A 144,179-nucleotide genomic window follows, 5' to 3' on the forward strand; every position below is an offset into this window, starting at 1 on the left:
AGGATGACATTGCGAGGTGGTCCATCAGATCTTTGTTCCCAAGTCAATGTACCACATTGATCACGTCTCTTAGCTTGTCTTTGATGCACAGAGCCACCTTTCCCAGGATATTGATGACTGCTTCCCTAATGTGCTCTCCCTCTACCTCTCTTACACCTTGGATTTTCAGATTCCACCTGTTAGAGTACCGTTGAAGTTCAGCTACATTCTCATACAGCTCATTATTTTGGGATTGCAGTTTCTTCAGCTTGTTCTCTAGGAACGTTATATTTTCCTGGTTCTCGCTCACTGTCACGCCCTGGCTCTGGGGACACTTGTATGTTGAGCCAGGGTGTGAGTTTCATTTGTGTCTAGTAGTTGTATTTCTAGGTTGGCCAGAGTGGTTCCCAATCAGAGGCAACGAGTGTCAGCTGTTGCTGGTTGTCTCTGATTGGGAACCATATTTAGACAGGCTGTTTCCCACAGTGGTTGTGGGATCTTGTTCCAGTGTGGTTTGTGTTTAGACCGTGGACGTCACGTTATCGTTTTGTTTGGTTGTTCACTAATAAAGAGTATGTTTACCTTCAATGCTGCGCCTTGGTCCTCCTCTCTTCCCGACGACCGTGACAGAAGATCCCACCAGAACTGGACCAAGCAGCGGGTCCAGGAGCCATCGCCAGGGAAATCTCTGGCGGATATCCAGCGCCTCCTCGACTGGGTCAAGCCGGGTGAGCAAGAGAGGGGCTTGACGTGGAAGCAGAAGGGCGAAAGGCTGGCGAGAAGTATGGAGACCTGGTCCACGGGTAGGAGAGAAGCCCAGAAATGTTTTAGGGGGGGGCTAACGCCGTGGACGACGGGGCAGCAGGAGACCGCGATAGAGCGGCCCAGCGGGTTGGCAGAGGAGGCCGCCAGGATACGGGGGCCACTGGTCAAAGAGGGGAAGGAAGGTGTAGAGGCACGGCGAGAGGTAATGGGGTGTGTTACCAGTCCAGTCCGGCCCATTCCAGATCCCAGCGTAGGGCCAGTGGTGTGTGTCCCCAGTCTGGTCTGTTCCTGCTCCCCACTCCAAGCCAATGGTGTGCGTCGCCAGCCCGGCCCGTCCTGTTCCTGCTCCCCGCACCAAGCCAATGGTGCGCGTCGCCAGCCCGGCCCGTCCTGTTCCTGCTCCCCGCACCAAGCCAATGGTGCGCGTCGCCAGCCCGGCCCGTCCTGTTCCTGCTCCCCGCACCAAGCCTATGGTGCGCGTCGCCAGCCCGGCCCGGCCCGTTCCTGCTCCCCGCACCAGGCCAATGGTGCGCGTTGCCAGCCCGGTCCGGCCCGCTCCTGCTCCCCGCACCAAGCCTATGGTGCACGTCGCCAGCCCGGTCCGGCCCGCTCCTGCTCCCCGCACCGAGCCAATGGTGCGCGTCGCCAGCCCGGTCCGGCCCGCTCCTGCTCCCCGCACCAAGCCTATGGTGCGCGTCGCCAGCCCGGTCCGGTCTGTTCCTGCTCCCCGCACCAAGCCAATGGTGCGCGTCGCCAGCCCGGTCCGGCCCGCTCCTGCTCCCCGCACCAAGCCAATGGTGCGCGTCGCCAGCCCGGTCCGGCCTGCTCCTGCTCCCCACACCAAGCCAGCGGTGTTCCACCGGTGCCTGGTCCGGCACCGGTCAGCTGCTTCACGCCGGAGCTAGAGCAATCCGCTCCACCAGTGTGCAGTCCAGCTCCGGCCAGCGAGGCCAGACCGGACCAGGGGTACTTTGGGGGGTTGGAGAGGGAGTGGGGATCAGGCCCGGAGCCGGATCCGCCGCCAAGGCGGAGTGCCCACCCGGTCCCTCCCCTGTGGTATTTAGTTGGCGCGGTCGGAGTCCGCGCCTTTAGGGGGGGTTACTGTCACGCCCTGGCTCTGGGGACACTTGTATGTTGAGCCAGGGTGTGAGTTTCATTTGTGTCTAGTAGTTGTATTTCTAGGTTGGCCAGAGTGGTTCCCAATCAGAGGCAACGAGTGTCAGCTGTTGCTGGTTGTCTCTGATTGGGAACCATATTTAGACAGGCTGTTTCCCACAGTGGTTGTGGGATCTTGTTCCAGTGTGGTTTGTGTTTAGACCGTGGACGTCACGTTATCGTTTTGTTCGGTTGTTCACTAATAAAGAGTATGTTTACCTTCAACGCTGCACCTTGGTCCTCCTCTCTTCCCGACGAACCGTGACACTCACAACTGTGTGAAGCTGATGGACAGCTTATCAAATTATCAATTTTCTGAATTGCAGAGAGAAGTTCAGACATGGCAATGTCCTCTTTCACTTTTTTCTCCTGTTCATATCCCCTCATCAGTACCTGTATAAGTGTTCCCTCTGCCCCCTTGTCTTTGTGTGTGATTGTTTATTGTGGAGGTTAGTTTAGCTCGGTGGAGCTCTTGTATTTTTGTATCGCCGGGATATTCACCCGTGTGCCTTGTTGTTTCCAGTGCACCGTATATTTCCGCACTGGAGTGTTTGACTCATTGCTGTGTACCGCTGTGTCAACGGAATAAACCTGTTATTCTGTGATTTACCCTCCTCTGCATGACGCCTTCAATCACATCGCTACACTTACCTTGACTTGGAAGAGTTCCAGTGTTGTGTTGGATAGTCATAGACAGCTAGCTAACATAGCATCCCTCTGTTTGAGCCAGCAGCATTTGCTAGCTAAGTAACTGAAAGAGAAAAAAAATGACAATCTCTCTCTCTCTCTTTCGCTCTCTCTCTCTCTCTTGCTTCTCCTTCATTTTGAAGAAATTAATTTGTTGAAAACTGTTCAACTATTGTCTTTCTCTCTCTTTGAGTCAATTATTCACCACATTTTATACACTGCAGTGCTAGCTAGCTGTAGCTTATGCTTTCAGTACTAGATTAATTATCTGATCCTTTGATTGGGCGGACAACATGTCAGTTCATGCTGCAAGAGCTCTGATAGGTTGGAGGACGTCCTCCAGAAGTTGTCCTAATTACTGTGTAAGTCTATGGAAGGGGGTGAGAACCAAGAGCCTCCTAGGTTTTGTATTGAAGTCAATGTACCAAGAGGTGAACGGAAGCCAGCTGTCCTCCGGCTACACCATGGTGATACCCTACAGAGTGCTGTTGAGGCTACTGTAGACCTTCATTGCAAAACAATGTGTTTTAATCAATTATTTGGTGAAATGTTAATACATTTAGTATAGTTTTATCTAAAAAGGATAACTTTTTTAATGTTTTAGAATTTTTATTTTTATGACATTCATTGAGGAGGATGGTACTCCCCTTCCTCCTCTGAGGAGCCTCCACTTATATATAATATATAATATATAATAATATATGTAACTGTCAATTTAGAATTAGCCAACCTTTATTTCATCCTTTATAAATGCTGTCACATCCTTGTGGTTGTGGCTGAGGGTCAAGTAATAGTGGATATCATTTAATGAAGGCCAAATACAAATTGTAGTAAACATAAATAGGGACATGTAGGCTTATTAAATAATTATGGAGCTCATTATTGAGCTCAAACCGTTACTTTGCACTTGACGCACAATGCAAGACTTGGTACTTGCCATCACAGAGTTCCATGATCAGTGTGGTCAATTAGGGTATATTTATTATATTATACTAATGTATAATACTATATTATAATTATAGGCCTATTGCAGGGTACACTAGGCCTACTTCAAACGTTACCATTGATTAATTGAATGTGGCAACTTTCAGAATGAATCAAACCACCTTTTTCTTGTTTGTGCATAAAGTTTCTATTTTTCCATGAAGTAAGATTCATGATGATTCCCTAAACATAAATAACGTGTAAGATCAGTGTTTTTAAATGGAGACAAATATTCATATGTTTTCATGGCTATCTTTCTATATTCTGAAGCTATTCTCAATAGTCTACATTCAAGTCTTGCGGCGATCAAATTCTAATTAAAGGAACATCGTATTGAAAGGGATTGCTTTAGATAAATGAACAGAAAAACGAATTGAACAAAAACTCCCTGATCAAATTGATAAGGCTACCGAGTGTTTTCTGGTGTTGAATTAAATGTATTCAGTCCCCGCAATGGAACCATACCAGTAAACCTCGTTACGCACCTCCTTTAGGTAAGTCTGAATACCAACTACTGAGAAGTGCGTAGGAAAGGCGTGCAGAGTCTGAATCGGCCTCCACACAACAGTGCCTTGGTCATAAGTAGTGCAATTCCCCTTGATTTTTTCCACATTTTGTTACATTACAGTCTTATTCTAAAATTGATTAAATTGTTCTTTTCCCTCATCAATCTACACACAATACCCCATAATGACAAAGCAAAAAGTCAAGGGGTCTGAATACTTTCCGAAGGCACTGTATAGAGAATAGGATGCCATTTGGGACACAGCCTAAGCACTAGAAGGGCCAACTCAATGGAGACTGGTAGGGGGACTTCACTGAGCTCTGCTAACATGATACAACTTTACCCCTACACTGCACTGCAGCTCTGAGGAGCTGGGTGTTTTCTTTAGGGGGTCAGAAGTTGGTGGTTTTACTCATTTCTGGGTACGGACCAGTGTGAGAGTTAAAAGTTAGGATTGTGTGTGTGTGTGTGTGTGTGTGTGACAGCCCCACCATTAAACAGACTTTAACAATCTCAGACTCCTCCTTGGACATCTCTTATCTGCAGGAAGGCATCTTTGAGTTGATAATCCTGCTCGTCACCTCAGCACCACACACACAGACACACACACACACACACACACACACACACACACACACACACACACACACACACACACACACACACACACACACACACATTCCCTCATTGTCACTTCAGCACCTCACACACAAACACACATACACTCCCATTCAGCACCCCCCCTATCCCTTCTCACCCCCACCCCCACTCCCATGCCCAGACCCCCAGGGAGAGAGCTGCTACCTGTCATTGCTTATGCCTCCCGGCGGCTGAACCAGAGAGGTGGAGGGGGAGAGGTTGTCACAGTGCCCGCCTGAGAAGTCACATTTCTAAAATTCTTGTCTGTGTGATTAACCAAACTAATTTTTTTTTATTAAGGTCGACATGCTTGCTTCAAGCGGTCAACTACAGAGAATCACCAACGTGTGACTGTCAAAACCCCTGTACAGCAGCATCATGTTCTGACAGACAGATATAATCACATCAAATTATTCCTCTCCTCTGCTCTCCTCCGCTCACTCGGCTGCCCATTAACAGTCATTACTCATTCTGTGAAATTCCCTCCTGCAACAAAACATTTGAATGACAATGGCAGAATCCTATAACATCCCTACCAACATTTCCCTGACTAGTCACTAGCTCCGTCCCCTTCCCTTTCCGTTCCAATCTCAAATCGATCAGAAGGAAAACAAACGACCTGGTTTCATATCACCACTGTCTGACACACACACACACACTCGCGCGCACACACACGTACGGCAATGTCTGAAATAGCTCCTCACTACAGAGGGAAATGAGTGTTTCCACGGTACAAAAGGTTCCATTAGTTGTGGCTGACCTGGTGCTATTGTGACGCCTGGCCCCTGAACAGGGCACCCTGGGACGGGCTGGGACAGGGGGGGGGGATTGGGTATATGTCCCAAATAGCACCCTATACCCTATTTAATGGCCATAGGGCTCTGGTCAAAAGTAATGCACTATATGGGGAGGGAATAGGGTGTCATTCGGGACAAGCGAGAGGGGAGGATGGGCTCTGTACTTTAATCCTCTGTGTACCTGGGTGGTTAATACCTGCTCTACTGGAAGGAGGCTAGAAACACTGTCTCTCTCGCTCTCACTAGGAATCTCTCTCTCTCTTTCTCGCTCTCAATCTTTCTCCCTCTCTCTCATTCCCTCTCTCTCTGCTTCTCTGTTTCTCTCCTCTCTCTCTCCAGGTCTTTATCTCCCGTGCATGCTTTTGCTCTGTGTGTGTGTCTTGTACACTATTTCAAATATTGTACAAGAGTAAATGGGATCCTGTAATTCAACTGATCCTCCCATTGTTCCCAATGTTGTAGGAGAGAGGCCTTGTTCCCTGGCTCTGTCTGTCGTGCTTGTGTGTGTGTGTGTGTGTGTGTGTGTGTGTACGTGCTTGCGTGCGTGTGTGCGTCCGTCCGTGTGTCCGTACTTTTGTTGTGTGGGATGTGTAGCTGAGATAGTGTTGATGTAATTAGTGATGTGCCAGGTTGGTGTATCCTGTCTGTGTGATTTACTGCTGCTACCTACTACTGTTGTTCCTCTCGACATCACTGGTAGTCCACACAAAAACAAGGCACTCTAAATACTGACTGCACTGCCTACTGCCCACTCTGGAGTCCACACTGGACGACCACTCTGGAAACAAGTGTTTTGTTGTATATGTTTTTTACCCAAATAAATTCAATTCACACTGGGAGTCCACACACATACAAGACATCCGGAACACTGTATGTTACTGTTTCTGCGCAAACACAGTAAGCAATTAACAGCTAGCACATGGCCCAATAATACAGGATGATGTCATAAGGGCCTATGATAGAGGGTTACTGAAACTTCAAGACAAGTGTTGAAATTGTATTCCTATCATCATTCCCTGAGGATAAAGGGGGAGGGGCTAAATGATGTGGCGATGATATAATAAATGGTTCTCATTCTCCCCGAGCATGTTCCTTCATTAGCCCTAACCACGCAGCGCTACGCAGCGCAGTGTGTCGTGTGGAGCAGAGAGGGACTAGAGCAGAGCAGGAGTGGCTGTACTAAGTGGTACAGAGCACATCAGTAGCTGGGTGAAATTCAACTGCCACTTTCAATATTGATCACATATTGCAACTCGCAGCAACCCGCAACCCGCTAGGCCGTAGTCTCGCACCGCGTCTGGAAAAGAGATGAAATGAAAGTAGAAGAGAAATTTGTTTGTAATCCTACAAAGCGACACGACAGAGAGAGATAGAATAAATAAATGCATAGTTGTATTGCAAATTGAGACTATGAGAAATGAGAAATAGGCCTATGCCTGTGTTGCAACACAGAAATAACTCCAACTGTCATTTGGATTATAACTTTGAAGTCAAATCAGGATTGATAGAATAATGTTTCTATCACTCTGTCTGTCATTACTACATTTTGAATCTAACTTTAATGTTCCAATAGAAGTTCTCCATAGATATTTGAAGCCAAATCAGGATTGATAGAATAATTATTCATGACTCTGTCACTGAAGCGTCTGTCACTTCATCACATTATCATGGAGAGTGAAGCTGTGAAGACGTATTAGGATGATGTGAGCAAATGCTCAAATTATGATCAGTGAAGTTCATCTTCTGTTTCCTTCTTGTGCAACAATAGGCCTCTCTGCTGAGCGGTATCAGTCACATGGTGTAATCGCGAAGGAGACCTGACACTGCCATCTCACTTTTCTTGTCTTTAGTTTTTTTTTTATGCTGCCAAAACTTTAGGTGCTAAAAAGTTCAAAGCTTGTATTTGTTTGTTGTTTTTCTCACAGTATTGGAGGGTATGCACTATGCAGTTGTACCATCATCTACCCTTTTAACAAACATCATGTTTCTTTCTTTCACCAGGTGGCAGTAAAGAGCCACCTTGTCAGTATGGAGAGACTCCCTGGCCTTTCACACTCCATTGTCAAGCAAGCAACAGATCCAGCAAAATACACTTTTGGCCTACAGCTTCATAAATAAAATAATTTCTATCACACAGTCAGTCACTCCCCTCCATCTACGAGTTTCTCTCCATGCACCCCTGCTCCTCTCATGCTAGCTCTCTCTGGCCCCCACTGTCTCTGTGTCCCAAATGGCACTATATTCCCTTTACAGTGCACTGCTTTTGACCAAAGCCCTATGGGCCCTGGTCAAAAGTAGTGCACTATGTCTGGAAATGAATGCCATTTGGGATGCACCCTCTGGCCAAAATGCACAGGATGTAGATAAACTCAGAGGTTCCCTGGCTGGGGTTGACACATACTGCATCATGCCGTGCCGTGAGGCTGAGTGCTTGTGTGTGTGTGTGTGTGTGTGTGTGTGTGCTAACAGGCTATAAATGGAGAGAGATCTGGGGCCACCATGCCCTATACCCATTGAACATGAACATTTCAAAATTGTTTACAGAGAATGGAGTTTTGAATCATCCTCTCAGGGTGATGTGGAGTTCCTTCCTGTGTGTACCACAGCTTTTAAAGCAACAGCACCAACTGTAAGCCTGCATACTGCAAATGTTGTGTTGCCTTCTCTACACATTAGTTAATCTTGAACAAAGATAAATAATCAGTCAACTCTGTCCTAAAATGTAAAATGTCTTGATATTTGATTGTTTTTTTTTAAGATTGAGGTGCCAGAATCAGAAATGTGCATTTCTAGATGTTTTGTTTATTTTAGTTTTTTGGTTAGATTTTGGGGTTTCATCCCATAATGTGAATTATTGTCTTACAAGTTATTTGCATTTCAGAAGGTGACAAATTTAGTTAGACAAAAACACTTTGTTGTCCCTCTTTTTCACAAGATAACTATACATGTTCAATAACATCAGAAAGAGAGAGAAATAGAGAAATAGAAAGAAAGAAAGAAAGAAAGAAAGAAAGAAAGAAAGAAAGAAAGAAAGAAAGAAAGAAAGAAAGAAAGAAAGAAAGAAAGAAAGAAAGAAAGAAAGAAAGAAAGAAAGAAAGAAAGAAAGAAGAAGACAAAGGGGAAAGAAGATTCTCTCACCTCACATTTTCTACTCAAACTAATGATCTTATAGTAGCCTAAAGTATAAATGTTTATATACATGATAACATTAGGCCTACTTGCTTGCTTTATTATTGCATGTGTATATATAAGTGTGTCATTTGAATAATAGCTGTAGTTTACAGAAATGTAGAGCAGCCTAGTGTCAAGCAGGACTAAGGTCTGAGATCATTAGAATATTGTGGTCTGCTGACTGCAAACATCTAGAATACTAATGTGCATAGCCTAACAATCATCTCGGCCATAACATCCCATGATGACTAGACTAGTGTAAACCATGATCCTCTTACAGTATTTGGGGGTGCAATTCAAACAAAATAAATGTGTAAATTACATAATAAAACATAGGTTTATGCAAACTTTTACCAACGTTCTGGAAACATATGTACATATATATATATATATATATATATATATATATATATATATATATATATATATATATATATATATATATAAACATACACATCAGTTCAGTAGGCTATGCCAGGCTGGTATTTTGGATTTGAATACAGGTGAGGGAGAAGTAGAACGTTCGGCTACCTGTCGAGTCGAGAGGTCTGTCTGAGAGGCGCGAGGAAATTGGACTGGGCGCGGGCCTTTACGCACAGAGAGAGAGAGTGAGCAAGAGAGAGAGAGAAAGCAAACGAACGACACATTTTCTCAGCAACCTCTCGAGCTTTGAGTGGAACAGAATATGCTCTCGTGATCTTCACTCTTATAGCCTACACGTTCTCTTCTTGCGAAGGTGACTTTGCCTCTGCGCGCAAACTTCCCGACTTCCGTTCTCCAACAGCGTCCATCCTTCTAAACTATGGATATGCATCACACTAACGAAACGGACCAGATAAGCTTAACCTGCAACTAGTTGTCCGTATCGAAAACACTGTAAAATAGACTGAGAAATTACCTACATCGAAACTTTTTGGGACATTTTTGTGTGCGCTCCCTGCCTGCTGTTGCTGCTGTGTGTATGTTAATCCAAGGAGACTCGTAGTGTCAGGGTGGTCCGCAACGGAAGGTGTGCTGCGATGAAGGTACTCGGTTGGACCATTGTGATCCTCTCCCAGTGGATTCTACGAAAGGTAAGAGAGTCGTATAACGGCTGGTTAGGCTACGGAATCTTGACATATTGAATTAACAGAAAGTTGTTCCACATTTCTTCACTCATTTTCTTGTAAAACGTCAAACATGTTGCCTCTAAATTGTGGTAATCAAAAGTATTTCAAAAGGAAATGGGACCCAAAATCACGAGAACATTTTCAAATACATTCATAGACAAGTAACGTTTAGCCTATAGAGATGTTAGGTCGGGTTCATCTATAAAATCTACCAAATAGGATAACCTACTATTTAACATTCCACCTGTGTGACCTGCCAGCCCAGCCCAGCTACTGTGTGAGAAGTGAGAACATGTCCAGATACAAAAGTGCGCGTTTCAACCCCACTTTTTTCAAGTTATTGGGGTTTTGATAGTTGCTTGTATCTCATGACGAAGCAGCATATGTTTCCGAGGATAGTGTTTTTAACAGTTCAGTAGAAAGGTGAGCTTTTCTGGAATGGAAGAGCGAGCGCATTACTTTCCCGCACACAAACTGCCACGCGTGGATGCTCGCTTGTCTGATTTTCAATCGTGAAGCAGCATACAGCATACAGCTCCAGCTCCTTACTAGCTCACAGCTTCGCTGACTCAATTATTCCGTCCGAGCGTTTCCCTTCCTCCTACTTAAGCATCACACCATTATCTATTTATCTATTTGCGCTTGCAGCAACTTCCTTAAAATTTATTCAGAAGTTAAAAATGCCGTTGGCTTGTTTTATCTTCACATCGTTTTACTAAGCAAAGAGTTTGTGTGTTTATTATATTTGGAATGTACAGTGTGTCTAATGTGTGTGGTGCGTGTGTGTGTGTGTGTGTGTGTGTGTGTGTGTGTGTGTGTGTGTGTGTGGAGTGTGTGTGTGTGCGTGTGTGAATGTGTGAGAGGCAGTATAGAATGTACTGCGAGAACACTCTTGGCAATTGGGAGGAATAGCTGTTTTTATTATGGACTGAACAAACATGTTGTTTGCCACTTTGATCCAAATGTTCAGTCATAGGTCATAGGAATGGTCTACATGTGATCAACCATCAAACCCACTCATTCATAATGAGGGGCAATGTTTTGAAGAAGGTACAATGGAAGGTTTGGTTAGAAGTGCCCATGGATGAGTAGTAGTGGTCAAATCTCAAATCTCTAAAGTTCATCATGTGGTCTGCATCATAGGAAGGGTCATGACTCATGACCTATGCACCAACCTTACTATAAAACCTTTTAGGAAAACAAACCCCTCTCAACCAGATAAGACATACAGTGCATCACACAAACAGGCCTGCATTTTTTTAGTGTGCAGGTATGAAAAGATGCATTCCGGTGACCTTGTGAATATTGAGATGCCACACCTCAAATTCTCTATATTCTTCTTCTTACATTCTTTTTATTATTGATGTCAGTATTTTTTACATTGTATTTCCCTAATTCTCATGATTGTGTTTGTTTATCATCATATGAAAACATGAATCAGAGAAAAAAGAACAGACTCACTCAAACCTTAGTAGCTATGGTGACAGCTCAGTAGCTTTTTAGCTATTTTTAAAACGACTTAAAAGCCACCATGGTGTGTAAAACAAGTATTTCTTTTTAGTCTGGAATCCACCAATAGAATAAATTGTTTCAAAGTGACAAACCTTTTTGTTACTAGGGCTGTGAGAAGAGGCTGAGGCAATCATTTTCAGCAGTTTGTGTGTGTGTATGTGTGTGTGTATGTGTGGGTATGTGTGTGCTTACACACAGACATGTTCTACAGTTGACTTTTCAGACATGTTGGAGATGTTAAAAACACCCTGTCATCTGGCAGATTGAGGTTACGCCAACTATTGTGACAGATGACACTTAGTTCTTTTGAGGATCTGAATACAAACTGAAACATTTTACTGGTCATAAATTATACCTGTATTCTGCTCTCACATAAGAGTGCAACTCACCTGCAACTGTATTGGTTTCACTTAATGTTGGAGTTACAACCATAATGTAATAATGTGTCTTGAAACACTATTCCATTACGTGTCTTCAGTACATCTATAGTATAGAGAGAACAAGAAGTCATTGCTAGGGTGAAATCAAGGAATTATTATAACCCTATGGCCCTGTAGATTACTACATGAGAGGGTTAACGAGAAAGGAGAGGAGCGGAAAGAAGAAGAATGGGGGAATGAAAGAGAGAGAGAGAGAGAGAGAGAGAGAGAGAGAGAGAGAGAGAGAGAGAGAGAGAGAGAGAGAGAGAGAGAGAGAGAGGATGAGAGAGGAGAGGGTAAACGAGGGAGGAGAGGGTAAACGAGGGAGGAGCGGAAAGAAGCAGAATGGGTGTGAAAGGGAGAGAAAGATAGAGAAAAGAGAGTGTTTAGACTCCAGGCACTACGCAGCGTTGAGCGTTGAAGAGAAGATGATCACACATTTTCATGGTGGATGTAAAACGGCCCATCGCCGTTAGCTGATATGGAATTATGTTTTAGTCATATTTTTATGAGTAGTATTAAAATATGATGATCATAATTATTTGTATTATTATTACATTTTGATGACCATTTTATGTTACATAGCCTATCTAATTTTGTTTACACTGAGCAAAAATATAAACACAACATGTAAAGTCTTGGTCCCATGAGCTGAAATAAAGATCCCAGAAATGTTCCATACACACAAAAAGCTTATTTCTCAAGAATGTTGTGCACAAATTTGTTTACATCCCTTTTAGTGAGCATTTCTCCTTTGCCAAGATAATCCATCCACCTGACAGGTGTAGCATATCAAGAAGCTGATTAAACAGCATGATCATTACACAGGTGCACCTTGTGCTGGGGACAATAAAAGGCCACTCTAAAATGTGCAGGTTTGTCACACAACACAATGCCACAGCTGTCTCTAGTTTTGAGGGAGCGTGCAATTGGCATGCTGACTGCAGGAATGTCCACCAGAGCTGTTGTCAGAGAACTGAATGTTCATTTCTCTACCATAAGCCACCTCCAACGTTTTTTTTGGAGAATTTGGCAGTATGTCCAACCGGCCTCATAACCGCAGACCACGTGTAACCACGCCAGCCCAGAACCTCCACATCTGGCTTCTTCACCTGTGGGATCGTCTGAGACCAGCCACCCGGACAGCTGATGAAACTGAGGAGTATTTATGTCTGTAATAAAGCCCTTTTGTGGGGAAAAACTCATTTTGATTGGCTGGGCCTGGCTCCACAGTGGGTGGGCCTGGCTCCCAAGTGAGTGGGCCACAGTCCCACTCATGGCAGCGCCCCTGCCCAGTCATGTGAAATCCATAGATTATGGCCTACTGAATTTATTTCAATTGACTGATTTCCTCAGTAAAATATATGAAATTGTTGCATGTTGCGTGTATATTTTCGTTCGGTGTATATATATATATATATATATAAATGCATATACCTACTAATTCCAGGGTTTTTCTTTATTTTTACTATTTTCTACATTGTAGAATAAGACGTCAAAACGATGAAATAACACATATGGAATCATGTAGTAACCAAAAAAGTGTTAAACAAATCAAAATATATTTAGCTACCCTTTACCTTGATGACAGTTTGCACACTCTTGGCATTATCTCAACCACCTTCATGAGGTAGTCACCTGGAATGCATTTCAATTAACAGGTGTGCCTTGTTAAAAGTTAATTTGTGAAATTTCTTTCCTTCGTAATGCGTTTGAGCCAATCAGTTGTGTTGTGACAAGGTAGGGGTGGTATACAGAAGATAGCCCTATTTGGTAAAAGATCAAATCCATATTATGGCAAGAACAGCTCAAATAAGCAAAATTACTTTAAGACATGAAGGTCAGTCTTTCCGGAAAATGTCAAGAACTTTGAAAGTTTCTTCAAGTGCAGTCGCAAAAACCATCAAGCACTACGATGAAACTGGCTCTCATGAGAACCGCCACAGGAAAGGAAGACCCAGAGTTACCTCTGCTGCAGAGGATAAGTTCATTTGAGTTAACTGCTCCTCAGATTGCAGCCCAAATAAATGCTAAACAGAGTTCAAGTAACAGACATATCTCAACATCAACTGTTCAGAGGAGACTACGTGAATCAGGCTTTCATGGTCGAATTGCTGCAAAGAAACCACTACTAAAGGGCACCAATAATAAGAAGAGACTTGCTTGGGCCAAGAAACACGAGCAATGGACATTATACCGGTGGAAATCTGTCTTTTGTTCTGATGAGTCCAAATTTGTGATTTTTGGTTCCAACCGCCGTGTCTTTGTGAGATGCAGAGTAGGTGAACGGATGATCTCCACATGTGTGGTTCCCACCATGAAGCATGGAGGAGGAGGTGTGATGGTGTGGGGGTGCTTTTCTGCTGACACTGTCTGTGATTTATTTTGAATTCAAGGCATATGTGGGATCTCCTTCAAGACTGTTGGAAAAGCATTCCTCATGAAGCTGGTTGAGAGAATGCCAAGAGTGTGCAAAGCTGTCATCAAGGCAAAGGGTGGCTACTTTGAAGAATCTCAAATATAAAATATATTTTGATTTGTTTAACACTTTTTAGGTTACTACATGAGTCCGTATGTGTTATTTCATAGTATTGATGTCTTCACTATTATTCTACAATGTAGAAAATAGTACAAATAAAGAAAAGTCCTTGAATGAGTAGGTGTGTCCAAACTTTTGACTGGTACTGTATATATATAGGCCCGTATTTATTTTGTCTGGTTTACCGTTCCAAATAAAATTGAATATTTTTCGCTCATATAATTTAAAAAAACAAGTCGCTTGGTGTAGGCAAGGCCATAAGCAAATAGGTAACCTGGGATATGACTAAAGAGTTAATCAGGGTGATTTTCTCACAAATATACAGGTACTTTCCTTTCCATCGTAGCAAGATTTTATCTATTTTTGCTAACTTTCTATTAAAATGTATTGTAGAGAGATAATTTATTATGTCCACTTCACCGTCAGACTTTTTTATTGGTAAACTACACGGTAATGTAAAAGTAGATTTTTTTTGTGATCAATACATAATATAGTACACTCATCATAATTTGGTTGTAATCCAGAGAGGTTAGAAAAATTATCTAGATCCTCTATGAGGCTGTGGAGGGAGCCACATTTTGGATTTAAAAGAAAACATGAATCCTCAGCGTACAATGACACCTGTGTTTTTAAGCCCTGGATTTCTAGCCCCTTGATATTATTGTTGGATCTGATTTTAATAGCTAACATTTCGATGGCCATAACAAATAGATATGCCGATAGTGGACAACCTTGTTTTACTCCTCTTGACAGTTTAATACTTTCTGAGAAGTAGACATTATTTACTATTTCACACCTAAGGTTACTATACATAACTTTAACCCATTGTATAATAGATTCTCCAGAATTGAAATATTCCAGGCATTTATATATAAATTCTAGTCGTACTTTATCAAAATCCCTTTTATAGTCAGCTATGAACACCAGGCCTGGTTTCCCAGATTTTTCATAGTGTTCTATTGTTTCCAGTACTTGTCTTATATTATCTCAAATGAATCGTCCATGTAAAAAACCTGTCTGATTAGGATGAATAATATCCGACAATACCTTTTTAATTCTATGCACTATGCATTTTGCTAGAATTTCTGCATCACAACACTGAACTGTAAGGGGCCTCAAATTTTTAAGTGGACTGGATATTTATATTTACCACTTGGGTCCTGTTTCAGTAATGATGAAATCAGACCTTCTTGTTGAGTATCCGATCATCTAAAATGTTTATAAGAGTGGTTAAAACATGCTAATAACCGTCCTCTGAGTACATCAAAAAAGGTTTGGTATACCTCAACTGGTATGCCATCCGGCCCTGGAGTTTTCCCATACTTAAAGGCTTTAATTGCATCAATAAGTTCCTCCTCTGTAATTTGGTCTTCACGTTAGTCTTTCTGTACAGCTGTTAATTTTACATTATAAAAAATAAAAATAATGATAACTTCGGTTAGTGGAGATGGAGGAGACTGAAACGAAAACCTATGCTTAAAGGACTGTGCTTCCTCTTTCAAAATATCATTTGGTGAATCATGGGTGACTCCGTCATTTGTAACAAGTTTCCGTAAATTATTTTTAATAGCGTTTCTATGTTGAAGATGAAAAAATAATTTAGTGCATTTTTCCCCAACATTCCATTCAGTTCGCTTTAATTTTAATAATATATTACACTTGATCTTTCTTGAATAAGTTCCTCCATTTCTTTTAGTTTTTCCTCTAATGTATTCTTGCCTCTATGGTACAGTTTTTATTGCTATCTATCTGTAATGTTAGTCCCTCTATTTCCTTTGTTAATATGAACTATTTTTTACCTAAATTGCTTCTGTTTTAAAGATGAGTATTGAATCGCCAATCAGACACATTTAAAAGTGTCCCATACAATATGGGGATCTGCTGTACCTACAGTGCATTTAGAAAGTATTCTGACCCCTTTACTTTTTCCACATTTTGTTACAGTACAGGCTTATTCTAAAATGGATGTAAAATCCTAATCAATCTACACACAATACCCCATAATGACAAAGCAAAAACAGGTTTTTTGAAATCTTTGCAAATTTATAATAAAAAACAACAACTGAAATATAACAATGACGTATGGATCCAGACGCTTTACTAAGTACTTTGTTAAAGCACCTTTGGCAGCGATTACAGCCTTGTGTCTTCTTGGGTATGACACTACAAGCTTGGCACACCTGTATTTGGGGTGTTTCTCCCATTCTTCTCTGCAGATCCTCTCAAGCTCTATCAGGTTGGATGGGGTACGTCGCTGCACAGCTATTTTCAGGTCTCTCCAGAGATGTTCGATCGGGTTCAAGTCCGGGCTCTGGCTGGGCCACTCAAGGACATTTAGAGACTTGTCCCGAAGCCACTCCTGCTTTGTGTTGGCTGTGTGCTTAGGGTTGTTGTCCTGTTGGTAGGTGAACCTTCACCCCAGTCTGAGGTCCTGTGCGCTCTGGAGCAGGTTTTCATCAAGGATCTCTCTGTACATTGCTCTGTTAATCTTTCCCTTGATCCTGACTAGTCTCCCAGTCCCTGCCACTGAAAAACATCCCCACAGCATGATGTTGCCACCACAATGCTTCACCGTAGGGATGGTATTGGCCAGGTGATAATCGGTGCCTGGTTTCCTCCAGACATGACGCTTGGCATTCAAGCCAAAGAGTTCAATCTTGGTTTCATCAGAACAGAGACTCTTGTTTCTCATGGTCTTTTGGCAAACTCCAAGTGGGCTGTCCTGTGCCTTTTACCAAGGACTGGCTTCCATCTGGCCACTGCATTATAAAGCCCTGATTGTTGGAGTGCTGCAGAGATGGTAGTCCTTCTGGAAGGTTCTCTCATCTCCACAGAGGAACTCTGGAGCTCTGTCAGAGTGACAATAGGTCACCTCCTTGACCAAGGCCCTTCTCCCCCGATTGCTCAGTTCGGCCGGGCAACCAGCTCTTGGAAGAGTCTTGGTGGTTCCAAACTTCTTCTATTTAAGAGTGATGGAGGCCACTGTGTTCTTGGGGACCTTCAATGCTGCAGAAATGTTTTGGTACCCTTCCCCAGATCTGTGCCTCAACACAATCCTGTCTCGGAGCTCTACGGACAATTCCTTCGACCTCATGGCATAGTTTTTGCTCTGACATGCACTGTCAACTGTGGGAGCTTATATATACAGGGGTGTGCCGTTCCAAATCATATCCAATCAATTGAATTTAACACAGTTATACTCCAATCAAGTTGTAGAAACATCTCAAGGATGATCAATGGAAACAGGATGCACCTGAGCTGAATTACGAGTCTCATTGCAAAGGGTCTGAATACTTATGTAAATAAGATATATATGTATATATTTTTTAATAAATTAGCTAACATTTCTAAAAACCTGTTTTCACTTTGTCATTGTGGGGATGGTGTGTAGGTTGGGGAAAAAAAACATTTAATCCATTTTAGAATAAGGCTGTAACGGAAAAAGTGAATGGGTCTGAATACTTTCTGAATGCACTGTATGTTTTGTCAGAAAAAGTCAGTTATATATTCTTCTGTCCTGGTTAAAATCAAGTTGTCATCCAATAGACTTTGATTACATTTCCAATATCCTCACACATGTGGAAATTCTGTAAGAGTTATGTATATGCCAATTATTTGATGGTCCGACCACATTCTGTCCCCTATCAACACTTTTAAAACTTTTAGTGCCAGCAAGAATGACATAAGAATGTAGTCAAGACGCTATCTTGATTGAGCTTTCGCCATATATATCTCACTAGGTCAGGATATTTAAGCCTCCATATATCCACTAATTCCAATATATCCATGATATTTGTGATTTCCTTAAATGCATGAGGGTGATAGTTTGTAGTGTGATTTCCTTTACGGTCCATTGAGGTATTTAAAACCATAGTATAGTCTCCCACCATAGTAATAGAGTCTTGTATATAATTCCTTCTCTAATCTATCTACGTGCTCTCCTCCTCTCAGCTGTCTGTGACCAGGCTAAAAAACCTTTCCAAACCAAACCTTCATATCATGACCGCTAACCACTACACACAGCCTACATCATTGTCACGTCATAGTCAACATAGCTACTAGAACTAACGCGTTAGTAAACCCGCTACAATCATGCAGTACAGTGTACAGTCAGCAGCAAGCAGTTTAGCAGTTACACTGGCGGGCAATACATTAATAAAAGCAAAAGCTTACCTTGACTTGGAAGAGTTCCAGTGTTGGATAGCCAGCTAGCTAACATAACATCCCTCTCTGTTTGAGCTGGGTGTTTGAGTAGGCTAGACTAGTTAGCTGCATTTGATTCTAGCTAAGTAAGTGAAAGTGAAAAATATATATACTATGAAATATAGCTATCTCTCTCTTTTTCTCTCTCGCTCTCTCTCTCTATCTTGCTTCTCCTTAATTTTGGAAGAAATTAATTTGTTTAAAACTGCTCAACTATTGTCTTTCTCTCTCTTTGAGTCAACTGTTCACCATATTTTCAGCACTGTAGTGCTAGCTAGCTGTAGCTTATGCTTTCAGTACTAGATTCATTCTCTGATACTTTGATTGGGTGGATATGTTAGTTCAATGCATGTACAGTTGAAGTCGGAAGTTTACATACACTTAGGTTGGAGTCATTAAAACTCGTTTTTCAACCTCTCCACAAATGTCTTGTTAACAAACTATAGTTTTGGCAAGTCGGTTAGGACATCTACTTTGTGCATGACACAAGTAATTTTTCCAACAATTGTTTACAGACAGATTATTTCACTTATAATTCACTGTATCACAATTCCAGTGGGTCAGAAGTTTACATACACTAAGTTGACTGTGCCTTTAAACAGCTTGGAGAATTCCAGAAAATTTGAGTCAATTGGAGGTGTACCTGTGGATGTATTTCAAGGCCTACCTTCAAACTCAGTGTCCCTTTGCTTGACATCATGGGAATATCAAAATAAATCAGCCAAGACCTCAGAGAAAAAATGGTAGACCTCCACAAGTCTGGTTCATCCTTGGGAGCAATTTCCAAACGCCTGAAGGTACCACGTTCATCTGTACAAACAATAGTACGCAAGTATAAACACCACGCAGCCGTCATACCGCTCAGGAAGGAGACGCGTTCTGTCTCCTAGAGATGAACGTACTTTGGTGCGAAAAGTGCAAATCAATCCCAGAACAACAGCAAAGGACCTTGTGAAGATGCTGGAGGAAACAGGTACAAAAGTATCTATATCCACAGTGAAACAAGTCCTATATCGACATAACCTGAAAGGCCGCTCAGCAAGGAAGAAGACACTGCTCCAAAACCGCCTTAAAAAAGCCAGACTACGGTTTGGAACTGTACATGGGGACAAAGATCGTACATTATAACCATTGTTATGTTTGGAGGAGAAAGGGGGATGCTTGCAAGCCGAAGAACACCATCCCAACCGTGAAGCACGGGGGTGGCAGCATCATTACATTTTACATTTTACATTTTAGCAGACGCTCTTATCCAGAGCGACTTACAGTTAGTGATTACATTTTTTTTTTTTTTTTATACTGGCCCCCCGTGGGAATCGAACCCACAACCCTGGCGTTGCAAACACCATGCTCTATCAACTGAGCTACATCCCTGCCGGCCATTCCCTCCCCTACCCTAGACGACGCTGGGCCAATTGTGCGCCGCCCATGAGTCTCCCGGTCGCGGCCGGCTGCGACAGAGCCTGGATTCGCACCAGGATCTCTAGTGGCACAGTTAGCACTGCGGTGCAGTGCCTTAGACCACTGCGCCACTCAGGAGTTGCATCATGCTCTGGGGTTGCTTTGCTGCAGGAGGGACTGGTGCACTTCACAAAATAGATGGCATCATGAGGAAGGAAAATTATGTGGATATATTGAAGCAACATCTCAAGACATCAGTCAGGAAGTTGAAGCTTGGTCGCAAATAGGTCTTCCAAATGGACAATGACCCCAAGCATACTTTCAAAGTTGTGGCAAAATGGCTTAAGGACAACAAAGTCAAGGTATTGGAGTGGCCATCACAAAGCCCTGACCTCAATCCTATAGAACATTTGTGGGCAGAAATGAAAAAGCGTGTGCGAGCAAGGAGGCCTACAAACCTGAGTCCGTTACACCAGCTCTGTCAGGAGGAATGGGCCAAAATTCACCCAACTTATTGTGGGAAGCTTGTGGAAGGCTACCCGAAACGTTTGACCCAAGTTAAACAATCCAAATACTTATTGAGTCTATGTAAACTTCTGACCCACTGGGAATGTGATGAAGAAATAAAAGCTGAAATAAATCATTCTCTCTACTAATATTCTGACATTTCACATTCTTAAAATAAAGTGGTGATCCTAACTGACCTAAGACAGAACATTTTTACTAGGATTAAATGTCAGGAATTGTGGAAAACTGAGTGTAAATGTATTTGGCTAAGGTGTATGTAAACTTCCGACTTCAACTGTATACAGCTATATCTTGCCCACTGTAGCTTGCTATATCCACACTGATTGGTAAAGTAATTTAATGTTGATCTAAATGTAAAAAAAAAAAAAAAAAAAAAACTTTCTTTTGCTGGTCAGAACAGTGGAACAGAACGAAAAAATAATAATGCTTATGTTCAGAACGAAACGATTGGAAAATGTTTTTGCTTCTGAAGAATGTGCTCATTCTATTGTCAGTCAGCAACTAGAGTAGAACTGTTCCTCTCCCTGCCAGGTCATATGGCTCCATTCTGTGTGTGTGTGTGTTTGTGTGTGTGTGTGTGTTTGTGTTTGTGTGTGTGTGTGTGTGTGTGTGGTGGTAGGTAGGTAGGTAGGTAGGTAGGTAGGTAGGTAGGTAGGGTGTATGAGTGTATGACTGGCAGTCATCCAGCCCATTTTCAAGACCCAGAATCATCCACAATAGGTTCCCTAATCTGTCAAAAAAATGTTCACTAACCCATAATCTGTTGTTTAATCTGTTGCATGATGAAAAAAGCAATCACATTACTGGTATACCAGATGAGTAAGTATCTATCTATGCCTTGTGTATATCTATCATAGCTATTGCATTCCCTCTGAAACAGCATTAATTCCCATTGACCAGATCAAACTATAGCCACCAGGAAATGGTGCAGATATTGAGACAGATTTCTCTTATTATTATTATTTATTTATTTTACAGTGGGCCTACCTACATACAGTAGTTAAAACAATTATTAATTTCCATCCCAATTATGTTTTTGACATTTCTATCCACATTTAGGCTATGACATCCTACTGAATTTATATTACCTTTCTTACAATGAGGACAACATACCTTGGCCATGGTGCTAAATATTTTCTGTGGTTTTCTTTTTTCGATTTCTGGAGATACAACCAGGAGGTTATCAATAATTTCAGACATGCCAGTATGTTCTATTCATTGATCTCAAGGCCTGCTTCAGACATCTGACTGGTTGGACACAGCCTTAGCATTGTGGATTAATTGCAGTGTAGCAAGCAAATACGTTCGTTGTTGTTTGTACATACCATAAAAATAAAAAACGGAAACCAATTTCCATTATGATCAAGAACACTTTACAAACATATTTCTCATTCAGATGCCTGGAATTATCTATGGTATTATAGTAAATGAGATGGACAGCATACCAAAAAATAATCAGCAATAATCAATTTACTGCTCTGCATGAAATTTCCTATGGAATTGTATCACATCCAACTTTTACCAGTGCTCTAGTTCGACCTCTTCTCTTCTCTTCTCTTCTCTTCTCTTCTCTTCTCTTCTCTTCTCTTCTCTTCTCTTCTCTTCTCTTCTCTTCTCTTCTCTTCTCTTCTCTTCTCTTCTCTTCTCTTCTCTTCTCTTCTCTTCTCTTCTCTTCTCTTCTCTTCTCTTCTCTTCTCTTCTCCTCAAACTCAAACTCACCTCTCCAATCCTGCCACTTATCTCTCTCCTGTCTTATCCTCCTCTTCTCACCTCTCCTCTCTCTTCTCACCTCTCCTCTTTTCTCCCCCTGCCTCCCCTCCTCCCTTCCTCCCTAACCCTTATATTTCTTCCCTCCCTCCCCCTACTACCCTGCCCTCTCACCCCCTCCCCTCCCCTCCTGCCTCCCCCACCTCCCCGAACCCTCCCTCTCTGCCAGTGCTCTGGTTCCTCCTGGGGAGGCCTGGTCTACTTCTTCTTCTTCTAAAAAATGAGGCCCATCTGTTCAGGCTCTCTGCTGGTGGGCCGTGGTTGTTAAATTAGATGGCTTCTGATCCATCCATCTATCTGGCCTGTTCAGGACACTCCTCACAACTCTCTCCCCTACGTCCACAGGGGGGCACACCTCAGGTCATTGACTATCAGACACTATGGTTGGACTACAGATCAGATGGTGTGGGGAGGAGGGGCCGCCATCTTTACTGGAGGTGTTAATGGTTGCTGTCTGTGATCTTATTCGGTATCTCTTCTCCCCACCATACTGCCTTCCTGCCTACTAGTAGGAGAGGCAGAAAGAGAGCACTGGGCTCCAGATCAGACCTCAGCCTGTCTGGGTTGGCCAGGTCTGGGTATATGGTGCCCTACAGTACATTGTGCCAGCCTGCTCTGGAGCTGACCATAGCCAGCTGCTGCCCTACTCCTCCAGGACCCCCCTCTCTCTCTGCCCAGCCTGCCCAGCTGGAGGCTGGGTCCAGCGGGCAGGGGCCTCCTCTGTACTGGGGCCAGCCTGGTAGTGGTGGAGGTGTGGTGGTGGAGGGGGGCTTCCAGTACTAGTCTCCCCCAGAGTGAAACACAAATGCTGATGCCAAGGCCACATCAGGATTGCTGAATCCTGCCGTGTCTAGCTAGTCTACTCTGGCCCCATGTGTGGTGTAGCTAGCACATGCCTGACATTTCAATTCACTCACATAGCCCACACACACACACAGAGGCCTGAACACAGTCCTGATCACCGACGACGACGATGAGACAGCCTATAGGGAGGAGGTCAGAGACCTGACAGTGTGGGCAAGACAAACAAGCTTATTGTGGATTACAGGAAACGGAGGGCCAAACATGCCCCCATTGAAATCGACGGGGCTGTAGTGGAGCGGGTTGAGAGCTTCAAGTTCCTAGGTGGCCTAAGGACCTATCATGGTCCAAACACACCAATACAGTTGTGAAGAGGGCACAACAAAGATCTACAGCTGCACCATTGAGAGCATCTTGACTGGCTGCATCACCCCTTGGTATGGCAACTGCACGGCATCCAACCGCAAGGCGCTACAGAGGGTAGTGCGTATGGCCCAGGCGGTGTCAGAGGAAGGTCCTAGAAATTGTAAAAGACACCAGCCACCCGGCAAGTGGTACCAGAGTGCCAAGTCTGGGACCAAAAGGCTCCTAAACAGCTTCTACCCCCAAGCCATAAGACTGCTGAACAGTTAATCAAATGGCTACCCGGACAATTCACATTGACACCCTTTCTTATTTATTTATTTATTTGCACTGACTCTCTTGCACACTCACTAGACTCTAGCCACACACTCACACACACTGCACTGACACTTCAACACACACACACATACGTACAAGCACACACAGCATACGCTCACACACACAAAACACAGACACAGACATGCATATTGAGGCCACACACACACTCACTCTTTCACACTCTTCACACACACTGCTGGTACTTTTTTAATTATATATCCTAATTGCCTAGTCACATTTACCCCTACCTACATGTACATACTGTATTACCTCAATTAACTTGTACCCCTGCACATTGACTTGGTACCCGTACTCCTTGTATAAAGCCTTGTTATTGTTATTTAATTGTTTTACTATTTCCTTATTTTTTATATATATTTTTCTTACTTTTTAAATCTGCATTGTTGGGTAAGTAAGCATTTCACGGTAAAGTCTACACCTGTTGTATCTGGTGCATGTGACCAATGAAATTTGATTTGATTTGACACACAGACACACACACACACACACACACACACACACACACACACACACACACACACACACACACACACATACATTCCTTGCTCAATGGATGGGTGCCAGAGCATCACAATGGTATTGTGTTTGTGTAATTACTCAGCATACAACTGCTCCCCGAAAAGAAAAAAAAGACAGGAAAAAATGTCAGAGTAGATGATAATGTCTAAAACGGAATCAATTTCAGAGTATTCCGGGCAATACACTCATCCCACGCAATAAGCCATGTGAAAGATACAGCTATACATCACCACGCAACCAGCAGAGCACACTGGAAATGAATAGACCAAAAGAGAAATATATTACAGACGCTAAAGCATGGAAAGCCATGGAAAATGAGGAAATGCTCGCATATACGGTGCCTCTGTTGTCAGGGTGCGACGGGGTAGACAAAGAGTGTATTTATTACACTGCAATTACCATTGAGGTATCACAGGCGTAATGGCAGTGGAGAAAATGAACACTTTGCGGGAACCGATAAAGGGGACATTATAGCAGGGTTTGTCATGCCCTGTGAGCCTCTCCTCCTGGTGGCCCACTATCCATCACCACCACCACACCACATCTGCCTTTAGAATGCACCTGCAGAGAGAGAGGGGGAGAGGGGGAGGGAGGCAGATAGAGGGAGAGGGGAGAGAGAAATAGATAGAAAGAGAAAGAAAGAGGGAGAGTGTCACCACAATACAGAAGAGAAGAGTGAGGACTATAAGAGGCATCATCATCATCACTTATGTTAACTCTTTGTGTGTTGAGTCTGCCTTCATCTTAGTGGTGTCTCTTTTAAGTGCCTCTTTGCATGTATCTAATAATGCAGAGGGAGGGGAGTGTAGTGTCTTTAGCAGATTAAGTGGTCAGCCCTACTTTAGATTGGGAGTGTAATGTGTAGGGTGTCTAGCAGATGAAGTTGTCAGCCCTACTTTAGATTGGGAGTGTAGTGTGTAGGGTGTCTAGCAGATGACGTTATCAGCCCTACTTTAGATTGGGAGTGTAGTGTGTAGGGTGTCTAGCAGATGAAGTGGTCAGCCCTACTTTAGATTGGGAGTGTAGTGTGTAGGGTGTCTAGCAGATGAAGTGGTCAGGCCATCTTTAGATTGGGAGTGTAGTGTGTAGGGTGTCTAGCAGATGAAGTTGTCAGCCCTACTTTAGATTGGGAGTGTAGTGTGTAGGGTGCCTAGCAGATGATGTTGTCAGCCCTACTTTAGATTGGGAGTGTAGTGTGTAGGGTGTCTAGCAGATGAAGTGGTCAGCCCTACTTTAGATTGGGAGTGTAGTGTGTAGGGTGTCTAGCAGATGAAGTGGTCAAGCCATCTTTAGATTGGGAGTGTAGTGTGTAGTGTGTCTAGCAGATGAAGTGGTCAGGCCATCTTTAGATTGGGAGTGTAGTGTGTAGGGTGTCTAGCAGATGAAGTGGTCAGCCCTACTTTAGATTGGGAGTGTAGTGTGTAGGTTGTCTAGCAGATGAAGTGGTCAGGCCATCTTTAGATTGGGAGTGTAGTGTGTAGGGTGTCTAGCAGATGAAGTGGTCAGCCCTACTTTAGATTGGGAATGTAGTGTGTAGGGTGTCTAGCAGATGAAGTGGTCAGGCCATCTTTAGATTGGGAGTGTAGTGTGTAGGGTGTCTAGCAGATGAAGTTGTCAGCCCTACTTTAGATTGGGAGTGTAGTGTGTAGGGTGTCTAGCAGATGAAGTGGTCAGCCCTACTTTAGATTGGGAGTGTAGTGTGTAGGTTGTCTAGCAGATGAAGTGGTCAGGCCATCTTTAGATTGGGAGTGTAGTGTGTAGGGTGTCTAGCAGATGAAGTGGTCAGCCCTACTTTAGATTGGGAATGTAGTGTGTAGGGTGTCTAGCAGATGAAGTGGTCAGGCCATCTTTAGATTGGGAGTGTAGTGTGTAGGGTGTCTAGCAGATGAAGTTGTCAGCCCTACTTTAGATTGGGAGTGTAGTGTGTAGGGTGTCTAGCAGATGAAGTGGTCAGCCCTACTTTAGATTGGGAGTGTAGTGTGTAGGTTGTCTAGCAGATGAAGTGGTCAGGCCATCTTTAGATTGGGAGTGGAGTGTGTAGGGTGTCTAGCAGATGAAGTTGTCAGCCCTACTTTAGATTGGGAGTGTAGTGTGTAGGGTGTCTAGCAGATGAAGTGGTCAAGCCATCTTTAGATTGGGAGTGTAGTGTGTAGTGTGTCTAGCAGATGAAGTGGTCAGGCCATCTTTAGATTGGGAGTGTAGTGTGTAGGGTGTCTAGCAGATGAAGTGGTCAGCCCTACTTTAGATTGGGAGTGTAGTGTGTAGGTTGTCTAGCAGATGAAGTGGTCAGGCCATCTTTAGATTGGGAGTGGAGTGTGTAGGGTGTCTAGCAGATGAAGTTGTCAGCCCTACTTTAGATTGGGAGTGTAGTGTGTAGGGTGTCTAGCAGATGAAGTGGTCAAGCCATCTTTAGATTGGGAGTGTAGTGTGTAGTGTGTCTAGCAGATGAAGTGGTCAGGCCATCTTTAGATTGGGAGTGTAGTGTGTAGGGTGTCTAGCAGATGAAGTGGTCAGCCCTACTTTAGATTGGGAGTGTAGTGTGTAGGGTGTCTAGCAGATGAAGTGGTCAAGCCATCTTTAGATTGGGAGTGTAGTGTGTAGGGTGTCTAGCAGATGAAGTGGTCAGCCCTACTTTAGATTGGGAGTGTAGTGTGTAGGGTGTCTAGCAGATGAAGTGGTCAGCCCTACTTTAGATTGGGAGTGTAGTGTGTAGGGTGTCTAGCAGATGAAGTGGTCAGCCCTACTTTAGATTGGGAGTGTAGTGTGTAGTGTGTTTAGCAGATGAAGTGGTCAGCCCTACTTTAGATTGCTCTGATGCTCCAGTTAGAGAGGTCCCCAGTCGTGGCTGAGATGTGCAATGTGAGTGGTGAATAAATGTGTTCCCCTCTGTAGCTCTGAGGAAGGCTATGAAATAGATCACATCATAAGGGACAGAAGGACTGTTTGGCACTGATCGTCTTATCACCACTCTAGTTGGATTTTATCTTAGTTACATGTACAGTGCCTTCAGAAAATATTCAACCTCCTTGACTTTTTCGACATTTTCTTGTGTTACAAAGTGGGATTCAAATTTATTTAATTGTCATTTTTTTGTCAACGTGGAAGGAAAATTATATATTTTTATGGAAAATAAAACACAAAATATATAAATTAATAGATAAGTATTCATATTCCACCCGCTCAGTCAATACATGTTAGAATCACCTTTGGCCGCGATTAGAGCTGTGAGCCTTTTGGGGTAAGTCTCTAAGAGCTTTGCAATACCTGGATTGTACAATATTTGCCCATTATTCTTCTAACTCTGTCAAGTTGGTTGTTGATCATTGCTAGACAGCCATTTTCAAGTTTTGTCAAACTGTAACTAGGCCACTCAGGAACATTTAATGTTATCTTGGTAACTAAGTCTAGTAGGGCTGGGCGATATGGCCAAAATATTATATCACGGTATGTAAAAAGTTTTGATGGTATGACGGTGTTTTATGGTATTTTATGTTTTTGAATAATACAAGTTCTAAATTTGCTTTATGAGTAGTGTGTGATCCTAGGGTGGCAACACATACAGTGGGGAAAAAAAGTATTTAGTCAGCCACCAATTGTGCAAGTTCTCCCACTTAAAAAGATGAGAGAGGCCTGTAATTTTCATCATAGATACACGTCAACTAAGACAGACAAAATGAGAATTTTTTATCCAGAAAATCACATTGTAGGATTTTTTATGAATTTATTTGCAAATTATGGTGGAAAATAAGTATTTGGTCAATAACAAAAGTTTCTTAATACTTTGTTATATACCATTTGTTGGCAATGACACAGGTCAAACGTTTTCTGTAAGTCTTCACAAGGTTTTCACACACTGTTAATGGTATTTTGGCCCATTCCTCCATGCAGATCTCCTCTAGAGCAGTGATGTTTTGGGGCTGTCGGTGGGCAACACAGACTTTCAACTCCCTCCAAAGATTTTCTATGGGGTTGAGATCTGGAGACTGGCTAGGCCACTCCAGGACCTTGAAATGCTTCTTACGAAGCCACTCCTTCGTTGCCCGGGCGGTGTGTTTGGGATCATTGTCATGCTGAAAGACCCAGCCACGTTTCATCTTCAATGCCCTTGCTGATGGAAGGAGGTTTTCACTCAAAATCTCACGATACATGGCCCCATTCATTCTTTCCTTTACACGGATCAGTCGTCCTGGTCCCTTTGCAGAAAAACAGCCCCAAAGCATGATGTTTCCACCCCCGTGCTTCACAGTAGGTATGGTGTTCTTTGGATGCAACTCAGCATTCTTTGTCCTCCAAACACGACGAGTTGAGTTTTTACCAAAAAGTTCTATTTTGGTTTCATCTGACCATATGACATTCTCCCAATCCTCTTCTGGATCATCCAAATGCACTCTAGCAAACTTCAGACGGGCCTGGACATGTACTGGCTTAAGCAGGGGGACACGTCTGCACTGCAGGATTTGAGTCCCTGGCGGCGTAGTGTGTTACTGATGGTAGGCTTTGTTACTTTGGTCCCAGCTCTCTGCAGGTCATTCACTAGGTCCCCCCATTTGGTTCTGGGATTTTTGCTCACCGTTCTTGTGATCATTTTGACCCCACGGGGTGAGATCTTGCGTGGAGCCCCAGATCGAGGGAGATTATCAGTGGTCTTGTATGTCTTCCATTTCCTAATAATTGCTCCCACAGTTGATTTCTTCAAACCAAGCTGCTTACCTATTGCAGATTCAGTCTTCCCAGCCTGTTGCAGGTCTACAATTTTGTTTCTGGTGTCCTTTGACAGCTCTTTGGTCTTGGCCATAGTGGAGTTTGGAGTGTGACTGTTTGAGGTTGTGGATAGGTGTCTTTTATGCTGATAACAAGTTCAAACAGGTGCCATTAATACAGGTAACGAGTGGAGGACAGAGGAGCCTCTTAAAGAAGAAGTTACAGGTCTGTGAGAGCCAGAAATCTTGCTTGTTTGTAGGTGACCAAATACTTATTTTCCACCATAATTTGCAAATAAATTCATTAAAAATCCTACAATGTGATTTTCTGCATTTTTTCCCCTCAATTTCTCTGTCATAGTTGACGTGTACCTATGATGAAAATTACAGGCCTCTCTCATCTTTTTAATTGGGAGAACTTGCACAATTGGTGGCTGACTAAATACTTTTTTTCCCCACTGTACATTCTAAGTGATTTCATTCTGATGTGTTTTATACTATTCAATTCAACTTCAACCCAAAATTGTTTTTAGCATTTTCATCAACTTCTGCATTTCCTGCAATTATTTGAGATCATTCTACACTGCCATGTAGGGCTGCACAATATGGGCAAACAATCTAGGTCTTATTTTTAACCAAATGTTGCAATTGCGATTTGACTTGGGATTTAGAGCAAAACATTTGTGTGAACTGTTGGAATCATGGAAATAGAATGAATATTCTAATTCTATACTTAGAATATAATAGTGGGCACTTTGAATACAGTGTTGTTTGACATGAAAACGAATTAAAATGCCAGGGAGGAGTTACTTTGACATGGTAGGAACCAAAGTGTTGATAAGTGTTTCCTAGGGGACCCTATAATCTTTGGCTACATTGAATGTTTTCTCTTAGCTACTTTATGTAGCTAACATATTCATGCTTTGCGTATTCCTCTTTGATTTAGAAGATACTGTTGCACAAACAACATGATGATTTAGGTCTACACCATCACTGGTATTATCAAGCCGTATAGCTAATTACGTTTGCTCTGACTTAGTACATTTATTAGCTAGATAGCTAGCCAGCTAACTAGCGATTAGCATTAGCGGCAAACAAGATTTAGGCTCAACATGCTAAGAAAATACAAACTAGCTGTTTGCAGATGTCAGAAACACAAACTAATAGTGTAATTATAGAACACTAGTGGATTTATATAAAGAAGCAAAGTGAAAACAGCATCATTGTCATCAACATTGTTACATGTGGGCTCCCGAGTGGCGCAGCGGTCTAAGGCACTGCATCTCAGTGCTTGAGGCATCACTAGAGACCCCCTGGTTCGATTCCAGGCTGTATCACAACCGGCTGTGATTGGGAGTCCCATAGGGCGGCGCACGGGCCCAGCGTCGTCCGGGTTTGGCCGGTGTAGGCCGTCATTGTAAATAAGAATTTGTTCTTAACTAACTTGCCTAGTTAAATAAAGGTAAAATAAAAATAAATACAATGTGCTGCATTGACCATTCAGACTGAAAGCAAGTGTCTTGGGGTCGAGGAACAACAAATGCGCTCCTTAAGGGGCGGGGCTAGGTCTGTGTTGAAAGCTGCATGGAGAGAGAGCAGAGAGGGATGACTCAAGTAGCGAAGTAAACTATAAAAATGGACGTTACACATGGCGTATCACATTTAACAAGACAAACATTCAAATACCGTTATTGAAGGTAAAGTAAAAACCCAAACCGGTCCATTCATCAATACCGGTATATTGTAAAATAAGGTATACTACCCAGCCCTAAACTCTAGTGTATATTTGGCCTTATGTTTTAGGTTATTGTCCTGCTGAAAGGTGAATTTGTCTCCCAGTGTCTGTTGGAAAGCAGACTGAACCAGGTTGTCCTCTAGGATTTTGCCCGTGCTTAGCTCTATTCCGTTTATTTTTATCCTAAAAAACTCCCCAGTCCTTATTGATGAAAAGCATACCTATAACATGATGCAGCCACCACCATGCCTGAAAAGAGTAGTACTCAGATGTGTTGGATTTGCCCCAAGCATAACGCTTTGTATCCAGGACAAAAAGTTGGTTTCTTTTCCACATTTTTTTCAGTATTACTTTAGTGCCTTAGTTTCACTTTAATGCAAACAGGATGCATGTTTTGGAATATGTTTTATTCTTTACCGGCTTCCTTCATTACTCTGTCATTTAGGTTAGTATTGTGGAGTAACTACAATGTTGTTGATCCATCTTCAGGTTTCTCCTATCACAGCCATTAAACTCTGTAACTGTTAATTAAATCACCATTGGTGAAATCCCAGAATAGTTTCCTTCCTCTCCAGCAACTGAGTTAGGAGGGAGGCCTGCATCTTTATAGTGACAGGGTCTATTGATATACCATCCAATGAGTAATTAACTTCACCATGCTCAAAGTGATATTCAGTGTCAGTTGTTGTTGTTGTTGTTGTTGTTGTTGCCATTTACCAATTGGTGCCCTTCTTTGCGACGCATTGGAAAACCTCCCTGGTCTTTGTGGTTGAATCTGTGCTTGAAATTCACTTCTCAACTGAGGGACCTTACAAATAATTGTATGTGTGGGGTACAGAGATGGGTAATCATTCAGAAATGCTGTCAACCACTGTTATTGCTCACAGAGTGAGACCATGCAACTTATGTGACTTGTTAAGCAAATAATTACCCCTGAGCTTATTTTGACTTGCCATAACAAAAGGGTTGAATGCTTATTGACTCAATACATTTCAGCTTTTCATTTTTTTATTAATTTGTAAAAATGTCTAAAAACAAAATTCCACTTAAATTATGGGATATTGTGTGTAGATCAGTGGCACACAATCTCAATGTAATAAACGTTCAAAGCAGGCTGTAACATAACACAATTTTGAAAAGTCAAAGGGGTTGAATACTTTCTGAAGGCACTGTATAACGAGGAACTATCAACTTGGTAAATTGACCAGTGTTGCTGTGATGTTGGCTGCAGACAATATTGACTAATAGCTCCTGTAGGAACATGCACTGAGTGTAAAAAACACCTTCCCCTTTTGCCCTCAGAACAGCCTCAATTCGTCAGGGCATGGACTCTACAAGGTGTCGAAAGCGTTCCACAGGGATGCTGGTCCATGTTGATGCCAATGCTTCCCACAGTTGTGTCATGTTGGCTGTATGTTCTTTGGGTGGTGGACCATTCTTGATACACACGGGAAACTGTTGAGTGTGGAAAATCCCAGCAGCGTTGCAGTTCTTGACACACTCAAACCAGTGCGCCTGGCTCCTACTATCATACCCCGTTCAAAGGCACTTAAATCATTTGTCTTGCCCATTCACCCTCTGAATGGCACACACACAATCCATGTCTCAATTGTCTCAAGGCTTAAAAATACTTCTTTAACCTGTCTCTTCCGCTTCATTTTACACTGATTGAAGTGGATTTAACAAGTAACATAAATAAGGGAACATAGCTTTCACCTGGATTCACCTGGTCAGTCTATGTCATGGAAGGAGCAGGTGTTCATTATGTTTTGTACACTGATTGTATAACTGTGTGTGTGTGCATGTGTGTGTAACTATTTCTCTGTCTCTAACACACACCTATGTATTACTGAAGAGTCACAATGTGTGTGTGTTGCTGAAGAGTGTGTGTACCATGTGTGTGTACCAAGGTGGTCTGAGTTATTAGACAGCCTTGGGTTTTCACAATGTTGTTGGTGATTAATAGTGACACACCTGGGAGAGATATATAGAGGACGATTTTGTGCATGTAATGAAATATTAAAGTGTAATCCTAGAGACACCAAATATCATAACTCATACTGCACACGGGAGTGCTCAGGGTCAGGCCGAACCCTCTGTGTGTGTGTGTGTGTGTAGGTGTGTGTGTGTTTCTCGTGTGTTTGTGTCTGTATTTGTGTGTGTGTGTGTGTGTGTGTGTGTGTGTGTGTGTGTGTGTGTGTGTGTGTGTGTGTGTGTGTGTGTGTGTGTGTGTGTGTGTGTGTGTGTGTGTGTGTGTGTGTGTGCGTGTGTGTGTGTGCGTGTGTACGGCTGGCTACAGATGTGACTGGGCTAGTCGGATTAGTTTCTATCATTTTTTAATATCTCTAACATCGTGCCTTGTAATGCATTAATTCAGACACGCATTGAATTTATTGGAGAGAAAAAAGTCAGTGGTCCACAGCTGAAATGATGACCCTGCTAAGCCAGCCGGAAAGCACTGTACCTTTAGAAATACACACAATAAATACAGAAGAGATTGGAAATCATTTCTAAAATCCGTATTAGACAGACATATACAAGTCTCTGGGTTTTTATTAAGATAGATGCAGTATGTAATAATAATAGATCTGGTGTATTGCCTTAAATCAGAGGAGAAATAGTAGGGCTGGGAATTGCTAGGGACCTCTTGATACGATATTATCACGATACTAAGCTGCCAATACGACATGTATTGTGATTCAATACTATGATTTTATTGCGATTTGATGTTCCAAACATATTGCTCACCATATGTCTGCTGCAGCGGGACATGAGAGAGCATGAGAAAATTAGTTTTGATCTGTCATGGAAATAAAAGTGTTGAAAACTAATTGGCTCCCTATTTAAAAAGAAGATGAAGAACAAGCTATGAAGGTAAAATACTGTCATTTTGGTACATGTACAGACGACTAGCACAAAAATTATATTGCAATATTGTCCAAAATAATATCCCGATATGTAACTGTATCGATTTTTTCCCCCATCACTAATAAATGTATTTTAATCCTGGCCAATCTGTCACATCCTGCTATCCTTCCTTTTTCCCTTTCCTCTCTCTTTCTCTTCCTCCACCTATTCCTCGTCTTCCACCTATTCCTCGTCCTCCACCTATTCCTCGTCCTTCATCTATTCCTCGTCCTCCACCTATTCCTCATCCTGTTCCCCCTTTTTTCTCTTTCTCTTCTACTATAACTCCTAGTACTACAGGTCTCTGATTGTAGCCTGGCTAACCTACCCTACTTTGATGCCATGTGTTTCCTCAGCCTTTTTACCGTTGAAGCTGATGAAAATGTAGGCCTTGTATATATGAAATGAGTTAGGCAAATTCTGTATCTATCGTGCTGTAGTGTGTAGCCTACTGATGCTGCTATTACTGTGTGGACTGGTGTGTAGTCTGTAGTGTAGTGTTTAGTGGTGTGTGTAGTATTTATTCTGGTACTCTGTGCTGGTGCTGGAGTTATGGGTACAGTATGTGCTGGTTCTCTGGCGCCTGTAGTGTTGTGAGCCTCTCAGGGTGTTAGTGGAACAGACAGCGATGGCAGGCACACACACACACACACACACAGGCATGAATCACACAGTATATTCACAGTTGAATAATATAAAATCTCAGCTTGGGTTTTAGTTAATTAGTCGTAAGGAGGGGGGAGGAAGGGGGGGGATTGGATTCTCTCTCCTTTAACTCGGTCCAAGTTTGCTCAAAGGAGGTTATTGGGGATGGGGTCAGAGCTGTGCAAGGAGAGGAAGAGGAACAAACAGAAATTGTGATTTAGCAAGAGGAGAGGAGAGGAAAAGAGAGAAGAGATGAGAGGGTAAGGAAAGGGAATGAAAGGAGAGAAGAGGAGAGAGAAGGAGAGGAGAAGACTTGTCTAACATTTTTCACCACCAGGACAGATTTTAAGTGTTCTTCTGCTCATGCTACACTTTAACTGTCTGAATGAATCAGAATAACTGTGGCGGATCTTTTCACCGTAATACTTTTTTGGGATTGTTAAATGTTCACACTTCAGACATTCCCTTCTGCATGGGCCTTGCGTAATTTTGCAGGAGTTTAACTTGACATGTTCTGAAAACAATGTTGAGAACATGGAGAGCTAGAATATTTGGACTACTACCTTAGCTAAAATGTTGTCACGTCATAACAGAGCTTGTCTGAAATAGCACCCTATTCCCTACCTAGTTTTGACCAGGGGCCCATAGGGTTCTGGTCAAAAGTAGTGCACTATATAGGGAATAGGGTGCCATTTCAGACATTCCAGGATTGTGTCCAAAGACGGCTGCCATCTTGTAGTCCAGGGAACTGTGCAGATGGAACATACAGTAGCTCCCCTGCATTCCCAGATCACTTAGCCTGCCAGATGTCATCCTTCTGTTGGTTAGCTCCAGGATCACATAGATAGATCCAATAGAGACACAGTCAGTCCTCTGTAGTAACAACAACATGGCCACTCAGAGGAGAGGAGAGGAAGGGAGGAGGGCAAGGGAGGAGGGGATGGGAGGGCAAGAGAGGAGAGGATTCCAAGAGAAAAGGCAATACAGTGCAGTTCACTTTAGAAAAGAGTGAACAATGCAACACTGCATGAACCAAATGATGAAGCGTAAGCAGAGCATCTACCCCCCCATGGCACCAGCAGGGGAGTGCTGATGTGCTGTTCTTACTCTCAATGACTGGGGAGAAAAGCTCCAGTTATCCACAATATTATAGTAACAGTTAGAGGAGGTAGATGTGGTGATGTTGTGTCGTAGTCCAGCTGTGTATTTAGTGAGGTGAAATTCAACATTCAGACAGCAGACTCGCTTCACTATTCTATATCTGTTCTACACTGAACATTGTTTTGAATGTGGTTTCACCCTCAGCAGGCCCCAGTTGACAATGACTGAAACCTCTTTAGAGAATGCAGCAACAGAGAAAAAGGACTATAATCTTGTATTTTGCGCGTGAATTTAAACAAGTAACCCTGATAGACGTGTAGAAGAGGCTATAGGCCAGGGGTGGGCAAACCACATATGCTTGCAGAACAATTCTACCCTTGTACCATCTCTACCCTTGTTTAATGTGAACAAATCTTTCGCAACATTTTCACAGAATTGATATAATTTATAGCATCACAGACAGTCAAACACACACACAGATCCTGCATATCTACCCTTGTAAAGTACAATCAAACTTACAGTCACAATATTCTAACGTAATTCTTTTTTATATAATATATATATCTATATATATATATATATATATATATATATATATATATATATATATATATATATATATATTATATGACTGGAGACATGCAAAATGTAACAGCAGATGTGTAAAAAAACTATTCTACAATTTGAGTGATACATATGGTAAGAGCATCTGTTTCATTTGGAATGGTCTGTTTTTGAAAGCATATTAAGGAACATTTCTCATCTCCATTGTGAGCCATATTTACAGTTATCCAATCACCTCAGCCCAAATCTGACTGATTAGTTATTACCTGTATCCAAGTGCATCGCTGGATAATTCTCACTGCATAACCATCACCATAAAAAAGCATAATCCTTGCCTACCCCAGTCATGGTTATTCGAGTCTTGATGTGAACAATGGGTCTGGTCACCTCTCTTGGCAAGGGCATCAAAGTCTGGTGTCATCTTTGATGTAGAGATTCTCAAGGCAGCTGACAAGTGGTAATTTGTTAAATTTGACCTGTGACGGGATTTGTTGTAATTCATGACTGAGAACGTTTATTCACTCACATATGTGGACCCGAATAAAACAAGCATCCTTTGGGTGTGCTTTTTAATGTTTGGAAACTTTGTTTCATTCAGTGAGTTCAGCGTGGCCAGTGTCTGAAAATGAATGAGAGACCGGCTGCTCATTTGTCTGGAGAACAACATAAGTTTGGCCTTGAATGCTTCCACGTTGGAATACAGTTCATGCACAAAAACACAATTTCCCTGCAGTTTCACATTTAGATCATTCAGATGCCTCAATATATTCACACCAAAAGCAAAGTCGCCAAGCCAGTCTGTGTCTTTCAACTCAGAGAAGTCGTCAGCTTCACCAACCATATCAAGGAACATACCTATCTCCCCTCTCAGTTCCCACACACGGCAAAATACTTTTCCCAGGCTTAGCCAGCGCACGTTTGAATGGTACAACAAGTCCTGGTGCTCTGCCTCGGTGTCATTTAGAAGCTGAATGAACTGACGATGGTTAAGCCCCCTTGCCCGTATAAATCTGACAAGTTTTACAACCACTTTGACAACATTTTCCAGCTTTAACACACTTTTACACAGAGCTTCCTGGTGAATAATACAGTGAAGAAATATACATTCCTCCGTGTTAAGGCTTTCTTCTTTTACTTTGTCTTGTAATCTTTTTAGTAGGCCAATGTTTTTACCGGTTGGATTTGGTGATCCATTTGTTGTGACGTTTGTCAGTTTGCTCCACTGTAGATTCAGTTTTTCCTAGCAGGCAGACACCCTGTCGTATAAGTCAGAGCCCTTGGTTGTTCCCATCATTGATTCCATCGCGAGAAGTTCCTCTGTTATTTAAAAGTTCTCATTTATTCCTCTGACAAAAATTAAAAGTTGAGTGGTGTCTCTGACGTCAGTACTCTCATCCAGTGCTATAGAAAAAAGATTGAAGCCATCTGCTTTTTTCTTCAACTCGGAGATTAGCTCCTCAGCTATCACTTCCACGCGGCTGGTGATGGTTCTGCATGATAAGCTAATTTTCTCGAATTGGCTTTTGCTCTCAGGACAAAGTATACCAGCAGTCTCCACCATACACTCTTTCACAAACTCCCCTTCAGCAAAAGGCTTGCCTTAGTTACGGAGTCTTAAGTAGAGCACCGTTTAGTAAAGATATTTTGTTGGGCTTTTAAGTTTGTGGCAAGTTTTGAGGCCTTCCTCGCCTTTTCCTGAGAGGACAGATTGCTAGCGTTGTTAGCATGCTTGCTTAAAAAACGACGATTGAGATTATATTCCTTAAAAATTGCAAAACTTTCTTGGCAAATCAGACATACCGCCTTATGTCCAATATTAGTAAAAAAAAGTATTTTGCTGTCCATTCTTCTTTAAACACACAACATTCAGAGTCCACTTTAATCATTTTCGCAGCACTCATTTTTCACGTAAAAAATCGTCAAGCAATGAAGTGGCTATGATGACTGAGCGCATTCTGAATCTGACTGTAGGCCCAAATACAGAGCGCACTGCCAGGCTACTGTGCCATCTATTGGTGTTTGTTTGTATATCATGGAATGAGTAATTTTAGGCCAAAAATCGTAACTCAAATGTAATAATATTTTATACTTTTAAAAAATGTCTTGCTGGACGGATATGGCCCGCGGGCCGTACTTTGCTCCCCTTTGCTATAGGCCGTTCTAAACCAATTCCAGTGGAGCCGAGACTAGTCTGGGGGTCAACCAGATCTAGAAGGCCTGGTGATTCTAGAAGGCCTGTCTGACCACATCAATCACCAGAGAGATGGACAGAAGGATGAGAGGGGCAGAGAGATCGAGAGAGATTAAAAAAGAGATTAACGGCCCTGTAAACCAGAATTGCTACCAAAGAAATCCTTGTAGTTGTTGTACCGTCACCCCCCAGGACCTTGAAGCAGTAAGCAACTAGTGTAACACGCACGCACACATGCACACGCACACGCGCACACCTACTGTACCATAAGAAATGCTGTTGCACTGCCTGGTTGGAATTTATTGCATTTCTATCCTTGGTTTTAATTTGAGGAAATCATCTACCAAAATGCAGCCTACAGAAAGTGTTCCAATTTATTTTATGTCACATGTAGTCAGTAAATTATAATGTTTTGTCTGTGATTGTTAGTGTCCTGAAAGCATTATTGTAAAATGTAGATGTAGGTGATGCAGATTGAACAAAGCTAAGAGGTACGTGTATGGTACAGTACATTAGGCCTGTATCAGTACTGTAATACTGTAGTTTTATGTACATTAATGGTTTCAACTGTAATTCTCTGGGATTACCTACAAACCCTGGGTCAAACTGGGTGATCACACAAACCCTCCTCCCCCTGATATACATGGGCTATTGCAACACAATCTACAAGTAATATATAACTTATGAAAATACAAACATCACATACATACAGTGAGCTCCAAAAGAATTGGGACAGTGACACATTTTTTGAAATGATAGAATGACTATGAGGTTAAAGTGCAGAAATTACAGCACTTTTTAAACATAGTCCCCCCATTTTATGGGATCAAAAGTATTGGGACAAAAATCACTTATGTGTATTAAAGCAGTCAAAAGTTTAGTATTTCCCATATTCCTAGCATGCAATGATTATATCAAGAGTCACAAGCTTAATGTAGTCATGGCGTGCTATCAAATGGCACCCTATTTCCTACATAGTGCAATACTTTTGACCAGAGCCCATAGAGATGCTATTTGGGATCCGGTCATAGTCTGAATCAGGGAAACACACAGCCTGGAGGGCAGACAGGCAGTGAAGCACATTGATACACTCACTGAGGCAGGCACGCAGTCAGTCTGGGGTATAGAATAACAGACAGATTGCTCAAGAGTGACTTCGAGATTGGATGTCTATCCATGTCCTGAGGACGTCGGGAAATGCCTTCAAAACCGGACCGCTAGGGGCAACAGTGAGCGCTATTACCATCAAGTAGGCTTTTTTCTAGGGCGTTGTGGACAGGGGTGGTGGATGGGTTCTGGGACTCTAGATCAGAAGGTTGCATGTTCGATCCCAGTGGTGGACATTTCTTTTTCGTTCTTTTTTTTTTCTGTCCCAAACCTTAACCCTGAACAAATCAAATCACATTTTCTTTGTCCCATGTTTCGTGGTGTAGACTAACAGTGCTTACTTACAGGTCCTATTCCAACAATGCAAAGTTAAAGGTAAAGATACAAACATTTATAAAAAATAGAAATAGTGACATGAGGAATAAATACACAGTGAATATGTCATGCCCTGACACAGAGATCTCTAGTTGGTTTGGTCAAGGTGTGAATATCTATGTGAAGATCTAGAATGTATATATCTATGTTGGCCGGGTGTGGATCCCAATCAGAGGCAGCTGTCGATCGTTGTCTCTGATTGGGGATCATACTTAGGCAGCCATGTTGCCTACCTTAGTTGTGGGATCTTGTTTCTGTTTCTGGTTTGGCTTGTGTATGTAGCCATTAGAACTTCACGTTACGTTGCTTTTGTTTTGTGTTTACTTCTTTATTAAACATGTACGCATACCACGCTGCACCTTGGTCTGATCCTTTACACAACGAACGTGACAGAATAACGAATATAACATGGCTACAGTATATACAGGGAGTACCAGTACCGAGTCAATGGGCAGTGGTACGAGGTAATTGAGGTAGCTATGTAAATATAGGTAGGGGTAAAGTGACTAGGCAACAGGATAGACAGTAGCAGCAGCGTATGTGGTGTGTATGCGTGTGTGCGCGTGTTATGTGTGTATGGGCGTATGTAGTTTGTGTGTTGGGGTGTCAGTGTACTGTACGTATGAGTGTGGGTAGAGTCCATTGTGTGTGCATAGAGAGTTCAAGAGAGTTAGAGCAAAAAAGGGTAAATGCAGGTAGTCCGTGTAACCATTTTATTAGATATTTAGCAGTCTTGTATAGCAGTCTTATGGCTTGCGGGGTAGAAGCTGTTCAGGGTCCTGTTGGTTCCAGACTTGGTACACAGGTACCGCTTGCTTTGTGGCAGCAGAGGGAACAGTCTATGGCTTGGGTGGCTGGAGTCAATTTGTTGGGCCTTCCTCTGACACCGCCTGGTATAGAGGTCCTGGATGGCATTACTATACTGGGCCATACTCACCACCCTCTGTATCGCCTTGCGGTCGGGTACCAAGTGGTGATGCAGCCAGTCAAGATGCTCTCAATCAGGGCCTTAAACTAACTTGTTTGTCTACCACCCACTGTGACAGCCACTCAGATATTTTGTTTAAAAATCAACTAGCCACTCAGATTTTTTACCGGCACAAATATTTTTTGCGCATTTCTAAAACAAGGAATGTATTACTAGCAGTGGTGACCCGTCATTCAGGAGAGGCAGAGCCTGTTATTTTGACATTAATTCATGTATCGTATCAGTTTGCAAACAACGTCATTTCTTAAATAATTGAGTTACTAAAGCCGCATACAAACTGGTCTCTTTCTTGAGTAAGGCAGCTCCAAAATGCAGGTGTTTCAGCCTAGCTCAGTGCTTTCTGTGGTGGTGGGGCAGCCAGTGAAAGCAAAGAGCGTAGGCTTTGGTAACCTTCTCTGGTTGCGCCGTGATTGGCTCTGTGTTCTGTCACTCATGGGGACACTACATCACCGTGGAATCTACAGGGAGAGCTAGGCAGTTCAAGCCCCCTTTGGTTCTGCCATAGATTTACATTAGAAGTGCCCGTCCAAGAAGGCTCAAGGTCATTGGCCACAGATAAAATTACATCAAATCATGTTATATCTACCGTAGCTTTGATTGGACTGATCATGTCAACATCATACAGTACTTTCAAAATCTTAGCTAGCAAGCTAGACAAGCAGTCATCATCATGAATCATGTTGACAATCTACTGGCAAATACTTTTCAATCCTTGTCATATGAAGAGAAATTATAGATAAAACGTATTGGTGCTCATCGGCCATTGAACATTGCACAACAAGTCGAAAATCGCTAATTCAACAATGAGTGATTTGGAAGGAATAATTGGCTAACTGCGAGCGTTGCAAAGCAATCACTATTTTGCTTCCCCTGCCTGCTACTTGGTGGAGAGGGTGTGTGATCCAAGTCTGGATTTAAGGATTTAAAACGTCTGTCTGAAAGGGTCTCTTTTCCAAGCTTAAACGGATAAACATTGGTTGAGTACATTGGCCATGCTGTCAAGCCGCGTTCAAAACAACTGGGAAATCTCATACTTCTGACCTCAGTGCATTCAAGACAACTGGGAACTCGAAAAAAAATGAGCTCCGACTGGGAAACTAATTTTGAACGGTCATCCAACTCGGAATTCCAAGTCGGGATCTCGGGCCTCTTTCTAGAGCCCTGACTGAAGATCACTGCCGCGCCACTTCCTGTTCAAGTGAGCATAGCACAACAACGGTGAGTCCCAAAATATATATTATATTCTGCTGCATAAATTATGTAATATGCCAGGATATGTATACTGTAGCTAAGAAAGTAATACTAAGTGTATGTTGTGTAGTAAGCTGTTAGTAGCCCATGTATCTCACCCTAAGAATTTGGTCCCTCTCCCCCTCAGAACTTAGCCTATAGTTCTGACTTGGTGGTGCACATGTAGCCTATAACCTGTTTTAGAGAAATGTCATCATCGAATATTGTAAGAGCTTTCATTGTAGGCTTATATGCCCCCATTATTTATCCTACGGTTCTGACTTGATGCACAGGGAGAACACTGTAAGAACGACCCATGTTCTGAATTCTGTCGCTGTCCATTTCAAAAGTGCTGAACAAATAGGAATATCACTACATCCGTCTTTGCTCGCGCTCATTAATGTCTTCATCATAATTACAGCTTGCCTCTTATCCGCTCATCATTCCCTTCTGCCATAGTTTGTACATCTCAATTGTTAATTGCTTATATATTGCTCAGTATCTTATTCATCATTTTAGCCAATGTTGGAATGATGCATTTCATTGTTTTGCTTACTTTGTGTCACGACCGTCGTAATAAGTGGACCAAGGCGCAGCGTGATATGCGTACATACTTTGAATTAGTACTTTACCAACGATACAACAAAACAACAAAACGAAACGTGAAGTCCTCGGTTAACAAACACAAACCTACACGGAACAAGATCCCACAAATGACAAGTGCACAACAGGCTGCCTAAGTATGGTTCCCAATCAGAGACAACAAGACACAGCTGCCTCCGATTGGGAACCACCCCGGCCAACACAGAAACACACGATCTAGAAAAGAACACATAGAAAACAAAACATAGACACTACATATATAAACTAACACCCTGGCTCAACATATAAGAGTCCCCAGAGCCAGGGCGTGACAGTAACCCCCCCAAAGGCGCGGACTGCAAAAGCGCCAACTAAACCCAACAGGGGAGGGGCCGGGTGGGCATTCCGCCTCGGAGGCGGATCCGGCTCCGGGCGTGACCACCACCCTCTAACTACCCCCCCGTAGCGCCCCTGGTCTGGTCTGGCCCCACTGGCTGGAGCTGGACTGGACATCGGTGGAGCGGATTGCTTAGGCTCCGGTGTGGAGCAGCTGACCGGTACCTGACCAGGCACCGGTGAAACAGGCACGGGCTGTGCCGGACTGACGACGCGCACCACAGGCTTGGTGCGGGGAGCAGGGACGGGCCGGACCGGGCTGGCGACGCGCACACTGGCTTGGTGCGGGGAGCAGGCACGGGCTGTGCCGGACTGACAACGTGCACAACAGGCTTGGTGCGGGGAGCAGGGACGGGCCGGACCGGGCTGGCGACGCGCACCACTGGCTTGGTGCGGGGAGCAGGAACGGGCCGGACCGGGCTGACGACGCGCACCACTGGCTTGGTGCGGGGAGCAGGCACGGGCCGGACCGGGCTGACGACGCGCACCACTGGCTTGGTGCGGGGAGCAGGAACGGGCCGGACCGGGCTGACGACGCGCACCACTGGCTTGGTGCGGGGAGCAGGCACGGGCCGGACCGGGCTGACGACGCGCACCACAGGCTTGGTGCGGGGAGCAGGAACAGGCCGGGCCGGGCTGGCGACGCGCACCACAGGCTTGGTGCGGGGAGCAGGAACAGGCCGGGCCGGGCTGGCGACGCGCACCACAGGCTTGGTGCGAGGGGCAGGAACAGGCCGAGCCGGGCTGGCGACGCGCACCACAGGCTTGGTGCGGGAAGCAGGAACAGGCCGGGCTGGGCTGGCGACGCGCACCACAGGCTTGGTGCGGGGAACAGGAACAGGCCGGACCGGGCTGTGGAGACGGACTGGAGGTCTGGAGCGAAGAGCTGACACAACCCGTCCTGGCTGAATGCCTATTTTTACACACTCTGTGTGAGGCATCAGCACAGGACGTACAGGGCTGTGTACTCGTACTGGCACTACAGCCCGTGGCACTGGCGCAGGATATCCGGGACCGAGGAGGGGTACTGGAGGCCACGAGCGTTGAGCCGGCACACTCCGTCCTGGCTGCATGCCCACCTTAGCACGACACGTGCGTGGTGCTAGCACAGGACGTACAGGACTGTGCCGGACCACTCGCGGCACAGTACGCAGCTCCGCATACCTCGGAACCTGCCCAGTCTCACGCTGCCTAGCCTGAGTACGGGGAGTTGGCTCTGCTCTACCTCTAGGCTCCGCCAACCTCCCTTCCAGCCCCCCAAACCCGGTGGCCTCCTCTCCTAATCCACAAACTCGCCCTGTAGCTGCCTCCAGCAGCCCCGTCGTCCATGCCGTGTGCCCCCCAAATTTTTTTTATTGGGGTTGCCTCTTGCGTGTCCGACGTCGGCACGGTTGGCGCCGCTGCTCCTCTCTATGGCGTGCCTCCACCGTCTCCTCCCACGGACGGCGATCCATTCCGGCCTGGATTTCCTCCCAAGTCCAGGATCCCTGCCCGTCCAAGATCTCCTCCCAAGTCCATGCTGTCTGCTCCTGGACACGCTGCTTGGTCCTGTTATGGTGGGATCTTCTTTCACGATCGTCATAATAAGTGGACCAAGGCGCAGCGTGATATGCGTACAAACTTTTAATTAGTACTTTACCAACGATACAACAAAACAACAAAACGAAACGTGAAGTCCTCGGTTAACAAACACAAACCTACACGGAACAAGATCCCACAAATGACAAGTGCACAACAGGCTGCCTAAGTATGGTTCCCAATCAGAGACAACAAGACAAAGCTGCCTCCGATTGGGAACCACCCCGGCCAACACAGAAACACACGATCTAGAAAAGAACACATAGAAAACAAAACATAGACACTACACATATAAACTAACACCCTGGCTCAACATATAAGAGTCCCCAGAGCCAGGGCGTGACACTTTGTGTATTATAATTAGCTTATGTGCTTTTCTCCATGATGAGGGGATACTATATATTGTTGTTGGGTCTGTAACTATGTTTGCCAGTGACAGTCTCTTCCCATTCAAATATTTCTTTTCAACAACAAGTTCAGTAATAGACCCATGTAATTCCAGTTGACATTGCGAGGGTTGTTTTGTTTGCACAATGCGCTGTCTGTGCATCAGTATATTGTCTATGAAAGTGGATCCTCCTGATTGTATTTTCCTTCCTTTTCAGACCACATAGGCCTAATAAAACACTTCAAATGGTATGCTAAACGCGTCTCTAACATCTCTCTCTCTCCCTCTTTCTGTGTGTGGTGACTTAAAGAAGAGTAAAGTTCAGGCCTCAACATCTTGCTGAATATATCTGAATTAAAATCTATCTGAATTGTTGTCAGTGTCCATTTTGAAAGTGCAGAACGAAGGCCTACCTCGTCACAGCTCATTTGTTTGCACTTGCTTATACTTAGAGCTAAGTGTTAATGATATAAGAACAAACATGAACATAAATGTAATAATGTTTGTGTATGGTTCAAAAGTCAAAACTCATGTCAGCGTTCGTTATTATTGAAGGAGAATGCGGTTCTTATCGAGTTACACAAATCCACATGGAGTCATTAGAAACCATTTTATTTAAGCAAGTCAGCAATATAAGCTATGGTTTTTAAAAAGGCAGTAAATGAGGCTGAATGAACTGTTTCGCTGCCAGGCGAGGTTCCACTGATAGCCAGGTGTAGCGGTGGTAAGGATTCACTCCATGGTGCTGAAAGGAAAGCTCCGCTGTCGGGACATCTTTATGTAGGCCCCAACAGTTTGTAGGCACCGTTTGTCGCCACAAGAGCATTAGTGAGGTCAGGCACTGATGTTGGGCGATTAGGCCTGGCTCGCAGTCAGTGTTCCAATTCATCCCAAAGGTTTTCGATGGGGTTGAGGTCAGGGCTCTGTGTAGGCCAGTCAAGTTCTTCCACACCGATCTCGACAAACCATTTCTGTGTGGACCTCGCTTTGTGCACTGGGGCATTGTCATGCTGAAACAGGAAAGGGCCTTCCCCAAACTGTTGCCACAAAGTTGGAAGTACAGAATCGTCTAGAATGTCGTTGTACGCTCTAGCGTTAAGATTTCCCTTCAATGGAACTAAGGTGCCTAGCCAGAACCATGAAAAACAGCCCCAGACCATTATTCCTCCTCCACCAAACTTTACAGTTGGCACTATGCATTGGGGCAGGTAGCGTTCTCCTGGCATCTGCCAAACCCAGATTTTTCCGTCGAACTGCCAGATGGTGAAGCGTGATTCATCACGCCAGAGAACGCGTTTCCACTGCAATTAATGTATTGTTTATTGTTGTGTTGTGTAGTGGCTTTGCTGGCATGCATCTAAAAAAATTGGTTGAGTTTGCCCCACCAAGATTGACATGCTAAAATCGCCACTGATTACTAGTAAGAAGTAATGTTGTATATTGCTGCATTTAATTTTATATTTTGTGACTTGAGTCTTTTAGCCAAAATATCACAGATGAGACAAAACATTTCAGCTGCCCCTTTAAGGTTAACGTGGTAACGGGCCACTCGAATCTTCATGTGTGCCTGAGAGAATCTGACTAGTAGAGGCTGATCTCTTTGCTAGCAGTGGAAACAAACTCAAACATTGAAAAACAACCTAATTTGTGAACAAAACAATGTAAACATCCAAGAAACACAAGGATAAAGTCTCACTTTAGTAGGTAGACCAACTTTTATGCCTGTGTGCATTGCTTCTAAAAACAAATATTTTAGCACTTCACTCACAGTGCACACAGCCCCTCAGCCAGGCAGTGTTGCTGCGCGAGGTGGGATAGCTATAACGTTAGGATTCCTATTTTTATGTGCATTACCAGATATGAAACAAAACGGCAGAAATACTTAGAAAACAGCTACTGCAGCATTTATTTTGCTATAAATCACTACTCGCACATGTGTCCAGACTTGACTTTTGACTATTTTTATGAAATGCTCACACTTTAGAGCCCTGAGTGTGACCACCTGCCAATGTGGCTGGTGAATTAGACATTCTTACCCGCCAATGCCAAAATCTGGTGGGTGACAGGTGTTAATTTTAGGCCATGCTCTCAATGGTGCAGATGTAAATCTTTTTGAGGATCTGAGAGCCCATGCCAAATCTTTTCAGCCTCCTGAGGGGCTAACGTTCTAAATTTGATGTTTGGAGCAACTTCGAACTTTGATGTAATCCCATGACTCCGGATCCCAGTGGTGGACAGTTTTTTTGTTTTTTTCAACCCTATCCAAAACCTTAACTGTTAACCTTCTAAATGTGATGTTTTGAGCAACTTCGGAATTTGAGGTTTGGAGAAACTGAACAATACTGAGCAGGATTTTGTATATACTGTATTCTAGTCAAGGACTATCCTATTTAACTATTGCTGTACATATACTATTCTTCAGATATACTACATATTCTATCCATATACTGTCCATATTGTCTATACATCCCATCACATATATACAGCGCATTTGGAAAGTATTCAGACTCATTGACTTTTTCCACATTTTGTTACGTTACAGCCTTATTCTAAAATTGATTAAATTAATTGTTTTCCTCATCAATCTACACACAATACCCCATAATGACAAAGCAAAAACAGGTTTTTAGAAATGTTAGCAAATGTATTAAAGATAAAAAACTGAACTACTTTATTAACGTAAGTACTCAGACCCTTTGCTATGAGACTCGAAATTGAACTCAGATGCATCCTGTTTCCATTGATCATCCTTGAAATGTTTCTGCAAATTGATTGGAGTCCACCTGTGGTAAATTCAATTGATTGGACATGATTTGGAAAGGCGCACACCTGTCTATATAAGGTCCCACAGTTGACAGTGCATGTCAGAGCAAAAACTAAGCCATGAGGTTGAAGGAATTGTCCGTAGAGCTCCGAGACAGGATAGTGTCCAGGCGCAGATCTGGGGAAGGGTACCAAAAAACTTCTGCAGCATTGAAGGTCCCGAAGAACACAGTGGCCTCCAACATTCTTAAATGGAAGAAGTTTGGAACCACCAAGACTCTTCCTAGTGCTGGCCGCCCGGCCAAACTGAGCAAGCAGGGGAGAAGGGCCTTGTTCAGGGAGGTGACCAAGAACCCGATGGTCACTCTGACAGAGCTCCAGAGATCCTCTGTGGAGATGGGAGAACCTTCCAGAAGGACAACCATCTCTGCAGCACTCCACCAATCAGGCCATTATGGTAGAGTGGCCAGACGGAAGCCACTCCTCAGTAAAAGGCACATGACAGCCCGCTTGGAGTTTGCCAAAAGGCACCTAAAGGACTCTCAGACCATGAGAAACAAGATTCTATGGTCTGATGAAACCAAGATTGAACTCTTTGGCCTGAATGCCAAGCGTCACGTCTGGAGGAAATCTGGCACCATCTCTACGTGAAGCATGGTGGTGGCAGCATCATGCTGTGGGGATGTTTTTCCGCGGCAGGGACTGGGAGACTAGTCAGGATCGTGGCAAAGATGAATAGAGCAAAGTACAGAGAGATCCTTGATGAAAACCTGCTCCAGAGCGCTCAGGACCTCAGACTGGGGCGAAGGTTCACCTTCCAACAGAAAAACGACCCTAAGCACACAGCCAAGACAACACAGGAGAGGCTTCGGAACAAGTCGCTGAAGGTCCTTGAGTGGCCCAGCCAGAGCCCGGGCTTGAACCCGATCGAACATCTCTGGAGAGACCTGAAAAAGGCTGTGCAGCGACGCTCCCCATCCATCCTGACAGAGCTTGAAAGGATCTGCAGAGAAGAATGGGAGAAAGTCCCCAAATACAGGTGTGCCAAGCTTGTAGCGTCATACCCAAGAAGTCTCAAAGCTGTAATCACTGCCAAAGGTACTTCAACAAAGTTCTGAGTAAAGGGTCTGAATACTTATGTAAATGTGATATTTCCGTAGTTAGTTTTTTATATATATATACATTTGCTGTTTTTGCTTTGTCATTAATGGGTTTTGTGTGTAGATTGATGAGAAAACAACAACAATTTAATCAATTTTAGAATAAGGCTGTAATGTAACAAAATGTGGAAAAAGTCATGGGGTCTGAATACTTTCCGAATGCACTCATATTAATGGCCGGAATGGAGCAAATGGAATGGCATCACCTGGAAACCATGTGTTTGATGTATTTGATACCATTCCACTGATTCCGCTCCAGTCATTACCACGAGCCCGTTTTCCCCAGTTAAGGTACCACCAACCTCCTGTGATATTTATACTCCGGACTCCGACATTGCTCGTCCTAATATTTCAATATTTCTTAATTCCATTCTTTTGCTTTTTAGATTTGTGTGTAGTGTTGTGTATCATTAAATAGTAATGCACTGTTGGAGCTAGGAACACAAGCATTTCACTACATCCACAATAACATCTGTTAAATATGTGTATGCGACCAATAACAAAAAAACAACTAACTAACACCCTTGTCTTTTGTGAACTAATACTTCTTTCACATAGGATTCACGGTATGTTGCCTGTAAAAAATTAATTTTTACCACATTCTTGCCGAAATAAGCTTTTTTATACCTCCCGTGCACAAGTTTAGGAGTGGGAGTAGGCATGGGCCATTGTGGGTGAGCGTTTATTGAAATAAATATATTGAATATACACTATCAAAAATACATCCATTATTCATTTGTTTAGGCAGGTCCTAACAAACATTATAAGACTAATCAAATGTATTTTCTAAAGAACAGAATAGCATATTTTGAGTTTAATTATGTTACTGGTCTCTGCAGCCTATAGGCTACATGGCTGCACCATGCAAATTAAATCAATAGTTTGTTATTTTCTTCATTAAACAGACAAGACACACTTACATCCCCCTGCACTGATCACAGTCAACACACATCCACTACATGACCAAAAGTATGTGGACACCTGCTCGTCGAACATCTCATTCCAAAATCATGGACATTATTATTGAGTTGGTCCACCCTTTGCTGCTATAACAGCCTCCACTCTTCTGGGAAGGCTTTCCACTAGATGTTGGGACATTGCCACATTCAGCCACAAGAGCATTAGTGAGGTCGGGCACTGATGTTGAGCAATTAGGCCTGGCTCGCAGTCGGCGTTCCAATTCATCACAAAGGTGTTCGATGGAGTTGAGGTCAGGGCTCTGTGCAGGCCAGTCAAGTTCTTACACATCAATTTCGACAAACCATTTCTGTATGGACCTCGCTTTGTGCACGGGGGCATTGTCATGCTGAAACAGGAAAGGCTCTTCCTCAAACTGTTGACACAAAGTTGGAAGCACAGAATCTTCTAGAATGTCATTGTATGCTGTAGCATTAAGATTTCCCTTCACTGGAACAAAGGGGGCTAGCCCGAACCATAAAAAATGTTACAGTTGGCACAATGCATTCGGGCAAGTAGCGTTCTCCTGGCATCCGTCAAACCCAGTTTCGTCCGTCGGACGTGATTCATCACTCCAGAGAACACGTTTCCACTGCAGCTGCTCGGCCATGGAAACCCATTTCATAAAGCTCCCGACGAACAGTTCTTGTGCTGACGTTGCTTCCAGAAGCAGTTTGGAACTCGGACAGGCGATTTTTACGCAATACACGCTTCAGCACTCGCCGATCCCATTCAGTGAGCTTGTGTGGCCTACCACTTCGCGGCTGATCTGTTGTTGCTCCTAGACGTTTCCGCTTCACAATAACAGCACTTACAGTTGACCGGGTCAGCTCTAGCAGAGCAGAAATTTTACGAACTGACTTGTTAGAAAGGTGGCATGCTGAGGTGCCTAGGAACCATCAAGAGCAAAGAGCGTTGTGTGTGCCAATGCCGCCTCAGCATAATGGCTACGTTCATACTAAGCCGTAGGCAGAACTTTACTGCAATCATGACTAGGTCGGTTGGCGGAAATAAAAGGACAGGCTTTGATGCCGGCAATACCTTTCAGATATAAAGAAAAGTTGGCAAAAAGTGGGCGGCAAGCTAAAGCAGAAAAACTTTTGAATGGAGTAGAACACTCACACTTTACTTTTTACTACTGGCACTGACTTTGCTGATAGCTACTTTCTTGAGGACAAATGTACTTACTATGACTGAGATGCTGTAAGTGGTTGTCTCACCTAGCTATCTTAAGATAAACGCACAAACTGTAAGTCACTCTGGATAAGAGCGTCTGATAAAGGACTCGCATGTAAATGTTTTACCATATAGACTTGGCAGCGAGCAGGCAGTCAGTCAGCGGGAAATTATAAACCTATAGCTTTGGCACCAGGGGAACAGTTATGGTGATCTGCTAATTAGCTAAGGTACAGAGAGCTGTAAACAGTAAATAGAGACTGGAGACCACAAACAAATTTGTAAACAATGAGGCTAGGCCACGGGGGACTGTTATGGGTTTCTCCAATACAGCACCAGTGTGTCGCCAGTGATTATGTTAATGTAAGCTCTACTGTTATTTTTTAGGGGACTGTCTTTCCGAATATAGCTATAGTTGGCACTGAGGACTTGTGAAATGCAAATTGAACAACCTCTGCATCATCAAGACAGCTCTTTGTGAGAAGGTGAAGGGTGTTAACCTTTTACTGTAGTGGGCTAAATCAGGGTCACACAAAGTGTTTCTTGGTAGTCTTAAACAGATCTACTTTGAAACAAAAGTATACACATCACACATGATTATGGGCTTAAAAAAAGAAGACACCTGTACCATGTCAGATATAGAGTTGAAATGTATACAATATTGAGTTTGCATTCCAATATTACACTTCAGACACATCACAGAAGACTGAAATATAACAAAACCTTTTGTCATAGAAACACCGGATTTTCGGCTGTTTAATAAAAAAGTTGATTAATTATGAAATTATGAAAAATATTAATAACATTCCACCCATGAGGCCAATAGAGGGCGATTTGGTCCTTTGACTGCAGGAAAGGATTTTTAACCCATTTTCACAGTTAGCCATTGTTATGTAAATGCATGCTGAAAAGTACCAGTGGACTGGGCTTGGCCCCAAGTCAGAGCAGGTCCGCCGGAGCCATGGCCCAGTGAGGCACGGGTGCTGGCCCGCGTAGATGGAAACAGAAAAGTCTGAGCCTTTTGGGTAAAACACCAGGGTTAATCCTCAGAGGAAATGCGGCATTAATGTGTGTTTTACCTATAGCTCAGGTGTGTGATGTGTGTGTATGTGTGTGTGTGTTGATGTTCTAACCCCCCTGAGAGAGACAGGGGGAGATAATGAGTGCTCATGATCTTAAAAAGCACCATCAAGTGAAGAAGGGAGGCGGGATGGAGGGATTAAAATAAGGAAATAAAAAATAGAAACAGTCTTTGTCGTAAGCAAATTAAAAACATCCCAAAATGAAATAAAGATGAGTGCCTGTATTGAGCCACCTGTCTGAATCTAAAAGTCAAGTAGATTAAATATATATACAGTGAGGAGCTCCACAGAATGCTAAGCCTGGTAGCTTCTCCCTGCAACACAGACTCTGCTCTTCTCTTCTCTTGTGCATTATCATAGAAGGTAGTATGGGATCAAAGCCATGCTGCTCTCCTGTGCTCCCTCCCTCTCTCTCTGTCCAAGGAGAAGGGAAATGCCTTCTCTTCTCCTCTGCTCCCTCACTCCAAACCTTCTCTCTCTCTCTCTCTTTCTCTCTCTCTTACTTTTATCTCAATTTCTCAATGTATCTAGCTCCACTTCTTCTTTCTCTTTCTCTTTCTCCTTTATCTCTTTCTCTCTCACTCGCCTAGGCAACAGAAGACAGGAAGAAGGGAAAGGAGGAGAAAGGGGTGCAGATCTCCCATATTTAATCAAATGTGGTGTTATTTCCTACTCAACCCCATAATGCTTTTATTATTGCAGATTTGCTTAGTGCCAAGTATTGATCAAGAGCCAGATCCCCGACTGGGTTCAAAGTACAGGAAGAGAGAGGAATAGAGACAGTGGGTGTTTCTGAATATGCATACTACTGCTCTGATTTTGCATCAGTCGGAGAATGAGTCCACATCAAAGTATGCGAAATGGAGCACGGACGGCACTTCTCGGATGCATACTCCTTTTGTACACATTTTGAAACATGCATTGATGCAAGCTTCAACGGAATTTATGCACAGAAATATGACGCAACATTTCTTGAAATCAATGGCAGCCATTATTTGGGCTGAAGCGAGTGACATCGGAATGACATGTTGCCCATTCACATCTCATATGTTACCTGACTACAATATTTTATCATGATACGTTAATAAATACAATTTGTGTTTATTTTGGAATTTTTACCTACCTACAATACCCACTGTAGTGTGCGTAGATTGTATCCCCATAGTAAGACGATAGTAAGTCTACCTAGCTAGCTAGCCACAAATAATTGGTAGCTAGCTAGACACGAATAATTGACAAATAGTAATCTACCTTGCATAAGATTCGTTTTAGGTCGTTTTTGTCTGTTAAACTAGCTGGCTAGCTAGATTATTATTATTCACATATAGATTGCTGATAATTATGAAGTTAAGAGTTTGTTTATGTAGTTATCTTGTGTCGTCTGTATTGCCATTAGCCTGGCTGGCTGGCAGCAGATTGAGTGAATAGGCAGTAACTTTACAGGGCATAGCTAGTAGCTAAAATTGCTGCTGAGGTGACTGTGAGGCATACACATCTCTCGTCTCCCAGTCTCTTACTTCACAAAATAATATCTGACGGAGAGGATGGCGTCCAGTGTTATATTGGCATGTTTTCCCAGGGTTGACAGGGTACTTACAGGCTGTGTAGTAGCCCATGTAGCCATTGATCATGGTGAGTGATAGCTTAGCTAGCCAGCTAACTTGGGCAGCTTGCTAAATAACCATGGAACATGACGAGGGATAACCTATAGCTACTGCACTAGCAAGTTCCCTTTTGCTAGTAGACAAGTAGGGTCATTATCTATGCTAATGTTAACGTTATGTTAAAGTAGTTGCAAGCTAATGCATATTATGTAAACAGCTTTACTGACAATAATGCAATATTAAACAACACCCAGTTTGTGTTGTCTGAAGGCAAGGAGAAGAGAGAGAGAGAGAGAGAGAGAGAGAGAGAGAGAGAGAGAGAGAGAGAGAGAGAGAGAGAGAGAGAGAGAGAGAGAGAGAGAGAGAGAGAGAGAGAGAGAGAGAGAGAGAGAGAGAGAGAGAGAGAGAGAGAGAGAGAGAGAGAGAGAGAGAGAGAGAGAGAGAGAGAGAGATAGCTGGAGAGAGAGCTGGAGGGTGTATCTTGACATGCTGTAGAGAGGGAGATGGGTATCTGAAAAGCCAGAGAAAGAAGTTGTATTCCAATGCGTTATGGACCACAGGAGGAGTCTCCAGATTCACATCAGTAATGGAAAGATCCATGGAGACAAACCCTCACTGCCATATTTTCCACCGCTACTTCCTGTAGTTATGTGTTTAGATATCCATCAGGGTATCCATCCATGTATTTTAAGACATGTATAGCCAGGTTTGTTCTAGCTCTTTATCAAATCGTGTTTTCACACTGTTTTTCATTTAACCTTTCTTGCAAATACTCTTTCTCAATGGAAAAATAAAGAAATAACATTGAATATTGAAAATCAGAAAAACAACAGCGTTTCAACGCCTTTTCAGGTGTTTACCATCACCCTCAAGATGGTGGCAGCTTGGTTGCATATTTTGAAACTTTATTTTAACAGTGTATAAGAGAAACAGATTAAACAAACTCGATCTCTCCTTTACTGAAGACTCATCTCTTCAGTAGGTCCTATGATTGAGTGTAGTCTGGCCCAGGGGTGCGAAGGTGAACGGAAAGGCACTGGAGCGACAAACCGCCCTTGCTGTCTCTGCCTGGCCGGTTCCCGTCTCTCCATTGGGATTCTCTGCCCCTGACCCTATTACGGGGGCTGAGTCACTGGCTTACTGGTGCTTTCCATGCCGTCCCTAGGAGAGGTGCGTCACTTGAGTGGGTTGAGTCACTGACGTGATCTTCCTGTCCGGTTTGTCGCCCCCTCATGCTCGTGCAGTGGATGAGATCTTTGTGGGCTATACTCAGCCTTGTCTCAGGGTAGTAGGTTGGTGGTCTGTTGATATCTCTCTGGTGGTGTGGGGGCTGTGCTTTGGCAAAGTGGGTGGGGTTATATCCTGCCTGGTTGGCCCTGTCCGGGGGTATCGTAGGACGGGGCCACAGTGTCTCCCGATCCCCCTGTCTCAGCCTCCAGTATCTACGCTGCAATAGTCTATGTGCCGGGGAGCTAGGGTCAGTCTGTTATATCTGTTATTTTCCTGTCTTATCCGGTGTCCTGTGTGAATTCAAGTATGCTCCCTCTAATTCTCTCGCGCTCCCTCCCCTCCCGGAGGACCTGAGCCTCAGGACTACCTGGCCTGATGACACCTTGCTGTCCCCAGTCCACCTGGTCGGGCTGCTGCTCCAGTTTCAACTCTTTTGCCTATGGCTATGGAACCCTGACCTGTTCACCGGACATGCTACCTTGTCCCAAACCTGCTGTTTCAACCTCTAAATGCCCGGCTATGAAAAGCCAAGTGACATTTACTCCTGATTACATTTACATTTTAGTCATTTAGCAGACGCTCTTATCCAGAGCGACTTACAGTTAGTGAATACATTTTATTTTTATTTTATACTGGCCCCCCGTGGGAATCGAACCCGCAACCCTGGCGTTGCAAACGCCATGCTCTATCAACTGAGCTACATCCCTGCCGGCCATTCCCTCCCCTACCCTGGACGACGCTGGGCCAATTGTGCGCCGCCCATGAGTCTCCTGGTCGCGGCCGGCTGCGACAGAGCCTGGATTCGAACCAGGATCTCTAGTGACACAGTTAGCACTGCGATGCAGTGCCTTAGACCACTGCGCCACTCAGGAGTTAAGTCCTGATGTACTGACCTGTTGCAACCTCTACAACCACTGTGATTATTATTTGACCCTGCACGTCATCTATGAATGTTTGAACATCTAGGAGAAAAATCTGGCCTTAATGGCCATGTACTGTTATAATCTCTACCCGGCACAGCCAGAAGGGGACTGGCCACCCCTCAGAGCCTGCTTCCTCTCTAGGTTTCTTCCTAGGTTTCTGCCTTTCTAGGGAGTTTTTCCTAGCCACCGTGCTTCTACATCTGCATTGCTTGCTGTTTGGGGTTTTAGGCTGGGTTTCTGTATAGCAGTTTGTGACATCTGCTGATGTAAAAAGGGCTTTATAAATAAATGTGATTGATTGATTGATGATGTATGTCTGTATGTCTGTCTGTGTGTCAGTGAATGTGACAGGGCCTCAGAAGAACCCAGTTCCTATTCTTGTCCCCTGTTCTGTGGCTGAAAACAGCACACACACACACACACACACACACACACACACACAGGAGGCAGAAGAGTAACTATGCTAGCTAACGCCTGGTCCTGAAGGTCACCAATCCCTGGGAAAGGTGTCTCCGCCACATGGGAGGTATGCCAGAGTGGATGGGTTGTCTTCTTTGACTGTCGTCCCCAAATTCATCACCGCTCCCTCTTTGTATTTGGTTTGTATCTCACTCTTCCTCTGTCTTTCTCTCTTTCTGTCTCTCTCTCTCGTTCTCATTTTCCTTATTTCTCTCTCTCTCTCTCTTACCTGTAACTGAGAGAACGGGGGTCTCCAACAAAAAAACAAAAAAGTATACAAGATACCCCTCCATCATTTTGTACCACTAAGAACCGCAAGTATGCAGGTTGAGAATAAGACGGAGAGAGTCAGAGATTCAGAGACAGAGAGAGACAGAGAATCAGACAGAGAACGTGAAAGATACAGAAAGAGAGAGACACACACAAAAAAAGTGCAAGAGAGAGAGAGAGAGAGAGAGAGAGAGAGAGACCACATATTCACCCTGTACACCCTAATTGACAAACAAACAAACCAAAACAAAGGCAAAGTCTTCTCATGCTTTGTTGATTTCAAAAAAGCTTATGACTAAATTTGGCATGAGGATCCGCTATACAAATTGATGGAAAGTGGGGTTGGGAGAAAAAATACAACATTATAATATCCATGTACACAAACAACAAGTCTGCGGTTAAAATAGGTAAAAAATACACATATTTCTTTCCACAGGTCCGTGGGGTGAGACAGGGATGCAGTTTAAGCCCCACCCTCTTCAACATATATATCAACGAATTGGCGAGGGCACTAGAACAGTCTGCAGCACCCGGCCTCACCCTACTAGAATCTGAAGTCAAATGTCTACTGTTTGCTGATGATCTGGTACTTCTCCCAAGCAAGGAGGGCCTACAGCAGCACGTAGATCTTCTGCACAAATTCTGTCAGACCTGGGCCCTGACAGTAAATCTCAGTAAGACAAAAATAATGGTGTTTCAAAAAAGGTCCAGTTGCCAGGACCACAAATACAAATTCCATCTAGACATTGTTGCCCTAGAGCACACAAAAAACGATACATACCTCGGCCTAAACATCAGCGCCACAGGTAACTTCCACAAAGCTGTGAACGATCTGAGAGACAAGGCAAGAAGGGCCTTCTATGCCATCAAAAGGAACATAAAATTTGACTTACCAATTAGGATCTGGCTAAAAATACTTGAATCAGTTATAGAACCCATTGCCCTTTATGGTTGTGAGGTCTGGGGTCCGCTCACCAACCAAGAATTCACAAAATGGAACAAACACCAAATTGAGACTCTGCATGCAGAATTCTGAAAAAAAATCATAATTGTACAACGAAAAACACCAAATAATGCATGCAGAGCTAATTATCAAAATCCAGAAAAGAGCCGTTAAATTCTATAACCACTTTAAAGGAAGCGATTCCCAAACCTTCCATAACAAAGCCATTATCTACAGTGAGGGAAAAAAGTATTTGATCCCCTGCTGATTTTGTACGTTTGCCCACTGACAAAGACATGATCAGTCTATAATTTTAATGGTAGGTTTATTTGAACAGTGACAGACAGAATAACAACAAAAAATCCAGAAAAATGCATGTCAAAAATGTTATGAATTGATTTGCATTTTAATGAGGGAAATGAGTATTTGACCCCTCTGCAAAACATGACTTAGTACTTACATTTTTACATTTTGGTCATTTAGCAGACGCTCTTATCCAGAGCGACTTACAGTTAGTGAGTGCATACATTATTATTTAATTTTTTCATACCCCCCGTGGGAATCGAACCCACAACCCTGGCGTTGCAAACGCCATGCTCTACCAACTGAGCTACATCCCAGCCGGCCATTCCCTCCCCTACCCTGGATGACGCTGGGCCAATTGTGCGCCACCCCATTTGTCTCCCGGTCGCGGCCGGCTACGACAGAGCCTGAATTCGAACCAGGATCTCTAGTGGCACAGCATTAGACCACTGCGCCACTCGGGAGGCCAAAACCCTTGTTGGCAATCACAGAGGTCAGATGTTTCTTGTAGTTGGCCACCAGGTTTGCACACATCTCAGGAGGGTTTTTGTCCCACTCCTCTTTGCAGATCTTCTCCAAGTCATTAAGGTTTCGAGGCTGACGTTTGGCAACTCGAACATTCAGCTTCTATGGGATTAAGGTCTGGAGACTTGCTAGGCCACTCCAGGACCTTAATGTGCTTCTTCTTGAGCCACTCCTTTGTTGCCTTGACCGTGTGTTTTGGGTCATTGTCATGCTGGAATACCCATCCACAACCCATTTTCAATGCCCTGGCTGAGGGAAAGGGGTTCTCACCCAAGATTTGACGGTACATGGCCCCGTCCATCATCCCTTTGATGCGGTGAAGTTGTCCTGTCCCCTTAGCAGAAAAACACCCCCAAAGCACAATGTTTCCACCTCCATGTTTGACGGTGGGGATGGTGTTCTTGGGGTCATAGGCAACATTCCTCCTCCTCCAAACACGGCGAGTTGAGTTGATGCCAAAGAGCTCGATTTTGGTCTCATCTGACCACAACACTTTCACCCAGTTCTCCTCTGAATCATTCAGATGTTCATTGGCAAACTTCAGACGGCCCTGTATATGTGCTTTCTTGAGCAGGGGGACCTTGCGGGCGCTGCAGGATTTCAGTCCTTCACGGCGTAGTGTGTTACCAATTGTTTTCTTGGTGACTATGGTCCCAGCTGCCTTGAGATCATTGACAAGATCCTCCCGTGTAGTTATGGGCTGATTCCTCACCGTTCTCATGATCATTGCAACTCCACGAGGTGAGATCTTGCATGGAGCCCCAGGCCGAGGGAGATTGACAGGAATTTTGTGTTTCTTCCATTTGCGAATAATCGCACCAACTGTTGTCACCTTCTCACTCCCTTTAAGAGTGTGCTCCTAATCTCAGCTCGTTACCTGTATAATAGACACCTGGGAGCCAGAAATCTTTCTGATTGAGAAGGGGTCAAATACTTATTTCCCTCATTAAAATGCAAATCAATTTATAACATTTTTGACATGCGTTTTTCTGGATTTTGTTGTTGTTATTGTGTCTCTCACTGTTCAAATAAACCTACCATTAAAATTATAGACTGATCATTTCTTTGTCAGTGGGCAAACGTACAAAATCAGCAGGGGATCAAATACTTTTTTCCCTCACTGTACAGAGAGATGAACTTGGAGAAGAGTCCCCTAAGTAAGCTGGTCCTGGGGCTCTGTTTACAAACACAAACAGACCTCACAGAGCCCCAGGACAACAAGAACAACACAATTAGACCCAACTAAATCATGAGAAAACAAAAAGAGAATTACTTGACGCATTGGAAAGAATTAACAAAAAAACAGAGCAAACTAGAATGCTATTTGGACCTAAACAGAGAGTACACATAATACCTGACCACTGTGACTGACCCAAACTTAAGGAAAGCTTTGACTATGTACAGACTCAGTGAGCATAGCCTTGCTATACACCACAAAATGAGGTGGAAACTGAGCTGCACTTCCTAACCTCCTGCCAAATGTATGACCAAATTAGAGACACATATTTCCCTCAGATTACAGAGCTCCACAAAGAATTCAATTTTTTTTTTTGATAAACTCCCTTATCTGCTGGGTGAAAAACCACAGTGTGCCATCACAGCAGCAAGATTTGTGACCTGTTGCCACAAGAAAAGGGCAACCAGTGAAGAACAAACACCATTGTAAATACAACCCATATTTATGTTTATTTATTTTCCCATTTGTCCTTTAACTATTTGCACATTGTTACAACACTGTATATAAACATAATATGACATTTGAAATGTCTTTATTCTTTTGGAACTTCTGAGTGTAATGTTTACTGTTAATATTTATTGTTTATTTCACTTTTGTTTACTATCTACTTTACTTGCTTTGGCAATGTTAACATACTGTACGTTTCCCATGCCAATAAAGCCCTTAAATTGAAATTGAATTGAAATTGAATTGAATTGAGAGAGAGAGAGAGTGTGTATGTCTCAGCCTCTCCAGTCTTCGTCTGCCTTGGATCATTAACTAGTGTAGTAATTAGCAGGGATGCCTGGCTGCCACAGTAGGAACGCTGGCAGGGAGGTGTCAGGGTGAAGTGTGTGTGTGTTTGTGTGAGTGTATTTGTGTGTTCGTCTGTGCGCACACACGTGTCTGTGTGTCAAAGTGAAGAGTGTGTGTCCTCCTGTCCTGTGACACTGACCTAGCCCTGCCTGGCTCACAGTCTCACAGCTTGTTAGAAATGACAGATAGATATACTCCCTCCTCCCCTCCTCCCTCCAATCCCTCCTCCCTCCATCCCTCCATCCCCCACCAGGCTTCCATCTGCTCTACACCAATACTGGCACCAGGCCACATTCTAAATGAGGGGTGGGTATGAGGGCTGTATGTCCAAATTTGTACATTTTAAATATTTACCTGTTGTTCCTATCTATGTGTTCGATTATTTTACTTTAGTTACACAAAATAAAATATATTTGAACTACACTGTAAAACTTTTCCTGTTGTTTTTACAGTAACTTACAGTCAGCCAGTTGCCTGTAAGTTACTGTAAAACAACAGTACAATGCATTACTTAAAATATTTTTACGGTAATTCTAACAAATTCATGAATTAAGGAATTAATTGAGTGGAGATGGGGTTTGTATTTTACAGTATTTTACCGTGATTGCATGGGATTGGTGCCAGCAGGTTGGCTGCTAGCTAATGTGTTTCATATTGCAGCATATCAATGAATGCCAGTTTGGTCTCATAGACTAGACGTAATATAGTAAATTAAATCCGGGACACTCAAATTAGGATGATATGTTACGTATGGTATGGTTACATAAGACAGAAGGGTACAGAAGGCAAAACGAAAGGAGGGGGTTTGGTCAGGCGTATAACGCGAACAAAAGGTTGCGTGTTCGAAACACATCACAGACAATTTGAGCTAATTAGCAATTTTGCAACTACTTCCTACTTTTTAGCTAGGGTAGGGTTAGGGTATGAATACTTTCTGAAGGCACTGTATTTTTCTTTAGATTATTTAATTAACCTACATCATGTTATTTCAAGTTATCCCTTTTGAGTGCAATAACACATTGTTGACCCTTTGACGCGTACAATCACATATTTTTGATCATTGTTGAGTGGTCCATGCAGCGTACCATAATTAATATGTGATTGGAACAGTAGCAACAGAACGTATGATGCAACAAATGTGTCTAAACAGCATTGTTGTCTGAACAGCATCTAAACAATGTTTTGTACTGATGGGAAATAAAGATCTTCACAAGTTTATTCCTAAATTTCACCTTTTATTGTAAAAGATAAATGCGAACTTCATCATCTGTCACGGTTCAGACAGACGACCAGAGGACCACAATTGCGTCACACCAGAAAGTTTATTAAAACTTAAGGGAAAAGGGAAGTAGGGAGTGAGTGAAGGCTCCAGGGGTTACTGGGAATAACAGGGATTCCGTCCAATGTGCTGGGTCTGTGCCCCCCCCAGTGGCAGCGATGCGTCCTATGACGCCGGTGGTTGGTGGTCCAGAAGTCCTGGGGGGGGGGGAAACACAGACACAACGGGGCGGATGAAACAAGGCAGAAGTACAGTTCAAGGGAAATCCAAATACGTTGTAGCAAGGCAGAAGGCTGGTCAGAGTTACCGGGATCGAAGAGTAGTCAGGAGTCGTAATGGCAGAAAGCAGGTCTGGTTTTCCTGGGGCAGAAGAGTATCCAAGAATCAGGCAGGTCCGGGGTCACAAAACAAGGGTGAGCCAGAAGCGCGAGCAAACAGGTTCCGGGTGTGAGCTTTGCAGACGATCTGACAAAGGAGAGCTGAAAGACAGGGCTTTAAATACTGGGAGAGGTTAGTGGGTAATGCAGCGCAGCTGGCAGAGTAATTAGAGCCGAGCAGAGCAGGGACAGGTGGAGCTAGTTAGGCTGAGTAGAGAGAGAGTGGTGAGCAGAGTGGAAGATAGTGGAAACAAATTAAGGTGGTAACCCGGTGGAGTGAGAGGGCTCATGACAGAACCCCCCCCCCAAGGGACGGCCCCAGAAGTCCCAAGAGCAACACCACGCCGGGCGGGAGGAGGGGAGCCGGAGGAGGGCTAGAACTCCTCCGAACGGTCCGAGTGAACGTCCTCATCCTCGGAGGAAGCCGGAGGGCCGTGGTCGGGAGATGGGACAGGTCCCGAGACAGGATCAGGCACAGGACAGGAAGCCGAGCGGGCAGGACGGTTAGGGACCCCTCTGGGGCGGCCCCTACGGATTGCAGGTTGATCAGGATGCCGTTGGTGGAAGGCGGTGATGAGAGTCCTATCCACAATCCGACTAGCTGGCACCCAGGTCCTTTCCTCAGGTCCATAGCCCTCCCAGTCAATGAGGTACTGGAGACCCCTACCCCTCCGTCTGGACCGAAGCAGGCGGCGGACGGTGTAAACCAGACCACCATCGACGAGCTGTGGAGGAGGAGGACAAGGCGCAGCAGGGACCAGCGGACTCTCATGAATGGGCTTAATCTTAGACACATGGAAAGTGGGGTGCACCCTCATGGAATTAGGCAGTTGGAGCCGGACAGCAGTTGGGCTAATCACTCTTATGATAGGGAATGGGCCAATGAACCGAGGTGCCAGCTTTTGCGACTCCACCCTGAGTGGCAGGTTCTTCGATGACAACCACACCCTTTGACCAACATGGTAGGTGGGAGCAGGAATTCTCCGACGGTTGGCCCCGGTAGTGTAGCTGGCAACGGATCTGAGGAGTGTGGCTCGGGCTTGTGACCAGGTGCGGCGACATCGACGGGCAAAAGCAAGTGCAGATGGGCAAGTAACCTCCCCTTCCTGGCTGGCAAATAGAGGAGGCTGGTATCCATAAACACATTGGAAAGGGGACATACCGATGGCAGAGCAGGTCAGAGAATTGTGTGCGTACTCCACCCATGTCAATTGCTGCGACCAGGAGTGGGGGTTGCGTGAAGTCATGCATCGCAGTGCCTTCTCGAGCTCCTGATTTGCCCGCTCTGACTGCCCATTGGATTGGGGATGGAATCCGGAAGTCAGACTGACTGTGGCTCCCAGCAGGTGACAGAACTCCTTCCAAAAAGCGGAGGAGAATTGTGGACCACGGTCAGAAACTACATCCTTTGGCAGTCCGTGGATCCGGAAGACGTGTTCCAGGACCACCTGGGCGGTCTCCTTGGCGGTTGGGAGCTTGGGGAGGGGAATGAAGTGTGCCATCTTGCTGAATCGGTCAACTATGGTGAGAATGACGGTCATGCCACTTGAAGGGGGCAGCCCCGTGACAAAGTCAAGGGCGATGTGAGACCAGGGACGTCTGGGCACAGGCAGGGGCTGCAGCAATCCGGCTGGGGGCTGGCAGGACGACTTGTGTTGGTTGCAGATGGGGCAGGCTTGGACGAATTCCCGTACATCCTTTCTCAGAGAGGGCCACCAGAACCTCTGGGCGAGCAGGTTGTAAGTGCGGGTGGAGCCAGGGTGACAAGCTAGGCGGGAGTCATGTCCCCACTGAACGACCTGGGACCTCAGGTTTTCGGGGACAAAAAGGCGGTCAGCTGGGCAAGTGCTGGGACCTGGCTGGTTACGGAGAGCTTCCAGCACCTGTTCCTCAACAGCCCAGGTCAGAGCTGCTACGATGCAGGGACTTGGCAGAATCGACACAGGATCCTTGGAGGGGTTGTCATCCTTCTGGAATTGACGGGAGAGGGCGTCTGGCTTGGTGTTGCGTGATCCAGGCCGGTATGACAGAGTGAAATTAAACCTGGTGAAGAACAGGGCCCAGCGGGACTGCCTGGAGTTCAACCGTTTGGCCGTGCGGATGTACTCCAAGTTCTTATGATCGGTCCAAACGAGAAATGGAATGGTGGACCCCTCCAGCCAGTGACGCCACTCCTCCAAGGCAAGCTTCACAGCCAGCAGCTCTCGGTTCCCTATGTCGTAATTGCACTCAGAGGGGGACAACCGACGTGAGAAAAAGGCACAGGGATGGAGCTTCCTATCCTCCGCAGCCCACTGAGAAATCACAGCACCAACTCCCACATCCGAGGCGTCCACCTCCACAATGAATTGCCGGTCCACATCAGGCATCTGGAGGATGGGAGCGGAGGTGAACCTTACCTTGAGGGTACTGAAGGCCTTGTCGGCTGCTGGGGTCCAGGTGAAGGGTTGCTTGGTGCTGGTTAGAGCAGTGAGAGGGGCAGCAACGGTACTGTAGTTCCGGATAAACTTTCTATAGAAGTTAGCAAACCCCAGAAACTGTTGCAGCTTCTTTCTGTTCTCCGGAACTGGCCATGAAGTGACTGCTGATACTTTGGCAGGATCCATTTGGATACTTCCCTCTGCCACTATGTACCCCAGGAAGGCCACTGTCTTGACGTGAAACTCACATTTCTCTGCCTTGGCGTAGAGGGAATTCTCCAGAAGACGATGAAGGACTTGCTGGACATGGCGGGTGTGTTCAGACAGGTTTCTGGAGTAGATTAAGATGTCATCCAGGTAAACGAAGACAAACTTGTTTAACATGTCCCGCAGTACATCATTCACTAGAGCCTGGAACACAGCAGGAGCATTGGTGAGGCCAAAAGGCATAACCAGATACTCGTAGTGGCCTGTTGGTGTATTGAATGCGGTCTTCCATTCATCTCCCTCCCGGATCCGCACTAGGTGGTAAGCGTTTCTGAGATCCAACTTGGTAAAAACAGTGGCTCCCTGGAGCAACTCAAAAGCAGAGGTGAGCAGAGGCAGAGGGTAACGGTTTTTCACTGTGATGTCGTTGAGTCCCCTGTAGTCGATGCAGGGGCGAAGAGATCCGTCCCTCTTCCCCACAAAGAAGAAGCCAGCACCAGCAGGAGATGAAGATGAACGGATTAATCCTGCGGACAGAGAGTCATTGATGTAGTCCTCCATGGACTTTCTTTCAGGAGCAGACAACGAATAAAGACGGCCCTTTGGAGGGGCTGTTCCAGGGAGGAGGTCGATGGCACAGTCGTACGGTCGGTGAGGGGGCAGAGATGTGGCTCTTGCTTTGTTAAACACTTCTCTGAGACCATGGTAGCATTCTGGGACATTGGAGAGGTCAGGAGCGGAGTTAGTAGGTACTGGCCGAGGGGGTAGTGCGGCAGCAAGCAGGCAGGTTCGGTGGCAGTCCTCTCCCCACTCCCTGATCACCCCGGTCACCCAGTCGAGCTGAGGGTTGTGCCGGCGGAGCCATGGGTAACCCAGGATGAGGGGTTGGCCTGGAGAGGGGAGCAGGTGAAACTGGATAGTTTCTTGATGGTTTCCGGACAGACCCATCGAGACCGGGGCCGTGACATGAGTGACCGATCCGAGTAAGTGTCCGTCCAGTGCCCGGGCAGGAATAGGAGGTGTCAAACGGAGGTTCTCCAGTCCCAGTTGGCGTGCCAGCTTGATGTCCATTATGTTGGCTTCGGCGCCAGAATCCACCAGAGCAGCCAGGGTGTGAGTTGAGTCAGAGAGGCGGAGGTGAACTTGCAGCAGGGGTTTGCGGTCGGGGGACTGGATGGTCATTGAGCTCAACCGGACTCCCCCTATGCCCGGTGAGCTTCGGCTTTTAAAGGGCAGGTTACCACACGATGTCCATCACCTCCACAATAGAGGCAGAGGTTTGAGGTGAAGCGGCGCTGGCGCTCTGCAGGAGTGAGAGAGGCTCGCCCAATCTCCATAGGCTCAGACTGATCAAGCTGACTTGGGTGAGTGGCAGTAGATGACAGGAGCCCAGTCGGATCTCTCCGAATGCCGGTAGTTGGTGGACCTTGGCGCCCCCTCTCACGACGACGGGTCTGTATCCTTCTGTCGATCCGGACAGTCAGTGCGATGGCTTCATCAAGAGTGGAAGGCAGTTCATGGGAGACCAACTCGTCCTTGATATAGTCAGCCAAGCTATGGAAGAACGCGTCCACCAACGATGGTGTGTTCCAAGAACTTCGTCTTGCCAGGGTTCGGAAGTCGATGGAATGGTCTGCGACTGTACGTCTGCCTTGTCGAATACTGAACAGTTCACGAGACGCCTCTGCGGTTGGTGAATCCAGGTCAAACACCTTCAGCATCTCCTCAGCAAACAGGTCGAAGGTTGCACATGCGGGGGTTTGACGTTCGAACTCTGCTGTTCCCCAGAGTCGAGCTCGGCCCGTCAGGTGAGTGATGGCATACCCAACTTTAGCCCCCTCCGTGGCGAAGGTCCTTGGCTGCAAGGAGAACTGAAGTCGGCAGCTAGTCAGGAATGGCCGGACCTGGGTAGAATCGCCGTTGAACCGCTCGGGGTTTCCAATCTTGGGTTCCGGAGCAGCGGCTGCAATGACCGGGGCAGGTAACTCGGGGGCAGGGCTGGTGGGCAGACTGCCTGGAAACGGGCCGGTGGGCGGAGTGGCTGGGGTAAGGTTGGTGAGGAGTTGGATGATCATGGCGAGTTGTTGTTGCTGCTGCTGGAACTGCTGCTGGTCCTGCTGGAACTGCTGATGCTGTTGGTGGCCGACCTGAAGCAGAGAGGTGATGTCGCCGCTCATGCGGGCTAGCTCTCTCTCAGTGTGTTCCAGGCGTAGCATGGCGGTGGGTTGCTCAGGTTCGTCGGTTTCCATGTCGGGGGAAGTGTGCGCTGAGTCCATAATGGTCAGATCGTACTGTCACGGTTCAGACAGACGACCAGAGGACCACAATTGCGTCACACCAGAAAGTTTATTAAAACTTAAGGGAAAAGGGAAGTAGGGAGTGAGTGAAGGCTCCAGGGGTTACTGGGAATAACAGGGATTCCGTCCAATGTGCTGGGTCTGTGCCCCCCCCAGTGGCAGCGATGCGTCCTATGACGCCGGTGGTTGGTGGTCCAGAAGTCCTGGGGGGGGGGGAAACACAGACACAACGGGGCGGATGAAACAAGGCAGAAGTACAGTTCAAGGGAAATCCAAATACGTTGTAGCAAGGCAGAAGGCTGGTCAGAGTTACCGGGATCGAAGAGTAGTCAGGAGTCGTAATGGCAGAAAGCAGGTCTGGTTTTCCTGGGGCAGAAGAGTATCCAAGAATCAGGCAGGTCCGGGGTCACAAAACAAGGGTGAGCCAGAAGCGCGAGCAAACAGGTTCCGGGTGTGAGCTTTGCAGACGATCTGACAAAGGAGAGCTGAAAGACAGGGCTTTAAATACTGGGAGAGGTTAGTGGGTAATGCAGCGCAGCTGGCAGAGTAATTAGAGCCGAGCAGAGCAGGGACAGGTGGAGCTAGTTAGGCTGAGTAGAGAGAGAGTGGTGAGCAGAGTGGAAGATAGTGGAAACAAATTAAGGTGGTAACCCGGTGGAGTGAGAGGGCTCATGACATCATCCAAACATCACACGGAACATATGCACAGCCAAACTCATTCCATAAAATAGTCTAAATAACAGGTTGCGCTGACAAAAAAAACAAAAACATAAATTAGCGACCTAACAGCTAGACTAGGAGAAATGTAATATTGTTTAGAAAAGAGATGCGTGTCAGCTAAGCTAACATCAGCTACATTTTTTATGATGGCAGCCATGTTTGTTTATGTTTGACAAGCGAAAACTCCCTAATCCCAGAATGCCATTCACTATAAAACACAAATAAACAAAAGCTGTGTTCGAATACTTATACTAACCACACTAACCATACTATTTGTGATGTAAATTGAGTATGTAGTATGCTTATTGGTCATAGTATGGATATAGTTAGCATGCCAAAAGTTCCCTGATGTTGTACTACATTCACCAAAATACAAAGTATACAAGCAGTGGACACTATTTCCGTGCTTTTAGGGCCCATAATGTAACTCTTCAGAAAATGGGCATGGCTTCAACGTTTTCAGATTTAAATGGCTGAAAATATGCAGCCAAAGTCCGACGAGATCAGATACAAATTATTGCTTTAACTAATTATGTTGAACAATGTAATAAAGTAACTTATTTTCAAATATGTTACGTTACATGTTCTGTTGGCTGACAATTTGTTAGCTACGCTATCCTTACGAACCACATTGCATATCATTATAGCAGTATGTTAGCTAGCTACCTAACGTTAGTTGGCTACTAATACATTGAACATGCCATTATATTAACTATATGCTATCTAACTAACTACCAAACGTTTAATGACTATTCATGTCATTCTTAGCTTAGCTAAGTGGTATAGTCGTTGTGCGTTCTAAATGGACATTGTTAATTCGGGTGCGTTCGTAAATTCGCTCTGGCTATCTACTCCGATTTCAGAGCACTCCCGTCTGAGTGTGCCAGAGTGCAGAATAACTGATGAATTTATGAATGCTCAACACCCGTTGAATATGGCTCATGTCAGTAAACGTCAGTAAAAAAAGCGTAATTAAATTGTTGCCAGCAGCACAGTTACAGTCACCAACGCTCTGGATAACATGAAAAAAGCCTAACCAGCTCTGCTAGGGCGAGTAAAATGGTCAGAGTGAGGTGTTCTCTCATTTGTATCTGGAAGTAGCTAGCAAGCTAACCAACGTTAGCCAGTTAGCTTGGTGCTTGACTGCCGTTGTGAGGTCAGAATGCTCAGATCAACCCTACTCCTCGGCCAGAGTGTCCAGTGTGCGCGCTGAACGCTCCGAGAGCAAAACGCTCTGAACTTACGAACGGACAATCTGACAATGCTCTGAATTTACGAACACCCAGAGCGCACTCTGAGCGCACTCTGGCACTCCAGATTGAATTTACGAATACACCCGAAGTCGTAAGATGTCTAGCTAGTCATTTGCTATGCTAACAAGCTAGCAAGAGGTTGCATAGCAACAGCATCAACTTCCGGTAGACAGGTTTAGCGCTAGTACGCTCAACTAAAGGATACCATTCGTTTACAGTATACTAAAATGAACTAATAGTATATAGTATGTAGTATATACTCATTAAGTATGTAGTATACAGTATGTTAGTATGGGTATTCGAACACAGCTAAAGTCAAAGATGGCTGTGCCCATTGCCTGAAAAATATTAACTTATCTACAATGTACTTGTTACAGTGTATACAAGAACCGGAGCACATGACTTGACATGTCATTTACCGTTTTTGACAAATCACAAAGCAAATAAAATGTTATCACCTCACAGATCATCACACCAAATACAAGCCTACTGCCTAGCCTAACCGTAGCATGAAAGCTAAACAGGGATGAAACCATTTTAGGGGGGTTTCTGGTTAGGGTTCATTTAAATTGTGCAGGGTTTTCAAGTCCATGGTGGGTGAAAATGGGGGAAGGTATCGTGGGGGGATGTGATGCAGGAAGTATTACTATGATGGGGAATTTATCAATAAATGGGGGGCAAACACAGGATAAGTTTATATGGTAATAAAAATTAAACCCCTAGAAAGGGAGGTCTGAGCTGGCAGCCCTGGGGTTACAATCTGATGACGCGTTCAAAACAACTGGGAATACAGAAGTCTCCGACTTCCGACATCAGTGTGTTCAAGACAACTGGGAACAGTCATCCAACTCGGAATTCCAACTCGGGAACCCTGGCCTTTGGGGGGCAAACACAGGAGAAGTTTATAAGCTAAATAAAAATAAACACCCTAGAAAGGGGGGTCTGAGCTGGCAACCCTGAGTAACGATAGTTACAATCTAAGTCAGTCGAGTGAACCATCCCTTCACCTTGTTTTGTTATAACATCTTTGGTCTGACAGATGTTTAAGTGACAACCAGAATGCATTGTATGATGTCAACAAACATGGCGCCACACATAGCTGGCATATAGCTTAGCATTAGCTCATCATAATCAGTACAACCTTCAAAAAATATTATGTGTCCATTACAATCTATGCAAGAATTGTAATGCATGATTTTTCACCAGTAATTTAAATACCTTATGCTCCACACATACATACGGTATGCTACAGTAGAAATGACAACACGAAATACAGAAAATAAGTCACTTACTTTGATAGGAACGCACACATGTCCAAAGTTATTATTTGTAAGGAAACAACAATGATGGCAATGCGGACGCCAGCCAGAAAATGTGCCAGTGGGGAAAAAGTTTGTGCAAGGCCTGTTCTGACTAGAGATGTGCAATGTCTTCATACTTGATCTGGGGAAACACTGGGGAAGGGCTTGGGCTCGTCGAAGAGAGAAGTGCCGGAAGAGAGAAGTTTGTCCTGCACAGTAAAGCCTCAAACATAAATTGTCCGCAACAGTGAAATGGGCTACTTCTTATGTGAATTAATGAGGAGGCGGAACATGCCTCAATTCAAACTGTTGTTAGAAAATCAAACTTGTTAGAAAATAATTTGAAATTGACAAGTTGAAACATAGCCTATAGATAATTAGCATTGCAGCGTGCCTTGGTTTGAGGGCAGTGCGGGTTAAATGTGACATCACGCGCATAAAAAAACTATCGCTGGGAGAGCGTTAGAGATATTTGGAACGCACACATGAAAAGGTTAAAAACTATGCCTAAATTGGGCCTTCAAAAAGTGTTAATACACCCTGAGTACAAAATTGATTAAATTGATTATTTTTTTCTCACCCATCGACACACAATACTCCACAAAGTGAAAACATGTTTTTAGAAACTTTTGCACATTTATTGAAAATGAAATACTGAAATATCTTATTTCATACCCTTTAGTTAACACTTTGTAGAAACACCTTTGGCAGTGATTACAGTCTTTCTGGGTAAGTCTCTAAGAACTTTCCACACCTGGATTGTGCAACATTTGCCCATTATTCTTTTTAAAATTCTTCAAGCTCTGTTAAATTGGTTGTTGATCATTGCTAGACAACCATTTTCAGGTCTTGCCATAGATTTTCAAGTAGATCTAAGTCAAAACTGTAACTCGGACGCTCAGGAACAATCACTTTCTTCTTGGTAAGCAACTCCAGTGTAGATTTGGCCTTGTTTTTTAGGTTATTGTCCTGCTGAAAGGTGAATTAATCTCCCAGTGTCTGGTGGAAAGCAGACTGAACCAGGTTTTCCTCTAGGATTTTGCCTGCGCTTAGCTCCATTCGGTTTATTTTTATCCTGAAAAACTCCCCAGTCCTTAACGATTACAAGCATACCCATAACGTTGCAAACAGGATGGATGTTTTGGAGTATTTGTATTATGTACAGGCTTCCTTCTTTTCACTCTGTCAATTAGGTTAGTATTGTGTAGTAACTACAATGTTATTGATCCATCCTCAGTTTTCTCCTATCACAGCCATTAAACTCTGTAACTGTTTTATATTCACCATTGGCCTCATGGTGAAAACCCTGAGCGGCTTCCTTCCTCTCTGGCAACTGAGTTAGGAAGGACGCCTGTATCTTTGTAGTGACTGGGTGTATTGATACACCATCCAAAGTGTAATTGGTAACTCAGTTGAGCATGGCGCTTGCAACGCCAGGGTTGTGGGTTTGTTTCCCACGCGGGGCCAGTATGAAAAATGTATGCACTCACTAACTGTAAGTCGCTCTGGATAAGAGCGTCTGCTAAATGACTAAAATGTAAAAATGTAATTAATAACTTCATCATGCTCAAAGGGATATTCAATGTCTGCTTTTTTATTTTTACCCATCTACCAACAGGTGCCCTTCATTGCGAGGCATTGGAAAACCTCCCTGGTCTTTGTGGTTTAATCTGTGTTTGAAATTCACTGCTCGACTGAGTGACCTTACAGATAATTGTATGTGTTGGGTACAGAGATGAGGTAGTCATTCAAAAATAATGTTAAACACTAGTATTGCAAACAGAGTGAGTCCATGCAACTAATTATGTTACTTGTGAAGCAATAATTTTTTCTCCTGAACTTGGGCTTGCCATAACAAAGGGGTTGAATACCTATTGACTCAAGACATTTCAGCATTAAACATTAAAGCAATTTAGAGTTGTTAAACGGGAGTGAAGAGTGTGTTGACAACCATCAGAATTTGTACGAAAATTAAAAGATTATGCATGCCAACATATTAACAAAGAATGAAGAGTGATCAAAGTGCTTGTGTCAGGCGAAAATTAAATCAAACGTTTTACTGTTGCAACATTTGATGTACAGTCACATTCATTGGTGGTTGCCTGAAGCGTGCACAGCTGTCGATGCCTCAATGCGATTGGTTAGTCCCCATCATTTTCAAATGAGCTTCATCACAATTTTTCCTGTCGTGATTACCAGCTGAGATAAACTTTTATGAGTTGATTTTACTCCCAGCTCAGACTTTGTCTGGGCAGTGTTTTAACATCATCCTAAAACCTACTCTGAGCTGGGAGTTTTTTGTTGTTGTCTTAAAACAGGATTTCACAGGATTCCTAAGACCTTTTCTGAGATGCTATGTGGATACGGGCCCTGATTGGTCTGTCATGTCCCAGGCTTAATTCTGTCTATAACAGAATGGGCTCTTCGCTGGTCAATATATTTACATTTGACATAAGCCTCAATAGAGAAATCTGAAGACATATTGATGTCACAAATGTATCATTTTTACAGTTCTTTATATAAAAAATTATTGTTACATTTGACTGTGTAAAACCTAGCAGTACTACTTATTTCACTGAGTGTGAGGTGGATGTATAGCATTTTGCACACAAAAAAACATGATTATTTGTCTCTCTGAAATAAAACCATCAAGTGATAGATTTTAAACAAATACATGTCTGTCATTGAACAATGCCATGATTGGATAGTGAAAAAACAAACCAATCTCTTTCATAATTTCTTTAAACAATAGAAGCTAATTTACCAACAATAGCGCTTTGAAATGAAACGCTTCAAATGTACAAATTTACCATATAATCATTGAATGAGATGGCCAGTATCTAAGTATTTCACTAATTGCAGCATTTTCCATCAATGGGGAAAATCTTTCAAAGTCTTTAAATTATTACATATTATTATTATTACGTTTATTTCAACAGGGACAATGTACAACAAAACATAAGTCTAAGTGCACTTGAGAAAAGATGTGTTGTATCAGATTTAGCCAACAGCTAATTTCATAAAACATTATATACGACCAGATAACACACAAAAATCGGACATAGAAAAACTGAGGTCAGGACACACAGACACGTTTCCACACAGAAGTAAAGACGTTGAACATAATAATCATCAGACACATTGCTATTGGAACTATGAGTTGTAAAAAGAGGCAACAAAAACAAACAGCAACAAAAAAGGTTAATAAGTGTCTACAATTCTGCTGTTCTTTTAAGCACTGTTTCAGTTTTAGTGTAAACACACTGTCTATAGCTACACATTCTACGTTTTCAGGAAGTTGGTTCCAGTGGTGAACAGCTTTTACGGAAAATGCTGATTGGGCAAAAGCTGTCCTACACACCGAAATTCTACAGTTGCCATTCACTGCTCCCCTAGTGTGTGACCCTATAGATAGTAAAGTAGTCACTTGACTAAACATTTAAAAAACAGCTTTACATTTGAACATTTACAAAAACGTTCAAAACTTAAAGTTGGAATCCTTAAGGGTGAACCTGCCACTTCCGTTTGGGATATTACAACAACAAAGAAGTTACTGCAAACAACAAACACTATTTATTTCTCTCAGACATCATTGCACGCACGATAGAACAGCAGAATATATACTGCAAATTTTCTTACCACACTGCTCGACGCACCTCACCTCCATTTCGTTCACAAAACAAAAACAACAGCAAAGGTGCTGGGCGGACAGTGCCGCTGTTTCCCCTAATGCGGATTCCATCTTTATCAAATTGTGTTTCTTGAGAATTAAACAGTGGTGATGATCATTCGGTTTTTGATCAATAACTTTCAATGCACGCTGGCACAGAGATTGCAATGGTTTGAGTGTTGTTTCTCCAGCTTGTGATCAACTTGTAATGTAATAAGATATGCAAAAATATCAGCATGCGTATAAACCTTAGCAGCATTGGTGTTAAGGCAGTTTCTTATATAATTCAGTCTCAAGACCTTAACAAGGGCCCCAGGACCAGTGGATGCAAAATAACCCCATAACATCAAAGATCCATCACCATATTTTACAGTAGGTATGGGGTTATTTCCTGAATATGTATCTTTATTTCCAAGCAAAACCCACTACTGGTGTGCGTGGCCAAATAGCTATATTTTCATGTAATCTAACCATAGCACCGGTTCCAATTGAAGTGCCAATGCCGTTTAGCAAACTCCAGGTGCTTACATTTTTTTGGATGACATGAAAATAGAGCTCTTTGGCCACACACACCAGTTGTTTAATTTTTTATTTACTGTTTTTTATTTTGTCAAAATTGCAAATACATTCATTCAAACACACGACTGCCTGCAAAAAGATTAATGCAACCATTCTTATCTCTTGAGTCCAAGCAGACAAAAAAGAAAATTGGTCTGTGTTCTAAAGATCTGAGTAGATCAATACATTTTCTTTGCAGTCACTAAATCATGGTGATCAAAATTGGAATTACAACTATCCAAAGGTGTAGAATTATGGGTAATTACTTTCTTTTTATGCATATTTTACCAAAAAATTTCATACAGATCAAATCCAAAATTATTCCTGAGGAAAAAAATATATATAAACAATAAGCACATTGTGTGCAGGATTTATTCATCAGTATCATTACAATCCAATTCCATGTATTCAATACCAAGGTTGGTTTGTGCATAGTTTTGTAGACTTTCCATTGGTGTACAGAAACACAATCCACAATAGAAATAAGGAAAGGTGAATACAATGGAGGAACACAACGGAAATGAATGTACAGGCCTAAATCCACACCTAAGCAAAGCTCTATAGTTGAATGCCACAATGATGGAGATGATGATTTAGGAGTAACCCAAAGTTACGTATAAGTAACCTAACTTCATTCTCTGCATCTCTGCATGTCCGCAATATTGTACAAAAAATCATAACAATTAGACAGTCCCCATTGCCTAGATCTTTGCATTATATATAGCCGACACTGATGGGATGATTTAGAATTTAGTGCAGTAGTATTGATTGTTAACACAATTGCACACATTTCTCCTCTGATGAAAACAATGTGTTAATATTCGGTGAACAAAACATTTAACAGTGAATTTTGTGTTCAATGATGACATTTGTATTTAACGTTTTGCAAAAGGTGGTCTAACATATCCAAGTTAGGTACTAAGAAAATGATAAAAAGTTCTGTAAATATATTTGAGCATTTGATCATTGCTGTTCTGCTATAGATACGTTTCAACACAGATCCAACAATTGCTTGTACGCGATTGAGAAAAACTGTAAATATGAATATGAATGACAAAGTAATAACACTGGACATTCTGGAAATGGAAACCCACATGTTTGAATGAATGAAGCTTGTACTTTTTAGCAGAAAATCTCTGAGGCGTCTGAGAAATGGCATATATTTTATAACAGTGACCAGTTGGGATCCTATGTCATTGTTCATTTCCTGTATCTTTTATTACAAAGGTCAAGGTGGATAATTCTGTCCAGCTATCTATTCTCTTTAAATACAAGACACCACAGTGAGGAAAACTTAGAGCTGGAAAACATAAATTAGAGATAGTAGTACCAATATCCAATTTCCTCGTGAAGATGAAGAGTTTATTTCCAAAACGCGATAAACGCACATTTTTCACGTTTGCATTTTTTTGTCTGAAATGAAGGCTCATGGGTCCCTTTCTATGTGTATGAATTATGGCTGCTATCAAACATTTAAAACATTTACTTTAGGTGTGCTTACATTTTTTGTTGTTGCTAAATGCAATATCCAACACACTTGTTTTTTCCCAAGATGCGCTATGTCCATTGTTCAGATGAATGGAACATTCCATATGGTTTTCGCAGCTGGCGCAAAAGTGAGTCATTTAGCAAATAGTTTCCATTATATTTGTTTGTTCAGTCATAAGTTAGGTTTCTCTAAATATTTTTTCCACACTTATGAACGTTATCAAAACCTTATCTTAATCATTTAGGCTAACCCCTGACTTAGTCAGCCAGATGTGGTGATAGACAGTTGCCCACATGAAAAAATACTACAGTTTACTATAGAATACTACAGTATAGGCTTGGGTGATATACTGTTTATACCGTATACCGGGGTATTTGTACATAAATGGTATGACGGTATGAAAATCTGGATACCGCCCAACCCTACTACTGTACTTACTATATAATTATATAGTAAACAGTAGTAATAATAATAATAATATGCCATTTAGCAGACGCTTTTATCCAAAGCGACTTACAGTCATGCATGCATACATTTTTGTGTATGGGTGGTCCCGGGGCTCGAACCCACTACCTTGGCGTTTCAAGCGCCGTGCTCTACCAGTTGAGCTACAGAGGACCACATACGTAAGGGATAAACACAGACATTCTGTACATTACCTTGGCAACAATGGACGACGCAGTGTAGTTCCTTTTTCCAAGGTAATGTACAGGTAGAAGACGTTTATCCCGCTTATACCACAGTTTCCAAAGAAAACAATACTAAAGCATACATTTATCGGTAGAAAATCTTTGATATTTTTTTTTTTATAAGATAATTCATACTTTCTCATCTTTTGGTTGCTTGAGATGCGACCCAGTCGTTTGTTCGATTACTCAGATACAGTATAATCGGAAAGTATTCAGACCCCTTGACTTTTCCCACTTTGTTACTTTACAGCCTTATTCAAAAAAAAAAATATATATTTTTTTTTCCTAATCAATCTGTACACAATACCCCATAATGACAAGCAATAACAGTTTCTGTTATCCTGAGAGCTCTGGAGCAGGTTTTCATCAAGGATCTCTCTGTACTTTCCTTCATTCATCTTTTCTTCGGTCCTGACTAGTCTCCCAGTCCCTGCTGCTGAAAAACATCCCCACAGCATGATGCTGCCACCACCATGCTTCACCGTAGGGATGGTGCCAGGTTTCCTCCAGACGTGACGCTTGGCATTCAGGCCAAAGAGTTCAATCTTGGCTGCAGAGATGGTTGTCCTTCTGGAAGGTTCTCCCATCTGCACAGAGGAACTCTAGAGCTCTGTCAGAGTTACCATCAGGTTCATGGTCACCTCCCTGACCAAGGCCCATCTCCCCCGATTGCTCAGATTGGGCGGGCGGCCAGCTGTAGGAAGAGTCTTGGTGGTTCCAAACTTCTTCCATTTAAGAATGATGGAGGCCACTGTGTTCTTGGGGACCTTCAATGCTGCCGAAATGTTTTGGTACCCTTTCCCAGATCTGTGCCTCGACACATTCCTGTCTCGGAGCTCTACGAACAATTCCTTCGACCTCATGGCTTGGTTTTTGCTCTGACATGCACAGTCAACTGTAAGACCTTATACAGACAGGTGTGTGCCTTTCCAAATCATGTCCAATCAATTGAATTTAGCACAGGTGGACTCCAATCAAGTATTAGAAACATCTCAAGGATGATCAATGGAAACAGGATGCACCTGAGCTCAATTTCGAGTCTCATAGCAAAGGGTCTGAATACTTATGTAAATAAGGTATTTCAGTTTTTTATTTTGTATAAATTTGCTAAAATTTCAATAAACCTGTTTTCGCTTTGTCATTATGAGGTATTTTGTGTAGATTGTTGAGGGGAAAAAATACTTTATTCAATGTTAGAATAAGGCTGTAACGTAACAAAATGTGGAAAAAGTCAAGGGGTCTTAATACTTTCCGAATGCACTGTAAGGTCCCTCAATCGAGCAGTGAATTTCAAACACAGATTAAGCCACAAAGATCAGGAAGGTTTTCCAATGCCTCGCAAAGAAGATTACCTATTGGTAGATGTGTAAAAAAACAAACAGATATTGAATATCCCTTTGAGCATGGTGAAGTTATTACTTACTCTTTGGATGGTGTATCAATACACCCAGTCAGTTCAACGATACAGGCATCCTTCCTAACTCAGTTGCCGGAGAGGAAGGAAACCGCTCAGGGATTTCACCATGAGGCCCATGGTGACTTTAAAACAGTTACAGAGTTGAATGGCTGTGATAGGAGAAAACAGGATGTATTAACAACATTGTAGTTGCGCTACAATACTAACCTAAATCACAGAGTGAAAAGAAGGAAGCTTGTACAGAATAAAACATATTAATCCTGTTTGCAATAAGCACTAAAGTAAAACTGCCATAAATTTGGCAAAGAAATAACCTTTATGTCCTGAATAGAAAGCATGTGTTTGCGGCAAATCAAACACAACATATCACTAAGTACCACTTTTCAAGCATGGCAGTGGCTGCATCATGGGTATGCTTGTCATCAGCAAGGACTAGGATAAAAAGAAAAGGAATTAATCTATGCACAGGCAAAATCCTAGAGGAAAATCTGGTTCAGTCTGCGTTCCAACAGACACTGGGAGACAAATTAACCTTTCAGCAGGACAATAACCTAAAAGACAAGGCCAAATATACAGTGGAGTTACTTACCAAGACGACATTGAATGTCCCTGAGTGGCCTAGTTACAGTTTTGACTTAAATCGGCTTGGAAATCTATGGCAAGACTTGAAAATGGCTGTCTAGCAATGATCAGCAACCAACTTGACAGAGGTTGAAGAATTGAGCAATAATGTGCAAATATTGTACAATCCAGGTTTGCAAAGTTCTTAGAGACGTACCCAGAAAGACTCACAGCTGTAATTGCTACCAAAGGTGATTCTAACATGTATTGACTCAGAGGTGTGAATAATTATGTAAATGAGATATCTGTATTTCATTTTAAATACATTTGCAAACATTTCAAAAAATATGTTTTCACTGTCATTATTTGGTATTGTGTGTAGATGGGTGAGAGAAAAATATATACAGTGGGGAAAAAAAGTATTTAGTCAGCCACCAATTGTGCAAGTTCTCCAACTTAAAAAGATGAGAGAGGCCTGTAATTTTCATCATAGGTACATGTCAACTATGACAGACAAAATGAGAAAAAATTTCCAGAAAATCACATTGTAGGATTTTTTATGAATTTATTTGCAAATGATGGTGGAAAATAAGTATTTGGTCGATAACAAAAGTTTCTCAATACTTTGTTAAATACCCTTTGTTGGCAATGACACGGGTCAAACGTTTTCTGTAAGTCTTCACAAGGTTTTCACACACTGTTGCTGGTATTTTGGCCCATTCCTCCATGCAGATCTCCTCTAGAGCAGTGATGTTTTGGGGCTGTCGCTGGGCAACACAGACTTTCAACTCCCTCCAAAGATTTTCTATGGGGTTGAGATCTGGAGACTGGCTAGGCCACTGCAGGACCTTGAAATGCTTCTTACGAAGCCACTCCTTTGTTGCCCGGGCGGTGTGTTTGGGATCATTGTCATGCTGAAAGACCCAGCCACGTTTCATCTTCAATGCCCTTGCTGATGGAAGGAGGTTTTCACTCAAAATCTCACGATACATGGCCCCATTCATTCTTTCCTTTACACGGATCAGTCGTCCTGGTCCCTTTGCAGAAAAACAGCCCCAAAGCATGATGTTTCCACCCCCATGCTTCACAGTAGGTATGGTGTTCTTTGGATGCAACTCAGCATTCTTTGTCCTCCAAACACGGCGAGTTGAGATTTTACCAAAAAGTTCTATTTTGGTTTCATCTGACCATATGACATTCTCCCAATCCTCTTCTGGATCATCCAAATGCACTCTAGCAAACTTCAGACGGGCCTGGACATGTACTGGCTTAAGCAGGGGGACACGTCTTTCACTGCAGGATTTGAGTCCCTGGCGGCATAGTGTGTTACTGATGGTAGGCTTTGTTACTTTGGTCCCAGCTCTCTGCAGGTCATTCACTAGGTCCCCCCGTGTGGTTCTGGGATTTTTGCTCACCGTTCTTGTGATCATTTTGACCCCACGGGGTGAGATCTTGCGTGGAGCCCCAGATCGAGGGAGATTATCAGTGGTCTTGTATGTCTTCCATTTTCTAATAATTGCTCCCACAGTTGATTTCTTCAAACCAAGCTGCTTACCTATTGCAGATTCAGTCTTCCCAGCCTGGTGCAGGTCTACAATTTTGTTTCTGGTGTCCTTTGACAGCTCTTTGGTCTTGGCCATAGTGAAGTTTGGAGTGTGACTGTTTGAGGTTGTGGACAGGTGTCTTTTATACTGATAACAAGTTCAAACAGGTGCCATTAATACAGGTAACGAGTGGAGGACAGAGGAGCCTCTTAAAGAAGAAGTTACAGGTCTGTGAGAGCCAGAAATCTTGCTTGTTTGTAGGTGACCAAATACTTATTTTCCACCATAATTTGCAAATAAATTCATAAAAAATCCTACAATGTGATTTTCTGGAGAAAAAAAATCTCAATTTGTCTGTCATAGTTGACGTGTACCTATGATGAAAATTACAGGCCTCTCTCATCTTTTTAAGTGGGAGAACTTGCACAATTGGTGGCTGACTAAATACTTTTTTCCCCCACTGTATTTAATCCATTTTTAATTCAGGCTATAACACAACAAATTGTGTAATAAGTCAAGGGATATGAATACTTTCTGAAGGCACGGTAACCATGCTAAATACTACAGTATTTAATTTGCATATACCCTTCACATTCCCCTCCCCCGTATTGCAATTTGTGCCACCCATAAGTAAGAAACCTACATGCCAACTACAGACCATGTATTGTGTTCCCTACAGATTATAGAGAAGAGCAGAAGCGCTGAACTCTCCATTCAGACCCCAGTCTTACCTGCCCCAGGTTATGGCAATTTGTTGTTTTAGTATTTCTCCAGTAGGTTTCCTGAAGGAGAAAGCCTCCATTTCTATGTTGACAATAATAAAACCAAAACACTATAGTAAATACTACAGTAATGTCTGCAAAAATACTACAGTATACTACAGTCCTCAAAAACGCTACAGTAAATTCTACAGTATAGTACAGTCCGCAAAAACACTACGGTAAATGCTACAGTATACGACAATCCACAAAAACACTACATTAATTACTATAGTATATACTACAGTTTTATTTTACTATGTTATTTATGCTATAGGTAACTGTAAATACTACAGTATACTACAGTAAATACTACAGTGAATACTTTAGTATTCATACCATCATATATTATAGTATTTTTTCATGCACGTGCCACTCTCAGCTGTTCGTGCGCTGGCTACCTAGCGTTATGCTTTGAGTTCTTGAGTGTCATGTAGTTTTTGGTTATGTATCCCTTCGACAGTTTGGAGCCTGTGATATCTGCTCATTTTGGGAGGGGACTCTTTGCCTGGTCTAGTCAGTGTTCCCCCTCTGCAAAATACAGCAGACAGTAATAATAATTCTGATAAAACGTGGGCTTAAAAATTATGTTTAGTAATTAATTTAACATCTGAACATTTTAAAAACAAGGGCAAATCTGAGGGGGCACGTGCCCTTGTTCCCCCTATGGGTACGACGCCTCTGGCTGAGTGTGTGTGCACGTGTGTGCCTGGATCTGTGTGTACGGGCGTCTGTGTGTGTTATTATAAAGGTGTGTGTGTATTTACCAAAGCTATTAGACCTACCCATCTAGTCAACAGACAGACAGACGGACACACAGTAATTGAACCAGAGATACTGCTGCCCTGCTGCAAAAAGCTTCCAAACCTCCTATAATATGTAATCTTCTTTTATCAAAACAACCAATATGTATGAAAAGAGGGTGTGTGTATTATGGTGCATATTGAGACAGAGAGAGAGAGAGAGAGAGAGCAGGAGAGAGAGAATGAGTGTGTGTGTGTGTGTGTGTGAATGTGTGTGCGTGTATTACTGTGTGGGATTATGTGCGTCATTAGTGGACAGTCGTGGCCAAAAATATTCCTCCAGAAACTGTTGGTTTGCAGTTGAACAAACCATAATTTAACTAAATGTTAGCTTATTCCACAAAGAAATCCTAAAATGGCCCGGACAATATTATTGGCACCTTCTAGAAGTAGTTATAAATAATTAGACTTCAAGCAGGTGATTCTCCTTTACTTTGGAATTGAACTCACCTACGGTGAGTTGCAGGTGCCTGCAATATAAAAATCACTAATTCAACCCGTTTGAATAGAGAAAAGGACTCATTCTCCTGTTTTGTGTCACTGTGTGTACCGCAATGAGCATTGAGAAAATAAAGGAGGTTATATGGTAGGAGACCCAGGAGGACCCCACTGCTGAGAGAGAGACATAAGAAAGCCCAACTGCAATTTGCCAAAACACACCTGAACATGCCGAAATCCTTCTGGGAGAATGTCCTGTGGGCAGATGAGACCAAATTAAAGCTTTTTGGTAAAGCACACCATCTCTATGTTTACAAAAATAAATAAAATGAAGCCTTCAAAGAAAAGAACACCTTCCCGACAGTCAAACATGGAGGAGGTTCAGTGATGTTTTGGGGTTGCTTTGCTGCCTCTGGCACTAGGTGCCTTGAACGTGTGTGTGCCATCATGAAATCAGGATAATACCAAGGCATTTCGAAGTGCAATGTTGGACCCAGTGTCAGAAAGCTGGGTGTAATATTAACAGTGAAATAAAGAATAGTGGAGACCAAATACTTTGGTCAATTTCAACGTATTTTTAGGGAAAATTCTGAGTTACTTGAAAAAAGTGCAAGGGTGCCAATATTTTTGGCCACGACTGTATATGCGTGATTGTGTGGTGTACATGTGTATGTGTCCGTGCATGTGTGTGTGTTCATGTGTGTGTGTGCGTGCCCGCTTGTACTGTATATGTGTGTCCCAAAAAATATTGATATCAGGTTGTAAATCTGGGCTCCTGAGTGGCGCAGCGGTCTAAGGCACTGCATCTCAGTGCTTGAGGCGTCACTGCAGACCCCCTGGTTCGATTCCAGGCTGTATCTCAACCGGCCGTGATTGGGAGTCCCATAGGGCGGCGCACAATTGGCCCAGCTTCGTCCGGGTTTGGCCAGTGTAGGCCGTCATTGTAAATAAGAATTTGTTCTTAACTGACTTACCTAGTTAAAAAAAAAAAATAATAATAATAATCACAGCTGGCCTGGTACATTGTTTGCTGCCTCCACCCATTCATTTACATTTACATTTACGTCATTTAGCAGACGCTCTTATCCAGAGCGACTTACAAATTGGTGCATTCACCCTATAGCCAGTGGGGTAACCACTTTACAATAATTTTTTTTAGTATTTATTTATTTATTAATTTTTTTTGGGGGGGGGGGGGGGGGCTGGGGGGGTAGAAGGATTACTTTATCCTATCCCAGGTATTCCTTAAAGAGGTGGGGTTTCAAATGTCTCCGGAAGGTGGTGAGTGACTCCGCTGTCCTGGCGTCGTGAGGGAGCTTGTTCCACCATTGGGGTGCCAGAGCAGCAAACAGTTTTGACTGGGCTGAGCGGGAACTATGCTTCCGCAGAGGAAGGGGAGCCAGCAGGCCAGAGGTGGATGAACGCAATGCCCTCGTTTGGGTGTAGGGACTGATCAGAGCCTGAAGGTACAGAGGTGCCGATCCCCTCACAGCTCCATAGGCAAGCACCATGGTCTTGTAACAGATGCGAGCTTCAACTGGAAGCCAGTGGAGTGTGCGGAGGAGCGGGGTGACGTGAGAGAACTTGGGAAGGTTGAACACCAGACGGGCTGCGGCATTCTGGATGAGTTGTAGGGGTTTAATGGCACAGGCAGGGAGCCCAGCCAACAGCGAGTTGCAGTAATCCAGACGGGAGATGACAAGTGCCTGGATTAGGACCTGTGCCGCTTCCTGTGTAAGGCAGGGTCGTACTCTCCGAATGTTGTAGAGCATGAACCTGCAGGATCGGGTCACCGCCTTGATGTTAGCGGAGAACGACAGGGTGTTGTCCAGGGTCACGCCAAGGCTCTTCACACTCTGGGAGGAGGACACAACGGAGTTGTCAACCGTGATGGCGAGATCATGGAACGGGCAGTCCTTCCCCGGGAGGAAGAGCAGCTCCGTCTTGCCAGGGTTCAGCTTGAGGTGGTGATCCGTCATCCATACTGATATGTCTGCCAGACATGCAGAGATGCGATTCGCCACCTGGTTATCAGAAGGGGGAAAGGAGAAGATTAGTTGTGTATCGTCAGCGTAGCAATGATAGGAGAGGCCATGTGAGGATATGACAGAGCCAAGTGACTTGGTGTATAGGGAGAATAGGAGAGGGCCTAGAACTGAGCCCTGGGGGACACCAGTGGTGAGAGTACGTGGTGCGGAGACAGCTTCTCGCCACGCCACTTGGTAGGAGCGACCGGTCAGGTAGGACGCAATCCAGGAGTGAGCCGCGCCGGAGATGCCCAGCTCGGAGAGGGTGGAGAGGAGGATCTGATGGTTCACAGTATCAAAGGCAGCAGACAGGTCTAGAAGGACAAGAGCAGAGGAGAGAGAGTTAGCTTTAGCAGTGCGGAGAGCCTCCGTGACACAGAGAAGAGCAGTCTCAGTTGAATGACCAGTCCTGAAACCTGACTGGTTTGGATCAAGAAGGTCATTCTGAGAGAGATAGCAAGAGAGTTGGCTAAAGACGGCACGCTCAATAGTTTTGGAAAGGAAAGAAAGAAGGGATACTGGTCTGTAGTTGTTGACATCAGTGGGATCGAGTGTTGGTTTTTTGAGAAGGGGTGCAACTCTCGCTCTCTTGAAGACGGAAGGGACATAGCCAGCGGTCAAGGATGAGTTGATCAGCGAGGTGAGGTAGGGGAGAAGGTCACCGGAGATGGTCTGGAGAAGAGAGGAGGGGATGGGGTCAAGCGGGCAGGTTGTTGGGCGGCCTGCAGTCACAAGTCGCAGGATTTTATCTGGAGAGAGAGGGGAGAAAGAAGTCAAAGCATAGGGTAGGGCAGTGTGAGTAGGACCAGCAGTGTCATTAGACTTAACAAACGAGGATCGGATGTCGTCAACCTTCTTTTCAAAGTGGTTGACGAAGTCATCCACAGAGAGAGAGGGGGGGGGGGGGGGGGATTCAGCAGGGAGGAGAACGTGGCAAAGAGCTTCCTAGGGTTAGAGGCAGATGCTTGGAATTTAGAGTGGTAGAAAGTGGCCTTAGCAGCAGAAACAGATGAAGAAAATGTAGAGAGGAGGGAGTGAAAAGATGCCAGGTCGGCAGGGAGTTTAGTTTTCTTCCATTTCCGCTCCGCTGCCCGGAGCTCTGTTCTGTGAGCTCGCAATGAGTCATCAAGCCACGGAGCTGGAGGGGAGGACCGAGCCGGCCGGGAGGATAGGGGACACAGAGAGTCAAAGGATGCAGAAAGGGAGGAGAGGAGGGTTGAGGAGACAGAATCAGGAGATTGGAGGGAGAAGGATTGAGCAGAGGGAAGAGATGATAGGATGGAAGAGGAGAGAGTAGTGGGAGAGAGAGAGCGAAGGTTGCGGCGGCGCATTACCATCTGTGTAGGGGCAGAGTGAGTAGTGTTGGAGGAGAGCGAGAGAGAAAAGGAAACAAAGTAGTGGTCGGAGACATGGAGGGGAGTTGCAGTGAGATTAGTAGAAGAGCAGCATCTAGTAAAGATGAGGTCAAGCGTATTGCCTGCCTTGTGAGTAGGGGGGGACGGTGAGAGGGTGAGGTCAAAAGAGGAGAGGAGTGGAAAGAAGGAGGCAGAGAGAAATGAGTCAAATGTAGACGTAGGGAGGTTGAAATCCCCCAAAACTGTGAGGGGTGAGCCATCCTCAGGAAAGGAACTTATCAAGGCGTCAAGCTCATTGATGAACTCTCCAAGGGAACCTGGAGGGCGATAGATGACAAGGATATAAATTGAGAATGTCCACTTGGGAGAGATGAGGATTCCTGTGCCACCACCCCTCTGACCAGATGCTCTCGGGGTATGCGAGAACACATGGTCAGACGAGGAGAGAGCAGTAGGAGTAGCAGTGTTTTCAGTGGTAATCCATGTTTCCGTCAGCGCCAGGAAGTCGAGGGACTGGAGGTTAGCATAGGCTGGGATGAAGTCAGCTTTGTTGGCAGCAGAACGGCAGTTCCAGAGGCTGCCTGAGACCTGGAACTCCAGGTGTGGGGTGCGTGCAGGGACCACCAGGTTAGAGAGGCAGCAGCCACGCGGTGTGAGGCGTTTGTGTAGCCTGTGCGGAGAGGAGAGAACAGGGATAGGCAGAGGCATAGTTGACAGGCTGTAGCAAATGGCTACAATAATGCAGAGGAGATCGGAATGAAATGAACTAAACATCTGGGAAAGGAGAGAGTAGGGCCTCCCTCACCAAAACTTCCACCTCAGAAACTATAATTGTTTCACTGAACCACCCGAATAAAAACTCTCCCAACTTCCACTTTAGGAATTAGAATTGTTGTGAACTACAGCGGTTCAATGTTTCAAGGAATAGACTCAACTTACTTTATTCAGCTAGCTAAATATGACACCATAGCTAACTAGCATGCTAGCATCCAATAACACACAGTTTAGCACCAATACTTGGTTACAACAAACTACCAATAGTGTGTTAACACACTAAACAGATAATTCGTGTCCGTGTCTAGTTCCTTTCATAACGCAGCAATAATTAAACGTTGGCTAGCTAGCACAAATATATTGTATTTAGCTGCTACAGTACAGTTAGCTGGTCGTGTTGGCTAGCTAGCAATGGCTACTGTGTTGACTTTGTTTGAAAAACGGCTAGCTAGCTAGCTTCGTGCTACACCCGGCACCGCCGAAAACAATGCTAACCTACAATAACTACCCACAACAGCCCTCGGGATGCAGTGTTTCAGTTTCAATGACTCAATTTTTTTTTTTTTAAATGGACGAATGTAACTAAGGCTGGGAATGTCAATACAATCAAACTAGCAAGGGCAATGATCACAAGTCAGTCATAACGTGGCTAATATGCTAGCTTATCTATTTATGTAGCTATTTATTTATCAAGCTAAAAACACAGAGCCTAACGTTAGCTAGCTAGCTGCTGGGAGGATGTCATGTCATTGGAGGAGTGGGTGAGTGACCAACTTCTTCCACCTCATATCGTTTTTCGGTGGCTACATCTAGAGATGCAGGTGTCATTTGGTTAGCTAGTAAGAAATGTGAATCACTTTGCTAGCTAGCTAGCTCAGCTATGCTGAACATGAACGACTGTTATCCAGTTAGTATATGTCTTTAGTTTGTAAATTCATTCTGGCTATGTACTCCGATTTCAGAGCACCCTTGTCTGAGTGTGCCAGAGCGCAGAATAACTGATTCATTTCTCAAATATGCAACACCCGCTGAATATGACTGGTGTCAGTAAAAGTCGGCAAAAAAAGTAATTAAATTGTTGCCAGCAGCACAGTTAGTCATTAACACTCTAGATAACATGTAAACAGCCTAACCAGCTCTGCTAGGGCGAGTAAAATTGTTAGAGTGAGATGTTCTCTCATTTGTGTCTGGAAATAGCTAGTAAGCTAGTCAACTTCACCCAGTTAGCTTGGGTGCTTGACTACCGTTGTGAGGAACGCTCGGATCAACCCTACTCCTCGGCCAGATCTTCCAGTGTCAATAGTGCAGTGTGCGCTCGGAGAGCGAAACACTCTGAATTTACAAAAACACAATTTGACAAGGCTCTGAATTTATCAACGACCCAGAGCGCACACTGACACACTGAAGGCAATTTATGAACCCACCCTTAGTTGTCAATCAAATGTATTTGGCATTGATCAAATGGGCGGTCAGGCAAGTTCCCATTCAGTTGTCAAAACGTGGGTTGGGACAAGCATGCATTGGCAGGCAAGCTGCAGAAGGACGAGCAGGCTACTATTCCCCATCGTTTATCAGTGCAGTTTTGACGGCCAACTAGCTGAACAAGTTTGAGAGGGTTTATCTAATGTTCCCTAGTTAGATTTTAGCTCTTCTCGCTCTGGCTAGCATTAGTTATTGATCTTTCTGTTGTTGATGTGAATAACTGAGGGGGAGAGAGCCTACCTTTTCATGGTTGTTTGATCAATAGGACAGTACATTTCACAAATGTAAGAGGACTCCCATGATATTTACATATTTGCAGAAATCCATTCAGGTGTATTTTGTGGCTGTTGGTGAATATGTTCTAATGATCTAAAGTTGCGCTGTTGCTACCGCCTGTAAACACACAGTCCGGGTCAAAGTGAATGGTGGCAGGCCGTGTGGCAAAAAGCTTATTTGCATAAAAGCCTACTGTAGCTCTGATTGGCTATGGCGCACCGGTCTGCATAGATTCTGGTCCTGGACCAGACAGATGTTTTTATTGGGTTTTATTTACTGCAGTGTCTATTAATTGTCCAAATGCACGGCTGCTTTCCCACTCTATATTGCTATACAATTTTCACAAATGCCTTACTATACTTAATTCCCAAACATTCAATGAATTTATGAAGACGTGAAAATGACAAAATGCTTGTCAGAAAATGTATTCTTCCTGTGGGTGTATATGAACAGATTCTAATAAGATTTCAAGTTGCTAAAACGTTTTCAGTTCCACTTTAATTCAGTCATCGATTCCGATTACCCTATTTTATTACAGTAGGTATCCTCTAATATCAAATACAACATTTTACTTGCTACTAGGCTACCTATAAGTTATTGCACATTCACGTTTTCTCTGTTCATATCTGTCACATATTGGACTCGTGAGAGTGAAACCAAGTTGAATGATGATGGAAGAAGCACTCGGTCAGTCTCGGGAGCGGATGGAGGGATCTCCCTCGCTCTGTCTCTCACTCTCGCTCTCTCTGGCCAGTTTTGGATGAGTAAAGACACTGACATACATCACATCTCTCCCTCTATACGCCCTCATATACGCCCTCACTCTTAATCCAACTCTTCTGTGGATTTACCACTCATCCCAGGAGAACTATCTAGCTACACTGGATTGATTAGCCTGTTCTGTAGCTACTCCACATCAGACCTGGGTTGAAATACAATCTCACATTTCAAATATTTTATCGGAGCTTTATTTAGATTGCCTGGTTACAACGTAACCAATAGAATAGTCCCAAAACTGCAAACCACAAACCCCCTGCCCATCTTCCACTCCAGGCAGGCTAGAGCAAATGTAGTGTTTGAAAGTTGTTGAATAGTATAAAATAGTATTTGAACCCAGGTCTGCTCCACATTTCCACATCTAGCAGTTTCTCTCCAGGAGAGAGAAGAGCAGTAGGAGAAGAGATGTGGTCAGCACTACTGCCTTTATGTCCAGATGGTGTGGATGGTAGACAGCCCAGTAAGGGGTCCCTATGCTATGTCCTTGGGCAGACACAGTAATTCATACAGTCAGTACATACAGCCAGCCATGCAGTGGTAAAGCAAAAGCATCCAACATGGATGAGAGGACGACCTTACTGTACAGAAAGCACTGCACTGTGTATTCAGCTCAGAGTCCAAACCACAGGAAAGCGCTGGGATAATAACTGAAAGTGGTAGCTACAGTGATTACTGTGTGTTTGTTTATTTGGAAATAAAGATTCCAAATTTTTGGTAAAGGATATTACACTATTTAGATATCTATAGTAACAAAAAATTACTTTCAAATTGTTGACATAAGTGTACCATTTTCTGGCCCCTTGAAACATGGCAATATCTGAAACCGACCCTTTGCCAAACGAATTGTGCTCCCCTGCTGTACTTTAGTAGGAGATCTTTGGTAAAGTTGACATTTGCTGCTGTAACCCTGTGGTGGATAGGGTGGATAGGGTAATGGCTGTGTGTGCCCATAGTTAGACCAGACCAGCACAGAGCGGAATCAGGGATATATTCATAAGCACCATCCATTGCTTCAGCTCCAACTAACCACTATCAGCCATCTCTCCATTTCTGAGCCAGCGAAAAATAATAAGTCAATGAGAGAGAGAGAGGGAGAGAGGGGGGGGGGGGGGGGGGGGGGGGGGGGGGGGGGGAGCGAGAGAGAGAGAGAGAGAGGGGGGGGGGGCAAGAGAGAGGGACAAGAGAGAGGGGGTAAGAGAGTCAGCGAGATAGAGAGAGGGGGAGGGGAAGAGAGAGAGCGAGAGGGAGGGAGAGAGAGGGAAAGAGAGAGAGGGAGGGAGAGAAGGAAAGGGAGCAAGCTAGAGAAAGAGAACGAGAGAGAGAGAAGGGCAGAGAGAGGAAAAGATAAGCCCTTCTGAAACACAGGCAGAGAGAACAGCTCACAGGAGGAAGAAAGACATGAAACGTTTAGTCTTTTCATCATTTTCTAATCAGCCAATTACATCCCGCCTAGCGCTCCTGCCTGCCTTACAAACCACTCCAATTCCTTTGATACCCACTTTGCACTGTGAGGAATTGGAAGGCGAAGACCCGATCGCACAGCTCTGGCAATGCATTGGGAGGAGAAACGGAGGGAGGTGGAGAAAAATAGGAAAGAACAAGAAAAGGTGAAAGAAGGAAGGCTCGGCCAACCACCCAACTTACTTGCAATGGAACAAACATGCACACGGGGAAAATACCCCAGCAATACAAAATACTGAGCTACTAATCCTCACAATGAACAATCACCCACAAGGGCAAGGGGGTAGAGGGAACACTTAAACACGTACTAATGAGGGGAATATGAACCAGGTGTGTGTAATTGACAAGAAAAGGAGAAAGAAGGAAGGCTCGGCCAACCACCCGACTTACTGGCAATGCAATAAGGAGAATGAAGGGAGGAAGGGCGAGAAAAAGAAAGAAGAAAAAAAGAAAAGCGGGTCTTTATTAGTGCGAGTAACTTTGACACTTTGGGCAGACCGCGGAGCACCCAGCGCCAGTCCATCCATCATCCAGCTCTCCCACTGATGAGCTGGGGAAAAATAATCACAGGCAGACCAGGCTTTGGCTCGGCCCAAATGGCACCCTATTCCCTTCACTGGTCAAAAGTAGTGCACTATGTAGGGAATAGAGTGCCGTTTGGGACACAATCTTTATTTTGCCGCCTGGGTGACTTGCTTGTCTGCGTTGTCAGAAGCAAGGCCCATGTGTTCCCGGCATCCCAATCCCAATCCCGCTGATGTCTCACCACCAACCTGCTCCGTACCCTCCCCTCATCTTCCCCTCGCCCGCTGGGACTTCTCTCTACTCCTCTTCCTTCTCTCTTCTTCTCTCACATCTCTCCCCCTCTTTTTCTCTCCCTCCCTCTCTCCCCTTCTTCTCCCTTTCCTCCCCCTCTCCTCTCCTTTTTTCTCTCTCTCCTCTATCTACTCCACCCTTGCTCTCTCCCTCTCTCCCCCCTCTCCTCTCCCCCTCCGCTCCTCCCCCTCTCCTTCTTTCCTCTCTCCCCCCCTCTCCCCCTATTCTTCTATTCATTATGTAGATAGGTCTCTCCGTTTTACCCCCATCCCTGGTGTTTATTTTATTATTTATTTATCACTGATATACAGTATATTTCTGCTATTTATCTCTTATGGAGTGGCAGCATTGTTGCGTATACCGCTTGATAAGTTGAGAACACAGAGAGCATCAATCACTGTCACTTAGCGCCTTAATGCAACGACGCGTCAACGAGTCCCGTCTCTCATTCTGCCACCGTACGCTCCCTCTCTCCTATATGCCTCTCTCTTTCTCTTGCTCGCTCTCTTTCTCTCTCTCTCTCTCTGTCTCTCGCTCTCCTCCCTCCTCTCCTCCTTTAACTGCCATGAACTCAACCAATACCTAAATCTGCAAAGGGGGCACGGTTTGGCGTCGGCAATCTGAGTCAAATATATGTTTACACGTTTACAAATGAGAAATTCAGCAGCGCGACGTCGATTCTTATTCCGTTTTGCCTTTTTGGCCCCCTGGGAGGCTGCCTAGCTCTCCCCCCTCCGCCTAGCGCCCGGCTTCTAGCCTCCAACTCTGCGAGTTTCTCTGTGCAACTTATTTAGATGAATGATTAAACTTAAAGCACAACCAGGAGTCTTGCTACTCTTATTTAAAGAAGAATGGGAAAGCTGTCATCTTTTGATGCATTGCCTGCCATCCGGCATGCAAAAGAGATGCCCGCCCCCACCTCTCGCTACCTCCCTCGCTCTGCCTCTCTCTCTCTACCTCCCTCTCTTTCTCTCGCTCTGTGCCTCTCTCTCTCGCTCTCGCTCTCTCCCTCTCTCTACCTCTCTTTCTCTACCTCCCTCTGCTTCTCATCCTCCCTCTCTCTCTCCATCTCTCCCTCTCTCTCCTCTGAAAACAGTATGATTGATCAGGGTGGAGCGGCATCAGTGACGACATCGTAGTCCATCCACCCAACCGCCACCCGAGCAGGGCATGCTGATCTGAGAGATAGATAGAAGATTGCTTGCTTCTCGCTGATCTATCGGTCACTGAAGTTACTCCTGAAAGAAAGAAAGAAAGAAAGAAAGAAAGAAAGAAAGAAAGAAAGAAAGAAAGAAAGAAAGAAAGAAAGAAAGAAAGAAAGAAAGAAAGAAAGAAAGAAAGAAAGAAAGAAAGAAAGAAAGACATTTGTGCCACCTGTAAGTGAGAAGGCTACATGCCAAGTATAGACCATTTAGTGTGTTCCCTATGGTTATACAAAAGAGCATGATCTCTGAACTCTCCGTTCAGAACCCAGTCCGACCTGCCTACAGGTAATGGAAAATGTGCTCTTTTAGTATTTCCCCACTTTTATGTTGAAGTTAATCATAATTTAAAAAATGTTAATAAATACTACAGTAATGTCCACAAAAATACTACAGTAAATACTACAGTATACCGTACTACAGTCTGCAAAAACACTACAGTAAATACTACAGCAGGGGTACTCAAGTACTATTTGAGAAGGTCCGGTCACACACATTTCCTAGGTGGCAAAGGTCCGGATGGATAATATAATTCGGCGTAATAACAAACCCCCACCTCGCAACCCATGTGACCCCAAACTGTTCACACCCCTCTTGTTGGAGGAGAGAAAATGTTTTAAAACTAATTTCCTGCAATTCTATGCATTCTTCCATGTCTTATGTGTGTTCATATGATACCAGGGGTCGAAGACCAACTGAATAGTAAAAAAAGAGTAGTATATACTATAATGTAGCAATTACTGTAGTGTTTATGTGGACTGTAGTATACCTCCATACACACCTACTCATTCCAGGGTTTTTCTTTATTTTTTACTATTTTCTACATTGTAGAATAATAGTGAAGATATCACAACTATGAAATAACACACATGGAATCATGTAGTAACCAAAAAAGTGTTAAACAAATCAAAATATATTTTATATTTAAGATTCTTCAAAGTAGCCACACTTTGCCTTGATGACAGCTTTGCACACTCTTGACATTCTCTCAACCAACTTCATGAGGAATGCTATTCCAACAGTCTTGAATGAGTTCCCACATATACTGAGCACTTGTTGACTTATTTTCCTTCACTCTGCGGTCCAACTCTTCCCAAACCATCTCAATTGGGTTGAGGTCGGGTGATTGTGGAGGCCAGGTCATCTGATGCAGCACTCCTTGGTCATATAGCCCTTACACAGCCTGGTGTGTCTTGGGTCATTGTCCTGTTGAAAAACAAATGATAGTCCCACTAAGTGCAAACCAGATGGGATGGCGTATCGCTGAAAAATGCTGTGGTAGCTATTCTGGTTAAGTAAACCTTAAATTCTAAATAAATCACTGACAGTGTTACCAACAAAGCACCATCACACCATCACATCTCCTCCTCATGCTTCACGGTGGGAACCACACATGCGGAGATCATCCGTTCACCTATTCTGCGTCTCACAAAGACACGGCGGTTGGAACAGATTTCCACCAGTCTAATGTCCATTGCTCATGTTTCTTGGCCCAAGCAGGTCTATTCTTCTTATTGGTATCTGTGATGCGTGATTTGAAGGAGTCAGGTGCAGGAGGGTAAATCACAGTATACAGAGTTTATTCCGTAATCCAGCGTAACCAGTCCCGTGCGCAAAACAGGCGCACTGGAACAAACATGCACACGGGGAAAATACCCCAGCAATACAAAATACTGAGCTACTAATCCTCACAATGAACAATCACCCACAAGGGCAAGGGGGCAGAGGGAACACTTAAACACGTACTAATGAGGGGAATATGAACCAGGTGTGTGTAATTGACAAGAAAAGGAGAAAGAAGGAAGGCTCGGCCAACCACCCGACTTACTGGCAATGCAATAAGGAGAATGAAGGGAGGAAGGGCGAGAAAAAGAAAGAAGAAAAAAAGAAAAGCGGGTCTTTATTAGTGCGAGTAACTTTGACACTTTGGGCAGACCGCAGAGCACCCAGCGCCAGTCCATCCGTCATCCAGCTCTCCCACTGATGATCCTCACAATGAACAATCACCCACAAGGACAAGGGGGCAGAGGGAACACTTAAACACGTACTAATGAGGAGAATATGAACCAGGTGTGTGTAATTGACAAGACAAGACAAATGGAATGATGAGATATGGAGCGACAGTGGCTAGAAGGCTGGTGACGAACGCCGAAGCCTGCCCGAACAAGGAGGGGAGGCAGCTTCGGAGGAAGTCGTGATAGTGTCCTTTAGTAGTGGTTTCTTTGCAGCAATTCGACCATGAAGGCCTGATTCACACAGTCTCCTCTGAACAGTTGATATTGAGATGTGTCTGTTACTTGAACTATGTGAAGCACTTGAAGCGTATCTAATAAGTTTGACACCAAATGCGCATCCATCAGGTATTATGCATAATTATTGAAAAACCACGTTAATGACAGTAACGATTTAGGTTTTAAGTATCAAGGTTAGGTGACTCTTTCAGTTAGAAACATTCAATTTTGCAATAGCATTTATTATTTGGGATTTGTGTGCCCATGAAAACTTTTTTCTTCCCGTAACATTACATAGTTACATGTCATTTCTGAGATCTCTATACAAAAAACTGTCCGACAGCTAGATCCAGGATTCTTACAGGGTTCAAGTTCAATGTGTAATTTAACTGATTCATGTTTAATATATGATATAATGACAACTTACACCACCATAAATACAAGGACAGAAAAGTAATGTTTTACGTCACACGATTTTGGATAAATCCGTGAAGACAGAAACTATGATAAAGGGTTAAACATAGGTTTTTAATCAACTCGTGAATATGATTGCCAGATTATTATAAATAATTTATCAACAGCTGTAACCAGTTGTTGAGTGTAGGAAATCCTCACTGGTACCCTAGTTTATAGAAATACCCACACTATATAATTTTTTCATGTGGGGTGCCTTTCTTACAGTATTCAATATAATGATGCCATTGTTACCTGGCTGTTGATGTATCTGTAAAGCTGTGACACTGAATCACCTCTTCCATTATTGGACCCCAGGGACCAGTGACTGGTCAATAGGCCAGGGCGCACGATCTTCTGCCCTGGCCTACAACACCTTTCAGGGGTTCCAGATATCTGTAAATGATGTCTGCTATATGATATCTGCTGATGGCTTGCTGATGAGTTGATTAGTTGAATCTGGTTGGTTAGTGCTGGGCTATAACAAAAATGTACATTCCTGGGATTCCATTGAGACTCACTTCTCCAAAAAATGCTTAGCATGGGGATAGAGGATGTCTACAGGGGGATTGAACATTGAACAGGAGTAAAGAGGAGGAGAGCTCTAGGAAATGGTCTACTAACCCTCCAGCCCTGTAAGAGATAGACCTTTAGTCTACACTGTATATCTATCTCCTGACTCACTGCCAAAACACAACACAGGTCAAGTCAGCCACAAGAAATACAGTACAGGAGTTATAGCTTTGTTTTCTCTCTCTGTACTCCGTGAGTTAGGTGTGTGTGTCTTGGATCCCGTTGGCTTTCTAAGAAAGAGAAGACAATGGCTATGTACTAAATGGCACCCTATTCCCCTATGGACCCTGGTCAAAAATAGTGCACTATAGGGAATATGGTACCATTTGGGATGCAGATAATACCATTTATTCATTCATTTCGAAGGAATGGTTATTCTAACAAACCATACTTTTTTACTTTACTGAGCTCAGTTATTGACATCATCTGTCTAAATACTGTATCCATAAACTATTTTGAATATTTTATAGCTCATACTCGTACCCTGGGTCAGTATTTCTTTTTTCTCTTGTTGAAGCCTCAGTGGCACCTGCAACACTCATATTGTACTATGCAACACATGCTGCATATTACAGTTAAACCAGTCTACTAAAAGAATAGTAGCAATGGAATGGAAGGCTTCAATCTTGCTGTACAGGCATGATAACATGCTTTATTGTTCTTATTCATTCATTCATTCATTCATTTACATGATTACATGTATTATTTGTTTCAAATTTATATTTATACAGTACATAACCGTGTGAAGGCAGGCAAGGAAACCCATAAACAAACATTATGTCTAGTCTATACTGATGCAAGCAACAATAAAATATGTAAATAGCAGGCTACTGTTTTTCATTTGTTCCTCATTCTAGTGATGAAAAGTACACAGTGTGTTTCAAATCAACCAGCCATTATACCTGATGATCAAGCAGCTGTTTTTCAAATGATTCTATCATGATGTACTGAGAAATTATTGTTGACTACACCTATCAGTCCTCCAGCCAAAACCACAGTCCCAGAACTACCTTAAAATTACGTTTGAGATATTCCTGCTGTAGAAGCTACAGATTATTCATTATAGGCTGAAAATATCCTAATTTCTCTGTTATTATGCTCTCATAATGTCTCTTTGTGTCATATATTGTTTTTATTTGGCCTTTCTTTCTCTTTTCTTTCTCGCAATCTCTCTTGATATTCTCTTGTATGTCTTATTAGACCTTTCTCTCTCTCTCTCTCTCTCTCTCTCTCTCTCTCTCTCTCTCTCTCTCTCTCTCTCTCTCGCTCTTTCTCTCTCTCTCTCTCTCTCTCTCTCTCTCTTTCTCTCTTTCTCTCTCTCTCTCTCTCTTTCTCTCTTTCTCTCTTTCTCTCTCTCTCTCTCGTTCTCTCGTTCTCTCGTTCTCTCCGTCCCCCGGCCCCCTTACTGTGGTTATGTGTTATCTGCCGCGGCTCCATTTCCCTGCTGACTGATACTCCCTGACTCAGTCGCTTTCATTTTCATGATAATCCAGCAACACCACTAGACTGCCAAATCGTTTTTACTGCCCTTTTCTCTTCTTTTCTCCCTCTCTCTCTTTTTTCCCCTCTTTTTTCCCTACTGGTTTATCTCTTTTCCTTGGGGCTTTATTTTGCTCTCTGTAATTAAATGTCATTTCCAGCTCTCCCTTCTTCTTCCCTTCTTTTTTTTTAGAGGGAAAGAAAAAAGTGTATTCTTTTATTATGTGATCATTGTCAAAATAGAATGGATGGATACGTCCTTGCCCTGTATCTGTAGAATGCGTACCAAATTCCACCCCATTGCCTTTATTGCGCATTACTTTTGACCAGAGACCTATGGGAATATACGCTTTTTGGGTCCAGGTAGGATCTTTTTGAGTTCCATGCATGGTTCTACCTTGAACCAAAAGTGTTCTACCTGGAACCAAAAAGGGTTCTTCAAAGGGTTCTCCTATGGGGACAGTCGAATAACCCTTTTAGGTTCTAGATAGCACGTTTTCTTCCCCTAAGAGTGTAGGATGCCATTTGGTATGCAGACTATGTGTCTTGGCAGTACACTGAAACCCCACCACTATGGAGTGAAAACAATATCATTCTACATTTCTGAAAGCCTTTTATTCATTTGAATGAAAACAGCATCTGTCATCCTGTGTGTGACCCGTATAGTGCTGTAACTTCAGTTTCATATTCTACTCCATTGAAGTTAATTTCCATGGTAATAACATTGTTTTATCTCATATCATATATCCAGTAAGCTAGCAACCTGTACTACTACACTAATCAAGACTGACAGAACTATGCCATTTCAATTTGTGAGAATAATTTTAGATACTCCTACTACTCTTGTTTATAGCTACGTTTGTAGCTCAAATGTAATGTAGTGTAGTGTAACGTACGATTATATCAAATGCAGCATGTGCAAGTGTTGTTTGTTGGATTCTCTCTTACAAAATCATACCTTACTTGTCTTATCTCAATTTATTGTGAAATTCAGACATAGGGTTTATCAAAAACATTTTTGTTCTGTTTTGCTTGAAAGGAAATTGAACAGTAGAGGCAGAAGGCAGAAAAGGCAGAAATGTTGAAGTATAGCTACCAAATGTAAAAGTATGCTCGCTCAAGCGGACACAAGAAGAGTAATATGTGGAGTATGCAGAATGTAAAAAATCCTAACTCCAGCCAGCCCATTGCTCATCTCTAGTGCATGTGGGGTGGTTGGTGCGGCGGTGGTACACTCTTAGAAAAAAGGGTTCCAAAAGGCTTCTTTGCGGAGGATACAGGTTCTACCAAGAACCATTTTCATCTGAAGAACCCTTTTTGGAAGATGAGGGTTCATTGTAAGGCAAAGGGTTCTACCTAGAACCTTTAACATCCTAAGAACCGTTTTTGGAAAAAAATATTTTTTGATGATTCTTTGGAAGGCAAGAAAGGTTCTACATAGAACCCTTCTGAATCACAGCAAATTAGCCAGTGAGAGAGTAAAACATTCCCAGATTTTTTATGATTGTTTTTATTAACTTTGTTTTCCCATTTACATTAATTGATTGATTAATCTGATGCTACATAAAGATAAATAATATAAATGTTTCTAAACTAATCCAATCAGTTAAAATTAGATTTGTTGAACCTGTTACTGAAATGGTTGTTCCAGTTTAGATGGTTTAGGTCAGGGATACTCAACTCTTACCCTACGAGGTCCGGAGCCTGCTGGTTGTCTGTTCTACCTGATAATGAATTGCACACACCTGGTATCCCAGGTATAAATCAGTCCCTGATTAGAGGGGAACAATGAAGAAATGCAGTGGAACTGGCTTCGAGGTCCAGAGGTGAGTTTGAGGAGTTTAGGTAGTCTCCTGTACCAATGCTCCGAACCCTGGCGGTCATTCTGAATGCAGGTTGTGGGTGAATAAAAATTCCAACTGTTGGATATCATAAATCTGGCTGAATTCCAATAGGAATTATACATCACTTTGCAAGCTAGCATAATATGACTTGCAGGCCTGATGTGACCTGTAAACCAGGAGTTTTCTAACACCTCTGTGTTAGGGTAAAACTAGGCTATCAAAGTAAGGCCTTGTGATATATATAATTGTCATAAAGAGTTTAATTTTAAAGGCTAATAAGGCTCTAGGAAGGAACCTTCAAAGATAAAAGGATTTTCAGTAGAACCATTCATATAGGGTTCTAGGTAGAATGAAGAACCATACATAGATGATTCTAAGTATAACCCTCGGCAAAGGGTTCGACCTAGCACCAAAAAGGGTTCCCCTATGGGGACAAACCGAAGGTTCTACTTAGCACCTTTTTTTATGAAAGTGTAGTGAGTGTGTGTTTGTGTGTGTGTGTGTGTGTGTGTGTGTGTGCAGGGGCAGACTTTTTTAACCAGCTCTTTTTAACCAGCTCATGATTAAGACAAATACAACATGTAAAAGCACCACTGGAGATACAACTCAACTCAACACTATAACAGTGCCTCTGCTGCCTCCCTGTTGTGCAGCCTGTCTCTGCATCTTCACTGCTGTCACTCTGTCTCTGTCTGTCTGTCTGTCACTCTGTCTCTGTCTGTCACTCTGTCTGTCTGTCTGTCACTCTGTCTCTGTCTGTCTTTCACTCTGTCTGTCTGTCTGTCACTCTGTCTCTGTCTGTCTGTCTGTCACTCTGTCTGTCACTCTGTCTGTCACTCTGTCTGTCACTCTGTCTGTCTGTCTGTCTGTCTGTCTGTCTGTCTGTCTGTCTGTCTGTCTGTCTGTCTGTCAATCTGTATATGTCTGTCTGTCTGTCTGTCACTCTGTCTGTCTGCCTGTCTTTCACTCTGTCTGTCTGTCTGTCTGTCACTCTGTCTGTCTGCCTGTCTGTCTGTCACTCTGTCTGCCAGTCCTGCTATTACATATAGAGCCAACATATTAGGGACTTGCAGTACATCTGTGTCTCTCTGTTTTATTCTTACATTCACTGCACTCACCCCTGAGCTATCTCTGCAAAGCCTAGCATCCTTTCCCACAGCACCGGTACCAGAAGACCAGGGGACCACACTGCCTGTGCTGGGCCCCTCAACATCCTAGGGTAAAACTGTATTTTAAGGGTCCATATTAATCAATCATTTATAAGGCATTTACAAACCGTTAATAATTAATAATTACTCCCACATTTGTAAATGTTAGTAAGCTAGTTATTATTAGTCGCATGTACAGTGCCTTGCAAAAGTCTTCATACCCCTTGGATTTCTTCTATTGTGTTACAAAGTGGGATTAAAATGGATTTAATTGTAATTTTTTGGTCAACAATCTACACAAAGTACTCTAATTAAGAATTTCCCCAAAAAAAAAAAAAGATTTATAGAAAATTAAATCACTCAAATATAGTCATTGCATAAGTATTCAGCTCCCTGGGTCAATACATGTTAGAAACACCATTGGCAGTGATTACAGCTGTGAGTCTTCATGGGTAAGTCTCTAAGAGCTTTGCACACTTGGATTGTGCAATATTAGCCCATTATTCTTTTCATAATTCTTCAAGCTCTGTCAATATGCTGGGGATCATGGCTAGACAGCAATTTTAAAGTCTTGCCATAGATTTTCAAGCAGATTTATTATTCTTGGTAAGCAACTCCAGTGTATATTTGGCTTTGATTTGCCCCAAACATAAGGCTTTGCATTACGGCCAAAAAGTGTATTCCTGTATTCCTTTGCCATGTTTTTTAATTTTTTGCAGTATTACTTTAGTGCCTTGTTACATACAAGATGCATGTTTTGGAATATTTTTTATTCTATATATTTGTATTCTTCTTTTCACTCTGTCATTTAAGTCATTATTGTCGAGTCACTACAATGTTGTTGATCCATCCTCAGTTTTCTCCCATCACAGCTATTAAGCTCTGTAACTGTTTTAAAATCACCAATGGCCTCATGGTAACATCCCTGAACAGTTTCATTCCTGTCCTGCAGCTCAGTTAAGAAGGATGACTGTATATTTGATGTGTCTGGATGGTTTAATACATAATCTACAACAACGACCCTAAGCACACAGCCAAGACAATGCAGGAGTGGCTTCGGGACAAGTCTCTGAATTTCCTTGAGTGGCCTAGCCAGAGCCGGGACTTGAACCCGATCTAACATCTCTAAAGAGACCTGAAAATAGCTGTGCTGCGACGCTCCCCAACCAACCTGACAGCGCTTGAGAGGATCTGCAGAGAAGAATGGGAGAAACTCCCCAAATACAGGTGTGCCAAGCTTGTAGCGTCATACCCAAGAAGACTCGAGGCTGTAATCGCTGCCAAAGGTCCTTCAACAAAATGAATAAATGGTCTGAATACCTATGTAAATGTTTATTTCAGTTGTTGTTGTTTTTTTTATAAATTGGCAAAAATGTCTAAAAACCTGTTTTTTCTTTGTCATTATGGGGTATTGTGTGTAGATTGATGAGGGGAAAAAAACAATTTAATCAATTTTAGTGTAAAGCTGTAACATAACAAAATGTGGAAAAAGTCAAGAGGTCTGAATACTTTCCGAAGGCACTGTAGATACTTTTTCTTCCACTTTGACATTACAGAGTATTTTGAGTAGATTGTTGACTAAAAATTGCAATTAAATACATTTTAATCCCACTTTGTAACTCAAGGGATATGAATAATTATGCAAGGCACTGTATATATATATTTCCTTAAACATCCTGGATTGTGTGCTTGTTCTTTTACCAGATACTGCAGGAATGGCATGGCTATCTTTTTGTGAGAAATTACACTGGTCACTGAAAACATGTATAAAGTATTTATAATTATGGATTATTGGATTATATAATATCTTATAACAGCCTAACTACATACAGTGATCTCCATATGTATTGGGACAGTGACACATTTTTTGTTGTTTTGGCTCTGTACTCCAGCACTTTGGATTTGAAATTATACAGATGCACAAATATCATACCCCAAAGAAATGCTAACCTCTCACCATTAAAATAACGTGAGGTCAGCATATTTCTTTCTTTCGTCTGTAACTTTCTCACTCATCATTATTCACGATTCATTCAGGATTATCCGTAATCATGGTAGCATCCACATTAATGTAGAAGTGTTTAGAAACATATTATATTCTTATTTACAATAAAAGTGACTCCAAAATGACATAATACATCCTTTATCATTCATTTCTATTGGCCACAAAATAATCTGAACACAACCAAAACAAACAGAAAATGCATCCAACAAATTTGTAGAGTCACAAGTTTGATGTAGTCATTGCGTGCTCTGAACATGGGACCAAAGAAGGAGAGCGAGAGACTGCCAGTTCTTTAATGTTTTGGCTATATAATACAGCCAATGGCTACATTAACTACATTAAGGAACTGGCAGTCTCTCTCTCTGCCTCTCTCTCGCTGTTTTCTTCTATTGAATTCATTATACACCATGTGTGTTTTTCATAGAATGATACCAGGACTAGTTTATGTGGAAGCGGATAGATTTCCAGTGTTGTGCTTCGTTTGACAGTGCTGCACGCGAATGCATATCTTTCTGCCAAGAAGTGATGAGTTTTCAGTGTACGAAATAAGCGGGATATAGGCTGGACTTTTCAGCCTTCAGTGGTGGTTGCTATGTAATGTAATCTGCCCCTAGTGCTGGTCTGGAGCCTGATGTCACAAACTCTGCTGGTCGGCTACTGCGTAGCAACCTAGCGGTGCCAAAAGCCCTGGTCTGCCCTAGAAAGCTTATGTAAATTACGATCGCCAGAACGGCCAAACAAAAACATTTTAAATGGCCGTTTTGGCCGCTAAAATTAATTTATTATGATCAAGTTCAATCCCGCGGTGAATTATTTTAAAGTTACCTACCAATCGAGATATTTAATTAATTTGTGATCCATTCTGACTACCTCATTTATCATAAATGACTAAAATGTAAATGTAAATGTAATAACGCAGAACCACATGCTGATACAGACCAATCACGGGCTGGCAGGCTAATAGGAGGCTCGCACTCTCATGCCATAGACATTAAGGTTGACTCACTCAGGCAGGATGAAAACTACTACATCGACCATGATCCTTTGTTAGTTACGGCCACTTTCACCATGATCCCTAGGGATTTTTTGGGGCCATTCAGCCCCATTCAGCAATATGGCACGCTTCAAATTCTAATTCTTCTGGAGTTTTCCATAGGAATACGTGGATGACGTCAGCGCTATGACTATCTACTGGTTTTAATGTCTATGCACCAGAGGTACTCATTACGACAGCTCATAAACCACTCGCTGGGCTGAAGAGACTGAGATTCAGAAGAGAATAAACATTGACAAAGCAATTAAAATAGACACAGACAGTCCCCAAATGTACCTTTATTGTAATACATGATGACTTGTGTTTAATAAAAAGCTCTGTGTAAATGTCTAGTAGATGGCTATTGCCTTACCTATGTGTTATAAAAGCCAATCTAAGGACATGTTAGGCTATATTGCAGGTAACCTAGGGTCTAAATGTTCCCCCGAATCCCCCCTTCCCTAATTAGCCTACTATAGTAGGTATGAAATATATACTGAACAAAAATATAAACGCAACATACAAAAATGTCAATGTTTCTGAGTTACAGTTCATAGAAGGCAATCAGTCAATTGAAATAAATAAATGTGGCCCTAATCTATGGATTTCACATGACTGGACAGGGGCACAGCCATGGGTGGGCCTGGGAGGACATAGGCCCACCCACTGGGGAGCAAGGCCCAGCCAATCAGAATTAGTTTTTCCCAACAAACAGGCTTTATTACAGACAGACATACTCCTCAGTTTCATCAGCTGTCCGGGTGGCTGGTCTCAGACGATCCCACAGGTGAAGAAGCCGGATGTGGAGGTCCTGGGCTGGCGTGGTTACACTTGGTCTGTGGTTGTGGGGCCGGTTGGACGTACTGCCAAATTCTCTAAATCGACGTTGGAGGCAGCTTATGGTAGAGAAATGAACATTAAATTCTCTTGTAACAACTCTGGTGGACATTCCTGCAGTCAGCATGCCTATTGCACACTCCCCCAAAACTTGAGACATCTGTGGCATTGTGTTGTGTGACAAAACTGCACATTTTAGAATGGCTTTTTATTGTCCCCAGCACAAGCATCTGTGTAATGATCATGCTGTTTAATCAGCTTCTTGATATGCCACACATGTCAGGTGGATGGATTATCTTGGCAAAGGAGAAATGCTCACTAACAGGGATGTAAACAAATTTGTGCACAACAGTTTAGAGAAATCTTTTTGCGCATATGGAACATTTCTGGTATATTTTATTTCACCTCATGAAACACAGGACCAACACTTTACATGTTGTGTTTATATTTTTGTTCAGTATATTTCATACAATATACAGCCAAAATATTAGGCATAACTGGCAGCAGTAGGCTACATGATCTGTGTCAGTGTGCGTGAGTGTCTTTCTCTGTTTTCTTTCTACCTCGACCGCACCACAGCAGCCGATCTGCAATTTCTCACAGACATAGACACAGCACTCGGACCATCAGAAGCAGAACGTTTAGCAAATAAATTGGTTAATTTCACACATTTATTAGCGTTGGCCTCAAGAATCCTTTTTTTGGTCTCTCTACCTTTCCATTTTTCTGTTCTGACTGAGTGACTGACAGAGAGTCAGAGCGGGTTTCACTCCCTTTGATGATGCACGTTTGACTTTGAATGTAAGTTTGCGCCACCTCAGTTCAGCCAATCAGAAAACCGGACCAGCACATCTTGGTAGGGGGACCAGCCGTTGTCACTGGTCAGCCAAATGCTTAATATAGATTATTCTGAGAAATTATTCTGAGAAATTGTCCGGAGGAAGCATGACTCGACCTTCACCTCTCCCGAGCCTGTTGGGGAGTTGCGGCGATGAGACAAGCTCGTAATCACGAAATTGGGGTGAAAAAAGGGGTTAAAAAAAATATACACTACCGTGTAGTAACTCAAAAAGTGTTAAACAAATCAAAATATATTTTATATTTGAGATTCTTCAAATAGCCACCCTTTCCCTTGATGACAGCTTTGCACACTCTTTGCATTTTCTCAACCAGCTTCACCTGGAATGCTTTTACAACAGTCTTGAAGCAGTTCCCACATATGCTGAGCACTTGTCTGCTGCTTTTCCTTCATTCTGCGGTCCGACTCATCCCAAACCATCTCAATTTGGTTGAGGTCAGGGGATTGTGGAGGCCAGGTCATCTGATGCAGCACTCCATCACTCTACGTCTTGGTCAAATAGCCCTTACACAGCCTGGAGGTGTGTTTTGGGTCATTGTCCTGTTGAAAAACAAATGATAGTCCCACTAAGGCCAAACCAGATGGGAGGGCGTATCGCTGCAGAATGCTGTGGTAGCCATGGATGTTAAGTGTGCCTTGAATTCTAAATAAATCACAGACAGTGTCACCAGCAAAGCACCCCCACACCATAACACCTCCTCCTCCATGCTTTACGGTGGGAAATACACATGCAGATATCATCCGTTCACCTACACCGCGTCTCACAAAGACACGGCGGTTGGAACCAAAAATCTCCAATTTGGACTCCAGACCAAAGGACAAATTTCCACCGGTCCAATGTCCATTGCTCGTGTTTCTTGGCCCAACCAAGTCTCTTCTTCTTATTGGTGTCCTTTAGAAGTGGTTTCTTTGCAGCAATTTGACCATGAAGGCCTGATTCACACAGTCTCCTCTGAACAGTTGATTTTGAGATGTGTCTGTTACCTGAAATCTGTGAAGCATTTATTTGGGCTGCAATTTCTAAGGCTGATAACTCTAATTAACTTATTCTCTGCAGCAGAGGTAACTCTGGGTCTTCCATTCCTGTGGCGGTCCTCATGAGAGCCAGTTTCATCATAGCACTTGATGGTTTTTGCGACTGCACTTGAAGAAACTTTCGAAGTTCTTGAAATGTTCCATATTGACTAACCTTCATGTCTTAAAGTAATGATGGACTGTTGTTTCTCTTTTCTTATTTGAGCTGTTCTTGCCATAATATGGACTTGGTCTTTTACCAAATAGGGCTAACTTCTGTATACCCCCCCTACCTTGTCACAACACAACTGATTGGCTCAAACAAATTAACTTTTAAGACGGCACATCTGTTAATTGAAATGCATTCCAGGTGGCTACCTCATGACGCTGGTTGAGAGAATGCCAAGAGTGTGAAAAGCTGTCATCAACGCAAAGGGTGGCAACTTTGAAGAATCTCAAATATGAAATATATTTTGATTTGTTTAACACTCTACAATGTAGAAAATAGTAAAAATATAGAAAAACCCTTGAATGAGTAGGTGTGTCCAAACTTTTGACTGGTACTGTATATACACAGTACCAGTCAAAGGTTTGGACACACCTACATCAAAACTATGAAATAAATCAAATAATATTTATATTTCAGATTCTTCAAAACAGCCACCCTTTGCCTTGATGACAGCTTTGCATACTCTTTGTTACATTACAGCCTTATTCTAAAATTGATTAAATATATTTTTTCCTCATCAACCTACACACAATACCCCATGATGACAAAGTGAAAACATGTTTTTAGAAATGTATGCACATTTATTAAAAATAAAAAACAGAAATACCTTATTTACATAAGTATTCAGACTAGGTGACTACCTCATGAAGCTGGTTGAGAGAATGCCAAGAGTGTGCAAAGCTGTAATCAAAGCAAAGGGTGGCTATTTGAAGAATCTCAAATATAAAATATATTTTAATTTAGTAAAGAAAAACCCTTGAATGAGTAGGTGTTCTAAAACTTTTTAAAACAGGCCCATGGGCCATGTTATTATTAAATGTTCTATATCATTTTTATTTTGTATTTTTTTAAAATCAATTTCGACCATACCACCCCTTCTGGCATTTGCCAGAATTGCCAGACGGCCAGTCCGCCAATGTGTGTGTGTGTATGTATGTGTGCGGGGGGGAGATTTTGACTCCTCTCAGTGACAGCAGATCAATGGTAGATGAGAGGGCAGAGGGAGAGATAGAAATGAATTGATTGTCACAAATAAAACTCCAATTAAGCAAACGAATAGCCTGTCTGGTCAAGATCTCAGAGAGAGAGAGAGAGAGAGAGAGAGAGAGAGAGTGAGTGAGTGAGTGAGTGAGTGAGTGAGAGAGAGAGAGAGAGAGAGAGAGAGAGAGAGAGAGAGAGAGAGAGAGAGAGAGAGAGAGAGAGAGAGAGAGAGAGAGAGAGAGAGAGAGAGAGAGAGAGAGAGAGAGAGAGGTATCCTCATATTACTCTTCTGGGAGAGAGAGCAATGTCAGCCATGGGATGGTGGGCAGGCAGGGCAGGCCACATCCTCCAGCCACACACACACACACACACACACACACGCTCTCACTCGATCACTCAATCTTTATCTCTCTAGGAGGAGGATAGCTTTTAAAGGATAAATGTGAGTATAAGTGAACTGTAGATCAAGGATCAGACCATTGCAGCTGCCAGCTCATTGATCCAAAGCTTCCTAACGATGAAAATAGATCTTAATTGTAACAGTCATTGACAGATCAGAAGTCAATTCCACCTGACACCCTAACCCTCTAGCATTTGATAAGTGAGTATGAACCTACTCTCTTCTTGCTGCATCGAACATGCTCTGGCTTTCCAATCACTGCAAGTGCTTCCCAAATGGCACCCTCTTCCATATATAGTGCACTCCTCATGACCAGAGCTCTATAGGCCCTGGTCAAAAGACCCTAGAATAGTAGTGCAATACACAGGGAGTAGAGTAGCATTTGGGACAGAGCCTGCTTCTCTCTGTATGCACTTACAGTAGATCGGCTACTTCTGCGCTCCTCTTTCCTAAATGGTTAAGATGCTTTTTGCTCATAGACCCACCAAATTAAGTTAAAGTATTATTAATGTTTCAACATCCCCTAGAGAAGGCACATGTTCTTGCTCTCCTCTCTCTTCTTCTTTCATCTCACATTTCCCTTAGCTTCCTCTCTCTCCTGCTATGTCTCGTAATCCAATTATTTTCCTGGTAAATTGCCTGCCTGTATCATACATATGTATACAAGATTTTACCTGAAAAATCACTCCATCTTTATCCTTTCCCCTCCCAAAACATAAGCTTGACAAATAAATGGAAGAAAGAGAGAGAGAGAGAGAGAGAGAGAGAGAGAGAGAGAGAGAGAGAGAGAGAGAGAGAGAGAGAGATAGAGAGAGAGAGAGAGAGAGAGAGAGAGAGAGAGAGAGAGAGAGAGAGAGAGAGAGAGAGAGAGAGAGAGTGAGAGAGAGAGAGAGAGATAATCTTGTGTAAAATCATCTTAGCTGTGAAAAGTTACTGACATATATCATGCTGGTATGCCAAATAACACAGATGCATTACTTCAATGGACCACCTGTCACTTAGAGGTGAACTGAGTTTGGTGAGTAAGATTATTGGGTTGATTTGAAGCACTTGTACAGTGTGAAGACATCATCTATTTCTGTCAGAGAAGTGGAAAAGATTGCTTCACTATGATTATTATCTGAGGGAGTCAGAGGGACGGCTATATTTGTCAGCTTTTCAGGTGTAGGCCTACAGTACTTAGGTATTTTAATGGTACTGTGGAATTACTTTGTGTATTTACAGTACCTTCAGAAAGTATTCATACCCCTTGACTTATTCCACATTTTGTTGTGTTCCAGCCTGAATTCAAAACCCATCTACACACAATACCCCATAATGACACATTTTTTGGGGGAAATGAAATACAGAAATATCTCATTCACATAAGTATTCACACCCCTGAGTCAATACTTTGTAGAAGCCCCTTTGGCAGCGATTACAGCTGTGAGTCTTTCTGGTTAAGTCTCTAAGATCTTTCCAAACCTGGATTGTGCAACACTTGCCCATTATTCTTTTCAAAATTCAAATTGGTTGTTGATCATTGCTAGACAACCATTATCAGGTCTTTCCATAGATTTTAAAGTAGATTTAAGTCAAAACTGTAACTCTGCCACTTAGGAACATTCACTGTCTTCTTGGTAAGCAACTCCAGTGTAGATCTGGCTGTGTGTTCTTCTAGGATTTTGACTGTGCTTAGCTCCATTCCATTTCTTTTTTTCCGGAAAACCTCCCCAGTCCTTAAGGATTACAAGCATACCCATAACATGATGCAGCCACCACTATGCTTTGAAAATATGGAGTGGTACACAGTAATGTGTTGTGTTGGATTTGCCCCAAACATAATGCGTTGTTTCTTTCCTCTCCGGCAACTGAGTTAGGAAGGACGCCCGATCTTTGTAGTTACTGGGTGTATTGGTACACCACCCAAAGTGTAATTAAAGGGATATTCAATATCAGTCTTTTTTTTACCCAACTACCAATAGGTGCTGTTCTTTGCGAGGCATTGGAAAACCTCCCTGGTCTTTGTGGTTGAATCTGTGTTTGAAAAAAATTCTGTGTTTGACAAAAACTCTCAATTAAATCCATTTTAAATTCAGGCTGTAACACAACAACATTTGGAAAAGGTCAAGAGGTGTGAATACTTTCCGAAGGCACTGTATGTAGCTAATGCGGCTTTATGTACCTTCACTGTTCTGGATTTTCCGGTCTGTGTGCATTTCTGGAAGTATGAATTATTTATTTTATTTATTCTGCATAGTCCTTTCAGCAACAACTAGCATTGATTTTCAAGGAATCCTATGGAGCTATACCCTCCCTTTCCTGCTGTGTTTGAAGCAACATTGCTGACTCCATACATTCAACCCTAATCCCTGACCTCACTGTGTGATCTCCTGGCGTGTGGCTAATTTGCTAAAACATCGTCTGCTCCTCGTGTGAGAGGAACCATTTCACCCTTTACCAACCCCTACCCAGTGTGTCTTTGATTTATAATATGCACCATATATTTAGCTTACCAACCTCGGCGCAGTGTTCTTACTAGGGCTGTGGTGGTCATGAAATTTCGCCAGCCGGTGATTGTCAAGCAAATAACTGCCAGTCTCACGGTAATTGCCATTAATTAACATAAACACATTTAGCATCTCCTGGCTTCCACACATAGCCTGCAATCAACTGATGCAGACCATTGGAACGTCTACATTTAAAAAAGTCTAATACATGTAATATAGCCTACACCTTCACAATAAATCCATTATTTATTTTAGACATGTCTAAAGAAACATGATATGAAGAAAATGTAGTCTATTTCAGAAGAACAGAATAGCATACTCTGAGTTGTCCTTATGTTAGGTCCTGATCTGGCTATGCCATATGGCTGTGGGCTACACTAGTTCATTTAGCAGACAAGATTTGCTTAGAATTCTGTGGCAAAACAAAGCTAATTAAAATAGAAAGGATATTTTCTCCAAACAATTTGAGGGAGTGCGCACATGTGGCTATTCTCTGTTGAGCGGTTAACAAAGAAACAGGTACTCCTATATGCTTAATTTAGAGTTATTAATGAGAGCTATATGTTTTGATTTTTTATACATTCTTAGGCTGTATGATGCAACTCTAATGATGATTTGAAAAAAAGTTGCATAAAAGGCATGAGATCTGCTTAGTTTTTTGCGCATGCTGTACACACTTCATCAGTCTCTCATTCACAATTTGACAAGTACTTGATCATTTCCCGGTGGCATCGCCTTTCCCGGTGGCATCGTAATGCCCCCTAAAAAAATCCATGCCTTTTGCGGCCAGTGGCCGTTGTGCCCTTGGGCTGAATATAATAATTTTTAATACTCTGAAGCACCTCTCACTCACATGGCTCTCCGTCATGTGATCGGGTCTTTCTCACAGGCTACAAGTGAAGACAGACACATTGGGGGCGCAACTGTGCACATCCTTATCCAATTCCGAGGCGCATATTGAAGATATTGGAAGAACTGTCCACATTTACTTTTCGTCAGCCAACAAGATGAATAGGCCTAACGAACAGCAAAAACACTAGCCTATGTCAATCTACTATCCCCCATAGTACAAAAGTTGACCTATTCTGTGCAATAAATAAATATTCTGTGACATAGTCTGGGACAGTCGTGGGATGCGATAGATCCCAAATTAATACAACCACTAGCATCAAAAACACTTTTTTTATGCAATGAGGCTGACGCAACAGATCAGAACGTTTAGCTTAAAATGTTGATAAACTATTAGGCTATTTCTTCACATTATAAGCGCTGTCACACGCTGGCTCTGGGGACTCTTGTATGTTGAACCAGGGTGTTAGTTTCTTTGTGTAGTGTCTATGTTTCGTTTTCTATGTTCTGTTCTAGGTTATGTGTTTCTATGTTGGCCGGGGTGGTTCTCAATCAGAGGCAACGAGAATCAGCTGTTGCTTGTTGTCTCTGATTGGGAACCATACTTAGGCAGCCTGTTGTGTACTTGTGTTTTGTGGGATCTTGTTCCGTGTATGGTTTGTGTATGTACCCAAGGACTTCACGTATCGTTTTGTTGTTTTTGTTCGTGTGGTGAATATAATAAAAGTATGTTCGCATTCCACGCTGCGCATTGGTCCACTCCTTTCAATGATCGTGACAAGCGCAGCAATGAGCATAAGGCAGTAGGCTATAAGCGCAAATGTTCCATTAGCGGGAAAACTCTATTTTCAAAAGTGACCGCAAATGTGCTTATGCATGTAATGCTTTTATTGTAAAGGTGCGTTTTTATGGTGAAAATTATCTTCCCCAAACTTGAAACTCACGCGTTGCTTATGTATGCCAGTTAGGCTCTACACCCGATGTAAAACGGATTAATGTGCTCAATTTTAAGAAGTTATTTGGCCACTTTAGTTGTGATACAAACCTCTGTAGCTCAGCTGGTAGAGCACGGCGCTTGTAACGCCAAGGTAGTGGGTTCGATCCCCGGGACCACCCATACACAAAAAAAAATAATTTATGCACGCATGACTGTAAGTCGCTTTGGATAAAAGCGTCTGCTAAATGGCATATTATTATTATTATTATTATCAATACATATAGGCCTATGGGCTAGGCTACATGAGGTGTGGGACTATGATTTTAAAAAGTTGCAAAAAAAGGTATGCATTGTTTATAATAATATAATAATAATAATACATTTTTGTTAAAAAATTACAATTGTTTCTTGCCTTATGCGGGGCATTGTTCACAAGTGATAATATATCATTCACAAGTGCAAGGCTAATATTGTCACCCATCAGACTATTCTTGATTTAATCTTGTCTTTACATATACTAAATAATATGTGTGAAATTTGTTTTGATTTAGAATGGACCATTATCATGCACCTGTCTCAAATGGGGGCAGGGTGAAAAAATTAATGTAATCTATGCACTTAAATAGCAAATGGAGGACACTTTTCCCATGGTTCATTTTCATGCCAGCCAGGTAGGCTATACTCCTGTTGTAAAGACAAGCAATGTGCTTAATATTAGGAAAATTGAGATATAAATATAGTAGGCCTAGCCTATAGAAACCTCCTCTTTTTAATAGAAGCCATCACTCTGTTTTCTCACTCAATTGCATAGCCTATAGAAATGTTGCGCAACATGAGCTCATTGGCTGTCATGAAGTGTTTGATTCGATTTTCGATCACATTTGCATTGATGTCAGAGTGAGGGACAATAGAGTGCTGAAAACCAGGCAATTAGCAAGTTTGGTAGGCTACTAATGACCATCAGCAGCATCATAGCTTGGAGAAGCCTAATTACCATGACTAAACGGTCATGTGCAATTTGACTGCCTTCATGACTCGTGACCGCCGGTGTGGCAGTAATACGGTCCCCTTAACAGCCCTAGTCCTTACCAACCTCTACCTAGTGTGTGTCTTTGATTCAAGATAGTCACTTTTGATGGACAAATGTAGCTTCAATCTCTCTGTAAGGGTGAATGTCCTGGACTGACTCCAGATATAAAATAAGCACTGTAGCACTCTTCCTCACTGATGCATTCAGAGGGGGTACTCTGTCTGCTCTATACTTCAACCTCTTTCTGTTTCGGGATACAGCTTCAGCTGCTGAAATGGGAATGACAAGTCCAGGTTACCACATGGATATTGTAGCTGCTGTGAGGTGTAAGCAGGGGTAAGGCGGTCCAGTACAGTGTCCAAAAATATATATTCAATAAATATTGGGGGTACGCCGTACCGGTAAAACATGAGCCTATCACAATAATGGAAACAAAATGTCAAGAAAGCTGTAGGCTAATACATCACTTTTTATCATTACCACATGTCAGAAGCATGAAAAATGTGCGAATGGACTTGAAAATGGGTGGTATAGCCTACACTCCAAAATGTGGTTTGATGAGATCACTAAGCGTACCCTAAAGTAAATTGAATTAAATTGCCAAAATAATATAACCTAATTAGCCAACTCCTGCTATACTCAAATAAATAAAATCATTCAAAATTGGCTACTACACCAAAAAGCATGATTTGGCCACAGAGGATCATTAGCTTATTTAGCTTGTTTTAAATCGCATTGTATCTATCATGAAATAATTCTTTAATATTGTGTATAAACATACAGTGAACTGTCACCTCTCCTCCCGTTGCTCCCCTCCGGCGCTCTGATTCGCCGGTCTACTGAGCCACCGGTCTGAGCGCACCACCTCGGCAACACCGGAATGGAAACCCAACGCACCCTAATCACATCCAGCGCACCTGCACATCATCATCTCATCACCACCCCTATATAGCCCTGGACTGTTTAGTGTCTTGTCGTGTACTCGCGCATTGTTGTTCTCGTGCTCAGTGTTAAATAAACCTTTACATTGTTGATTCCTGCGTCTGCGTCCTGCCTCTTCGTATCCTCAGTACTCGTCACATGAACATACAGTACCAGTCAAAAGTTTGGGCACACCTACTCATTCATGGGTTTTTCTTTATTTTTACTATTTTCTACATTGTAGAATAATAGTGAAGACATCAAAACTATGAAAGAACACAAATGGAATCATGTAGTAACCAAAAAAGTGTTAAACAAATCAAAATATATTTTATATTTGAGATTCTTCAAATAGCCACCCTTTTCCTTAATGACAGCTTTGCACACTCTTGGCATTCTCTCAACCAGCTTCACCTGGAATGCTTTTCCAACAGTCTTGAAGGAGTTCTCCCATATGCTTAGCACTTGTTGGCTGCTTTTCCATCACTCTGCTGTCCGACTCATCCCAAACCATCTCAACTGGGTTGAGGTCGGGGGATTGTGGAGGGCAGGTCATCTGATGCAGCACACCATCACTCTCCTTGGTCAAATAGCCCTTACACAGCCTGGAGGTGTGTTTTGGGTCATTGTCCTATTGAAAAACAAATGATAGTCCCACTAAGCCCAAACCAGATGGGATGGCGTATCACTGCAGAATGCTGTGGTAGTCATGCTGGTTAAGTGTTCCTTGAATTCTAAATAAATCACAGACAGTGTCACCAGCAAAGCACCCCCACACCATAACAGGTCCTCCTCCATGCTTTACGGTGGGAAATGCAGAGATCATCTGTTCACCCACACTGCGTCTCACAAAGACCCGGCGGTTGGAACCAAAAATCTCCAATTTGGACTCCAGACCAAAGGACACATTTCCACCGGTCTAATGTCCATTGCTCGTGTTTCTTGGACCAAGCAGGTCTCTTCTTCTTATTGGTGTCCTTTAGTAGTGGTCTCTTTGTAGTAGTGGATTTGTCTCCTAGTGTCTGTTGGAAAGCAGACTGAACCAGGTTTTCCAGGATTTTGCCTATGCTTAGCTCTACTCCCTTCCTTTTCTACCCATAACATGATGCAGCCACCACCATGCTTGAAAATATGAAGAGTGGTATTCAGTGATGTGTTGCATTTGCCCCAAACATAACGCTTTGTATTCAGGACAAAAAGTTAATGTCTTTGCCGTATTCTCTGCATTATTACTTTAGTGCCTTATTATAAACAGGATGCATGTTTTGGAATATTTTCTATTCTGTACAGGCATCCTTCTTTCCACTCTGTCATTTAGGTTAGTATTGTGGAGTAACTACAATGTTGTTGATCCATCCACAGATAATTGTATGTGTGGTGTACAGAGACGGGGTGGTCATTCAAAAATCATGGTAAACACCATTATTGCAGAAATAGTTAATTCATGCAATTTATTATCTGACTTGTTAAGCAAATTCTTCAGCTTTTTTCAGGTTGACATTTTTTATTAATTTGTAAACATTTCTAAAAACATAATTCCACTTTAACATTATGGGGTATTGTGTGTAGATCAGTGACACAAAATATAAATGGAATACATTTTACATTCAGGCTGTAACACAACAACATTTGGAAAAAGTCCAGGGGTCTGAATACTTCCTGAAGGCACTGTACATCCAATGTAGCCTGGATATTGTAGCTGCTGTGAGGTGTATGATTTAGCTGACCTCTAAAGCTTTGGAGTTCAGGCTTCTTGCTGGTGTGATGACCATGGAGCCAAAATAATGTAATAACCGCAATGTTCACCACACACACACACACACACACACACACACACACACACACACACACACACACACACACACACACACACACACACACACACACACACACACAAGACCATGGAGCCTCTGCATAACACCATGCTGACAGAGCTGTGATGATTAGGTTTAATAATGCTGTGTAATTCAGTGTTAGTCTGAGAGATTGCCACACATGGAGATACCTGACATCACTGCTGACATGGCTGTCAGAGAAGGTTAACCTCTGCATGCATTTGTTACATGTACATGCATTACATAGCCTACATGTATAATGTATTATTGTAATTGTGCTAAAACCTCCATGACACGTAACAAAATACACTGGAATTACAGTACACCTACGTATAAAATGACTGTGTCTTTCTATGGAAATTATGTTTAAATAGGTTTTTAGACACTTACTGACTTTCTTGGTGATACTATTATATAATTATTATCTCGCAGTCATATGACCTATCTTTGATTTAGATTATGTGAGTTCACTGCCCCCCCCTCCTCCTCAGACACACACACACATAGCGACCCACCCAGGGGACCCCAGCAACTGTTAAGAATCCACCAGCAACTCGTTATCAGATCAATAGCCATTCATCAACATCTGTCTTTTAATTAATTCAGCCAGCGCTCAATATACTTCCAGTCATTTCACCCCAATCAATTCACCTTAAAACCAGCCCTCTGAGGCCCCCTTGGCCCCATGTTAATGAAAGAGATGGAGAAATACATACATTCATTGAATGAGTGTCTGCGTTCCAAATGGCACCCTATCCCCTATATAGTTCACTACTTTTGACCATAGCCCTATGGCCAAACCCTATGGGCCCTGGTCAAAAGTAATGCACTATACAGTGGGGGAAAAAAGTATTTAGTCAGCCACCAATTGTGCAAGTTCTCCCACTTAAAAAGATGAGAGAGGCCTGTAATTTTCATCATAGGTACACATCAACTATGACAGACAAAATGAGAATTTTTTTCTCCAGAAAATCACATTGTAGGATTTTTTATGAATTTATTTGCAAATTATGGTGGAAAATAAGTATTTGGTCAATAACAAAAGTTTCTCAAAACTTTGTTATATACCCTTTGTTGGCAATGACACAGGTCAAACGTTTTCTGTAAGTCTTCACAAGGTTTTCACACACTGTTGCTGGTATTTTGGCCCATTCCTCCATGCAGATCTCCTCTAGAGCAGTGATGTTTTGGGGCTGTCGCTGGGCAACACAGACTTTCAACTCCCTCCAAAGATTTTCTATGGGGTTGAGATCTGGAGACTGGCTAGGCCACTCCAGGACCTTGAAATGCTTCTTACGAAGCCACTCCTTCGTTGCCCGGGCGGTGTGTTTGGGATCATTGTCATGCTGAAAGACCCAGCCACGTTTCATCTTCAATGCCCTTGCTGATGGAAGGAGGTTTTCACTCAAAATCTCACGATACATGGCCCCATTCATTTTTTCCTTTACACGGATCAGTCGTCCTGGTCCTTTTGCAGAAAAACAGCCCCAAAGCATGATGTTTCCACCCCCATGCTTCACAGTAGGTATGGTGTTCTTTGGATGCAACTCAGCATTCTTTGTCCTCCAAACACGACGAGTTGAGTTTTTACCAAAAAGTTCTATTTTGGTTTCATCTGACCATATGACATTCTCCCAATCCTCTTCTGGATCATCCAAATGCACTCTAGCAAACTTCAGACGGGCCTGGACATGTACTGGCTTAAGCAGGGGGACACGTCTGGCACTGCAGGATTTGAGTCCCTGGCGGCTTGTGTGTTACTGATGGTAGGCTTTGTTACTTTGGTCCCAGCTCTCTGCAGGTCATTCACTAGGTCCCCCCGTGTGGTTCTGGGATTTTTGCTCACCGTTCTTGTGATCATTTTGACCCCACGTGGTGAGATCTTGCGTGGAGCCCCAGATCGAGGGAGATTATCAGTGGTCTTGTATGTCTTCCATTTCCTTATAATTGCTCCCACAGTTGATTTCTTCAAACCAAGCTGCTTACCTATTGCAGATTCAGTCTTCCCAGCCTGGTGCAGGTCTACAATTTTGTTTCTGGTGTCCTTTGACAGCTCTTTGGTCTTGGCCATAGTGGAGTTTGGAGTGTGACTGTTTGAGGTTGTGGACAGGTGTATTTTATACTGATAACAAGTTCAAACAGGTGCCATTAATACAGGTAACGAGTGGAGGACAGAGGAGCCTCTTAAAGAAGAAGTTACAGGTCTGTGAGAGCCAGAAATCTTGCTTGTTTGTAGGTGACCAAATACTTATTTTCCACCATAATTTGCAAATAAATTCATAAAAAATCCTACAATGTGATTTTCTGGAATTTTTAAGTGGGAGAACTTGCACAATTGGTGGCTGACTAAATACTTTTTTTCCCCACTGTATAGGAGATAGGGTGCCATTTGGAATGCAGACATAGATACATTAATGTGTGTATTGAGTACTGTATTAGGAGTCTGAGACAAATGGCAACATGAGGTTGTTATTGGGATTAGTGATTGATAGCAAATGAGCAGAGTTTTTGCACAAACCTGTCCGTTCTACGTCGCCGGTTTGTTCCGACAGAATTAGAGGAGACAAAAATCATTCTTGCATGACTATTTACGCTGACGTCTGACTGTGGGGGGTGTTGCTCTCTTTTTTGAGCTTTGGTTTTGCTTGTTTGCTGGTTTGTTTATCCATTAGGAGAAGAGCTTATAGCTGTATTGCGATGTGTCTCTGTTGGGGGGAGCTTGTGTTGGTGTTATAACCCTTTAAGAAAAGCTGTAGATCTAAACATCTAACAGTCACCTTCTGGGGAGTGTGGCAGAGTGTGTGTATGTGACAGTGCTTCACAGTCTATGTGTGTGGCAGTGACATGATTGATGAGACATGAAGGGAGAACAAGGGAAGATGTCTAGTCAATCAACTCTGTGAATAACCACTTACTAGACTGTGGATTAAAGCTGTGTCGCCTGTCTGAACAAACCAAAACTCCCGTCCATTATCTTCACATGTAAAATCTGCTTCACTGTGTAAAGCAACATCCACAACAAATTAAGTCATTATAAAAATAGATGCTTTGTGTCTGGTTGGAATCGAGGGATGAAGAAAAGCCATCCAAGTAATCTAACAACCTGCATAGTGTCTGAGATGAGAATGATAATCAATAGTCCTTGACACTAACTCTCTTCCCTCCCTCTCTCTTTCTCGCTCTCTCCCCTCTCTCTCTCCTCAGGTGCAGGGACTGGAGAAGCAGGTGGCCAAGGGCTACCCGGGACTAGACCTGGGTCCGGCACGCTCAGTGATGAAGACCTTACCGTATGGCATGGGAGAGGGAGCTGTCGGCACCGGCGGAGGGGCCACGGGAGGAGTCAAACCCCCCTACCAAACCACCTCCCGCGTCTTCTCCACCGGCATGGACGGGGTTGGCAACCCGCCCATGAAGCCTCCTCTGAAAACCCCCACCTACAGCTTCTTTAACCCCTACGACTGGGCTCGTAATCAGTCGCTCCTCCACGACCAGACAGGCTACCGCAACAAACGCAAACCCTCGCTTAAGACGGCCCAGAAGACCAAGAAGATATTCGGCTGGGGGGATTTCTACTTCAACGTGAAGACCATGAAGTTCAGCCTCTTGGTCACGGGGAAGATCGTGGACCACATCAACGGCACATTCACCGTCTACTTCCGCCACAACTCGTCCAGTCTCGGTAACGTCTCTGTCAGTATTGTCCCTCCCACCAAGGTGGTGGAGTTTGAAGTGTTGCAGCACCACCAACCAGGCCTCCACGCACAGCTCCACCCAGAGCTCACCCAGATCACCCAACAACAGACCCCGCACCAGTCCACCATCGACCCCAAAGAGATAAAGACCTTCAACTGCCGGGTGGAGTACGAGAAGACCAACCGCTCCAAGAAGCCCAAGCCCTGCCTCTACGACCCCTCCCAGACCTGCTTCTCAGAGCACACTCAGTCCCATGCCGCCTGGCTCTGCGCCAAACCATTTAAAGTAATCTGCATCTTCATCTCCTTCTTCAGTATCGATTATAAGCTCGTGCAGAAAGTGTGTCCGGACTACAACTTCCAGAGTGATCATCCTTACCTTGGATAAGAGAGGAGGGATGAGGAGAGGGGAGGGGAAATAGTCTTAAGTGCGTTTGAGGGGATCAGTTTGAGAAAGGGTCCAAACGCAGAATCGCTAATATTGATCAGAGAATGTGTAGTTATTTGGGATGCAAGGTGATTTGTAGATCAGTGATCCCGTGCAGTCCGACTCCAATGTATTGTTGTCGATCTCAAACACACACAATGACAGGACTGATGACCACGGGGATAGTCTTTTTCTGCTCTCAACCTCCTGTTGGATTGTGGATACTATAAATGAGAAGTACGGCTAGTTGGCATCATGGATGATATACATTATCTGGCAGATTTTTCAAAATGACCTAAAAACCTTTGTATTAGTTTACTTTAATTTCTATGTAAATAATGTTTAAAAAATCTATACAGCTCTGCTCTTTAGACATTGGTTATCAGTGTTAAATAATTTCTGTCTGTTGGAGAAATCGATTTAAACTTTCAAAACAAGCTGGGATGTATGGATGTTTGATTTTGATGATTTCATATTCTCTCTGATGATCTGAATGTGTCATGCTGTCCCTATTATACTATAATGCAGTACAATCTTGGAACCCAGCATCTTGGAACCCGGAACCAAATCTTGCGTGCATAACAGTTTGCCACAAGAGACTAGTCGTTGTATGGCATTATAGGTTGTAGAAGACTGTTATCATGTTTTCAGTCATATTTTTCAAATCTGGATTCAAGAGAATATATAGTCTTGGAGTTATATGTATGAGAAATGCTATGCTGGGTATGCATACAATATATGAACAAAGCACATTAAAATGAGCTTTAACTGTTTCTTTCAGGTCATTGAATAATGGTACACCATACTGGAATTTATTTTCACATTATTATAGTTCACTAAACAAATGTATTAGGCATTATATGAGTCAAGAGCATTGTATGAGGCATTATATAAGGGAATAAATATTCAACAAATGATAATATCTGATCAGGAATGTATTCAGCTGGAGTAATGTCGAAACCTAATTATTCTATAGGATTCTACTGTCCAATCAAAATGTTGTACATGTATGTCCAAAGAAATATAGATCATGGATACTCTTTTTGAGAATGTATGAATGGTTTAATTTTACATTGCGAGAGAAAATTTAAAAAATAAAGGAATCTTAAATTAATCTTCAGTTTGACATCATGATTTGTATTTATTTGCTTGAAAAGAAAATAACCACGCAAAATAATCTTCATTCAGATGTTTCTGTCTTTCTTTCTCACCTTTCTATACCGGTCTTCTTATACTATGTATCACTGTCAGCTCTCTCTCTGTCTTGCTACACTTTCAGGGATAGACAAGGGTTTCCCAAACTCGGTCCCGGGCCCCCCCCTGGGTGCACGTTTTGGTTTTTGCCCTAGCACTACACAGCTGATTCAAATAACCAACTCATCATCAAGCTTTGATGATTTGAATCAGCTGTGTAATGCTAGGGCAAAAAACAAAACGTGCAGATTTTCATTAAATAACCCAGTGCTTAATTGAATTGTGCTCGATATCCTATTATGTTCTTGATCAATGACGTTCAGATGGAATGGAAGACCCCGGAGCTCTACTACACATGTATCTTCTGGATCTGCACAGGACACACACACACACACACACACACACACGCTCTTCTGGAGCTGTTTAGGATACACAGGACACAGAGATTTATGTAGTTCTACGTCCCAGGAGACCACCTCTTTATCACATCTCACTGTTGTGGTTGTGGTTGGGAAGGGTATCCATGTTATGCTCCATCTCCTTGACACTGACTCTCTGACACTCTTTCCCAGAAGAGTAATATGAGGATACGTGTGTGTATGTCTCTTTGTGTGTCTCTTTCTCTCTCGCTCTCTGTGTGCATGCACGTGTACAGTATGTGCATCTGTGTGCGTGTGTGCGTGCGTCTTCAATAATAAATTAGCCATGTAAAAAGTAACTACACAGGTCAAGCAACAACATGTTCTGTAGCGAGGACATTGCTTTGATATTGCATTCTCTTAAGCCTACTTGTCCACATTCACAGTGAGCAGCCTGTGTCAAGGCCCTGAGGACTGGGGGTGAACCCGACCAGACAGACTGCATCGCCAGCCCTGTAGTCTATAGTGCCAATTGTTGTATTTACAGAGCATATTTATTTTGAAGAATCTTTAGAGATGCAAGATAAGTAAACATATAGTCTACGATGGATGAAGGAGCCCTGCATGTTGAATGAATATGATATGTAGAAAGTAAGTATACATTATATATTTTTTAGCTTCAAAATGTATTATAAGTGTCCATCAGTCTGGTTTCAGGCCAGGTCATAGCACTATATCTGCTGCTTCTTTGGTGCTAAATTACATTGTACATTTTATGGACAAAAGGCATTGTGCTGCCCTTTTTTATAGACCTGGCAAAGGCTTTCAACACTATTGACCATTCATTATTAAGTCGTAGACTGTTTGCAATTGGCCTGCATTTGGTTTGAAAACAAACTGAAAGACTGGCTGTGTTTAAAAATGCGTACTTGTGTTCTATCTAGAGCGTATAGCAAGGACAGAAGACAACTGTCATTTTTCAAATGCAATTCCAACATAGAGATAGATAGAGGACTCATCTTTGTATTTGTGCCATTATACCGTCCATGATGACTACAAAGCATAGGAGCATACTTGTACTGTCTTTGCTTTTTCGTTCCCTGTGCCGGGGAGGCTATCCCATAACACCTTGGGTCGCAGCGAAATTCCCAAAACTTCTGAATTAATGGAGGACAGTGTACTTTTACTTCACTACATTCCTAAAGAAAATTATGCACTTTTTACTCCATACCTTTTCCCTGACACCCAAAAGTACTCGTTACATTTTGAATGCTTAGCAGGACAGAAATTGTCCAATTCACACACTTATCAAGAGAACATCCCTGGTCATCTCTACTACCTCTGATCTGGCGGACTCACTAAACACAAATGCTTTGTTTCTGAATGATGTCAGAAGGTTGGAGTGTGCCCCTGGCTATCTGCAAATTTAAAAAAACACAAATAATTGTGCCATCTGGTTTGCTTAATATAAAGAATTTGAAATGATTTATATTTTTTGCAATTACATTTCCTTTTGATACTTAAGTATATTCAATGCCAGACTACAACAGCAAATCCAGGTGTGCGGTGCCCGCCCAAGCCTCCCTCCCAGATGATCTTAGCACATTCTATGCTTGCTTCGAGGTAGACAACACCGAAACATCCAGGAAGACTCTCGCTGCTTCGGACGACCAGGTGCTTCCGCTCTCCTAGGCTGACGTGAGTAAAACTCTCAAAAGAGTGAATACTCACAAAGCCGCCGGCCCAAATGGAATACCTGGCCGCATCCTCAGCGTGTGTGCTGAACAGCTGGCGGCGTCTTCTCTGACATCTTCAACCTGTCCCTGTCCCAGGCTGTAGTCCAAACCTGCTTTAAGGAGGCCACCATCGTCCCTGTGCCCAAGAAAAACAAGGTGAAATGCCCAAATTACTATCCTCCCATTGTGCTCACCTCGGTCATAATGAAGTGCTTCGAGAGGCTGGTCATGGCCCACATTTTGAATGGCGCCGGAGAAGATGGCTGCCGTTATACAGCCCTCTAACTAATTGTACTATTATGTGTGTTTTTTCATGTTATTTGTAATTTATTCTGTACATAATGTTTCTGCCACCGTCTCTTATGACCAAAAAGAGCTTCTGGATATCAGGACAGCGATTACTCACCTCGTATTGGACGAAGATTATTTCTTCAACGAGTCGGACGCGAAGGATATTCTACAGACACCCGACAAGGCCCAAATCCCTGTCATTCGCATGAGAATGAGACGGAGATATCATTGACGTAGGTCGGGTTGCCTTGTAAGGATCCGACGGCGAGCCAGTAAACTGCCTCTTTCATCAATCCTATGAGCCAATGTTCAATCATTTGAAAATAAATTGGACGACCTAAGATTAAGGTTATCCTACCTAAGGGACATTAAAAACTGTAATATCTTATGTTTCAGCGAGTCGTGGCTGAACGACAGCTGGCGGGATGTACGCTACATCGGCAGGATAGAACGGCTGACTCCGGTAAGACAAGGGGTGGCGGTCTGTGTACATTTGTAAACAGCTGGTGCATCAAATCTAATACTAAGGAAGTCTCAAGGTTTTGCTCGCCTGAGGTAGAGTATCTCATGATAGGCTGTAGACCACACGATTTACCAAGAGAGTTTTCATCTATATTTTTTGTAGCTGTCTATTCACCACAAACCGATGCTGGCACTAAGATTGCACTCAATGAGCTGTATAAGGCCATAAGCAAACAAGAAAACGCTCATCCAGAGGCAGCGCTCCTAGCAACCGGGGACTTTAATGCAGGGAAACTTAAATCCGTTCTACCTAATTTTTACCAGCATGTTAAATGTGCAACCAGAAGAATAAAAACTCTAGACCACCTTTACTCCACACACAGACTCGCGTACAAAGCTCTCCCTCACCCTCCATTTGGCAAATCTGACCATAACTCTATCCTCCTGATTTCTGCTTATAAGCAAAAACTAAAGCAGGAAGCACCAGTGACTCGGTTAATAAGGAAGTGGTCAGATGACACAGATGCTAAGCTACAGGACTGTTTTGCTGGCACAGACTGGAATATGTTCCGGGATTCTTCCGATAGCATTGAGGAGTACACCACATCAGTCACTGGCTTCATCAATAAGTGCATCGATGACGTCGTCCCCACAGTGACCGTACGTACATACCTCAACCAGAAGCCATGGATTACAGGCAACATCAGCACTGAGCTAAAGGGTAGAGCTGCCGCTTTCAAGGAGCGGGACTCTAACCCAGACGCTTATAAGAAATCCTGCTAAGCCCTCCAACGAACAATCAAACAGGCAAAGAGTCAATACAGGACTAAGATTGAATCGTACTACACCGGCTCCGACGCTCGTCTGATGTGGCAGGGTTTGAAAACTATTACAGACTACCAAGGGAAGCACAGCCGCGAGCTGCCCAGTGGCACATGCCTACCAGACGAGCTAAATCACGTCTATGCTCGCTTCGAGGCAAGCAACACTGAAGCATGCATGAGAGGATCAGCTGTTCCGGATGACTATGTGATCACGCTCTCCGTAGCCGATTTGAGTAAGACTTTTAAGCTGGTCAACATTCACAAGGCCGCAGGGCCAGACGGATTCCCAGGACGTGTACTCTGAGCATGCGCTGACCAACTGGCAAGTGTCTTCACTGACATTTTCAACATGTCCCTGACTGAGTCTGTATTACCAACATGTTTCAAGCAGACCACCTGTACCCAAGAACACTAAGATAACCTGCTTAAATGACTACCGACCCGTAGCACTCACGTCTGTAGCCATGAAGTGCTTTGAAAGGCTGGTCATGGCTCACATTAACACAATTATCCCAGAAACCCTAGACCCACTCCAATTTGCATACCGCCCCAACAGATCCACAGATTATGCAATCTCTATTGCTCTCCACACTGCCCTTTCCCACCTGGACAAGAGGAACACCTATGTGAGAATGCTATTCATTGACTACAGCTCAGCGCTCAACACCATAGTGCCCTCTAAGCTCCTCACTAAGCTAAGGAACCTGGGATTAAACACCTCCCTCTGCAACTGGATCCTGGACTTCCTGACAGGCCGCCTCCAGGTGGTAAGGGTAGGTAACAACACATCTGTCATGCTGATCCTCAACACGGGGGCCCCTCAGGGGTGCGTGCTCAGTCCCCTCCTGTACTCCCTGTTCACCCATGACTGCATGGTCAGGCACGACTCCAACATCATCATTAAGTTTGCCGACAACACAACAGTGGTAGGCCTGATCACCGAAAACGATGAGACAGCCTATAGGGAGGAGGTCAGAGACCTGGCCATGTGGTGCCAGGATAACAACATCTTCCTCAACATGATCAAGACAAAGGAGATGATTGTGGACTACAGGAAAAAAAAGAGGACTGAGCACGGCCCATTCTCATCGACGGGGATGTAGTGGAACAGGTTGAGAGCTTCAAGTGCCTTGGTGTCCACATCACCAACAAACTATCATGGTCCAAACACACCAAGACAGTCGTGAAGATGGCAGGACAAAGCCTATTCCCCATCAGGAGACTGATAAGATTTGGCATGGGTCCTCAGATCCTAAAAAAGTTATACAGCTGCACCATCGAGAGCATCCTGACTGGTTGTATCAAAGCCTAGTATGGCAACTGCTCGGCCTCCGACCGCAAGGCACTACAGAGGGTAGTGCATACGGCCCAGTACATCACTGGGACCAAGCTTCCTGCCATCCAGGACCTCTATACCAGGCGGTGTCAGAGGAAGTCCCTAAAAATTGTCAAAGACTCCAGCCACCCTAGTCATAAACTGTTCTCTCTGCTACCGCACGGCAAGCGGTACCGGAGCGCCAAGTCTAGGTCCAAAAGGCTTCTTAACAGCTTCTACCTCCAAGCCATAAGACTACTGAACAGTTAATCATGGCTACCTGGACTATTTGCATTGCCACCCAACCCCCTCTTTTACACTGCTGCTACTCTGTTTATTATCTATGCATAGTCACTTTAACACTACCCACATGTACATACTACCTCAATTACCTCGACTAACCGGTGCCCCCACACATTGACTCTGTACCGGTACCCCCTGTATATAGCCTCCCTACTGTTATTTTATTTTACTGCTGCACAATTATTTGCTATTTTTATTTTTTACCTAACACTTTTTTTTATTTTCTAAAAACTGCATTGTTGGTTAAGGGCTTGTAAGTAAGCATTTCACTGTAATGTCTACACCTGTTGTATTCGGCGCATGTGGCAAATAACATTTGATTTGATTTGATTTGACATCAAGGCCAGCATGCCAGGCACTCAGGATCCACTCCAATTTGCCTACCGCTCCAACAAATCCACAGAAGATGCCATTTCCATCGCTATTCACACGGCCATAACACGTCTGGACAAGAGGAACACCTATTTGAGAATGCTGTTCATTGACTACAGTTCAGCCTTCAACACTACTGTTCCCTCCAAGCTTGACACCAAGCTCAGAGCCCTGCGTCTGGACACCACCCTCTGAAACTGGATCCTGGACAGACCACAGGCTGTAAGAATTGACAACAACACCCCCTGCACACTGACTCTTAACACATGGGCCCCCAGGGGTGTGTTCTCAGTCCTCTGCTGTACTCACTGTTCACCCACTACTGAGTGGCTTTGCACAACACCAACTCCATCATCAAGTTTGCTGACAACACCACGGTTGTAGGCCTGATAACCAACAACGATGAGTCAGCCTATAAGAAAGAGGTAAGTGAACTGGCATTGTGGTGTCAGCACAACAACCTCTCCCTCACTTTCAGCAAAACAAATGTGTTGATTGTTAACTTCAGGAAGCAGAGAAAGGAACATGTCCCGATCAACGGGACTGCAGTAGAGAGAGTCATGAGTTTTAAGTTCCTCTGCGTCCACATCACCGAGGACTTGTCATGGACCAACAACACCACCACTCTTGTCAAGAGGGCACAACAGCATCTCTACTTCCTAAGGTGGCTGAAGAAATTTGGCATGGCACCCCGGGTCCTCTCCAAATACTACTGATTCACCATCAAGAGCATCCTGACCAGTTGCATCACAGCCTGGTACGGGAACTTCTCCGTCCACGACCGCAAGGCCCTCCAGCAGGTGGTGAAGATGGCCCAGTACATCACTGGGACCGTTCTCCCACCCATCCAGGACATCTACTCGAAACTGCCTGAGGAAGGCAAGCAGCAGCATCAAGGACCCAACACACCCCAGCCACGAGCTGTTCTCTCCCATACTGTTAGGCAGATGGTTTCGGAGCATGAGGTTTGATACCAACAGACTAAGAGACAGTTTCTACAGTGAGGGAAAAAAGTATTTGATCCCCTGCTGATTTTGTATGTTTGCCCACTGACAAAGAAATGATCAGTCTATAATTTTAATGGTAGGTTTATTTGAACAGTGAGAGACAGAATAACAACAAAAAAATCCAGAAAAACGCATTTGTCATAAATGTTATGAATTGATTTGCATTTTAATGAGGGAAATAAGTATTTGACCACCTCTCAATCAGAAAGATTTCTGGCTCCCAGTTGTCTTTTATACAGGTAACGAGCTGAGATTAGGAGCACACTCTTAAAGGGAGTGCTCCTAATCTTAGCTTGTTACCTGTATAAAAGATACAGTGAGGGAAATAAGTATTTGATTTGCATTTTAATGAGGGAAATAAGTATTTGACCCCTCTGCAAAACATGACATAGTACTTGGTGGCAAAATCCTTGTTGGCAATCACAGAGGTCAGACGTTTCTTGTAGTTGGCCACCAGGTTTGCACACATCTCAGGAAGGATTTTGTTCCACTCCTCTTTGCTGATCTTCTCCAAGTCATTAAGGTTTCGAGGCTGACATTTGGCAACTTGATCCTTCAGCTCCCTCCACAGATTTTCTATGGGATTAAGGTCTGGAGACTGGCTAGGCCACTCCAGGACCTTAATGTGCTTCTTCTTGAGCCACTCCTTTGTTGCCTTGGCCGTGTGTTTTGGGTCATTGCCATGCTGGAATACCCATCCACGACCCATTATCAATGCCCTGGCTGAGGGAAGGAGGTTCTCACCCAAGATTTGACGGTACATGGCCCCGTCCATCGTCCCTTTGATGCGGTGAAGTTGTCCTATCCCCTTAGCAGAAAAACACCCCCAAAGCATAATGTTTCCACCTCCATGTTTGACGGTGGGGATGGTGTTCTTGGAGTCATAGGTAGCATTCTTCTTCCTCCAAACACGGCGAGTTGAGTTGATGCCAAAGAGCTCGATTTTGGTCTCATCTGACCATAACACTTTCACCCAGTTCTCCTCTGAATCATTCAGATGTTCATTGGCAAACTTCAGACGGCCCTGTATATGTGCTTTCTTGAGCAGGGGGACCTTGCAGGCGCTGCAGGATTTCAGTCCTTCACGGCGTAGTGTGTTACCAATTGTTTTCTTGGTGACTATGGTCCCAGCTGCCTTGAGATCATTGACAAGATCCTTCCGTGTAGTTCTGGGCTGATTCCTCACCGTTCTCATGATCATTGCAACTCCACGAGGTGAGAGCTTGCATGGAGCCCCAGGCTTAGGGAGATTGACAGTTATTTTGTGTTTCTTCCATTTGCAAATAATCGCACCAACTGTTGTCACCTTCTCACCAAGCTGCTTGGTGATGGTCTTGTAACCCATTCCAGCCTTGTGTAGGTCTACAATATTGTCCCTGACATCCTTGGAGAGCTCTTTGGTCTTGGCCTTGGTGGAGAGTTTGGAATCTGATTGATTGATTGCTTCCGTTTCTGGACTACCCGGAGCGCCAGGATGGAGGCGGTAGAAGTCACGAAGGAGGTCAGCATCAAGGATCTGATGCCGAGGAATCCAACTCCTCTCCTCAGGACCATACCCCTCCTAGTCCACGAGATCCTGGAAACCCCGACCCCGCCTTCTGGAATCCATGATGCGGCGCACCGTATAGACAGGACCACCTCCGATCATCCGAGGAGAAGGAGGAGGCGGAGGGGGCAACAGAGGACTGAGGAGAACAGGCTTGAGGCAGGTGACATGAAAGGTGGGATGGACTCTGAGCATTCTAGGCAACTTGAGTCGAACCACAACATGATTAATCACTCTTTCCACCACAAACGGACCAATGAACTTCGGTGACAGTTTCTTCAACTCAGTCCGCAGAGGAAGATCCCGTGTAGCCAACCAGACCTTATCTCCGATGGCATAAGCGGGGGCTGGAATACGGTGACGATTCGCCTGGAGCTGATACCGGTCAGAAACTCTAAGGAGGGCCTTTCTGGCCCGATACCAGGTCCGGTGGCAACGACGAATGTGGGCCTGGACAGAGGGAACCGAGAGATCCTTCTCCTGAGAAGGAAATAAGGGAGGTTGGTAGCCGTACAGGCACTGGAAGGGAGACATCCCAGTGGCAGATGTAGGGAGAGTATTGTGGGCATACTCGACCCATGGCAACTGAGAGACCCAAGAGGTGGGGTTGGAGGAGACAAGGCAGCGCAGCGTGGATTCCATCTTGTGGTTGGCTCTCTCCGCCAGACCATTAGATTGGGAGTGAAATCCAGATGTGAGACTGACTGTAGCTCCAATGGCCAAACAGAAGGGTTTCCAGACAGCAGAGGTGAACTGAGGACCACGGTCGGAAACTATGTCACTGGGCAACCCGTGGACCCTGAAAACCTCCCTAACCAGGATCTCGGACGTCTCAGAGGCAGAGGGAAGCTTGGAGATGGGCACAAAGTAGAGAGATCTCCCGCCTAGCTTCGTCCCCTGGCAACCAGACAGGGTGCGTTCAGGAACCTCAGGAAACAGACTCCAGAACAGAAAACAGGCAACACAGGCAGAAACAGACTCAGGAAGCGGGATTCATGACACGGATGATCAACACGTGTAGTTCCCACCGTAAAGCATGGAGGAGGAGGTGTTATGGTGTGGGGGTGCTTTGCTGGTGACACTGTCGTTAACTTATTTAGAATTCAAGGCACACTTAAGCATTCTGCAGCGATACCCCATCCCATCTGGTTTGGGCTTAGTGGGACTATCATTTGTTTTTCAACAGGACAATGACCCAAAACACACTTCCAGGCTGAATATGGGATATTTTACCAAGAAGGAGAGCGATGGAGTGCTGCAGCACCCTCAGCTCCCCTACTTCCCGCGGCTATGTGTATACCATGCGTATCCAGTACATATGATTAATACAACTTGAAACTGTTCTCCTTTTAGTTTTTTGTCAACTTTTCAGCATGTTCTCTGTGAAGTAGTCTACGGGAGTTTTGTAACTTTTTCCACCTTGACTTCCACCTCGTTAGCTGACTGACATCTGGAATCTATTTTGGATTTTTCTCGCTATAGCTGTGGGATTTTCCCTGACTTTTACCATCGAATGGGCCCCAGCCATCAATCTGTAAGTCTCTACTTTTTTGATCTGTGATTATGTTTTAGTTGTGTTGTGTTCTAAATGGTCTCCAGTAGTTGGGCTCTAGCATGCCGACCATTGCCGTGCTGGTTGTTTAGGCTGGCTAGGCTAACGTTAGTTGGCTAAATAGCTAACGTTACCTGGCTGGCTAGCTTATTTTTTATTTATTTATAGCTGGCTGGCCAGCTTGCTGGCTAAGATAACTTCATATAGCTAATATTCTTTGATATTTGGTTAGATGGTGTTATGTATTTCCAAAACGTTGGTTTACTTTAATCAAGGTAAAAATCTGTTGTTCAGCCCCTGAGCAAGGCAGTTAACCCACTGTTCCCTGGGCGCCGATGACCTGGATGTCAATTAAGACAGCCCCCCGCACCTCTCTGATTCAGAGGGGTTGGGTTAAATGCGGAAGACACATTTCAGTTGAATGCATTCAGTTGTACAACTGACTAGGTATCCTCCTTTCCCTTTCCCTTTCCCTTTAATGTAGCTGTAAGCTAGGTGTTGATAGCAACTGGCTGACTCATTCAGTGCTCATTTAATGTTTGCAGGCTACTAGGGCTAACGTTAGCAGGCTAGTTGGCTAGCAACCTTGCAAGTATATTTGTAACAATAGAGTATTTGCTTGTAAGTTGGTTACATTTTCAATTTAAAGCAGTAGTCATGAGTGCAAACAATTTGTTTTAATTTGAAGTTATACATTTGAAGTTATTTCTGTTGGAGTTTATAGGGAATAGGCTGGCTTGCCGGGTCCTCCATATTACATCACACCACGAAAAAACATGACTTGGTCATTCTTCAGAATTCTGATCAGCTTTATGTAATAACTCAAAAAATAGAAAAGTGAGGTCTAACTTTGCATTGGGACTTTTGATGTGTATACTAATGCAAATCCATTTGTTACATGTGGTTAAGTTTATGCTACCTACCCTTTAAGGAGCCTACCGTTAATTTCACTGCTGCTCTATTTCACTATATATGTCCATTAATATGTTATTAACATATCATATGTGTCATAACAATTTCCTCACTACACACAAATACGAACGTTTCTGCATCTCACACTATCCAGTTGATGTCAATAATATCAAAAAATCTGTGTTTGTATCCAGAACATTTAGCCAGAGGATTTCGAAACGGAATTGAAGCCTCAACTGATGGGGTTGCCATGTCGTCGAACGTTAAAAAGTGATGCTATTCCATGGTTTTATCTCAACCTAAATCTAGCTAGCTAGCTTTCATAATACACTGGCTAGACATTCCAAAGCATATCAATGTAATTAGCTAGCTGCTATATGGCGATGTGATTTATAACTTTGCAAGCTAACGTTAGCTTTGTTAGGTTACATTTGCTAACCGTTAGCTAGCTAGCTAACTAACTATCGCATAGGCTAATGTGACTATGTGTTCTATTTAGAGTCCGATCCCATCAACTTCTGCAGAGGCATCAACATCAAGCTCAGCACCAGGAACTAGTGTAAGTCATCTTCTAAAACCTTACTAAAATCTACTAAATCTTTCCATGACTCCATGATGAGCAAATAAATATACTGGAGCTAGGCATAAACATGGTCCGTGTCTTGTTATCATAGTTGGTGTGTTTACAAGTAGGCCACAACTTCTACTGTAGTTTTTTCTGTATTATGCAGGCTTAGTTGATTGTTCATGCAAGGCTTGAAGTCTAAATTGGAGAAAAGTAGGTATTAGTAAGGAGGGGATTGTGTGGGTGACTGACTGGTGTCTGTTGTGGGTGGGTATTGTGTGTAAAGGTTAGTATGCAAAATGTATTGACATGAAAGGGGTGGGTGGATAGTACCTTGTTTGAGTGTGTATTGATGGGGACAAAGTAGTAAAATGTTGGCTAATCACTGAATACAGTGTGTCCTACAGACTACTCCTGCTGCTGATGACGATGACCTTGACATCAGCGTTTGTAGTACAGAGCCCATTGGATGAAAGCTTTCAGCCTGGAATAAGCTCAAGCTCAACATCATCTGACTTTGAAACAAGCCAGGACAGCCAAAGGTATTTATGAAAGCACAACACCCTCTTGAGAAAAAATAAAAAATAAAAAATCACCAATTCACTAAAATGTCTAGTGCTCCTCAGACTTTTTATAGGGGAGAGGGTCTGTTAGTATACTCTTCTAGCCTATTCACTCTATTGTTGGCAGTGTTTGTCTACTCAACAGCACAACTGTAGGTACTCATACAGAACAACACACAACTAGACTGTCTACAAATCAAGCCCCCCTCAAACTTTGCTAACAGCCTATCTCAATGCCCCATTATTGACTCTGAGTGTAACAAAACACACACCTGTCTACTGCACCCTTTTTTGTTTACAGATGAACATGGTTTATTGTATGGGTACACATCCTCATGATCAGTCTTCATGTTTTACACATCCTCATGATCAGTCTTCATGTCTTTCCAGGAGACTTGCAGTACAAACAAGTCTAAACAGTGGGTAGTGAAGAAAGTGTACGAGAGGCTTGTCCACCTAGCTGTGGAGTGCAGAAAAGACCAGACAGCTGTCTACAAGGAGCCAGAGTCACAGCCCCCCAAACCCAACATCCCTTCCAACATCGCTACAGCACCAAAGCCTGATAAAACAGCTACAATTACGCAACACAAGAAGAGGTTCATCAGTTGAAGAACATTCTGGAACATTCAACCAACACAACATCCATAATCAGTTAGACTGATGTTGTAGTAGAATATAGAATGCCTTGAATGCTCATAACTGCATTGTGATATATATATTTCTAGCTGTTGTACATACAGTGGGGGAAAAAAGTATTTAGTCAGCCACCAATTGTGCATGTTCTCCCACTTAAAAAGATGAGAGAGGCCTGTAATTTTCATCATAGGTACACATCAACTGTGACAGACAAAATGAGAATTTTTTTTCCAGAAAATCACATTGTAGGATTTTTAAATAATTTATTTGCAAATTATGGTGGAAAACAAGTATTTGGTCAATAACAAAAGTTACTCAATACTTTGTTATATACCCTTTGTTGGCAATGACACAGGTCAAACGTTTTCTGTAAGTCTTCACAAGGTTTTCACACACTGTTGCTGGTATTTTGGCCCATTCCTCCATGCAGATCTCCTCTAGAGCAGTGATGTTTTGGGGCTGTCGCTGGGCAACACAGACTTTCAACTCCCTCCAAAGATTTTCTATGGGGTTGAGATCTGGAGACTGGCTAGGCCACTCCAGGACCTTGAAATGCTTCTTACGAAGCCACTCCTTCGTTGCCCGGGCGGTGTGTTTGGGATCATTGTCATGCTGAAAGACCCAGCCACGTTTCATCTTCAATGCCCTTGCTGATGGAAGGAGGTTTTCACTCAAAATCTCACGATACATGGCCCCATTCATTCTTTCCTTTACACGGATCAGTCGTCCTGGTCCCTTTGCAGAAAAACAGTCCCAAAGCATGATGTTTCCACCCCCATGCTTCACAGTAGGTATGGTGTTCTTTGGATGCAACTCAGCATTCTTTGTCCTCCAAACACGACGAGTTGAGTTTTTACCAAAAAGTTATATTTTGGTTTCATCTGACCATATGACATTCTCCCAATCCTCTTCTGGATCATCCAAATGCACTCTAGCAAACTTCAGACAGGCCTAGACATGTACTGGCTTAAGCAGGGGGACACGTCTGGCACTGCAGGATTTGAGTCCCTGGCGGCGTAGTGTGTTACTGATGGTAGGCTTTGTTACTTTGGTCCCAGCTCTCTGCAGGTCATTCACTAGGTCCCCCCGTGTGGTTCTGGGATTTTTGCTCACCGTTCTTGTGATCATTTTGACCCCACGGGGTGAGATCTTGTGTGGAGCCCCAGATCGAGGGAGATTATCAGTGGTCTTGTATGTCTTCCATTTCCTAATAATTGCTCCCACAGTTGATTTCTTCAAACCAAGCTGCTTACCTATTGCAGATTCAGTCTTCCCAGCCTGGTGCAGGTCTACAATTTTGTTTCTGGTGTCGTTTGACAGCTCTTTGGTCTTGGCCATAGTGGAGTTTGGAGTGTGACTGTTTGAGGTTGTGGACAGGTGTCTTTTATACTGATAACAAGTTCAAACAGGTGCCATTAATACAGGTAACGAGTGGAGGACAGAGGAGCCTCTTTAAGAAGAAGTTACAGGTCTGTGAGAGCCAGAAATCTTGCTTGTTTGTAGGTGACCAAATACTTATTTTCTACCCTAATTTGCAAATAAATTCATTAAAAATCCTACAATGTGATTTTCTGGAAAGAAAATCTCAATTTGTCTGTCATAGTTGACGTGTACCTATGATGAAAATTACAGGCCTCTCTCATCTTTTTAAGTGGGAGAACTTGCACAATTGGTGGCTGACTAAATACATTTTTTTCCCCCACTGTATGTATATAATGGTTTTTTATATAATAGTTTGTACAAGTGTACTGACAAGTTCATTGTGATCCCTTACGGAAAAAGATTGCAGTCAGAGTGCAGGATAACTGCAGTATAACTGTAGTTATAAATGTATTTGGATAAACTAGCTTTAGTCTTACTGCTAAAACAAATGATGCAGGAAGTGGGTGTATCATTTAAACTTTAATTTGTTGGCAAGTAAACATGTTTCAATAAAACACTAGATTAGTCTGTTAATTATAGCAAATAAGTAGACATGGCTTGTATTCAAGACAAAGTTTATTTGCTCTGGAGACCGAGATCAGTTTACACAGCAGTATGCAGGAACAGTTATGGCAAAGTATGATTAGAAGAACAACATACTACTAAAACGTATGATAAATACTACAACTCTACAAAGGGAATACTTGCATATGGTTTGTTTGGGTGGTGCAGTGAGGTGTTCGGAGTCACTTTGATACAAGGGGAGATTGTTGTTATGGGACCTTTCACATTTCCTATTGAGAGTCATCAACTTCTTTGTATCCAAGCAGTGTTGTCTGTGAGAGAAAGACAAAAACGCTATTACACATTCATGGGCACTCATGTGTACTATCTGTATTCCTACTGTAACAGCATGGCGTAGAATATCAGACATTTCACAGACACACGTTAGCTAGCTAGCTAGCTAGTTACAACACACAGGTATAGTTACTCCAGGACTAATAAAAGAGTCATAAAGCCAAAGTCATTCCTTTACTCTCCACCATCATTATTTCTCCAGTTTTGCCCCTAATGAGAGGCACTGAGGCTAACTAGGCTAGTTAGCTAGCTAGCTAGCTAGCTATAACGTTAGACTACAGTACATTTTAGGTATAGCAAATACATAGCTAGCTAGCACCTTTTCAGTGTATTCCAACTCAAATATATAGGGCTGCATGTTACTATATAAAATAACATTTAAAAAAAAATTGGTGTCCAGCTCTTCTTGGAAAGAGGAATCATCAGAAGCAGCCCTTGTAGCTAATTATTTAACAATCTTAGATAGACAGTGCTTCCATGAACCTGTAAACTAGTACTGCCCCCGTTTTGAAAAGCCTGCCTTCACGGGTGGGAAGAAGGACGTAGGGCTCCCGTTAGGCTGTAGTCTTTACAAAGCCAGAGAAAATGAATCAACCTAGATATCCTGCAATGTCCTGGCAGATAGGAACATCGTTGAGACAAGTCCAATGGTTCTATTGAACAAAGACAACCATATCTACTCGCTGCTAGCGTGAAACTCGTGTGCAATCGGTGAAACACAAAGGCAACAATAATTGCTACAAAACATGAATCCATTCACTTGCTTGGCAGGACAAAACAGTCGTGCCATGCCTCCCGATTGGCACAGCAGTCTTTACTTGGCTCATCGCACTCTAGCGACTCCTTGTGGCGGGTCCTGGTGCCTGCAGGCTGACTTTGGTCGTCAGTTGAACAGTGTTTCCTCCGACACATTGGTGGTAAGACATTTTAACAACATCTGATTAAAAACATAGGAAATGCAGCTAGCTGTGTTCTGTTCAATCTTGGCTTGCTAGCCAGCCAATTTATTTGTGCATTCTTACAGTTAATACATGCATGCAGTGTCTGTTTACCTAAAGTTAGCTTACTTTCTTCTTGTCACTTTACCCTCCCTTCTTGTGTTGCACCATTGCATATGAATAAAATTTTTTGAATTATGAAGCCTATAAATATGGAAAACTGTTTACAAAACCATTGCACATTAATAAAGGTAGTTGTGGTTCTCTGTAACTTGAACCAGCACTGGAATTTGAGCAGTGAGGTTAATTTCCCCTTTATTTTTCTGCTCTGTTCTCCTCAGGATGAAGCATATCACAACCCATCACCCAGACACATGTATAGAACTTGGGAATCTCCCATCCACCAGGAAAATCACCCTATCCCAGGAGTTTAATCAGGGGTTTATTCAGCAGTGTGCAACATCACTTTATTAGATAGAAGTAGATCCACACATTTTTCTCTATCATGCAGAATTGTTAGCTAAAATACAGACATGGGCGATTTCTAACTACTCATGGTCTACAATTTAGAGCACAATTAGTTGAATGAGGTGATAGTGAAGGGCTGGAAGAAAAACCTGTAAACTCCTGTCCTGTGTAAAAAAAAAAAAAACTGTGACTGTGACTGTCATGACAAAATTTGCCCTGGTGTACTGAACAAGCATTTGAATGTTGGAGGTTCATCTCCTTGATATTTCCCTCACTTGGGGATGACTTATTTTGTACAATCGATTGTGTTCTAAAGATTAATGCACAGATAGAGGAAAACCCAAAAAAGTGTTCATTTATATAAAATGACAAGTGTTGATGTCTCCGCACGGTTCTGGTTTTGAGGCTTGGGCATCTGGGGGCTGCAGTTCATCTGTCTAATCCCCTGCAAGGAGAGAGAAAGGCATTAATAATATTACAATGGTGTATTAATTTAATGTAATATATTCCTGTTTGATATGCATGCATATAATTAAATTGGACATGTTCTCCTTTATAATATGCCAGTGTTTGTTTTGTATCCAATGCATTTAGTTTAGGATGAAGTAGCCTAGGACTTCTAATCTAGTTACATTGCATATCGCCTATGAATATTAGTTATCAATGCATAAGGTGAATGTCACGGATCCCCCCGGTACTGCTGCTCATCCCGTTCACCAGGTCCGGAGGTCTACGTCACCGGCCTTCTAGGCGTCACTGACCTTGTTCATTACCACCAACCCCGGACTGTCTTGTCTCATTACGCACACCTGGTTCCCATTCCCCCTGATGAGTATGTGTATATATGTGCCCTCTGTTCCCCATTGTCCTTGACAATTATTGTCCCATGTCCGTTGGTCTCGTGAGTACCGTGTATTGTGCTCTTGGTATTACGGGTCTCGTCCTGTGTATTGTGTAGAGGTTACACCTCGCTCTTTTGTTTGGGTTACATCCCTTTGTTATATATACAGTGGGGAGAACAAGTATTTGATACACTGCCAATGTTGCACGTTTTCCTACTTACAAAGCATGTAGAGGTCTGTAATTTGTATCATAGGTACACTTCAACTGTGAGAGACGGAATCTAAAACAAAAATCCAGAAAAACACATTGTATGATTTTTAAGTAACTAATTTGCATTTTATTGCATGACATAAGTATTTGATCACCTACCAACCAGTAAGAATTCCGGCTCTCACAGACCTGTTAGTTTTTCTTTAAGAAGCCCTCCTGTTCTCCACTCATTACCTGTATTAACTGCATCTGTTTGAACTCGTTACCTGTATAAAAGACACTGTCCACACACTCAATCAAACAGACTCCAACCTCTGCACAATGGCCAAGACCAGAGAGCTGTGTAAGGACATCAGGGATAAAATTGTAGACCTGCACAAGGCTGGGATGGGCTACAGGACAATACATTTTACATTTTAGTCATTTAGCAGACGCTCTTATCCAGAGCGACTTACAGTTAGTGAATACATATTTTTATATACTGGCCCCCCGTGGGAATTGAACCCACAACCCTGGCGTTGCAAACGCCATGCTCTATCAACTGAGCTACATCCCTGCCGGCCATTCCCTCCCCTACCCTGGACGACGCTGGGCCAATTGTGCGCCGCCCATGAGTCTCCCGGTCGCGGCCGGCTGCGACAGAGCCTGGATTCGAACCAGGATCTCTAGTGGCACAGTTAGCACTGCGATGCAATGCCTTAGACCACTGCGCCACTCAGGAGACAATAGGCAAGCAGCTTGGTGAGAAGGCAACAACTGTTGGCGCAATTATTAGAAAATGGAAGAAGTTCAAGATGACGGTCAATCACCCTCGGTCTGGGGTTCCATACAAGATCTCACCTCGTGGGGCATCAATGATCATGAGGAAGGTGAGGGATCAGCCCAGAACTACAAGGTAGGACCTGGTCAATGACCTGAAGAGAGCTGGGACCACAGTCTCAAAGAAAACCATTAGTAACACACTACGCCATCATGGATTAAAATCCTGCAGCGCACGCAAGGTCCCCCTGCTCAAGCCAGTGCATGTCCAGGCCCGTCTGAAGTTTGCCAATGACCATCTGGATGATCCAGAGGAGGAATGGGAGAAGGTCATGTGGTCTGATGAGACAAAAATAGAGCTTTTTGGTCTAAACTCCACTCTCCGTGTTTGGAGGAAGAAGAAGGATGAGTACAACTCCAAGAACACCATCCCAACCGTGAAGCATGGAGGTGGAAACATCATTCTTTGGGGATGCTTTTCTGCAAAGGGGACAGGACGACTTCACCGTATTGAGGGGAGGATGGATGGGGCCATGTATCGTGAGATCTTGACCAACAACCTCCTTCCTTCAGTAAGAGCATTGAAGAAGGGTCGTGGCTGGGTCTTCCAGCATGACAACGAAGCATCTCAAGGTCCTGGAGTGGCCTAGCCAGTCTCCAGACCTGAACCCAATAGAAAATCTTTGGAGGGAGCTGAAAGTCCGTATTGCCCAGCGACAGCCCCGAAACCTGAAGGATCTGGAGAAGGTCTGTATGGAGGAGTGGGCCAAAATCCTTGCTGCAGTGTGTGCAAATCTGGTCAAGACCTACAGGAAACATATGATCTCTGTAATTGCAAACAAAGGTTTCTGTACCAAATATTAAGTTCTGCTTCTCTGATGTATCAAATACTTATGTCATGCAATAAAATGCAAATTAATTACTTAAAAATCATACAATGTGATTTTCTGGGTTTTTGTTTGAGATTCCGTCTCTCACAGTTGAAGTGTACCTATGATAAAAATTACAGACCTCTACATGCTTTGTAAGTAGGAAAACCTGCAAAATCGGCAGGTATCAAATACTTGTTCTCCCCACTGTATATATTTGTGTTTGTTTTGGACTTCGTCCCCATTGTTTTTCATGATGTACCTTGTGTTGGGTGGAGTAAATAAAACCCTGAATACGTATTCCTGCACCTGTCTTCTAATCATTATACAACGTGACAGTGAATATGAAACCAAGCCATCTTGAACATCAGTGTAATTTAATAATATGCATGGGTGTTATCACAATGCAAGCCTGTTCATTAGAAATACAACACCAGCAGTCCTAATGCAATGCAATATTATCATTCATTAAACAGTAAGCAAAATAGCTTATATAGCTATTATTATTATTTTTGCCTCTGTACCGTGCATGCGTGCAAGCTTACCTGTCATACGTCCACAAAGATGTAGCAGCAGATCAAGCAATGTGCGAGAAGAAGTCCCCACATAAAATAATTATTCTAGTCAGTGTTAGCTTAATTCACTAACAGGTACTGAGGAGATCAATTTTGTTACTTGTTTACTTGTTATTTGTGTTAAATATTTCCATTCTGGTATAGTTGTTCACTGAATTTCTAGCACTAGTTGCTCACGCTGCTACATTGGCTACAATGTAAGCAGATGTAGCTAGCTAGCATAACAATAAAGTGCCTGAAGCTAGCTTTGTTGACGCCAGCTGCCTGGTGATGCGGTTTCCTGTTTAGGTTAGAGGTCACGTCGAAGTACATTTAAAATGTAACAGATTTTACGCTATTTGTTCTCCCATACTAGACAGTATGCTCTCTCAGGTGTTCTTGGAAAATCACCCTTGAAAGAACGGGAGAACACAGAACGCAAGTGCATATTTTGAAACACAGCCAATGTGTTTCTTCTGATGGTGTAAAGTCCAGTTTCCTTGATATTACTAAAGGTGTCCCACAAGGGTCGATTTTGGGCCCTGTACATTTTACTATCTATATAAATAATATTGGTTTGTCTGGAAGAAATTGTAACCTCCACTTGTATGCAGACGATACTTTTGCTTCACAGAAAGCCTTTGTTGAACTGAAATTGGTACTTAATGCAGGTAAAACTAAGTGTGATTTTTTCCAAAAAGCTTTAAGATTTGTCTGATGATTTATTCATGTGTACATTGGATGGTGCCCACATTGATCGTGTCCCTACTTATAAATATCTGGGTATCTGGAAGCTATGTTTCAAAAAGCATAATGATGTTAGTTACAGTGCCTTCAGAAAGCATTCATACCCCTTGACTTATTCCACATTTTGTTTAGCTACAGACTGAATTAAAAATGGATTTTTTTAAAAATCTCACCCATCTACACACAATACCCCATAATGACAAAGTGAAAATATGTTTTTAGAAATGTTTGCTAATGTATTGGAAATGAAATACAGAAATACCTCATTTACATAAGTATTCACACCCCTGAGTCAATACATGTTAGAATCATCTTTGGTTTGGAGATGACATAGCCTATTACAGACAGAATCTGTTCTACGAAATATATTCCCAAATATTTTATTTTTGGTCATTATGGCCAAACAGTTCTATTTTTGTTTCATCAGACCAGAGGACATTTCTCCAAAAAGTACGATCTTTGTTCCCATGTGCAGTTGCAAACCGTAGTCTGGCTTTTTTATGGCGGTTTTGGAGCAGTGGGTTCTTCCTTGCCGAGCAGCCTTTCAGGTTATGTCGACACAGGACTTGTTTTACTGTGGATATAGATACTTTTGTACCTGTTTTCTCCAGCATCTTCACAGGGTCCTTTGCTGTTGTTCTGCGACTGATTTGCACTTTTCACACCAAAGTACGTTAATCTCTAGGAGAGAATGGTTCTCCTTCCTGAGCGGTATGATGGCTGCGTGGTCCCACGCCTGGGAGCCAGAAATCTTTCTGATTGAGAAGGGGTCAAATACTTATTTCCCTCATTAAAATGCAAATCAATTCATTACATTTTTGACATGCGTTTTTCTGGATTTTTTTGTTGTTAAACTCTCCACCATGGCCAAGACCAAAGAGCTCTCCAAGGATGTCAAGGACAAGATTGTAGACCTACACAAGGCTGGAATGGGCTACAAGACCATCGCCAAGCAGCTTGGTGAGAAGGTGACAACAGTTGGTGCGATTATTCGCAAATGGAAGAAACACAAAATAACTGTCAATCTCCTTAGGCCTGGGGCTCCATGCAAGCTCTCACCTCGTGGAGTTGCAATGATCATGAGAACGGTGAGGAATCAGCCCAGAACTACACGGCAGGATCTTGTCAATGATCTCAAGGCAGCTGGGACCATAGTCACCAAGAAAACAATTGGTAACACACTACGCCGTGACGGACTGAAATACTGCAGTGCCTGCAAGGTCCCCCTGCTCAAGAAAGCACATATACAGGGCCATCTGAAGTTTGCCAATGAACATCTGAATGATTCAGAGGAGAACTGGGTGAAAGTGTTGTGGTCAGATGAGTCCAAAATGGAGCTCTTTGGCATCAACTCAACTCGCCGTGTTTGGAGGAGGAGGAATGCTGCCTATGACCCCAAGAACACCATCCCCACCGTCAAACATGGAGATGGAAACATTATGCTTTGGTGGTGTTTTTATGCTAAGGGGACAGGACAACTACACCGCATCAAAGGGACGATGGATGGGGCCATGTACCGTCAAATATTGGGTGAGAACATCCTTCCCTCAGCCAGGGCATTGAAAATGGGTCGTGTATGGGTATTCCAGCATGACAATGACCCAAAACACATGGCCAAGGCAACAAAGGAGTGGATCAAGAAGAAGCACATTAAGGTCCTGGAGTGGCCTAGCCAGTCTCCAGACCTTAATCCCATAGAAAATCTGTGGAGAGAGCTGAGGGTTCGAGTTGCCAAACATCAGCCTCGAAACCTTAATGACTTGGAGAAGATCTGCAAAGGGGAGTGGAACCAAATCCCTCCTGAGATGTGTGCAAACCTGGTAGCCAACTACAAGAAACGTTTGACCTCTGTGATTGCAAACAAGGGTTTTGCCACCAAGTACTAAGTCATGTTTTGCAGAGGGGTCAAATACTTATTTCCCTCATTAAAATGGAAATCAATTTATAACATTTTTGACATGCGTTTTTCTGGATTTTTTTGTTGTTATTCTGTCTCTCACTGTTCAAATAAACCTACAATTAAAATTATAGACTGATCATGTCTTTGTCAGTGGGCAAACGTACAAAATCAGCAGGGGATTAAACTTTTTTCCCTCACTGTATTTCTAATTTCTAAAAAACGGTTTTTGCTTTGTCATTATGGAGTATTGTGTGTAGAATGATGAGCGGAAAAAATAATTTCATCAATTTTAGAATAAGGCTGTTACGTAACAAAATGTGTGAAAAGTCAAGGGATCTGAATACTTCCAATTGAATAATTCCAATTTGAAATTATGGGATATTGTGTGTAGGCCAGTGACACACAATCTCAATTTAATCAATTTTTAATTCAGGCTGTAACACAACAAAATGTGGAAAAAGACAAGGGCTGTGAATACTTTCTGAAGGCACTGTAAGAAGTTAAGAATTAAAATGGGCTTCCTTAATAGGAATAGGGCCTTTCGTTAAATAGCAGAAAACAAGTCATTCAGTAGACATTCATTCCGGCCTTAGACTATGACGTTATCATCTATATGAATGCAGTTGCCACTGTATTGAAACCATTAGACACAGTTTGTCATAGCGCACTGCACTTTATTACAAGCAATAGGGTCAGTACACATCACTGAATCCTGTATCAGAAAGTAGGCTGGCCCTCTCTTAAGTCTAATAAATCAATGCACTGCGCTCTTTTTTTTATTAAAGCCCTCTTGTACCAACTTCCGCCATACCTTACTTAATTGTTAAATTACAGACATACCAGACCCGATTAAAGGGATGTCTAACTTTGGAGATCCCGTCGGTCTCCACTGAGTTATGTACTGTAGATCTGCATTTAGTTTTTTTGCACCTTGTGGAATGATCTTCAGAACTCTCTAAAGTTGGAAAGCTGCTCTTATTATAGATTATTAAATTAATAATGAATACACATTGACGACTAAAAATAATAATATAATGATTAATTACATCACTCTTGCATAATCCTTACAAAACTACAACTCCTGAACACCCTATTGGCAACGTAGAGAGGGAGGAGTCATGACGGTTTCCAGAGTGGAAGACTATGGGAGGTGGATGGACATGAGGACGATGACGGGAGCGGATATTGAACTTGAACCTGATGGCAGTGGAAACAAGGAGGCATGGATTATTGTCCAAAATAATGGGAAAATAAGCTAAATTGTTGTGGAAAATAATATGGCTAGTCTTGATAATGCCCCATCGTATCTGGTAGGAGTACGGTTTATAGAAAACAGATATATGCCTGAATTGGTGAATCCATTAGAAATTTCAAAAATGTTGGAGAAAGCTTTAAGTAAAATGAAATCTGTGAAGATCACTAGAAGTGCACTCTCCAGATCTCAACCCCATAGAAAATCTTTGGAGGGAGTTGAAAGTCCGTGTTGCCCAGCGACAGCCCCAAAACATCACTGCTCTAGAGGAGATCTGCATGGAGGAATGGGCCAAAATACCAGCAACAGTGTGTGAAAACCTTGTGAAGACTTACAGAAAACATTTTACCTTTGTCATTGCCAACAAAGGGTATATAACTAAGTATTGAGAAACTTTTGTTATTGACCA

The 144,179-nt window shown here is 43.2% G+C and overlaps 1 protein-coding gene across 1 annotated transcript; it reads left to right on the forward strand.

Annotated features, from left to right (window-relative positions):
• Positions 1 to 9,701: 9,701 nt before the first annotated feature.
• LOC311133267 (neurexophilin-2-like) lies at positions 9,702 to 119,274 on the forward strand (the record flags this gene model as incomplete). The annotated part of the gene is made up of 2 exons (XM_084166754.1): positions 9,702 to 9,755; positions 118,399 to 119,274. The coding sequence occupies 2 exons, from the start codon at positions 9,702 to 9,704 to the stop codon at positions 119,272 to 119,274; spliced, it is 930 nt and encodes a 309-aa protein (XP_084022880.1).
• Positions 119,275 to 144,179: the final 24,905 nt, after the last annotated feature.

The sequence above is a fragment of the Coregonus lavaretus genome (genome assembly GCF_964263955.1).
Source record: "Coregonus lavaretus genome assembly, chromosome: 8".
Lineage (NCBI taxonomy): Eukaryota > Metazoa > Chordata > Actinopteri > Salmoniformes > Salmonidae > Coregonus > Coregonus lavaretus.